This window comes from Eubalaena glacialis, chromosome 6, assembly GCF_028564815.1.
Source record: "Eubalaena glacialis isolate mEubGla1 chromosome 6, mEubGla1.1.hap2.+ XY, whole genome shotgun sequence".
Taxonomy (NCBI): Eukaryota; Metazoa; Chordata; class Mammalia; order Artiodactyla; family Balaenidae; genus Eubalaena; species Eubalaena glacialis.
The window spans coordinates 65,705,215-65,849,393 of record NC_083721.1 but is presented as its reverse complement, the minus strand read 5'-3'; positions in this window follow the sequence as shown (position 1 = coordinate 65,849,393).

Here is a 144,179-nt window from a genome sequence, read left to right as displayed (position 1 = left end):
TAAGCCGGATTTAGAGTGAAATCAAGGGTGTGTATCCTTGGGCAAATTGCTTACCTTCTCTGAATCTAAATGTCTCCATTTGTTAAATAGAGAGGAATCACAGTACCTTCCTTGCTGGTTGCTGTGAGCATTAAGTGGAATAATGCACGTAAGGGTTGGCATAGGTCCCAGCTCACAGTGTTGCTCACTTATTATAATCTGTTGTAATTTGTAAACTTGATGAAACACGCATTTTGTGCTGAATAAGGTGGGTGTATGCAAGACACAGAGCAAGTAAGCCCAGAAGTTTCACCCCAGTGAGATAATAGTTTTTTCACCCATCACATTGCACAGTAACTCATTGAGCATCTGAAGTGGGCACTAAATACTTACTTGGCACTTGACTGGATTTTTTCAGACATTGACAAGCTGATTCTAAATTTAATACAGAAATGCAAAGGACTTGGAATGGACAACACAACTCTGCAAATGAGGAACAAACTTGTAGGACTAATACTACCTGATTTCAAGATTTATTATAAAAAGCTACAGTAGTCCAAACAGTATGTTGTTGGCATCAAGAGAGACAAAAAAATCAATGAAAAATAATACTGAACCCAGAAACAGACCCACATATATATGGACAACTCATTTTAAAAATATTTATTTATTTGGCTGTACTGGGTCTTAGTTGCAGCACGTGGGAATGTTCGTTGCCGCGTGTGGAATCTTTAGTTGTGGCATGCGGGATCTTTAGTTGTGGACAACTCATTTTTGACAAGGGTTTGTGTAAGGCAATTTATCAGAGAAATAATAGTATTTTCAACTGATGGTGCTGGAATAATCGAATATCCACATGCAAAAATATAACCTTGTTCTATACTTTGCAGTATGTTCAACAGTTAATAGGAAATGGATCACAGGGTTAACTGTAAAATCTAAAACATGAAGCTTCTAGGAGAAAACATAGGGGATCATCTTTGTGATCTTGGATTATGCAAAGATTTCTTAAATGTGACACCAAATGCACAATCCCTAAAAGAAAAAATATATATAAATTGAACTTCATGAAAATTTAAAATGCGTGCTCTTTAAAATATACTGTTAAAAGAATTAAAAGACAAACACAGGCTGATATAAAACGTTTGTGCATTGTACATCTGACAAAGGAATGTACCTACAAAAAATATATATATATATTTAGTGAAAAAATGTATTTCACATATATGTATGAGATACACACACACACACACACACACACACACACACACATATAAACTTGGGGAAGTAATATAATGCCACCTGATTTCAAGATTTATTATAAAGCTACGGTAATAAAAACAGTGTGGTGCTGGCACCAAGAGAGACAAAAATATCAATGAAAAATAATCATTGTATGTAAGTATGTAATATATATGTATGTATTTTAAAAACTCTCAAGGCTCAGTAATAAGATATAAAAAACCAAATTAAAAAATGTCCAAAGACTGAAAGAAAGATATTTCACTAAATAAAAGAATGGCAAATAACTCAAAAAGATTCTCAGTATTCTTAGACATTATGAAAATTAAAAGGCTAGTAGAAGCCTAAAATTAAAAAAAAAAGATACAGGTAAGCAAGTGTTCGTAAAGATGTGGAGGAAATAGAATTCTCACACTGCCGGGAATGAAAAATGGTAGAACTAATTTAGAAAAACAGTTTGGCAATTTCTTAAGAAAGTTAAGTATTACCTACCATATAATCTAGCCATTCCATTCACAGGTATATATATGTGTGTGTGTGTGTGTATATATATATATATACATCTGTATATCTACATATACACACGCACAGAGACACACACACAGAGACACGCACACATATATACCCAAGAGAAATGAAAGCATTGAAAGCATGGATTCATACAAAGATTTGTACATGAGTGTTCATGAAAGCTTTATTTGTAATAGCCCCAAACCGGAAACAGTCTAAATGTCCACCAGCAGGTGAATGTCAATATGGATTGTAGTATACCCATACAACAGGATACTACTCAGAAGTAAAAAGGGATGAACTGTTGATACATAAAACCTCATGCATGAATCCCAAAATAATTAGACAGAGTGAAAGAAGTCGGACAAAAAAAGAGCATAGAGATTCGATTTACATGAAATTCTGAAAAATGCCAGCAAAACTTTAATAACTGAAAGCAGTGCAGTGTTTTCCTGGGGCTGAGGGTGGCTGTGGGAAGGGGCAGGAAGGAGAAATTACAAAGAGGCACAAGGAGGCTTGGGGAGGTGATGGATGTCCCTATCTAACTGCAGTGGTAGTTTCACAGGGGTAGATACTTGTCAAACTTATCAAATCAAATACTTTCAGTCTGTGCAGTTTATTGTATATCCGTTGTACCTCAATAAAGCTGTTTCTAAAAGTTCTTTTCTATTTCTAGTTTGATTAGTTTTTCATCATAAATGGATACTAAAAGCTATCAAATGCTTTTTGCTACATCTTTTGAAACGATCATACGCTTTCTCTATTTTGTTTATATGGTGAGTGACAAAGAAGTGCCCCCTGTTTTGGATTATTTTTATTATTGAATTTTATTTCATCTGTTAAGAAGGTTATACATATTTTCTTTTTAACAATTTTTTTAGTGGTATCCTACAGATTATAACATGTTTTCTCAATATATCGATGTCTTCTGCAAATTAGGACTTTCACCTCTTCTTGCAAAATTCAAGGAACTAAAAACCTTTTATTACCTTTGCTCTCCTTCACAGATTGTATGCTATGGCTTCATATATTTTGATTCTCTACAATTTTTTTTTTTTTAACACGTATTCATAGGCATATGAATTTTTTTAATCAATGAAATACACAAGTGTAAAGAGTAAACATCATTTTTGGTATTTTTATTTAATTAATTAATTAATTTATTTATTTATTTTTGGCTGTGTTGGGTCTTCGTTTCTGTGCGAGGGCTTTCTCTAGTTGCTTGCGGCAAGCGGGGGCCACTCTTCATCGCGGTGCGCGGGCCTTTCACTGTCGCGGCCTGTCTTGTGGGGCACAGGCTCCAGACGCACAGGCTCAGCAGTTGTGGCTCATGGGCCTAGTTGCTCCGCGGCATGTGGGATCTTCCCAGACCAGGGCTCGAACCCGTGTCCCCTGCATTGGCAGGCAGATTCTCAACCACTGCGCCACCAGGGAAGCCCCTACAATTGTTTTTTTTTTGAGCTTCTAATTAACATGTATATTTGGGGTTTTTTTGAATTTTATTTTATTTATTTTTTATACAGCAGGTTATTAGTTATCCATTTTATACATATTAGTGTATATATGTCAATCCCAATCTCCCAATTCATCCCACCACCACCACCCCCCAGCCGCTTTCCCCCCTTGGTGTCCATACATTTGTTCTCTACATCTGTGTCTCAATTTCTGCCCTGCAAACCGGTTCATCTGTACCATTTTTCTAGGTTCCGCATAGATGTGTTAATATACGATATTTGTTTTTCTCTTTCTGACTTACTTCACTCTGTATGATGGTCTCTAGATTCATCCACGTATCTACAAATGACCCAATTTCGGTTCCTTTTTATGGCTGAGTAATATTCCATTGTATATATGTACCAATCTTCTTTATCCATTCGTCTGTCGATGGGCATTTAGGTTGCTTCCATGACCTGGCTATTGTAAATAGTGCTACAGTGAACATTGGGGTGCATGTGTCTTTTTGAATTATGGTTTTCTCTGGGTATATGCCCAGTAGTGGGATTGCTGGGTCATATGGTAGTTCTATTTTTAGTTTTTTAAGGAACCTCCATACTGTTCTCCATAGTGGCTGTATTGATTCCCTACAATTTAAAAAGCCTAGAAGCATTATTCATGTGTTTAGCTAAAAAACAAAGTTGCCCACATATTTAACACTTTTTGTGCATTCCTTTCTTTTAGTATTTTCTTTACTTTGAGTATAATGTTGAAAATGCTCTTTGTTTTTACTTATCTAAAAATACCTTCATTTTCTTTCATTTTGTTTGGTATGTAATTCTTGCTTGGCAATTATTTTTTTCAGAAATTTGAAGATGTAAGTTCTCGTTTTTGTTTTTTTCTTTTGAGAAGTCAACTACTATGTTATTGTTAACTTTGAAAATGTTTTTCTAGCTTAGAAAATTTATCTTCATCTTTTAGGAATTTAGCTTCATCTTTAGCAATTTTACTGTGCTGTGTGTAGGTGTAATTTTCTTTTTATTTATTCTGCTTACTGTGTATAGTGCTTCTTACATCTATGGCTTGATATTCCTCGTTCGTTTTGGATAATTCTCAGGTATTATCACCTAAAATATTGCTTTTCCTGTTCTCTTTCTCCTTTCCTTCTGGGATTTTAATTATACTTAATTAGTAGTTTCTCTGTGAATTTCCTCTCTCTTGCCTTATCTCTTCTATATTTCCCTTCCTCTTCTCTCTCTTACTTCATTCAGGATATATTCCTCTGATCTAACTTTCAGTGCATTAATTCTCTAATCAGCTGTATCTAATTTGCTATTCAGCCCATCTTTTGATTTTCTAATTTTCCAATTTCTAAATTTCAAATTTTTTTTTCATTCCTTGCACACATTAATTGTAGTTAAATTCGACATATCTTTACCCTCTGGAGCCCAGTGGGTGGGTTTTTATTGTCCATTATCCTTCTTGCTTTCCAATCACATTGTCTTATCTCCTCATGTGTCAGGAGGTTTTGATCATGTGCCAGTAGGTGAAATGATATGACAATGCCTAAGTTTTTAAAAACTGAAAATATGAAAACAGTATGAGTAATTAGTGGCTTCAAGTTATGTTATTTTTCTCCAAAGAATATTAATGTTTGCTTCAGCCAGACAGTTAGTAGGGACTCTAGCTATTCCAGCTCTATCACCAATTTCAAGGAACAAGGTGATTTGAAGCTGAAGACCCCATAAGGGCAGGTCTATTTCTGATATATTCCTTACTCTCAGGGCCTAGCCCTTTATGTCACCAACCCATGGGCTGATGTTTCTATCAGGCTCCTCATGGAAGCTTCTGAACTCTAGGTGCTGTGCCCCTGTTCAGCTTCTGAGCCTTTCAGCTACTTCTTTCAAAATTGTCAGGCACTCCTAGGGCACAATGGCCCTAAGTGCCAGCTTTGTCTCTCTTGATTTCCATTTGCTTCTAGATTGTGGCCACATAATTTTTCACTGCTTTGTTAGCACTTGACAGTTTCAAAGACATGAGGTTAATATTTTATCCAATTTTTAAAATTATCATTTCTCTAGAGATGTTCCATCTCTGTTACATAAACCACCTTACCAGAAACAGAAGTTTTTATTCCATTCTGTTCTTTTCCTCTGTCTTAGACATCTGAATCTCAGTTTCTCAAACTTTATTCCTGCCAAAGTTCTTACCTTCCAAAAGTATTTTTTAAGATGGAATATGGGAAATGCAAGAAGTGAAATATGGCACTCTTGGTTTTCTACCCAACAGATATCTTCCCTTCCTTGCAAATAAAACTTTAATTTTATTCTTGTTGCAATGTACTCACCCCAGGGAATGAGTTTTTGATTAATTTAAGCCAAATAGAACAATCCTGCTCCCTGGCAGATAACTCAGATTTGGTCAAAGGGAGGTAAAAAGAGGTCTTCTGGGTAATTTGTATTAGCCCCCCTGCACCTTCACCATTACCGCTAAAGACAGAGCCACACCCTTTATGTTCCCATCCACTACCTTATTTTTCAGATACTGTTTTGTGAAAAATAGGACAGAAGAGTTGTTGCAGCTAACTTGTGATCATGAGAGAAACCACCAACACCTGAACAATTATAGTGCAGAAAAAGAGCATTAAACCAAGGTTTTTGTTGATGTCGTTGAGCTGCTATATCAACTTTTGAATCCCCCAATCCTGGATTTCTTGTTATTTGAGATAATGGATCCTGAATATTGTCACTTTTAATCAGGAATTGTTACTTGCAGCAGAACATATCCCAATGGATATATTAAACTTCCCTGAATTGCATCTTAATATTTCTAAGGTATACATATTGCCTCTATGTCTGGACCAGTTGCCCACATTCTATGCACATATTCTCTGGCACAGCTCTGATGGTTTCTGTTCTCGAGAAACAAGTCTACTTTTGTTCCTTCAGTACTTCCTGAACTTTATTTTCTCTTCTGTCTGTTGCATTTCCGCCTACGATGCTAAAACTGTCAACTTCTTTCTCCCCTGGGTTGAGCCCCATTATGCTTCTATCAGACCCTGGCCAATGTCTTCTTTCTAAGTCAAGGAGCTTTTAGTTTTCCATCTGGATGAATACATCCTTCCTCTTCAAATATTTCAAAGAGGCATCTAATCTTTGGCCTGAAACTCAGCCTCACTTTAGTGACTAACCTCCTCCAACTTGATACTGGAGAATCCTGAGAAAGGACAGGATTCTACATGTAGGAACATTCTTGTCTAAGTTATTCCTGCTGCCTCTCTGTGAGAAATATTTCAGAGATGCATGAAAATGTATAAAATTGAATGCCAAAGTGAAATTAGGTGTGTGTTAATTCTTTTGTTCATACATACTAAGTGGGGCTTTGCTTTTACTTAGAAATGCTTGTCTAAAAGCAATCATAAGCCAAGCAAAGCTGCCTTCTACCCTTTTTTCATCTGGGGGATACGGCCTGGATGTGAGAGGAGGCAAAATGGGTGCAACTCTAGCATTGGGATTTTTTCACTTTTAGAGCAAGCAACCTCTGCATTCTCCTCAGAGTAGGCTTTTTTTTTTTTTAGCATTTAAAAAATTTTTATTTATTTTATTTTCGGCTGTGTTGGGTCTTCATTGCTGCGCACAGGCTTTTCTCTAGTTGTGGCAAGTGGGGGCTACTCTTCTTTGCGATGAGCAAGCTTCTCATTGCGGTGGCCTCTCTTGCTGTGGAGCACGGGCTCTAGGCGAGCGGGCTTCAGTAGTTGTGGCACGCGGGCTCAGTAGTTGTGGCTTGCAGGCTCTAGAGTGCAGGCTCAGTAGTTGTGGCTCACGGGCTTAGATAGTCCGCAGCATGTGGGATCTTCCCGGACCAGGGATTGAACCAGTGTCCACTGCATTTGCAGGCGGACTCTTAACCACTATGCCACCAGGGAATCCCTCAAAGGAGGCTCTGTGCACTGTTTTTTAAGCAGCGTGAGAGGACGCCTCAGTTGACCCTGTGAAGTGGCCTGGGGAAGAATTCAAGATGTGGATGGTGCCTACTGGCACCAGCCCAGATACGTGAGGGACAATTTAGTCCAATATGTTTAGGGAATATTCCTCAAATTATCTTGTTAAAAATCTGTCACTCTCCCTTCAGGGCTGACAGTTGATAAAGAGTTTAATAAATATGCATTTTGATAGGCAGACAGCCTCGTCTTCATTCGCAGTATCTGTCCTTCATCAGATGACGTCTGGACAAAGGACCCTTGTCATCATTCTGTGTCTGTTTGGCCAGAGAAGTGATCTGAATTAATGTTCCAGCTGACCCATCTGTAGAGGCCACGAGGCCCAAACTCTGCAGAGGGGAATGGAGGCTTCTGTCCATTAGCATTTGGAGTTCCCGGATGTACATTGCTGGGCCGCAGGGCTGGCTGTAGGCAACTTTGTTAAGTAGATAGCTCATTATCATCAACACATTACCAAGTATCTACTTAACATCCTGAAGCAGAACTCCAGATCTGCCCGGAAACCTGCTCCTCTCTCAGTGTTCCCATGTCGGTCTGTGGCAACTCCATTCTTCCCATAGCTCAGGAAAAAAACCTGTGCTGCCATCCTTGCCTCCGTTGTTTCTCTCACACAACACATCCAACCCACCTGATGGCTACAGTCCTATTGACTGTACTCTCAGGATTTATCCAGGATGTAGCTGCTCTCCCTCTGGTCTGAGCTAGCATCTCTGCCCAGATTATTTTAAAGGCATCCTCAATCATTTTCTTACTTTCACCCCTGCCCCATTTCAAACTATTCTCAAAGCAGCAGATTTATCTCTGAAAATACAGCTCAGTGCAGATTATTCCTCCCTTGAATCCTGCAGCTAATTCTTGAGCTCTTCTCTTACCATTCTTCCTCTTATTCACTTTGCTTCACCTCTAATCCTTCCTTTTTGCTCCTGGAACCTGCTGTGCATGCCTGGGATGCTGTCATCTCAGGACATTTGCATTGGTTTCCTTCACCTGGACCGCTCTTCTCCTAGGTATCAGCCCTTCCTTCGTGTCTTCTCTTTAAGTTACCTTCTCGTTGATGCCTTCCCTGACCCCTTAATCAAAATTTTACTTCCCTCTGTATCTCCCCATTTCCTGCTTTATTTTTCCCCATAGCACTTATCATCTGGCAAACTATCTTTTACTTATGTATTTTGTTTGTTGATGATATGGGTGATGAATGTAGGGCATTTTATCTGTTTTATTCACTGAGGTATCACCAGCATCTAGAACATTGTGTGGCACATAAATGTGGTTCCACTGTTCACAGGTAGGGGGCAGCCACCTGTTTTTGTAAATAAAGTTTTGCTGGACTATAGTCGCATCCATTCTTTTACATATTGCCTCTGGCTCCTTTTGAGCTACAGTGTCAGAGATGATGTGATCTATAACCCTAAAACATTTACTATTTGACCCTTTAAGAAAATGTTTGCCAAACCCTGCTTTCAAGGATTTTTACAATGGAGTTGTGGAAATAGGACTAGTAACTTTCAGAAGACAGTTCTCTTTGGGTCTCTCATGTTTCTGACCATCTTTTGACCAAAGGCACTGATTGCCTTTTTTTTTTCAGATGTATCTTTTCAAGGAAATTTGCGTAGCAAACGGCTTTGGAAGATATAGCATCTTTCTTCAGCGGGAAGGGCAGATGTGCTTACTGACTTTTTTTTTTTTTAGGAAAAAAGAAAGCCTTGTGTATTTTATTTAGAGAAGTACTTTGTAAAAAAATTTTATATTATTTCATTTTTAATACAGCAGGTTCTTATTAGTTATCTCTTTTATACATATTAGTGTATATGCATCAATCCCAATCTCCCAATTCATTCCACCACTACTACCACCCTCTGCCCGCTTTACCACCTTGGTGTCCATATGTTTGTTCTCTACATCTGTGTCTCTATTTCTGCTTTGCAAACTGGTTCATCTGTACCATTTTTCTAGATTCCACATACATGCGTTAATATATGATGTTTGTTTTTCTCTTTCTGACTTACTTCACTCTGTATGACAGTCTCTAGGTCCATCCACGTCTCTACAAACAGCCCAGTTTCGTTCCTTTTTATGGCTGAGTAATATTCCATTGTATATATGTACCACAACTTCTTTATCCATTCGTCTGTCGATGGGCATTTACATTGCTTCCATGACCTGGCTATTGTAAGTAGTGCTGCAATGAACATTGGAGTGCATGTGTCTTTTTGAGTTACGGTTTTCTCTGGGTATATGCCCAGTAGTGGGATTGCTGGGTCGTATGGTAGTTCTATTTTTAGTTTTTTAAGGAACCTCCATACTGTTCTCCATAGTGGCTGTATCAATTCACACTCCCACCAACAGTGCAAGAGGGTTCCCTTTTCTCCACACCCTCTCCAGCATTTGTTGTTTGTAGATTTTCTGATGATGCCCATTCTAACTGGTGTGAGGTGATACCTCATTGTAGTTTTGATTTGCGTTTCACTAATAATTCGTGATGTTGAGCAGCTTTCCATGTGCCTCTTGGCCATCTATATGTCTTCTTTGATTAAATGTCTGTATAGGTCTTCTGCCCATATTTTGATTGGGTTGTTTGTTTTTTTTTAATATTGAGCTGCATGAGCTGTTTATATGTTTGGGAGATTAATCCTTTGTCCATTAATTCATTTGCAAATATTTTCTCCATTTCTGAGGGTTGTCTTTTCGTCTTGTTTATAGTTTCCTTTGCTGTGCAAAAGCTTTTAAGTTTCATTAGGTCCCATTTGTTTATTTTTGTTTTTTTTCCATTGCTCTAGTAGGTGGGTGAAAAAAGATCTTGCTGTGATTTATATCAAAGAGTGTTCTTCCTATGTTTTCCTCTAAGAGTTTTATAGTGTCTGGTCTTACGTTTAGGTCTTTAATCCATTTGGAGTTTAGTTTTGTGTATGGTGTTAGGAAGTATTCTTATTTCATTCTTCTACATGTAGCTGTCTAGTTTTCCCAGCACCACTAGTTGAAGAGACTGTCTTTTCTCCACTGTGTACCCTTGCCTCCTTTGTCATAGATTAGTTGACCATAGGTGTGTGGGTTTATCTCTGGGCTTTCTATCCTGTTCCATTGATCTATATTTCTGTTTTTGTGCCAGTACCATATTGTCTTGATTACTGTAGCTTTGTAGTATAGCCTGAAGTCAGGGAGTCTGATTCCTCCAACTCCGTTTTTGTCCCTCAGGATTGGTTTGGCTATTTGGGGTATTTTGTCTCTCCATACAAATTTTAAGATTTTTTGTTCTAGTTCTGTAAAAAATGCCATTGGTAATTTGATAGGGATTGCATTGAATCTGTAGATTGCTTTGAGTAGTATAGTCATTTTCACAATATTGGTTCTTCCAATCCAAGAACATGGTATATCTCTCCAGCTGTTTGTGCCATGTTTGATTTCTTTGATCAGTGTCTTATAGTTTTCTGAGTACAGGTCTTTTGTCTCCTTAGCTAGATTTATTCCTAAGTATTTTATTCTTTGTGTTGCAATGGTGAATGGGATTGTTTCCTTAATTTCTCTTTCGGATCTTTCATGTTAGTGTATAGGCATGCAAGAGATTTCTGTGCATTAATTTTGTATCCTGCAACTTTACCAAATTCATTGATTAGCTCTATAGTAGTTTTCTGGTGACATCTTTAGGATTTTCAGTGTATAGTATCATGTCATCTGCAAACAGTGACAGTTTTACTTCTTCTTTTCCGATTTGGATTCCTTTTATTTCTTTTTCTTCTCTGATTGCTGTGGCTAAAACTTCCAAAACTACGTTGAATAATAGTGGTGAGAGTGGACAACCTTGTCTTGTTCCTGATCTTAGGAGAAGTGCTTCCAGTTTTACACCATTGAGAATGATGTTTGCTGTGGGTTTGTCGTATATGGCCTTTATTATGTTGAGGTAGGTTCCCTCTATGCCCACTTTCTGGAGAGTTTTTATCATAAATGGGTGTTGGATTATCTCAGGGTGTTGAATTTTGTCAGAAGCTTTTTCTGCATCTATTGGAATGATCATATGGTTTTTATTCTTCCATTTGTTAATATGGTGTATTAACCACATTGACTGACTTGCGTATATTGAAGAATCTTTGCATCCCTGGGATAAAACCCATTTGATCATGGTGTATGATCCTTTTAATGTGCTTTTGGATTCTGTTTGCTAGTATTTTACTGAGGATTTTTGCATCTATATTCATCAGTGATATTGGTCTATAATTTTCTTTTTTTGTAGTATCTTTTTCTGGTTGTGGTATCAGGGTGATGGTGGCCTTGTACAGTGAGTTTGGGAGTGTTCCTTCCTGTGCAATTTTTTGGAAGAGTTTGAGAAAGATGGGTGTTAGCTTTTCTCTAAATATTTGATAGAATTCACCTCTGAAGCCATCTGGTCCTGGGCTTTTGTTTGTTGGAAGATTTTTAATCACAGTTTCAATTTCATTACTTGTGAATGGTCTGGTCATATTCTCTATTTCTTCCTGGTTCAGTCTTGGAAGGTAATATCTTTCTAAGAATTTGTCCATTTCTTCCAGGTTGTCCATTTTGTTGGCATAGAGTTGCTTGTAGTAGTCTCATGATGCTTTGTATTTCTGTGGTGTCCGTGGTAACTTCTTCTTTTTCATTTCTAATTTTATTGATTTGAGTCCTCTCCCTCTTTTTCTTGAAGAGTCTGGCTAAAGGTTTATCAATTTTATTTATCTTCTCAAGAATCAGCTTTTTGTTTTATTGATCTTTGCTACTGTTTTCCTTGTTTCTATTTCATTTATTTCTGCTCTGATCTTTATGATTTCTTTCCTTCTACTAACTTTGGATTTTGTTTGTTCGTCTTTCTCTAGTTCCTTTAGGTGTAAGTTTAGACTGTTTATTTGAGATTTTTCTTGTTTCTTGAGGTAGGATTGTATTGCTGTAAACTTCCGTCTTAGAACTGCTTTTGCTGCATCCTATAGGTTTTGGATCATCATGTTTTCATTGTCATTTGTTTCTAGGTATTTTTTAATTTCCTCTTTGATTTCTTCAGTGAACTCTTGGTTATTTAGTAGTGTATTGTTTAGCTTCCATGTGTTTGTGTTTTTTACATTTTTTTCCCTGTAATTGATTTGTAATCTCATAGCATTGTCAGAAAAGATGCTTGATATGATTTCAATTTTCTTAAATTTACCCAGGCTTGATTTGTGACCCAAGATATGATCTATCCTGGAGAGTGTTCCATGTGCACTTGGGAAGAAAGTGTAAACTGCTGTTTTCGGATGGAATGTCCTATAAATGTCAATTAAATCTATCTGGTCTATTGTGTCATTTAAAGCTTGTGTCTCCTTATTAATTTTCTGTCTGATCTGTCCATTGGTGTAAGTGAGGTGTTAAAGTCCCCCATTATTATTGTGTTACTGTTGATTTACTCTTTTATAGCTTTTAGCATTTGCCTTATGTAATGAGGTGCTCCTAAGTTTGGTGCATATATATTTATAATTGTTATATCTTCTTCTTGGATTGATTCCTTGATCATTATGTATTGTCCTTCCTTGTTTCTTGTAACATTCTTTATTTTAAAGTCTGTTTTATCTGATATGAGTATTGCTACTCAAGCTTTCTTTTGATTTCCATTTGCATGGAATATCTTTTTCCATCCCCTCACTTTCAGTCTGTATGTGTCCCTAGGTCTGAAGTGGGTCTCTTGTAGACAGCATATATATGGGTCTTGTTTTTGTATCCATTCAGCAAGCCTGTGTCTTTTGGTTGGAGCATTTAATCCATTCACATTTAAGGTAATTATTGATATGTATGTTCCTATTACCATTTTCTTAATTGTTTTGGGTTTGTTTTTGTAGGTCCTTTTCTTCTCTTGTGTTTCCCACTTAGAGAAGTTCCTTTATCATTTGTTGTAGAGCTGGTTTGGTGGTGCTGAATTCTCTTAGCTTTTGCATGTCTGTAAAGCTTTTGATTTCTCGTCGAATCTGAATGAGATCCTTGCCAGGTAGAGTGATCTTGGTTGTAGGTTCTTCCCTTTCATCACTTTAAATATGTCATGCCACTTTCTTCTGGCTTGTAGAGTTTCTGCTGAGAAATCAGCTGTTAACCTTATGGGAGGTCCCTTGTTTTTTATTTGTTGTTTTTACCTTGTTGCTTTCAATAATTTTTCTTTGTCTTTAATTTTTGTCAATTTGATTACTATGTGTCTCTGTGTGTTTCTCCTTGGGTTTTTCCTGCCTGGGACTCTCTGTGCTTCCTGGACTTGGGTGGCTATTTCCTTTCCCATGTTAGGAAAGTTTTCGACTATAATCTCTTCAAATACTTTCTCAGGTCCTTTCTCTCTCTCTTCTCATTCTGGGACCCCTATATTGTGAATGTTGTTGTGTTTAATATTGTCCCAGAGGTTCCTTAGGCTGTCTTCATTTCTTTTCATTCTTTTTTCTTTATTATGTACCATGGCAGTGAATTCCACTCCTCTGTCTTCCAGGTCACTTATCCGTTCTTCTGCCTCAGTTATTCTGCTATTTATTCCTTCTAGTGTACTTTTCATTTCAGTTATTGTATTGTTCATCTCTGTTTGTTTGTTCTTTAATTCTTCTGTGTGTTTGTTCTTTAATTCTTCTAGGTCTTTATTAAACATTTCTTGCATCTTCTCGATCTTTGCCTCCATTCTTTTTCCGAGGTCCCAGATCATCTTCACTATCATTATCCTGAATTCTTTTTCTGGAAGGTTTCCTATCTCCACTTCATTTAGTTGTTTTTCCGGGGTTTTATCTTGTTCCTTCATCTGATACATGGCCCTCTGCCTTTTCATCTTGTCTGTCTTTCTTTGAAGGTGGTTTTTGTTCCACAGGCTGTAGGATTCTAGTTCTTTTTGCTTCTGCTGTCTGCCCTCTGGTGGATGAGGCTATCTAAGAGGCTTGTGCAAGTTTCCTGATGGGAGGGACTGGTGGTGGGTAGAGCTTGGTGTTGCTCTGGTGGGCAGAGCTCAGTAAAACTTTAATCCACTTGTCTGCTGATGGGTGGAGCTGAGTTCCCTCCCTGTTGGTTGTTTGGCCTGAGGAGACCCAACACTGGAGCCTACCTGGCTCTTTGATGGGGCTAATGGTGGACTATGGGAGGGCTCATGCCAAGGAGTACTTCCCAGAACTTCTGCCGCCAGTGTCCTTGTCCTCACGGTGAGCCATAGCCACCCCTCGCCTCTGCAGAAGACCCTCCAACAGTAGCAGGTAGGTCTGGTTCAGTCTCCTATGGGGTCACTGCTCCTTCCTCTGGGTCCTGATGGACACACTACTTTGTGTGTGCCCTCCAAGAGTGGAGTCTCTGTTTCCCCCAATCCTGTCGAAGTCCTGCAATCAAATCCCAGTAGCCTTCAAAGTCTGATTCTCTGGGAATTCCCCCTCCCATTGCTAGACCCCCAGGTTGGGAAGCCTGAGGTGGGGTTCAGAATATTCACTTCAGTGGTAGGACTTCTGTGGTATAATTCTTCTCTAGTTTGTGAGTCACCCACCCAGCGGTTATGGGATTTGATTTTTTTGTGATTGGGCCCCTCCTGCCATCTCATTGCAGCTTCTGCTTTGTCTTTGGATGTGGGGTATATTTTTTGGTGAGTTCCAGTGTCTTCCTGTCGATTATTGTTCATCAGTTAGTTGTGATTTGGTGCTCTTGCAAGAGGGATTGAATGCACATCTTTCTACTCTGCCATCTTGAACCAATCTCTCTCTTACTGACTGTTATAAAAAACTCTTGTTCCCTAAGCTCAGGATTTCTTTCCTATAATGTAACCCAGTGTGTGTGCAGGTTTCACACGGTCTTCTGCATCTTCCAATAGGAATTGGGGTTCTGGTAACTAGCACAAGAAAAGCTCATGTCCCAGCTCTTGCTTTTGCTGTGAGCAATAAAATAATTTGTCTTTGATCAGGCATTTTACATCTTTTGCCAACATCCATGAAACTCTGTGGGGCTAAGTGGCTAGTTTGCAAGTAGGGTGAAATCTTTGACCTTTTACACATCTTGGCAATCCCTAAAAAACATACCAAGAATGCAGAGTGGTAGATGCTCAACCCCCAGGGCTGAGTGGAAGAGAAGGCTTGATAAAGGAGGTTGTATAGGAGACAAAGGAATGTAGAAAACATAACGAGTTAAAAGAAAATGGGGAAGTTGATGGAACTTGTTCCCAGAGGGTGTGGGAAGAAAGGGGCTGAAGAGTATGCACAGGGGAATAGCCCTCGATAAGAAAGAGGACCATCTATTCCACCATCTAAGATAGGTTTGACGGGAAAAGGATGGGTAGACTGGATATTGATGGGAAAATAAGACTTAAGTAAAAAGGCAGGGAAGGAGAGAATGTTTCAGGTAAGGGAGTAAGGAAGATGGCGACGGGGAGAGTTCCAGGTCTTGGCAGCTTTGGATGACAGGCAAGGAGTGTGGAATTTATCTTATAGGCTGTAGAGACTAGTAGGAGACTTGCAAATTAAAGATAAAGCTAAATGGCATTTTAGAAAGATTAATTGGGCTAATGGTGCAGAATGCTTTAAGATGGGGAGAGTCTAGAATGGAGAGATTAGTTAGGGGACATTTAAAATTTTTATGGTGTACCATTAAGTATTTCTGATAGGTTAAAATCATAAAGAGTAAAAAATAAACAAACAAAACGCCTGTGTATCCACAACCCACCTTAAGTAATACAACATTATGGATACAGTTGAAGCCCTCTGTGTACCACCTCCAGGCACATTCCTCTTCTCACCCCTGTTCTCCATGCCCTGCTCAGTAACCATGGTAATGATTTTGGTATTTATGAATTCCATGCTTTTAAAACATACTCTTACTAAATTATGTTACTAAACAACGAGATTGTTTGCATACTTTGAAATATTTATCAAAAGGATGTCATGTTGTGATGTTGCTATTCTAGCAGACATTTTGTTGTGAAAATCGTCCATGTTGATATATGTAACTATTTATTTTCACTGCTGTCTACTATTCCATCATGTGAATATACCAGAATCAGTCAGTTCTCTTGTTAATGGTTATGTGCCTGTTTTCCAGTTTTTTGTTATTCCAATCAATGCTCAAGTGAAGATTCTTGCAATTTCTCTGTGCAAGTGTATGAGAATTCTTAAGAGCATACACTTAAGAAAGGAATTTCTGTGTTATAAGGTACACTATTAAGAAAGATATTGAAATAGCCTAAGTTAGAAGTATCTGGGTCATAGTAGAATTAGGTAATGGGAGGGAACGAAACATTAGAAGGGATTTTAGATAGCGCTCGACTCACAAGATGTGGGGGAGGCAGAGAAGTAGGATTTAAGAATGACGCTGATGTTAATGGCAGGGGATGGGTCAGGATAATAATGCCACCTCAGACAGAAATGGGAATATATGGAAGAGTGCTTACCTGCTGGGATATGTTTAAGGCATGTCTAGTGAGATGCTGATGGGAATTGTAATTCACACAATGCATATTTCTGGCAGATGATTTAATATTTTAAGTTAAGTTGTGAGAGAAACAAATAGTTTCAGAGAGGTAATTCATGTGCTATTTTTAGGATTTTATAGTTAAAACCATGTAAGAAAAAGGTACCTACCTAGGAAGAGGTGGATAGAATAAGAAAAGTACCAACAAAGCAGTGCCAGCCGAGAGCTGTGACAGATTATATTATTGCTCGTGGTTACTCACATCTGTTTCTCCGTATGAGGATCCTCACCCACTGCCCTGAAACCTTTTGTGCCTCCTGTGGGGGGAGTGTATATCCCAGCCTCACTGACTTTGGGTCTGGCCACACGATGTGCTGTGGCTAATGGCATGTGAGCAAATGTGAACAATGTCATGTCTGAGCAGAAGCGTGGGAACTGCTCCTTCAGCCTTGGTCCCAGAAAAGAGGACACAAGGGATGGAGCTCCAGCCTGCAGCAGAGCTGCAACCAACCCGCAGTCAAGTGTCATGAAAAAGAAATAAACGTTTGTTGTTGTAAGCTACTGGATTTGGGGGAGTGGGAAAATCATTACTTCACCCACGCTGACTGATTCAAGTTATTGGTGCAGAAGCAAATTTGCAAGGAGTTAAGGATTGAGTGTTTGTGAAAAAGAATTTACATTGATTTTGCTCTAACTTCTTGAGATTTCTAGTGGTAAAACCAAAGGAGAGAGAGATGTAGAAATATCGAATACTACTCATATCCAATATTCTCTCCCGCAAACTGAATCCTTGAAGTTAGCTATGATCATAAGAGTTACTTTCGCCAATAAAATTTCTGCAAAGGTGACGTGTCTCAGTGTTGGGCAGAAGCATTTAAGGAGTTTGTGTGTAATTCTCCATCCTTCTCTTCCCCTCTTGTACTTGCTGTTGCAGCTACATCCACTACAATGCTGTACACTGTACAATCACAGAATGCTGGAATATTCTTTATTAGGGACATTGAGTTGTCCACATAGAAGATCTTTGTTCTAGAGAGTCACCCTGCCCTGTACTGCACTTATTATGAGAAAGAAAGAAATCTTTGTTGTTTCCTCTGAGATGCTGATGCTGTTTGTTATTGCAGCAGAGCCTGGCACACCCTGGCTAAATGACATGGTATGCTGAGGCAGCAACAGTGTCAAAGAAAGGTCTTTTTAGACTAGATGAAGCTAAAATTGTTTGAGGATAGAGCTGAAAACATCTAAGAAAAGGGAAGAGATGGCAGAAGGGATAAACCAATGAAGTAAGGCAGCAGGAAAGAGGATTGCAAAGTGGATTAGTAGGAAATGATAAAGGTCATCTCTTTCTCAAGATTTTGAGTAGATTCCCATAGCATAGACCAGTCTGTTTATTTTGGTAGGAGTTCTTCTTAAAGAGCTGGGACAAGATAATGGAAATTTTATGAATAAGCACTTTTTAACTTACAAATAACAAGATTCTCATTCAAGGTGAAGGAGAAGGTATTACTCATGAAACACATCACAGAAAAGGTGGTATTGGCCTCAAGAGCAACTGGTTCCCTGGCCTGTGATGATGTCAGGACTCTTTCTCCATCTCTCTGTCACTTTTCAGCTTCTTTTATGTATTGACTTCATCTTTTCCTAATATAGACAAATTTTCTACATAAGGCAAGGAACATGGCCACTTGCAGCCCTGAACTCACTTCCCAGAAATTCTGCCACCAGAGAGGAGAGATATGATTTCTGCTCCTTCAAGCCAGAAATATTCTGGAGCAGGACTATGTATGGATCATCTGTCTATTCCAGGCGAATCTCAGTGGCCAGAGTCGGACAATATTTCTTGACTCAGGTTGGTTCACATGCACACTCCTGTAGTCAAGAGCACAGAATCTATTGCCAGAAGAGATGGAGCAGATTCTAGACAGAGAAATGCAATGATTGCTGCAGGAATATAAGGGTAATCAGTGTAATAGAGTCCTCTACATTTGGGGATGCAACACGATTGTGGAATGAGTTAACATTATCAATTGTACAGATAGTGCCAAGTTGTAAATTTTGAAATATTTGTGTCACCTATCATATAATCAGAAACATAGACTTTAGGAAAAGAAACTGCAAAAACTTATTTGATAATTACAGGACAATAATAAGAATGAGAGGAAAAAATGGCCAGTGATGTTCTTGATAGCAGAGCTAGAGTGAGGTGTTACCTATATGCTTAATGTCAGAAACATTGGCAAGAACTTGTTCCAAAGTTTTTTCCCGAACAGAATCCTTCTGAAGCCTTCACAGAGTCATCCCATTGAGAAGATGCTGTAGCCCTTTAAAATAACACAAATACCCTGGAGAGGAGAGATGGAACATAACATTTGTGGACTATCTACTATCCATATTATTGATGTTATTGCTATTACTGCTGAGAGATGAGGAGTGAGTATGCTCATTTAATATGATGAATCTGATAATGGGAACGTTTCCTAACTTGCCCAAGTATAAATAACTAGAGATTAGTCTTACCAATATTATAAGTCCGACCTATATGAATATAAAGGTTTGACTAGCGTGTTTCTAGTTATTAACATTTTGTCATGAATTATTTCATCAGATATTTAAAATAGATTATACAAACTTCTTTTGGAATGACTCAATAAGATAAACAAATATCAAACTTTCCCAAAGTCATTTGGCTTCTCTTGGACTTTGGAGCAGCTGAGACAAAAAGTAAATGTGGAGTTTTAAATGGTAAATGTTGCCAGGGAAAGGCAATATTGGGGAAGCATGTGTAGATATAATTGGGCTTTGCTATGCTAATGATTGTGACAGCTCTGAGCTAACTGGTATCCAGGTGGGCTACTGATGCCAGCTAGGTTATTGTGGAGGAACAGTGGGAGTTTGAGAGACCCTGGGGTTACATAAAGAAAAGTGAGCCTCTGAGAGGCCAATTAAGATAGGAGGACCTTGTTAGCTAGTCTCATGGTGGGGACATTTAGTGAAAGGACCAGTAGGAGAGAGATCGTCATGGAGAGGTTAAGGGAAACTCAAAGATTGGAGGCTGAGCTTCGTAGTGCCGTGTAGGATGCTGCATCTCAGGAACAAAGGAAAAACTATTCAAAAATGTCTCTGGGTGAATTCTGAGAGGCACCAGCTGAGAGAAGGAATTTAGGAAACTGTAAATAATTTTGAGCATGGGCAGAAAGCATAGATCTGGGATCTCAGAGAGGAAGATCATTATTCTTCCTGATTCAGAGGGACCTAAAAGAAAGCCTGACTTTGAGCACAGAGTCTTTAGAAAGTGTAGTGTCCTGGAGCAGAGACCTTCTGCCTGGAAGAAAATGTTATGGAATAGAGAGGCAGGTTCATGTTCAAGTGAATGCCAAGATGAATTGGAAACATGAGACTATCAACCTGAGGCACATATTCTCACTACAGTTAACACAGAGATTCTAACTCAATGCTATAAACATAATTTATGCACCTGAGCTTGATTATACTGTGGAACACTGCTGGAAAGAAAAGAAGCTGTGAATCTTACAGGTGTTGTCTTCAGAGGAGTAATGTACACACCCTGACTTCAATATTTCCCTTATCCATTTCATCAGTATCTGTGCTAATATTTTTAGCTCCTCATTGAATGAACACATTGGTGTGCTCACTATGTGGCTGAACTCACAGGCATTTAGTCACCCACATAGGACACAGTTCTGAATGGCTCCTTCATTCCACACCAGAGTCTGTGGGCTGGCACACAGAGACTTCAAGATCCTTTGCTACTTTTAAGACCAGGAACCAGGAATGTCCCTAAGCTACTTCTCCCACCATTGGTAGTTGGTTCTCTGTCACTGAGCTTCATGGTACTTGTGATAATTTGTGCAATAGGAAGTATGTGTAGAATAAGCACACGAGGTAAATAAAGAAGTTAAATTTACATAGATGTGTAAAATATATAGTAGATACAAAATATATGCATATACATGTTTAAGTAATATATACAAATACACCCATATGTGTGAGTGTACATACGTGTATGTTTTATGTTTTCATTTTTCCTTCCCCCCACAGATTTTTTTCACCATGACTTGCTTCACCACTTAACACCCAGACCTAACACAGAGCCTGACATGTCTCGTAGGAACTCATAAATATTTGTTGAATAAATAATATGGGAATGTTCGTTTCCAAGTGAAGATATGAGAGCAAATAATTATTTCCAATCTTAGTCACATCAAATCTTAAGTTTACTGACCACAAAGTGAAAAGGGGGGAGAACTAGGAGGAGTCAATATTCTTCTCTCTACTCCAAAATTTCATAGGTTTATAATCTGTCTCCTCTGAGAAAGAGGCTCTCAGACTTCTCAGTTTGTTTTTATCTAGAGAGGAAAAAAGAGGAAAACAAGACATTTTCTGCTGTCCATTGTTGATGCTACTCACTAATAAAAACTACTGATATTTTAGCAAAAAAAAAAAAAAAAAAAAAAAAAAATTTCCGGTAGAACCAGGCTGAGGGAGACTTCTGGGGACTTTGTTATATAGCAACAAAAAATTGGGTTAGGAGGGAAGTGGACAGATTTGTCTAGATCTAAGGTATTTGCCTGGAAGTGAATGCAGGCTTACAGTGAAGGCTTACAGTGAAGGACCTTGGTCAATCCAGTGTAACAGGAAGTCAGTATGCTTCATGGACGGAAGGGGAGATGGAAAGAGAGAGAAGGAAATGTAAAAGGAAGCTCAAAGAGCATAATTTTCTTTGGAGTTGGACTTGGTGTGAAGTTCCATAGAGTGAGCACAAGTCAGGCAGCTGTTAACACTTTCTTGGCCATGGCTATAACTCTTCAACTATTATGGTTCCTGTGAGGCCAATTAGAGTAAAGGCAGGACTATTAAAATGTGGAGAGAGAAAGGCATGAGTGAGGGAGGAGTTTAAAAGCAAAGACCAGGGACAGCACTGCCCAGGGTCAGACTATCTTCTCAGAGCAAAGAAACTTATGCAAAATTTATGATGGTCTAAGATCTGGGACAGTGCATGCTTTGAAACTCTAATCTATTTAAATGATGATAAATGTCACGGCTGTTCTCCTTTATAGAGTTGATTTGCCCAGTAGAAGAGAAAGATTTCAAGCTGTCTTTTCCAAAGAAGGGGTAAAAATCACTTAAAACTGGTTGTTCAAACTGTCTTATAAGTCTCTTGAGCTGTGGAAAGTTATATCCCTTTAAAGAGAACCTACAAATAAATGATCATATAAGAATAAACTAATGTTCGATCTAGTCCTGGGCTTGGTTATGACCACCATGAAATTATTCTCTCATGATGTCAACCACAAAAGTTTAGTAGAAAACTTAACTAATATTTTTTTAAAACCCATCACTGAATTGGTCTTTTGTTAATTTAGTAAAATGGCTTGGAACCCAACAGCCACAGCTTATTCTGTTTCACAAGGTGCTGAAATTCACAACTCCCTTGTATAAAGAATTGTGTTGCTTCAAACTTCAAACCCTCCAGAGTCAAGGTTTGCCCTTGGGATCTGGTGAGCAGCTAGATATTTACCTTATCTCCAAATCTCAGCATTGTATTTTTGTCCCTTTCAGTTTCTTCCTTAAAAGAACTTGCTGTTGGTACTGTCATATTAATCAGGCAAGGAGGCCATTAGATTGAGGTGGCTCTAGTGCCTTGACAGCCTACATAAGCAAACCAAAATATAAGGCTGACATGCCTTAAGGTTTAAGAAATCAAAACCTGAGGACAACCAATCACAAGCATCCAACTAGGTTTTCCCAAATAAGGCAACCACTGTCACCAATCAATTCGTTTCCTTGCTTTGCTTCCATGTCTGTTTATAAAGTCTTTCTCTGAGCTCCTATAGGTAGAGTGCTTCTAAGCACTTCTGGTTTGGTGCTGCCTGACTTGAATCAGTGTTTGCTCAAAAGAACTCTTAAAAATTTTAATATGCCTCAGTTTATCTTATAATAGTATTAAGGGAAAACTAAGGAGCATATCTAATAGAGATCTCAGGAAGTATCTATCTCTCTTCAGCTGTGACTATATATGTATCGCTCCCAAGCAGATGTGACCAGAAGATTCAGTTCTTCAGATAACATACGCCTCATTCCAGGTGAGTGGTGAGAATAGATGTACTGTTACATGAAAAAAGCAAAGAACAAATAGTATGTATTATAATACTAGCATTTGTATTAAACTATATATGTGCATATATATTTATAAATACACAGAATATCTCTGGAAACATATTCAAGAAACTGATGAGAGCTGTTGCCGTTAGGGAGGATAGTTGGTATCTGGGGGATGAGGAAGTGGTTAAGGGAGATTTACTTACCACCATAAACACTCGTAATCTTTCAAGGTTGTGCCAGGTACATGTATTTCTTATTAAAATGACAATTAACCAACTAAGCAATGAGAACAAAACAAAATGGTGGGGTTTAACTTACCAAGTTGGGGTTTCTACAGTTGGTTAACATTATTGAATTTATTATTGAAGCTTTTGAAGTATGAATACTTCTTCCCTGCCCTTTGGTGAAATGGGTGACGTGTCATATACTTAGTTGCTACTGTGTTGTCTTTCATATCTAAGGGTCATTGAGGGATGGGTGCAGATTGAATTCCTTGTGGTAATACCCAAAAGTCTGTAGATTCTGTCCACACCACAGAATCCCTATTAGCATGTAGACATGAATGTGGGCTAGGGTTGATGCTTGATATACAGTGGAAGAAAATTTAACTTTTCCTCCATCAGCAAGATTTGGGAAAATCCCAGGGAAAGGAAAGCTACAGAATCTTAAAGACATGATACAAGAGTATAGATCTGGGGGAAAAAATTATAGTTACAGGACTGTATTTTTCAGATCTATTTTGGTTACAAGTAGCAAAAATTCTACTTGAAGTAGTCTGGGCAAAAGGAGACTTTATTAGAAGGATACTGAGGGCATCCCCACAATCTGAGAGGGATGGGGTACAGCAGGGCCTGAAGCATAACTGGAAATATTGATAAGAACATCCCCCAAACTCTGTTCTCCCGGCGTCTCGCTGCACATTGGCTTTATTCTCTTGAACCTGCTTTGTGCGTGTGGTAGGGCACGTGGTTGTTGACAGCTGTTTTATAGTTTCGCTACCAGAGAAAGCACCTACTCTTCTTCCCTGAGTTCTGGTTTGAAATATCCCAGGGAAGAACTCTGATTGGCCAGGGTCAGATGTCCATCCTTGAGTTGATCAACTACGATTAGGGGTATAGATGTCCTCTGATTAGTAACTTTTACTGGAATGTATGATTTGATGTGGGGGTAAGACCTCAGCGTAGATAAGTGCTCTTTCTGGAAGATGGGATGTAAACCAACAGATAAGCAACATAAAGGGATTGCAAGCAGCAGGTGGCTACTGGGGTGTACGTTCAGGAGCTCTCCCCTACCTCCTCACAGTTTCTTGGAGCGCCTCCAGTTGTTAAGAATCTTTAAATCAAAGCACTTCTGAGAAAGGTAACTCGTTGTTAAATTCACTTCAAGTTAAAAATGACTGGTGTACTCTCTCTTTCCTGAGATAGGAACGTTTTGTTTGGGGAGTGGGGAAGAAATAGCATGGAGAGGGCAGGCTTAGAGTTCCTGAAGGGAGTAGAAGATAGGAATTCTATTCCATTGACACTCCTTTTTCAGATTCTTCCTTCCTTCCTCAGCACCCAATTTCTCCGTTTTAGGTTGTTAGTGTTACTCACGTATCAGTTCCACCAGCAGGGCCATAGAGGTACATCTCTCTCGTTCATATTGTACTGTATAGAATTCTAGAGTGCTCTATAAAGTCACTGTGAATGGTGGCCCCTGGAGTTGTGCAATATGGCAGTCTATATGGATTCTCAAGTGGGCAAACTTGTTTCTTTTCAAAAGCGTTTACTGCATTCTTACGATGTATAATACATATATGTGTAATACATACATAAGCCTAAAAATTACATTAAATGATGTATAATCCATTTTCCATACTTGAGTTGGCAAACTAGAGACTGGGGGCCAAATCCAATCTGCCTTCTGTTTTTGTAAATAAAGTTTTATTGGAACACAGCCACACTCAAGTGTTCACATATTCTCTCTGGTAGCTTTCATGCTACAATGGCAGATTTGAGTAGTTATGACAGAGACCATGTGGTCCACAGTGCATAAAATATTTGCTACCTGGCATTTTACAGCAAAAGTTTGCCAACCTCTGGACTGGAATATACACTAGAAATTGTAATTTTCCATTGATTTGGTAAACACAACCCTCCACGTTGTTAGTCACCTTATTACAAATAAAATTCTTTACAAGTAAGCAAAGGATGGTAATTGTTCAGTTGGGATCATGAAAAATTAGAGCTAGAAAAGGTGCTTACAGATCATGGAGCCTAATTCTTGTGTTTATAAGGAGGGAAACTGAGGCTCAGAGAAACTAAATAACTTGTTCAAAGTCAAGTTATTGACTATCAAGTTAGATCGAAGGCTTGACTGGTATTCTTCCATTCCACCATTTGAAGCAGCTCCACATACCCTTCTGCCTGGACTCCTTTGTTTTTCACAACTGCCCTCCTTCCATTTTCAAGTTTTTAACCTGCTCGAGTCCTTCAATCAGTAGTATTTGTATGTTCACCTTGATTTTAACACTTCATTATTGTTACTGCACCACAGTATTCATAATATGTTAACAGTAATTATTCTCAACTTACCTACTCTTTTTTAACATCTTTATTGGAGTATAATTGCTTTACAACGGTGTGTTAGTTTCTGCTGTATAACAAAGTGAATCGGCTATACATATACATATATCCCCATATCTCCTCCCTCTTGCGTCTCCCTCCCACCCTCCCTATCCCACCCTTCTAGGTGGTCACAAAGCACCAAGCTGATCTCCCTGTGCTATGCGGCTGCTTCCCACTAGCTATTTATCTTACATTTGGTAGTGTATATATGTCCATGCCACTCTCTCACTTCATCCCAGCTTACCCTGCGCCCTCCCTGTGTCCTCAAGTCGATTCTCTACATTGGCATCTTTATTCCTGTCCTGCCCCTAGGTTTTTCAGAACTATTTTTTTTTCTTTTCTTTTTAGATTCCATATATATGTGTTAGCATACGGTATTTGTTTTTCTTTTTCTGACTTACTTCACTCTATATGACAGACTCCAGGTCCATCCACCTCAGTACAAATAACTCAATTTTGTTTCTTTCTATGGCTGAGTAATATTCCATTGTATATATGTGCCACATCTTCTTTATCCATTCATCTGTCGATGGACACTTAGGTTGTTCCATGTCCTGTTTATTGTAAGTAGAGCTGCAATGAACATTGTGGTACATGACTCTTTTTGAATTATGGTTTTCTCAGGGTATATGCCCAGTAGTGGGATTGCTGGGTCGTATGGTAGTTCTATTTTTAGCTTTTTAAGGAACCTCCATACTGTTCTCCATAGTGGCTGTATCAATTTACATTCCCACCAACAGTGCAAGAGGGTTCCCTTTTCTCCACACCCTCTCCAGCATTTATTGTTTGTAGATTTTTTGATGATGGCCATTCTGACCGGTGTGAGGTGATACCTCATTGTAGTTTTGATTTGCATTTCTCTAATGATTAGTGATGTTGAGCATCCTTTCACGTGTTTGTTGGCAATCTGTATATCTTCTATGGAGAAATGTCTATTTAGGTATTCCACCCATTTTTGGATTGGGTTGTTTGTTTTTTTGATATTGAGCTGCATGAGCTGCTTGTAAATATTGGAGATTAATCCTTTGTCTGTTGCTTCATTTGCAAATATTTTCTCCCATTCTGAGGGTCGTCTTTTCATCTTGTTTATGGTTTCCTTTGCTGTGCAAAAGCTTTTAAGTTTCATTAGGTCCCATTTGTTTATTTTTGTTTTTATTTCCATTTCTCCAGGAGGTGGGTCAAAAAGGATCTTGCTGTGATTTATGTCATAGAGTGTTCTACCTATGTTTTCCTCTAACAGTTTTACAGTATCTGGCCTTACATTTAGGTCTTTAATCCATTTTGAGTTTATTTTTGTGTATGGTTGTAGGGAGTGTTCCAATTTCATTCTTTTACATGTAACTGTCCAGTTTTCTCAGCACGACTTATTGAAGAGGCTGTCTTTTCACCATTGTATATTCTTGCCTCCTTTATCAAAGATAAGGTGACCATATGCGTGTGGGTTTATCTCTGGGCTTTCTATCCTGTTCCATTGATCTATACTTCTGTTTTTGTGCCATTACCATACTGTCTTGATTAGTGTAGCTTTGTAGTATAGTCTGCAGTCTGGGAGCCTGATTCCTCCAGCTCCGTTTTTCTTTCTCAAGATTGCTTTGACTATTCGGGGTCTTTTGTATTTCCATACAAATTGTGAAATTTTTTATTCTAGTTCTGCGAAAAATGCCATTGGTAGTTTGATAGAGATTGCACTGAGTGTGTAGATTGCTTTGGGTAGTATAGTCATTTTCACAGTGTTGTTTCTTCCAATCCAAGAACATGGTATATCTCTCCATCTGTTTGTATCATCTTTAATTTCTTTCATCAGTGTCTTATAGTTTACTGCATACAGGTCTTTTGTCTCCTTAGGTAGGTTTATTCCTAGGTATTTTATTCTTTTTGTTGCAATGGTAAATGGGAGTGTTTTCTTAATTTCTCTTTCAGATTTTTCATCATTAGTGTATAGGTGTATAGTGTATAGTATTAGTGTATAGTGTATAGTGTATAGTGTATAGGAATGCAAGAGATTTCTGAGAATTAATTTTTTATCCTGCTACTTTACCAAATTCATTGATTAGCCCTAGTAGTTTTCTGGTAGCATCTTTAGGATTCTCTGTGTATAGTATCATGTCATTTGCAAACAATGACAGCTTTACTTCTTCTTTTCCAATTTGGATTCCTTTTATTTCTTTTCCTTCTCTGATTGCTGTGGCTAAAACTTCCAAAACTATGTTGAATAATAGTGGTGAGAGTGTACAACCTTGTCTTGTTCCTGATCTTAGAGGAAATGGTTTCAGTTTTTCACCATTGAGAACAATGTTGGCCGGGGTTTGTCATATATGGCCTTTATTATGTTGAGGTAAGTTCCCTCTATGCCTACTTTCTGGAGAGTTTTTATCATAAACGTGTGTCGAATTTTGTCGAAAGCCTTTTCTGCATCTATTGAGATGATCATATGGTTTTTCTCCTTCAATTTGTTAATATTGGTATATCACATTGATTGATTTGCATATACTGAAGAATCCTTGCATTCCTGGGATAAACCCCACTTGATCATGATGTATGATCCTTTTAATGTGCTGTTAGATTCTGTTTGCTAGTATTTTGTTGAGGTATTTTGCATCTGTGTTCATCAGTGATATTGGGCTGTAGTTTTCTTTCTTTGTGCTTTGTGACATCTTTGGTTTTGGTATCAGGGTGATGGTGGCCTTGTAGAATGAGTTTGGGAGTGTTTCTCCCTCTGCTATGTTTTAGAAGAGTTTGAGAAGGATAGGTGTTAGCTCTTCTCTAAATGTTTGATAGAATTCACCTGTGAAGCCATCGGATCCTGAGCTTTGGTTTGTTGGAAGATTTTTAATAAGTCTCAATTTCAGTGCTTGTGATTGGTCTGTTTATATTTTCTATTTCTTCCTGGTTCAGTCTCAGAAGGATGTGCTTCTCTAAGAATTTGTCCATTTCTTCCAGGTTGTCCTTTTTATTGGCATAGAGTTGCTTGTAGTAATCTCTCATGATCCTTTGTATTTCTGTAGTGTCAGTTGTTACTTCTCCTTTTTCGTTTCTAATTCTGTTGATTTGAATCTTCTCCCTTTTTTTCGTGATGAGTCTGGCTAATGGTTTATCAATTTTATTTATCTTCTCAAAGAACCACCTTTCAGTTTTATTGATGTTTGCTATTGTTTCCTTCAATTCTTTTTCATTTATTTCTGATCTGATCTTTATGATTTCTTTCCTTCTGCTAACTTTGGGGTTTTTTTGGTTCTTCTTTCTCTAATTGCTTTAGGTATAAGGTTAGGTTGTTTATTTGAGATGTTTCTTGTTTCTTGAGGTAGGATTGTATTGCTGTAAACTTCCCTCTTAGAACTGCTTTTGCTGCATCCTATAGGTTTTGGGTCATCATGTTTTCATTGTCATTTTTTTCTAGGTATTTTTTGATTTCCTCTTTGATTTCTTCAGTGATCTCTTGGTTATTTAGTAGTGTATTGTTTAGCCTCCATGTTTTGTATTTTTTACAGATTTTTTCCTCTAACTGATATCTATTCTCATAGTGTTGTGGTCGGAAAAGATACTTGATATGATTTCAGTTTTCTTAAATTTACCAAGGCTTGATTTGTAACCCAAGATGTGATCTATCCTGGAGAATGTTCCATGAGCACTTGAGAAGAAAGTGTATTCTGTTGTTTTTGGATGGAATGTCCTATAAATATCAATTAAGTCCATCTTGTTTAATGTATCATTTAAAGCTTGTGTTTCCTTATTTATTTTCATTTTGTATGATCTCTCCGTTGGTGAAAGTGGGGTGTTAAAGTCCCCTACTATGATTGTGTTACTGTCGATTTCCCCTTTTATGGCTGTTAGCATTTGCCTTATGTATTGAGATGCTCCTATGTTGGGTGCATAAATATTTACAATTGTTATATCTTCTTCTTGGATTGCTCCCTTGATCATTATGTAGTATCCTTCTTTGTCTCTTGTAACAGTCTTTATTTTAAAGTCTATTTTGTCTGATATGAGAATTGCTACTCCAGCTTTCTTTTGATTTCCATTTCCATGGAATATCTTTTTCCATCCCCTCACTTTCTGTCTGTATGTGTTCCTGGGTCTGAAGTGGGTCTCTTGTAGACAGCATATATACAGGTGTTGTTTTTGTATCCATTCAGCCAGTCTATTTCTTTTGGTTGAAGCATTTAATCCATTTACATTTAAGGTAGTTATCGATATGTATGTTCCTATTACTGTTTTCTTAATTGTTTTGGGTTTGTTTTTGTAGGTCTTTTCCATCTCTTGTGTTTCCCACCTAGAGAAGTTCCTTTAGTGTTTGTTGTAAAGCTGGTTTGGTGGTGCGGAATTCTCTTAGCTTTTGCTTGTCTGTAAAGATTTTAATTTTTCCGTCGAATCTGAATGAGATCCTTGCTGGGTAGAGTAATGTTGGTTGTAGGTTTTTCCCTTTCATCACTTTAAATATGTCCTGCCACTCCCTTCTGGCTTGCAGAGTTTCTGCTGAAAGATCAGCTGTTAACCTTATGGGGATTCCCTTGTATGTTATTTGTTGTTTTTCCCTTGCTGCTTTTAATATTTTTTCATTGTGTTTAATTTTTGATAGTTTGATTAATATGTGTCTTGGCATGTTTCTCCTTGGATTTATCCTGTATGGGACTCTCTGCGCTTCCTGGACTTGATTATTTCCTTTCCCATATTAGGGAAGTTTTCAACTATAATCTCTTCAAATATTTTCTCAGTCCCTTTCTTTTTCTCTTTTTCTGGGACCCCTATAATTCGAATGCTGGTGCATTTAATGTTGTCCCAGAGGGCTCTGAGACTGTCCTCAATTCTTTTTTCTTTATTCTGCTCTGCAGTAGTTATTGCCACTATTTTATCTTCCAGGTCACTTATCCGTTCTTCTGCCTCAGTTATTCTTCTATTGATTCCTTCTAGAGAATTTTTCATTTCATATTTTGTTGTTCATCATTGTTTGTTTGCTCTTTAGTTCTTCTAGGTCATTGTTAAATGTTTCTTGTATTTTCTCCATTCTGTTTCCAAGATTTTGGATCATCTTTACCATCATTACTCTGAATTCTTCTTCATGTAGACTGCCTATTTCCTCTTAACTTGTTTGGTTTAGTGAGTTTTTACCTTTCTCCTTCATCTTCTGTGTGTTTCTTTGTCTTCTCATTTTGTTTAATTTACTGTGTTTGGGCTCTCCTTTTCACAGGCTGCAGGTTCATAGGTCCCATTGTTTTCGGTGTCTCCCCCACAGTGGCTCAGTTTGGTTCAGTGGGTTGTGTAGGCTTCCTGGTGGAGGGGACTGGTGCCTGTGTTCTGGTGGATGAGGCTGGATCTTGTCTTTCTTTTGGGCAGGACTGCGTCCGGTGGGTTGTTTTGGGCTGTCTGTGACCTTATTATGATTTTAGGCAGTGTCTCTGCCAATGGGTGGGGTTGTGTTCCTGTCTTGCTAGTTGTTTGGCATAGGGTGTGCAGCACTGTATCTTGCTGTTCGTTGAGTGGAGCTGGGTCTTAGCGTTGAGACGGAGATCTCTGGGAGAGCTTTCACCGTTTCATATTACGTGGAGCCGGGAGATCTCTGGTGGACCAATGTCCTGAACTCAGCTCCTCCACCTCAGAAGCACAGACCTGACACCCAGCCAGAGCACCAAGACCATGTCAGACACACGGCTCAGAAGAAAAGGGAGAAAAAAAGAAAGTAAGAAAGAAAAATAAAATAAAGTTATTAAAATAAAAAATAAAATTATTAAAAATTAAAAAGTAATAAAAAAAGAAAGAAAGAAAGAAAAGAGCAACCAAACGAAAAAACAAATCCACCAATGATAACAAGTGCTAAAAACTAGGGTAAAAAAAAAAAAAAAGCATAAAAACATGGACAGACAGAACCCTAGGACAAATGGTAAAAGCAGAGCTATAGAGACAAAAATCACACAAAGAAGCATACACATACACACTCACCAAAAGAGAAAAAGGAAAAAAAATAAAATCTATATATAAAAAAGAAAGGAAGAGAGCAACCAAATCAATAAACAAATCTACTAATGATAATAAACTCTAAATACTAAACTAAGATAAACATGAAACCAAAAACAAATTAAATGCAAAAAGCAAAACCCAAGTCTACCATTGCTCCCAAACTCCACCGCCTCAATTTTGGGATGATTCGTTTTCTATTCAGGTATTCCACAGATGCAGGGTACATCAATGTGATTGTGGAGATTTAATCCGCTGCTCCTGAGGCTGCTGGGAGAGATTTCCCTTTCTCTTCTTTGTTCCCACAGCTCCTGGGGTTCAGCTTTGGATTTGGCCCCGCCTCTGCGTGTAGGTCGCTTGAGGGCGTCTCTTCTTTGCTCAAACAGGACGGGGTTAAAGTAGCAGCTGATTAGGGGGCTCCGGCTCACTCAGGCCAGGGGGCAAGGAGGGGTACGGATGCGGGGCGAGCCCGCGGCGGCAGAGGCCAGCGTGACGTTGCACCAGCCTGAGGTGCGCCGTGTGTTCTCCTGGGGAAGTTGTCCCTGGATCACGGGACCCTGGCAGTGGCGGGCTGCACAGTCTCCCGGGAGAGGTGGTGTGGATAGTGACCTGTGCTTGCACAGAGGATTCTTGGTGGCTGCAGCAGCAACCTTAGCGTTTCGTGCCCATCTCTGGTGTCTGTGCTGATAGCTGCAGCTCACACCCCCATCTCTGGAGCTCGTTTAGGCGGTGCTCTGAATCCCCTCTCCTCGCACACCCCGAAACAATGGTCTCTTGCCTCTTAGGCAGTTCCAGACTTTTTCCAGGACTCCCTCCTGGCTAGCTGTGGTGCACTAGCCCCCTTCAGGCTGTGTTCACGCAGCCAACCCCAGTCCTCTCCCTGGGATCCGACCGAAGCCCGAACCTCAGCTCCCAGCCCCCGCCCACCCCGGCGGGTGAGCACACAAGCCTCTCGGGCTGGTGAGTGCTGGTCGGCACCGATCCTCTGTGCGGGAATCTCTCCGCTTTGCCCTCCGCACCCCTGTTGCTGCGCTCTCCTCCGAAGCTTCCCCTCCTGCCACCCCCCGTCTCCACCAGTGAAGGGGCTTCCTAGTGTGTGGAAACTTTTCGTCCTTCACAGCTCCCTCCCCGAGGTGCAGGTCTTGTCCCTATTCTTTTGTGTCTGTTTTTTCTCTTTTCCTTTGCTCTCCCCAGGTACGTGGGGAGTTTCTTGCCTTTTGGGAAGTCTGAGGTCTTCTGCCAGCATTCAGTAGGTGTTCTGTAGTTGTTCCACATGTAGATGTATTTGTGGGGAGGAAGGTGATCTCCACATCTTACTCCTCCGCCATCTTGCAGGTCTCACCAACTTACCTACTCTTTCTGTCCTTTTTCTTAATAACTCCATATGCACTTTCCCTCTGTGATAGGTTCTTTATGAATGGCAGTTTCAGACTGGCTGCTGGGTATTCCCTGTACTTTTTCATTATTGAGCCATCCCCTACCAGATGTTCTCACATTTCTCTTTTATCTTGGAAAGTCACCTTGGATGATGTTGATACCAGGAAGCCTGGGGTTTTGATGTTCAGAGTCAGAATGTAGTGATTAAGAAACATCACCTAGTGATTATGTCCCTTCTGTACCATCAGGCTAGATGAAGGCATTCTGTATCTCCTCCCTAACTTACCCTGCCATATAGGACATCAGAGACTCCATATAATTCAGATATTGAAGGATCGGTGGTGGATTGTGGTGGCAGGGCAGTGCATCCTATCCCAGGGAAAGGTTTAATAGGAGGAGCAGGGATATTTGTTCAGCAGCAAACAAAAGGCTTTTGGGAGCTACATTAGGTCACAGAATAAAATAATACAAAAATAACAATAGATTCAAAGTCAGGAGTCCTAGTGTTAAGCCCTGGTTTTATAATTAATTTCTCCTGTGACATTTGGTGACCTAGTTAGCGTCTGAGGATCTCAGTTTCCTCATCTGTAAAATGAGAAGGTAGAACAAAAATAAATCAAATATACCTTCTAGTTAGTGACTATATATTCTGAGCCCCAAGTTAGGACATATGCTCTGAGAAGTTCAATTACACTTATGGGGACAATGAGACAGGAGATTTGAAATATGGATTACCCTAGAAAATCTGGAACATATGGCTGCCATACTTCCCGTTACAAAATTCTTTGACATTTAAGGCCCTCTTATTGCTTTTGTATAGTTACGAACTTTCTAAAATTTATGGTTCGTTAATGATCCTGGTCACAAATTCTATTAATTTTTAAGCCTCATAGTTTCTCAGCCTTTATATTGTCACTGTATTCCTCACGCTCCAAAGCATTCCTTTATGTGCTATCCACTCATTCAAAAATATGTAAACGTTCCTCTTTGCACTGGTCTAGGGTTGCTGGACACAGCTGTCCAAGTTATGCCTACACCAAGTGTCTGGAGAGTGGGGTGAGGGGGACTAAAACAGCCCACGCTCTGCTCACCAAGCACAGGCCAAGTCCAGCTGAAGAAAGCAGCATTAAGGCGCCATATGAGCTGTTAGGCAATGGACATATAGGACTACAAGATAAACATAATTCCTATCTTCTTAAAAGTGATAGTCAAGTGGGAAAGGTAGATATTGAAAATAATTATAGAAAATATAAGTACTATCAGAGAGGGATAAACAAATTACTTAAAGAACACAGATGAAGGAAGGAGTAAAAGAACACAGATGAAGGAAGGGACATTGGGGAATGGAAAGAGTCAGGGAAGAAATCTCAAGGGAAGTTACTTTTGGCATCTTCTTGGCCTATGACTTCATCCCGAGGAGAAGGAGAACCGCAATAGATGTGTCATGTTCAGGGATATTTATTGGATCAGGTTTTCTAGAGGATGGGGTCTTGGTGTCAGATATGAAACATGAACCTCTAGTGGGTAAATAGTTCCATTTCTGTTCTCCCACAAGGTTCAGAGGATAAGTCAGGGCCCATGGCATTCCTCCTTAAGAAAAGAGAGCTCCCACACCTCCCTTTCTCTGACACTCTTAGAAAGGCATCTGGAAACTAGAGTGAAGTCCCACTAAAAAAGTAAGTTCCTCTGTCCAAGTAAAATAATTGAATTCAAGGCAGTCTTGCTCAGGTTAGCTCACCTAAGGCTTCCTCTTGGTGTTTGAGGCCAAAGCCAAGTTAAAAGTTGTTCTTTTGCTTGCCTTAGCTTACATGGTTGTAGTTCCCTTAGGAGCCTTTCCAGGTTATAGGTGACTAATTAAGGACAGAGCTCTAGAATTCAAGAAACTATCCTCAATCTCTATTATCGATTGAGATTGGGTTTTAAAGGAAGAGTAAGAGTTTGCCTGTCAAACAAGTTGTGGGAAGGTATTACACATGGAGGGAACAGTACATGCAGTGACTTGAATTAGTGGATGATATTTACATATTTGGGAAACTGGAGCAAAGGATGGGCTGGATAGCTAGGCTGGGAATGTAAAGGGCCATGATGCTCAACTTAAATGTATGGATTTTACCCTGTGGGCAATGGACAGAGCTAATAGAAGTTAGCAAGTGACAGAATGACATAATTAGATCTCTTTTGTAGTGTGAAGGGCAGATTAGAATAGAGAACAGACTGCAGCCTGGAAATCATTTAGAGGTAACGAGGGTCTTGAACTGGGCAGCAGAATGGGAGTGGAGAGAAAGAACTTGATTTAAGAGACAGGACCCTTTAGATGTGGCCATGAGGAAAAGGGGGTGTCATGGACGATTGCAAACTGATATTGAGAGTGTGTGGCAGAGTGAGGGGAGTGAATTTGGTTGGTGGGCGTGGAGGTTGAGAGTTACAGATAATGGTTAATATGAGGACTTAGAAATGCTTCTGTGAGGTTGATTTGATTATCTGACGTGGAGCAGGGTGAGGTTTGATGGACCACTGCTATTTGAAGTGAAAAGAAGGAATGAGTCTGCTCTGCCATCAGCCCAACTGTCCCCATCTACTCCTCTAATGAAAACTGTGGAAGCATGCATTTGTGGTACAGAATTACGCTAAGTGGACAGGGGCACGGATTCGCACTGCAGAGGATGTATTACGATCGGACCAACCAAACTCTGTTACTAGAGACTGTTAGGATGTGCCAGCAGTTTACTCATACAGAAACTTGGGGACAGAATTTGACTCAAAACAGGGAAAGAAGTGTTAGACTAACAAATTTTAAAAATATGATAATAATAGCTGCCATTTATTGTTCCAGGCATTTGATGCACATTAATTTTATTGAAACCTCACAATAACACAGTGAAGTAAGTATTATTTTCCTTCCTTCATAGAGAAGAAAACTGAGACTCAGAGATATTAAGTAACTTGCCCAAGGAATACTGCTGCTAAGTGGCAGAGTAATTACAAAACCAGGTCCCCCTGGTTCCTTGCTTTCTCCAGCATTAGATGCCTCCTCTTTAGCCTACTTAAGATTGAAGACAATTAACAGCACTATTTGCATTTAAATAATACAGTTGCTAAGCACAGCTGATTCTTATCTATTTGTTAATGAATTACTGGGTTCTATAAAACCTTTGTGGCTTCTACGTTTTTACTCCTTACTCTCTCCCTGTTTAGTTTTCTCTTTTACAGCCTCTGGGAGGCATCAAGGTGGTTTCAATTCTGGTAGAAACAATTTACCCATGGTAGATATTTATCAACTTTTTCTGCTCACTTCAAGCCCTACACCTCTTGCTTTTTTAGCCATTAAAAATTTGTAAACAATATCGTACTTTCTAGGCTATGTTTTCTAGGCTATGCCTCATCTCATTGGTTTTATAGTAGGTGCTCAATAAATATTTGCTGAATGAAGGTGTGGATTTTTACCTCCCGGGTTTATATAATTTTGCTCCAAAAATGTGTTCAAGTGGCCTGACTCTCATCTCCTATGCTTTCTTCTCACTATTGCTTCTGTATTCACCAATATCACAAACTCAATATGAATAAAACCAAATCCATTAACTTTTCTCCTAAAAACTCCTCCTCCTGTCTTCCCTCTCTTGGTTACCGGCACCATCGTTGTTTTAGCTAATCTGTTTCATTTCTAATTCCTCTTTTGCTTCATCTGCAGTTTCTACCATAGATATGTTGCTTGAATCAAATCCCTCTTTTCACTGCCATCATACTCATTAAAATGAGTATTACTGAGTTACTGCAGTGGCCTCCTACTTGGTTTCTCTTCATCTAATATTTCCCTTCTTCCACAGACCTGGCACAAATGTGGTTCTGTCCTCCTCTGCTCAAAACTCTTGCATGTTCAACTTCTATACATGGCATCAGGGCCCTCCACAACATGGTACTTGCCTTCTTAATGTCACCTCAACTGCTGCCCTCACAACCTACCCAGCAGCCACATTGGGCCACTCTCTTTCCCTTTTTAATGTCCCAATCACTTTCCTATCTCTGAGCCTTGCTTGCTTGTGCTGTCTCCCGAGCACAGGAAGTCATGTGTGGGTATCCATGACTCTACTTCCTTTGCTTGGGTTCACAGGAGAGACTGCTAATCAGTCAGAGCATCACCTCTCAGCAGGGCTAGCCTCAGACTCAGAATCCTCAACCAGGGGTTCCTGTGGTCTCTCACAGCAAACTGAAATGGACATAAAGACAAACACTGTTTTCCATGTGGCCCTTGTACAGCTTTGACCTCTCTGCCAAGTCATCTTTCAAGACCCAGATCCAATGGCATCTCTGCCGTGACACTTTCCCCATCTTCCGGCTTCAGTTGATCACTTTGCCCTAGCAACTGCTCATTATCCTTTACCCTAAGGGTTTGGTTGTTGGTTTTTGGCTTTGCATGGTAATCATTTAAGTACAAATTGATCCTCTGCTAGAGTCTAAGTGCCCTGAGGGTGAAGACCATGTGGGATTCACTTTTGAGTTTTCCACAGCTCTAACCGCAGTGTAGGGGTTAATGGCTGTCAGATGAATCAGCTTCTCACACACTCTGCCTTTATTAAGGTCATATACGAGCACGCTGTATTTTCTGTACTATATTTAAAATCCTCGAGGGCATGGATCAAGCCTTGTTCATCTCTGAATCACTCACAGCCCTGAGAACTCAGTAAATTATTATTGGTAGTTCTGTGAATAGCTTTCTCCATTCTTTGTCAACAATCATATTGTGTCCACTTAATATCCTTCAACTGGGAGATTTTTGTAAAACATTCTGTTTCTCAGGCTTATTATTTCTGCTTGACCTTCTCCCCAAATTAGGGCAAACTATCACAGATTTACTGAATTTCAAAACCTTGAAAGTAGCAACTCAGCAGAAAGTCAGCAAAGAGGGAGACAGCTGTATGGTAGAATTTGGGGAGAATGCAAGAGGGGTGACTGTCTCTCAGAGGGAAGGGACATAGAAAGGAAAGAAAGGTGGAGGAAGGGAAGGACAAGGTAGAAGGACACATCCCGAAAGGAAGGGGCAGACAAGGAGACAGAGAAGGGAGAGACAGGGAAGATGGAAGGAGAGGGGAAGACGGGCAAGAAGAAAGCAAAGCTGGAATTCGATAACATATGCCACCATTAAAAACAAATTAGGCTGCCGAAAATAAGAGCATGTCTGAGGTTTAGAAAAACTATGATGTTTTTTTTTTCAAGTATGAGGACGATGAAATGGGGGTAAAAAGCCATTTTATTATTTTAACCTATAACAGAACGTGAGCTGGAGAAGGAAGAGATTTTTAGACAAATGAGAATACAAAGGTCATCAAAGAGAGGAGAAAGAAAGTGTGACTCGTGGGAGGGGGCATGGGGAGTGAAGGAATATACTGAGGAATGGTCAGAGGGGGCAAGGGAAGGTAACTGCAGGCAAGGAGCCAGGTAAATTAACATGTTTGTTTGAATATAGGGACTTCTTTGTGAAGATGAGAGCTCACATCTGCCTTTGATCAGCCACATGGCAGCCCAGGATCAGATCAGAAAGCAAATGAGATGATAAAGTGGATGAAACCACAGTAAGTTTAATATCCAGGAGGGAGAGAGGGAGGGAGAGAACAAGGGAAGGAGAGAGGCTGCCCCCGCTCCCCATTTGAGCAAACAGCCCGCCTGGGTTTTCATGTCAAGGCAGGCAGGGCCTGGCAGTGGTCCTGATGCCCTCTGTGGCCTTCAGAAGGACAGCAGTGTGGTGACGCCAGAGGGGAGAGAGCCTGGGGGAGACTCCTGGGCCCCGTGTCCTGCTGGCAGATCTGGCTTTGCTGACACAGCCCAGGAGCTGATGGGAGAGAATTTGCTTAGCTCCAGGGACTTTCTGAATTGGCATTTCTTTACCCTGAAACAGGCCAGAAGAAAAGATGAAATCGTTATTTCCAAGGGATTTTTTTTCTCTTTTCATACCCCTCCTCCCCCTTTTTAGAGCACTTTTATTGCTGAATTATCAGAAAGACAGCTTAATATGTAAAATTGACCATATTCTGCTCCTGAGTTTGTTTGTGAATTTCTAGATTGCTTGTAACGAGAGCCCTATAATCATAAAGCAACTGTTTGGAAGATTTCTTAACTGGTTTTCAGGCATTGGAGAGTGGCAAAAAGACCCCGAAACTCTAGGATACATATGGTATAAAAATTGCTGACACTTTTAGAACCCCTAATATGGACCATGCACTGGCTTACATTATTTTATTTAACTCTGCGGTAGCATCCTTATCATTCTCATTTTACAGATGAGGAAACTGAGGCTCTGAGATGTTATTATCCACTTAAGGGTATAGGGCTAGGAAAGGGAAGAGACAGGACTGGAGCCTAGATTTCTGTATCTCTTGAGTGTGATCCTATAGATGGATTATTATATATGTATATTATTTTATATATATATTTTTTAATTACTAGAAGAGGGATATTTCTAAGGTAGGTGGCAGTGTAAGTTACATAAATCTGAGAGAACCCATAGCTCAAATCATTCCTCCTTCCAAAGAGGGTACTTGTTATCTGAGCAGTCCCATTCTGTCGAGTTGTGTGCGTAGCCTGGAGACCAGGCTCCCCATTTCATCTGATTTTTAAGCTGGCCGGGCAAAGAAAGTCAGGAGAACTCAGAGTGCAGAGAACCGTGCCTGGAGAAATGGAGGGAGAGGGCTTCAACAGGAATCATAGCTGCCGTCTCTGTCCTCAGTGATTCTATAATTTAATGGGGTATTTAGAGTGCACATGAATAAAAGATGTAAAAGCATAAAGGAATCAGGATATAGGCACCCTCAAATACATGTCGAAGAGAACTTCTCAATGCTGTTCAATCCTGTTTCAGAGAGGTTCAGTGTGGGGAAGGCGAAGGCTGGGGAGGGGTGTCTTTCCACACCTTTGCCATATTGAGGGAGGAGGGCGTGTGCACCTGCACTCCCCCACCCCGAGGGAGAGGAGGGGATGGAAGAGAATCTGAAAACAATGACTCTAATTAAGAGACCAAAGATAAGAAAAGAGGGGAAAAAGAAAAGTGGTTTAGTGCCAATAGTCTCAGTGTAAGGGCCAGAGACTGTTCCTCTTTAAGTAGGTGCTGCCCTTAACTTTGGTTTTAAGATTTGAAAGAAAGTCACAAATAGGCAAGAGGATGGGAGCCAGGCCTGGAGTGTGTGGCAGCACTGGAACAGTCCATGCCTGAAGTCTCCAAGGACTACTCAGGACACTTTGTTGAGAGAGCCTGTCTCTAGAGGAGGAGCAGTGAATTGACAGTAGATGAGCCCCCTATGACCATGGATCTTTATCACAGCAGAAAAAGACTCTGGCCAATCTCACCTGCTGTTATCATGCCACTCAAGAACCAGAAATAAAAAAAGAACCAACCCAGTCAGAGCAGTATAGCATCCTCTGTTACACATGACATGTGATGTAAGAATTGTGAGAGGTAAATGAAATAAAATGAGCCATCAAAACTGGGAGGGGTGTTGATTACAGACAGCTCTCTGGAATTGAAATTGGAGGACTTTTAAAGGGAATGGGGGAAAGGACTCTTGTAAAAAGGGAAATCCAGAGAGGCAGTGGCTGTAGAAGGAGGAAGGACCGGGTTGCGTGTTAGGGACAGCATTGCTCCAAGTAGAAGTCATAATAGATGAGATTGTCAGGGAAAGGGACTCTAGCCCACCTTTCTTGGAAGCTCTAGGAGGGCCCAAAACTCACACTGAAGTTCCGAACATAGTCATAAAGCAGGAACTGAGTCCTGATTTTTGGAGGCAAATGAGAAATATAGGATGTTTGAAGTAAGGGGTTGGCGGGGATTTGAGGGTCCAAGTGACCATATAGGCTCAGTAAGTGACTAGGCTTGAAAATTCTTTTGTAGGATGGATTTACACATAGGGATTTCTATATTTTCTATTGCTTTTTTTTGTGTGTGTGATAAAAGGGAAGATTTTGTGCTTAAAGAAAAAATGAAGTATTGTGATATTATGAAATTCAACTTAATTCATCAGGCCTTTAAAAATCTATCACTAAAGAAAAATATTTTTAAAATAAAAATGACAAACATAAGGCAAATACATTCTTCTGATGTCAGTGAAGATACTTCTCTCTCTAACTCCCAGGATAGTCTAGTGGTTAGAAGTGTAAATTCTAAAATTACCAAACCTGGGTTCAAATTCAGATTCGTCTTCTAATTAGCTGATGATTAGCAAGTTATTTTAAACCTACGTACCTCATCTGTAACATGAGGATAATAGCTACGTACCTCCCTGTGTTGTTGTGATGATTATATAATTATATAATTAATAACTCCTTCATTTAAAGGAGTCTACTAGCATCACTTCGGCCCACATTAAGAACTCTAAAAGTAAAAAGTACTTTTATCATTATTATTCTAATCTGGTACTGGCTTAACATACAGCTCTCATTAATTACTCCCTTGACTCCATATTTAGAAATTTTGTGGAAATATCTGGGGGAACATTTTATAAAATTCGTCATATATTGATAATAATACATGTAAATCTGTGCCCAGACTCAAAACTTCTCAAACAGAAAATTTTCCCGAAACAGGTTTCTAAATAAAAATATATACTTGAACACATGTACATTTTATAATTCAAAGATCAACCATAGGGAAATGTGTAACAGTTTAACCTACTAGAAATCGAATATTAATGAAGACCAAACCCTCTACCCCAACTTTTTAAGCCATGTGCCCTATTTGAAAAACTACATGCCTGAAATAACCTTACACACTTTTCAGAATAACCTTGAAAACATGGAATCTTGAACTGAATCTTTTTTTTAAATAACTGGACTCAAAGTTAGCTGTTGGCATTTTTTCCACTCTGCTTTACGGATCAACATGCTGGCCGATCGATTGATCCTTTACCTTCTCTTATTTTTTATCCTTCTGCCATTATTTAAATCTGGCCAGAGTTCCTCTCCAGTTCTAAATCTTTACTCTCAGCAGCAAATTGCCCTTTCAGTACTTGGTCAATTGTATTATTTGTGACTGCTTTGGGAATTTTAGGGATAAAGTTTTAATCCTAGTAGCATCACATGTTTGTTCTTTCAAAGAGATTTATTTTCTGCTAAAGTTTGTGGGTTTCCTGCTGATGTCAGTTTGAGCCTTCATACATATTCAGCATTTTTACCTCTATTCAAGTTGATAGGAAGAGTCCTCCTTCGTGTTTGTACGTTTCATCAAGATGGCCATGGTGATCGGGACCACTGACATCAGCACATTGTCCACTGCGTTTCATGATCATTGGTCATTCATTTAGAACCAGGCTTGTGCTTGATACTGTGAGGGAGACCCAAACACATAGGCAATGGTCCCTGCCTTACGAGACTCTATAAAATTTAGGTGATAGCTCAAGATAGTACAAATTTATTCTGGGGCTGAATAGGGAAGGCCCACGTTGTGAGGGAAAACTTTTTTCAGGCTCTAGGCTTATCATTGGCGTGACTGACACAAGAAGGACAGTAGTGTTACCTATATAAGCCAGATGACTGAGGCTAGATCAAGGGGTTATGCTTTTTTTCCTTCTGGCTGAGAAACATGAACCTAGCCCTTTAGTTTTGTGCATAATGTATTTCTGAGAATATGTTTGAAGGTCTGATGGGCTGAAGTTGAACAACAAACTTGCATGTTTCATGGTTGAGTTTGGTTCTCAGTTACAAAATATAAAATTGGTAATTTCACTTTGTCGTCCAGGCATAATTTTCATGGAAATATTTTCAGTGTTTTATACATTGAAAAGAAAAATAAAGCATATCTCATAATTTCTATTTTTGTCTCCATATTATTAATTTTATGAGAATAAAGAGTCTTGGCACCAATATTTGCATTTTTATAATTTCCACTCATTTTTGTAAATTGCGTGTCAAATTTTTAAAACCCCTTTTCAAGTTACCTCTTATTAGGAAGCATGCTATATAAGATAGATCCAAAGTGGCGCTGCTGTGACAGACAGGTTGGTGATGGAGGGGGTCTGGAGCTCTGAAACTAGGATGACTTTTCCATTCTTCAGCTCATCATTCTCTGTGGTGGTTCCCAAGAAATTTCTTGGCCTGTGTGGAATGAAGTACAATTACTAGAATATATCATTGCAGTTATTTTCAAACTCTGTTGTGTTGATACAGGTGTGACATTGCCAAAACAGGATTTTTGGTGGAAATCATTTCCATGTTGATACCTTAAAGTGCTCATTCCTTATCTAATTAAGGAAAATCCAAATTAATATATAAAAGTGGATTAAAAGTGTCAACATAAATAAAAATAAGTATCTCTAGCCAACATAATTTCATTTTCCCCCATTAAAAAGTGGCATGAAGATAGAAGTATAAATGTTAGTAGGCATTGATCACCTCCATTTGCATATTAGTTTTGGATAAAATAGGATATGAGAATAACAGAAATGCCACACTTAGCACAGCTGGTTGTCTTTTCTCCAATTTCACTTGCTCTTTATTTCTATTTTTGCTCTTTTCTTGAGTGTATTTTTTAAACTCCCATTGGAACTTCTGTGGTTCTCTTCATCTTGGTTCTTCTTGGACTTTGCTTGTATTGAATCATGTTAAAACAAACAGTAAGTGTAAAAACTTACTGCTTATATCTGTTGCAACAATATAGGCTCATATAACTGTCAGAATTTCTCTTACTGGAGAAGGAAGGGATTAGTGAACACTTTGTCTTCTCGTTCCTCTCACCTACATGCAGATTCCTATGTGGCTTTGCTCCTTTTCCAATTAGAAACAGAAACACTAGAAGAAAAACAATGTAAGAATTGTGAAGAATTTCTTCATTAATATGTTTTCCCCCTCAATGGATATTTCTTTTTTTTGTCTTTGTTCTTCATTTGTTTTTAAATTGAGATGGAATTCACATAACATAAAATTAACCATTTTAAAGTGAACGATTCAGTGACATTTAGTACATTCAGAATCTTGTGCAACCACTACCTCTATCTAGTTCTAAAATATTTTCATCATTCAAAAAGGGAATCCTGTATCCATTAAGCAGTTGCTCCCCAAAACCCCCTCCATTCAGCCCCTGGAAACCACCAATCTGCTTTCTATTTCTATGGATTTTCCTTTTTTGGATATTTCATATCAATGAAATAATACAATACAATATGCAGTTTTTGGTGACTGGCTTCTTTCATTTAACATAATGTTTTTGAAGTTCATCCATGTTGTAGCATTTATCAGCTCTTCCGTATTTTTTGTGGCTGAATAGTATCCTGTTGCATGTAATACAGCTATTTGTTATCCATTCATCAGTTGATGGATATTTGGGGTGTTTCTATCTTTTGGTTTGTGTGAACAGTGCTGCTCTACATGAATATACATGTATTTGCTTGAGTATCAGTTTTCCATTCTTTTGAATATATACCTAGGGATAGAATTGCTGAGTCACATGCTGTCTATGTTCAACTTTTTGAGAAACTGCCAGGCTGTTTTCCACAGTGGCTGCACCATTTTACAATCCCACTAGCAATGTCCACGTGTTCCAATTTCTCCACATCCTCACCAACACTTATTATTATTTTCTTTCTTTCTTTTAAAATTATAGCCGTCATAGTGAGTGTGAAGTGGTATTCATTTTTTGTGTATCAGCTCATTTTCTTTTGTCTTTCCCCAAAATGTTCTATATTATTTTTAAACACAATTTTGTTTCCTCAAAATATGTGTCAAGTAAATGTTACACTCATGCTTGTGAGGGGCCAGCCTACAGAGCAGAGCTGACTAGGAAAGGATCAGACACAGGAGTCCAGCTAAACATGAGTGGTTCGAACACGCCTACAAGTCTAGGCAAATAAGGAATCAAAGCAAGCAATATAGCAGAGAGCATGGTAGGCAGAATTCTGAGATGTCCTCTAAGATTCCCTCTCACTGTTGTGTTACCTTGTATATTCCTCTCCCCTTGAATGTAGATCTCTGAATGTGATAGAATTGTCACTCCTGTGATTATATTACCTCATATAAGACTGTACAGAAATTTTCTGTAGTCTTTCTACTAGAGATAGAGATAGAAATATATTCCTACTAGAACTCCTCCTGCTGTCTTTAAGGAAGTAAGCTGTCATGTTTTGAGAGGGTCAAGTGGCTAGGATCTGGAGGTGGCCTCTGGGAGCTGGGAACAACCCCTGTCAGACAGCTGGCAAGAAAATGGGAACCACAGTCCTGTACCCCAAGGAACTGAATTTTGCCAATGAGCCAAATGAGCTTGGAAGAGAACCCAGAGCTTCAGATGAGAGCCCAGCCTGACTGACACTTTGATTTAAACCTTGTGAGACTGAGCAGAGAACTCATTTGAGCCCACCTGGGCTTCTTATCTATAGAACTAGTACAGTTAATAAATGGATATTGTTTTAAGATGTTAAGTTTGTGGTAATTTGTTACAGAGCAGTAGAAAAATTAATACAAGGGGCTCTTCAAAAGTATAATAATTACTTAATAATTAGGATAGTATGGGCACTGGCCAGTCATAACAGATTCCGGCCGTAGCGCTGATGATGTACCACTAGGACTAGCTGGCTGTTATCCCTGCACCAGGAGTATAGGCTTTAGCAGCAGTGTCACCAGAGTGGAGGGCTTTGGCCAGGCTATCAATTCACTCACTGTGTTCACTGTGCTTCTGAAGAAGTCTGGCCTGGTTGTGGCCCTTTCTGCATGAGGATGGTCTGTCTCTTTTCTAGCAAAGTGAGCCAGGGCCTCCAGGTGCTTGGTATATATGCTTTTGGGGGGTGGGATCATGAAGTCCCTCAGGGCTGGTGACTGGAATGAAGGCAGCTCTCATCTCTGGCTATGGGAGGCCAAGAAGGCATGGGGACAGCTGTATTTTCACCAAATTTTGCAACATCTACAAACACAGTGGAAAAATGATTAGACTTCTATTTTGCATTTTTAAATCATGTCCTGGTTTTAGGGTTCTGCAACTGAAATGTAGGAAAACTGCCCCAAATGACAGATCATGGGAAAGAATAACAAAAAAAGTATTTTGTAGATGTGGCTAACTTCACCACTTATTCTATGAGTTATGCTGTCTTCCACATTGGGTTCTTTATCTGTCTTTTCCATCCACTTCTTTCACTTTTATTACTATGATATATTTGGATAGTTTCCATGCAAAAATATTTTCATTTTGCTCATGCTTAACATGGGAAGCTCCATCTATAATTTATATTTGTTTTAACATAGTGTCCATCAATTCTAATAGATCTTCGTTGGTGATAAGGAAAATCTTCTTTAGGCATCAAGACTTGAAAAAAAAAAAAGCAAGTTATCTAAAAGAAAAAGAAAGGAAGGAAGGGGGACTTCCCTGGTGGCGCAGTTGTTAAGAATCCTCCTGCCAATGCAGGGGACACGGGTTCGATCCCTGGTCCGGGAAGATCCCACGTGCCGCAGAGCAACTAAGCCTGTGCGCCACAACTGCTGAGCCTATGCTCTAGAGCCCGTGTGCTGCAACTACTGAAGCCCACATGCCTAGAGCCCATGCTCCACAACAAGAGAAGCCACCGCAACGAGAAGCCCACCTACTGCGATGAAGAGTAGCCCCCGCTCACCACAACTAGAGAAAGCCCATGTACAGCAATGAAGACCCAATGCAGCCAAAAATAAAATAAATAGATAAATAAGTATTTAAAAATAAAAAAGAAGGAAGGAAGGAAAAAAGGGAGAAAAATAAAGGAGAACATCTATCAGATTCTGAGGGGGAAGTGTGATCTGCACATTTTAAACCATTCAAAGTGCCGTTTGGGTATGGAAAGAGTAGGTAGACATCCTAAACCTGCAAGAACTCAGGGACTATATCATTTTTAAAAAGTACTTGATGAAATACAGAGAATTGAAATATAAATTTTTTAAAAAGCTCAGAAAGGAAGTGCTGTGGTAAAAGTATTGATGTAAATACTGAGTTTGCATTAACAGAACTAAGAGGAAGCTGGTAATATATCTCAGAACAGAAGGCAAATGATGTATAACTTGATATTATTAAAATAACAATAAAAATCTGGAGAAGGGGCAGTGGAGGTGGGTGGGAATGCTAATTTTCTCATTTTTGAGAACAAGCAATCAATCAGTATTGACTAAATTTGACACATTTAGTCCAGAAGAACCATAATGACTCTACCTTCTTAATATTTCTCCTGTTATTTCTTTCTGAAATTTGGTTTTATCTTTTGGAAAAATATATCTTATCATAAATATTAGATATTTATGCAAATTTCACAATTCCTTCAGTTTTACTTATATATTTTCTTTATTTTCATTTTTAAATACAAATTAAAAAGTAGCATGTTTTAATGTGATGCCATTTTTATGGAATTATTTCTGCCTTTATTGATCTAACTATCCATCTCTCACACATCTACTCTTCTATCTGTATCTGGAATAATGCTTACCTAATATTAAAGATGGTTATTATTAGATGATATGATATGGGCAATTCTTATATTTTCTTATCTGCACTTTGCTTAACTTCTTTAAAAGATGTACATATCATTTTATGAAAAGACATTATTAATATGAAAAAAGAGGAAGAAGGAACTTTGCAAGTGATATCTGTGTTGTGATCTGGATATTTTCTTAGGTAAAGGAGACAACTTTGCTGAATATTCAAGGGTAGTTTTCACTTTTTATTACCAACTGTTATTCTTTAAGGGGTAGGAAATTTGGTAGAATTCTTTGAATTTGGGCAAAAGAGAGAGACTCAATTTGGTTCTGCCAACTAAAAATTGGCACTTGCCATCTACCTCTACAAGGCTGAAGTCATTAGCCACTGCAGCCACTGACCTTCAACATCCCCTAAAAGGAGTTCAGGGTGGAGATCAGGAATGAGGCACTTCGTGTTCTGGGAAAAACTGGCAGAACAGGTCTTCAGATAGATATTTTCAGGAGATTTTATGAGCCCAATTCTTACATTCCTCATATCTAGAAAAGCACTAAAATCATTAACAGTGACGCCTGCTCCTCGTGACTAGCATCAAGCCTCTGCCAAAATGTGTGCTTGACTGCTCGTACCCCCTTCCCTAAAATCATATGTAACACAGACCTTCCCCCCTACCTCTCTGGAATGGGTACCTCAGAGCTGTCTGAGATGCTGTCTCCTGGGCTATAGTCCTCATTTTGCCCCAAATAAAACTTCACTCACAACTCTCACATTGTGTATAATTTTTTAGTTGACAGTTCAGAAAGGCAAATCTATAATACAAATGTTGTCTCTGCCCGTACCACTTCCAGTTACTGGGGTAACAAAAGACACTTCAAAGCAATGGGGATGCGGAGTTTGGCTTATGGAGAGCTCCAAAAGACTTTAAAATTCACCTGCATAACTGATGCAAGAATGCCTGACATATTTGGGGGCCTCCATACATATTTGTTACTTTTACAAATGAGATGAATTAATAACTAGGCTAAAGTCTCTGATATTTAAAAATGCAAACATATCGCCTCTGCTACTCTCTCAAGTTAATGTTCTGTCTTCTTCCACCTTCATTCTGTCCATGAACATACCTTGTATTAGTTAACTTTTGCTGAGTAACAAATTACTCCAAAATTTAGCAGCTTAAAAGAACACACATGTTATCTCACATGTTTTCTGAAGGTCAGGGATCTGGGGAAAAACTTGACTGCGTGGATCTGGCTCAGCATCTCTACCAGCCTTGCAGCCAGGCCATCTACCTGTCTCGGAAAGGCCTCCGAGTGATGAGCTCACTCATGTGGCTGCTGGTAGGGACCTGACCTTCAGTTCTGCCCCACATTGGTCTCTCTCGTTTCTCCTGAAACGGCTTTCCTCAGAGTGAGTAATGAGAGAGATAGAGAAAGAGAGAGAAGAGAAAGGGTGTACAGGCAAGTGAGAAAGTGCCCCCAAGATGGGAACTGCCATCTTTTAATATCTTAATCTCAGAATCCATCTCCCATGGCTTCATCCATGTTTTATTTGCCAGAAGTGAGTCCCTAAGCCGATTCCACATTCAAGGGAAAAAGATTAAGATCCACCTTTTGTGGGAGGAATAGCAAAGAAATTGTGAGTATAACATCCCAGGCAGAGGGAATAGCTCGTGCAAAGGTCCTGAGGCAGCTTAATGCACCCTTCCCTTACATAGCCTCGACTCGTTCCCTTACCTGCTTGAGATCTTTGCTTAAATGATACCTTCTCACTGAAACGTTCCCAACCATGGTATTTAAAATTGACTTTCCTTTCCCATTATTCCCTACCCTCTTACCTGCTTCATTTTGAGATATAGTGCTTATCGCCAAAGCACATACTATATATTTTACTTTTTAATTTTGCTTCTGTTTACTCCCTCACTGGAATATAATCTGCTTTATTGACTGCTGTATCTTCAATGTCTAGAACTGTGTCTAGCATATGGTAAATATTCAATAAATATTTGTTGAATTAATTAATATTACAGACATAATTAGAACTGCTTTTCAGTTGGTGAGGGTAGCAGCACCATGTCACCAAACTCCTTCCCATCTGTTGCACTGGGGCATTTGTGGAACAGGATGGGAAGGCACAGGTAGACAAGGGGATGGCTCCCACTCCCAGGAAGGAGTTAACCTCCCCACATACACGTATTTGATAAACAATAGGAGAGAATCACGTAAAGATTAAAAAGGAGAGTAAGAGGAGCAGAAAATCAATAAGAAAAACCACAGCTGGGAGCTTCCGAGGAAGAGTATATAGAACAAGGAGGGTGTGCAGGCTGATTTCTATTTCTATTCATGCAGCACCCTCTCCTTGCTCATTGACAGATGCTGAACCTTCCAGATCACGCCAATTAAACTGGATGTTCCATGATCTCCCTTGGAAGTGGCTCCCCATAAATTACATTAAACCCCAATTCTCTAGAGCATGATCAAGCTTGAGCCTTGATGAAAATGTATTGCCTTGCTGTGTCCTGCCTGAGATGAGGGAGAAGTGAACCAGCACTGGCAGGGCTTGATTTCCTCATAAGAGAAGGGGAAAAACAGTGGGGGAAAAGGCCCTAAATCTCTCCTTAATTGTTGGGTAATTGTGAGAGTGATAAGCAGGCTTTCAGCTGTTTTATCCTGGGGATGACTCTTGGGAATACAGGCTCTGGTTGCCACCAGTGAGAGGAATATCCAGGGAGAAAATAAATACATAAATACACAGACATGCTTTTTAAGTGAAACAGACATTGAAAAATATCTGCTGGAAGCATTAGAATCTGTTCTCGTTTTATTTTTTCTCCTCCATGTGTCACAAAACATCTATATTTTGATATCAAGAGAGTCTTTCACCTGAGACTTTAGGAAAGTAATAAATCATCCAAAGTCTGAATTCTGATATGGTTATTAAAAACTATGTAAAAATTTCCAAAATTACTGTAAAAGTTGACTACAAGTTAATATGAGTAAGAAATAAGAATATTGTGTTTTATTCCAAATATCTATTTATTTACTTATTTCTGGTCTGTAATTTTCAGTCTGCTTCCTTGTAGCCAAATCTATCTCACTCTCATCTCCTACAAGACCGCACTATCCCTACTCATCCCTTTCTCCTCAACATCTTTATTGCAGGTTAGACCTGGACCAATCAGCTGGCATTTAATCATATGCAGGTATAGAGTATAATCGTGTTTTCTGGAGTGAGACAAACCTCTACAGTCCACAGCTGTGTGGCTTTGAGCAAGTTACTTTCCCTTTCAATTTTAGTTCCTCATCTACAAAACGTGGATAATAATATTGCCTACCTTACAGCAATTTTTGGGGATGGTGGTGGTATGGGATGGTGAGGTTTAAATGGTAAAAGGCGCCTAACATCATAACATATGGAATCAGTACTGTTCTGCACACCTGAGATAAAACAACGACAACACAAAAACTGAGTAGGGTCCTTAGCCCAGAGTAAGTATTTAATAAAATATTCTTTATATTGATGAATGGTATCATCACTGATCCAATTTTACAAACCATGAAACTACCCTTTGATGTCTCCTTTTCTTTCCACCTCACCCTTTTAGCTAAACTATCACCAAGCTCTGCTGACTTTCCCTTCTCAGTGTCTGCAATCTGTCATTTCCCTCCTTTCTGCCAGCACAGCCATCCCTCTGGTCCAACGGCTTCCATCTCACCTGTGCTCCACAGCACACGTTCCTGGGACTCTGACACCCACTCAGGCCCTCCTATCCTGTCTCTAGGCTGAAGCAGCACAGATCTTTTTAATACTCAATCCAAACACATTGTTCTGATGAAAACTTTCCAGTCACCTCACCTCCAATCACCTCTCCCATTGCTCTTAGAACAACAGGCAGATTCCTTCACACAGCATACGAGGCCCCGTTGAACTACTTTCCAGCCCCGTCTGCTCTCCCCTTCACGCTGGGTACCAGCCGTGCCAGCCTCTTTTTATTCCTAAACCTGCAGTGCTTCCCCTGACTCGGGATGTCTACACAGTGGTCCACTGCTTAGAACATCCATCCTTTTTATTTCCCCTAGTCATTCCTACTCTTGGCACAAATGACACTTCCTCTGGAGAGACTTCTCTGACCTGCCAGACTAAGTCCTGGGCCCCTTTTAAAAGGAGCATCCTACTCTTTCATTACATTTAAGACAACTTGTAATCATACATTTATTTGTGTGGTTATTGATGTCTGTTCTTCCACTATTGTGTAAACTCCATGAGGGTAACATATCTCTTCATAGTTGCTATTAAAATCTCAACTCCTGGAACTGGGTCTAGCCAGTGGTAAAAGCTTGATGAATACTTGCTCAATAGATGAATGTATGAATGAGTTGGTAACTTCAAGGTCTATTCTTTTATTATTTTTATATGTCATATGATCATATAAATGTATATAAACATAGTCATATTTATTTTTATTTTTAATCTGACAGCATGAATACTGAGGGTCACTCTATTACAACAATACAACTGAAAAGACTTAATTTCTAAGCCTACTCTGTGTTTCATTCATTTGTAGCTGTATAGGGATTACTTGGCAGCTCTTCTTTCTCTTCTGCTCGTAAATGCTGCTTGAGATCTCAATCCTACTACCTTTTATCTTCCTAAGATAGTTTGTCTCTTTCCTCTTTCCTGGTCTAAATTATTGCCTGATATGAATGACTCTATATAACATGGTGATTAAGAACTCAGGGTATGGAGCTAAAAGCCTTGGGTTTGGATACCGCTTCTTGCAGTCATTATCTGTATGGACTAGAACAAGTTATTTTAACTCATCAAGCCTCAGTTTCCTTTTCTAAAGTGTAGGTAGTAAAATCTACCTTCTAATTTCATTGGGAAGATGTCACTAGATAAGGCATGTAAAATAGCACTTCATCTGTAACATAATAATATCGCTCAAAAAATGATAGCCATAGAATAGTAATAGGGGGTATTATTATTATAACCATTATTATTTTATTTTCTAATTCTTAATTTCATGCCTCCCTCCAGTCCTACTGGTACTTGCTAACCTCCTCCGGGCAGCTCACTGTGGAATTACATGCAGATTCCCAAAACCTAATAAAACAGAAAAGTTCTTCATTTTGTCTCCATTAAACTTTTCAGCCTTTCCCAATTTTCTTCATTGTTATGTAAAACTTTGGGGAAAATTTTTATTTTTCTCTCTTCCATGTCCCACATGTTTAGGACGCTGGTTATATTGGACAGAACGTCTCAAAATTCTGTTTGAGGAGTTGTTTAGCACTGACTTTTCATACTTCAGAAACCCAAAGAAGAATGTCCTGGATTTGGGGGATGTGGGAGACAGGTACACTTCCAAATATGCTGTCCAGATATCCCCATAAGTACTTTCATACTTGTCAGATGAATATCTCCTTTTTGGATAAGCAGTGTATTTTCATTAGAACTGTGGAATCTTTTATCTGTTTCTTTTGTACTCATTCCTTTGGCCAGGACTTGACTAGAAAGCCTTCCCGCCTGGATCTCTTTTACTCCTGGAAAGCCCTCCCACCTGGATCTCTAAGCCTTTTCATGAATTCCTCCTAGAGCAATTTAAAAACTGCATAATGTTAGTCCTTCCACATCTTGCTGAAAATTTTAAAGTGGCACACCATTTATCACCATTACAGATGCCCGCTCCTGACTGCATTTTATAACCGTGCATGCAGTTCTTCATCTCTTGCCTCTGTGCCTACTGAGAAGCAATTGTGCCAGCTTCCCCGTCGCAGAGTTCTGTCTTCATCCCCTTAAATGGGCTGCGCCTGATCTTGGACTTTTATCTTCCCACTCACACCTGCTCCTTTATTAAAGCGTGTCCTCAACCATCCTCAAAAGAATTCTCAAGACTCGTCTCCCTAAATAAATGTGGTCATTTTAAACACAAACAAATAAAAAAAAAATAGACATGCTGTGGCAAATGTAACATAATAATATAACAAAAATAAAGTAAAACACAAACTTACATGAGAAAGGAGTTTAAAAAAGACAGGAAAAAATTTAAATTAGCAAATAATACTATTTGTAATACAGTGTGTTTTAGTCCATTTAGGCTACTGTAACAAAATGTCACAGACTTGGTGACTTATAGACAACAGAAATTGATTGCTTACGCTTCTGGAGTCTGGAAGTCCAAGATCAGGGTGCCACCATGGGTGGATTCTGCTGAAAACCCCTTTCTGGGTGCAGACTGCCAACTTCTCATTGTGGCCTCATGTGGTGGAAGAGTGAGGGATCCCTCTGGAGTTTCTTTTATGGAGACATTAATTCCATTAATGAGAGCTCTGCTCTCATGACCTAATCACCTCCCAAAGGCCCCATCTCCTAATACCATCACCTTGGGCATTAGCTTTTCAACATGTGAATTTGGGAGGTACATATTCAGACCACAGCACAATGCTAATATATGTGAAAATATAAATGAAGTAATTTTCCAAAAAATATTATCACAATTGCCTAGGAGAAAGCCTGGACACATTAAAAATTAGGAAAATTGAAAATTTTTCATAAAAATAAATTTTAAAAATTATAGCTCTTACTGTTTATATGTATGTCCGTCTTTTTTAAAGATTTACGGAATAGAATTTTCAAAAAAGATATAAAGTTACTGATTTCATGTAATAGAATTATCAGATTTAGATAGCAAAACCTGACAGTGATAGCAGAAAAAACAAAACAAAACAAAAAAACACCTAAACCTGTATTTTTATTTTAAAATACAATCTCATTTATAAGAGAGGCAAAGCCTAAAAAAACCTATGAGTAAATTGAATCTAAATGTATCTTAAACATAACCCATAAATACAATGTAATATTTATATTTAGAAGGTAATTTTGAATTAATATTAAGAGATCAGTTAATTAGATGGAGACCAAAAGGGAAAAATGATTATCTCAAGAAATATTCAGTAGGCTCCTGATTACTTCAACACCTATTCCTTCACAACTCTTAGAAAACATTTCTTAGCATTTAAACAAGATCCAACTTTATAGTTGAATGCAAAGTAGTAGAAATAGTCCCATTTTAATTAAGAACAAGAGAAAGTTGCCTGCTCTATAAGTTCTTTCCAGTAAAACAAGATGAAAAACCAGGAATAAGAGACAAAACTATTGGAATGGGAATTATAATTAATATTTTTTGCATAGTATTTTATTTTGAGGAAAAACTATCAACTTCAAATTATGATAATAAGAGTTTTGTAAGATGAACAGACACAGAATAATTTTATGAAATCCAGTAGCTCTATAAACCAGGAATAGTTCATTAGAAAATATAAGAGAAAAATAATTTTGTTCACAATAGCAATTAAGAAAAATACAATGCCTGGGAATGGGCATAATAAAATGAGTAGGGGCTCAAGAAAAATTTTGAAACATATCACATTTCTAGGTAAGAGGTATTTATTTTAAAGAAGTTAATCCTTCTCAATACATTGATTTAAAGCAATAGCTATAAAAATACAGTTGATTGTCATTATTTATGGTAGTTAGATACTATAGAGTTGCTGTGAACACTGATTTAGAGAATTCTGAATTTGCTGCTCCCCTCATGTCTGTAAATAACCATGAAATTGCCCTGAAAATTGATTTGGGGGTTACAGATAAGTTTTAGTGAATAGGTAAATTTGCAAATCTGGAGTTTGTGAGTAATGAGGATTAACTCTACCTATTAATGTTTCTTTTTTGTAGGTAGTCTTGAGAGAATAATTCTAAAATTCATCTGGAAATCAAAGTGGTAGGAACAGAGCTGAGAAAAATTGAAAAATGAAGAAAGGGATTTGTCCTACTGGACCTTAAAATTGATTATACAGCTAAAGGAATTTTAAACCCTTTGAGGTAGATATCTACAGACAGATCAATAGAATTTGTAATCCTGGAATAAACTCTTAATATATTTAAATACTTGATATGTGACAAATAGTCCATCATAAGATAATGAAGAAGCTATGTATGATTTAGGACTTGTTATTTAACTTTATGTTCATGTGGAAAACATAATTTATTTTTTCTATCATTTGCATCAAAACAAATTTAAGATGAATTTAAAATGTTAAATATAACACATCTAACAACAATAAAAACAGAGGAAAACATAGGCGACTATTTAAAAATGTTCAAAAAAACTTATTCTCAGCATAAAGCCAAGGAAGAAAAACACAAAGAAAAAATCAATAGATACATTAAGGTTTGTTTAAAAGACAGACTATCCAGCCATTAAAAATGTTTTCAGAGAGTATTTAGTGACATAAGAGCCTTCCCAGCGCTCTAAGCGAATGAATCAGGATGCAAAATCACAGTACAATATAATCCTGATTTCTCTGAAGACTTTCTAAAGTTGTTTCTCTATTGTGCTCTGACACAAGTTGCTTTCTCCACTGCATCACAAACTGAAGGTAGTTGATTTGTTTATTGTCTATTTCTGATGTTAAAAGATAAACTGAGGCATATTAAAAATTTGAAGAGTTTATTTGAACAAAAATCAATTCGAATTGGGCAGCATCCAATCTAGCAGATAGAAAGGAGCTCTGAGGAGTTGTACAAAACGAGAGACTTTTATAGGCACAAGAGAATGGGAACAAGCAAAAAAGTGGGTTGGTTATTGTAAAGTGACTTTCCTGTAGGGGATGGCAGGGATCTTTCAGGCAGAAAACCTAACTAGTGCTGATCAGGTGATCCCTGACTGATTGGTTTAAGATTCCATTTCTGGGAGAGCTGAAACTGTAATTAAGTTAAGCCTCAGTTTGGTGACTTGGGGCTTAGTGACTCCATTTTGGGCCACTTGTCCTGTTTGTAACACTGCCAATAGGATGTAAATTCCAGGAGAGTATTCACCACGCCTATTTCGTTCACTAGATGTCTTCATATTGAGCAAAACATTGCTCATTGCATAGAAGATGCTCATGATAGTTGTTTAGTGAATGAATGAATGCATGATTTTGTCAAAACATTAGATGGAATCATAAAAAGATGATTGAAATAATAACTGAGGTGCTTTTTTATATGTACATGAAATTTTCAAATTTTCTCCAGCAAGTTCTAATTACATCTACAAGGAGAAAAAGATCATTAAACACACATACATAATTATCTTTCTTTAGCATGTCTCTTCCCCAACCCCAGCTAGTTTAAAATTCTCTGTATTTCCCAGTGTATTTTCTGTGCATGTTGCTATGTTTCATGTTGTTCTTTCTATTTTAGGTTACACTCTCATTTTGATTAGAGGAAAGTTAGACCAACCATATATACTATTTATTTTAGTTACTGAACCCATTCCTCTTTGGTTAAATTAGGGGCACTTCTGACTGACTATATTTGTTCTAACTGAACAAAGTTAAACAGCTGTTGGAAGCACCAGCCCACCAATGCCAACTACATCCTCATCTTTCTTTCTGTATTTCATTGAGCTCCACAACAGCAAACCACCAGTCGGCAAAGCACAGATCATCAGCAGGCTGTGGCTGCTCATTTTGGCCACTTCCTCTTTTTAAAGGAACCAATCATGCCAAGAAAAATATCTATAGATGCTTTTCCCTGCTATTTGAGAAAAGTAAAAGGTGGAAATTAGCATTAGCTAAATTCCACTGTAAGTGATGAACAGAGTCCTGGTTTGGAAAGGTTTGTGTGTGTTGGAGGAGGGAGCTACCCCTTCCACTCACAACTGGAAACATCCATAACAAGGCCATTTAGTCAATATATATTTTCCTCTTTAGTACATAAGGGTAACCTGAATAAAAGGTTTGAATTACAAAGCAGCCTAATCCCGCACATTCTCTGAGCAATGACGGCTATTTGTGTCAAGAAAATAAAGATGCTGAGAAAATGAGTGAGAGAGACCAGGAGGGAGAGAGAGCACAGGCAAGTTATCCTTCTCACATGAAATGGGAAAACTCAGTAGAAATTAGATTTTTTTTATTATTGAAAAGTTAGTGTTTTATATCTCTGGTGAGATCGTTATTCACAGGAAACAAAACAAAACAAAACACGTATTTCTAAGGTTTTTTTTTTTTTTCCACACACACACTGTATTTTATTTTTACAAGAGATAAATAGACTGACACCAAGCATTGTACATGGATGACCACAACAAAAGCAACAATGATTGCAATTACCAAACATGAAACACACTCATACTATGTCATAATATTGACATTCAGTCCAGTAATCCTCCACTGTAACAGCTCCTTTACTTTGCAGTGAAAATTGATTTGTATATTCTTTGCCTCTGAGTCCTTGTGGGATTTTTTCTTTTTTTAAATTCAAACAGAAAGTCACAAAAATTATACTCATCCTCATCAGTTCACTCAGTCCCATGTAATTAATTTTTTTTTTTCATCTTGATCTTTTGTTAGCACTTTTATGAGCTCATCAGTTTTTCATTAGAGTTCTGAAAATGCTTATTCATTCAGTTCAGCAGTACAGTCAGGTACCAGAAACCTGTACTTGTCAGAGTCTTTTCCATGAATTTCCTGAAGATGAAACCCTTTTATAGGAACATATTTACAAAAGCATCAGAGTACACCCAGAACTGTCTGTAAATGACAAAAGACTTAAAAATGACCACGGTTAAAGATTTGATGAAAGTTGATAATAATGCAGTTGACAAGAAAATTAGTTACTTCTGAGATATACATTTTAAAGTAATAACTAGGATTATGACTTATAACATTATACCAGAACATATAACATTTTTAGAAATTTCATGTAATGTCTGAAACATTTATGTTAACATATTTCCATACAAATAACCCAATGAAAGTTTAGTATTAGTTGTTTTGTTTGTTTGTTTATACTGCAGGTTCTTATTAGTCATCAATTTTATACACATCAGTGTATACATGTCAATCCCAATCGCCCAATTCAGCACACCACCATCCCCACCCCACTGCAGTTTTCCCCCCTTGGTGTCCATATGTCTGTTCTCTACATCTGTGTCTCAACTTCTGCCCTGCAAACCGGCTCATCTGTACCAGTATTCTAGGTTCCACATACATACGTTAATATACGATATTTGTTTTTCTCTTTCTGACTTACTTCACTGTGTATGACAGTCTCTAGATCCATCCACGTCTCAACAAATGACTCAATTTCGTTCCTTTTTATGGCTGAGTAATATTCCATTGTATATATGTACCACATCTTCTTTATCCATTCGTCTGTCGATGGGCATTTAGGTTGCTTCCATGACCTGGCTATTGTAAATAGTGCTGCAATGAACATTCGGGTGCATGTGTCTTTTTGAATTACGGTTTTCTCTGGGTATATGCCCAGTAGTGGGATTGCTGGGTCATATGGTAATTCTATTTTTAGTTTTTTAAGGAACCTCCATATTGTTCTCCATAGTGGCTGTATCAATTTACATTCCCACCAACAGTGCAAGAGGGTTCCCTTTTCTCCACACCCTCTCCAGCATTTATTGTTTGTAGATATTCTGATGATGCCCATTCTAACTGGTGTAAGGTGATACCTCATTGTAGTTTTGATTTGCATTTCTCTAATAATTAGTGATGTTGAGCAGCTTTTCATGTGCTTCGTGGCCGTCTGTATGTCTTCTTTGGAGAAATGTCTATTTAGGTCTTCTGCCCATTTTTGGATTGGGGTGTTTGTTTCTTTAATATTGAGCTGAATGAGCTGTTTATATATTTTGGAGATTAATCCTTTGTCCGATGATTCGTTTGCAAATATTTTCTCCCATTCTGAGGGTTGTGTTTTCGTCTTGTTTATGGTTTCCTTTGCTGTGCAAAAGCTTTGAAGTTTCATTAGGTCCCATTTCTTTAGTTTTGTTTTTATTTCCATTACTCTAGGAGGTGGATCAAAGAAGATCTTGCTGTGATTTATGTCAAAGAGTGTTCTTCCTATGTTTTCCTCTAAGAGTTTTATAGTGTCCAGTCTTACATTTAGGTCTCTAATCCATTTTGAGTTTATTTTTGTGTATGGTGTTAGGGAGTATTCTAATTTCATTCTTTTACATGTAGCTGTCCAGTTTTCCCAGCACCACTTATTGAAGAGACTGTCTTTTCTCCATTGTATATCTTTGCCTCCTTTGTCATAGATTAGTTGACCATAGGTGCGTGGGTTTATCTCTGGGCTTTCTATCTTGTTCCATTGATCTATGTTTCTGTTTTTGTGCCAGTACCATATTGTCTTGATTACTGTAGCTTTGTAGTATAGTCTGAAGTCAGGGAGCCTGATTCCTCCAGCTCCGTTTTTGTCCCTCAAGACTGCTTTGGCTATTCGGGGTCTTTTGTGTCTCCATACAAATTTTAAGATAATTTGTTCTAGCTCCGTAAAAAATGCCATTGGTAATTTGATAGGGATTGCATTGAATCTGTAGATTGCTTTGGGTAGTATAGTCATTTTCACAATGTTGATTCTTCCAGTCCAAGAACATGGTATATCTCTCCATCTGTTGGTATCATCTTTAATTTCTTTCATCAGTGTCTTATAGTTTTCTGCATACAGGTCTTTTGTCTCCCTAGGTAGGTTTATTCCTAGGTATTTTATTCTTCTTGTTGCAATGGTAAATGGGAGTGTTTCCATAATTTCTCTTTCAGATTTTTCATCATTAGTGTATAGGAATGCAACAGATTTCTGCGCATTAATTTTGTATCCTGCAACTTTACCATATTCATTAATTAGCTCTAGCAGTTTTCTGGTGGCAGTTTTAGGATTCTCTATGTATAGTATCATGTCATCTGCAAACAGTGACAGTTTTACTTCTTCTTTTCCAATTTGTATTCCTTTTATTTCTTTTTCTTCTCTGATTGCCGTGGCTAGGACTTCCAGAACTATGTTGAATAATAGTGGTGACAGTGGACATCCTTGTCTCGTTCCTGATCTTAGAGGAAATGCTTTCAGTTTTTCACCGTTGAGAATGATGTTTGCTGTGGGTTTGTCATATATGGCCTTTATTATGTTGAGGTAGGTTCCCTCTATGCCCACTTTCTGGAGAGTTTTTATCATAAGTGGGTGTTGAATTTTGTCAAAAGCTTTTTCTGTATCTATTGAGATGATCATATGGTTTTTATTCTTCAATTTGTTAATATGGTGTATCACATTGATTGATTTGCGTATATTGAAGAATCCTTGCATCCCTGGGATAAATCCCACTTGATCGTGGTGTATGATCCTTTTAATGTGTTGTTGGATTCTGTTTGCTAGTATTTTGTGGAGGATTTTTGCATCTATATTCATCAGTGATATTGGTCTGTAATTTTCTTTTTTTGTAGTGTCTTTGTCTGGTTTTGGTATCAGGGTGATGGTGGCCTCATAGAATGAGTTTGGGAGTGTTCCTTCCTCTGCAATTTTTTGGAAGAGTTTGAGAAGGATAGGTGTTAGCTCTTCTCTAAATGTTTGATAGAATTCACCTGTGAAGCCATCTGGTCCTGGACTTTTGTTTGTTGGAAGATTTTTAATCACAGTTTCAATTTCATTACTTGTGATTGGTCTGTTCATATTTTCTGCTTCTTCCTGGTTCAGTCTTGGAAGGTTATACCTTTCTAAGAATTTGTCCATTTCTTCCAGGTTGTCCATTTTATTGGCATAAAGTTGCTTGTGGTAGTCTCTTAGGATGCTTTGTATTTTGCGGTGTCTGTTGTAACTTCTCCTTTTTCATTTCTGATTTTATTGATTTGAGTCCTCTCCCTCTTTTTCTTGATGAGTCTGGCTAATGGCTTATCAATTTTGTTTATCTTCTCAAAGAACCAGCTTTTAGTTTTATTGATCTTTGCTATTGTTTTCTTTGTTTCTATTTCATTTATTTCCGCTCTGATCTTTATGATTTCTTTCCTTCTGCTAACTTTGGGTTTTGTTTGTTCTTCTTTCTCTAGTTTCTTTAGGTGTAAGGTTAGATTGTTTACTTGAGATTTTTCTTGTTTCTTTAGGTAGGCTTATATAGCTATAAAATTCCCTCTTAGAACTGCTTTTGCTGCGTCCCATAGGTTTTGGGTTGTCGTGTTTTCATTGTCATTTGTCTCTAGGTATTTTTTGATTTCCTCTTTGATTTCTTCAGTGATCTCTTGGTTATTTAGTAACGTATTGTTTAGCCTCCATGTGTTTGTGTTTTTTACGTTTTTTCCCCTGTAATTCATTTCTAATCTCATAGCGTTGTGGTCAGAAAAGATGCTTGATATGATTTCGATTTTCTTAAATTTACTGAGGCTTGATTTGTGACCCAAGATGTGATCTATCCTGGAGAATGTTCCGTGCGCACTTGAGAAGAACGTGTAATCTGCTGTTTTTGGATGGAATGTCCTATAAATATCAATTAAATCTCTCTGGTCTATTGTGTCATTTAAAGCTTCTGTTTCCTTATTTATTTTCATTTTGGATGATCTGTCCATTGGTGTAAGTGAGGTGTTAAAGTCCCCCACTATTATTGTGTTACTGTCAATTTCCTCTTTTATAGCTGTTAGCAGTTGACTTATGTAATGAGGTGCTCCTATGTTGGGTGCATATATATTTATAATTGTTATATCTTCTTCTTGGATTGATCCCTTGATCATTATGTAGTGTCCTTCCTTGTCTCTTGTAACATTCTTTATTTTCAAGTCTATTTTATCTGATATGAGTATAGCTACTCCAGCTTTCTTTTGATTTCCATTTGCATGGAATATCTTTTTCCATCCCCTCACTTTCAGTCTGTATGCGTCCCTAGGTCTAAAGTGGGTCCCTTGTAGACAGCATATATATGAGTCTTGTTTTTGTATCCATTCAGCAAGCCTGTGTCTTTTGGCTGGAGCATTTAATCCATTCACGTTTAAGGTAATTATCGATATGTATGTTCCTATGACCATTTTCTTAATTGTTTTGGGTTTGTTTTTGTAGGTCCTTTTCTTCTCTTGTGTTTCCCACTTAGAGAAGTTCCTTTTACATTTGTTGTAGAGCTGGTTTGGTGGTGCTGAATTCTCTTAGCTTTTGCTTGTCTGTAAAGCTTTTGATTTCTCCATCAAATCTAAATGAGATCCTTGCTGGGTAGAGTAATCTTGGTTGTAGGTTCTTCCCTTTCATCACTTTAAGTATATCATGCCACTCCCTTCTGGCTTGTAGAGTTTCTGCTGAGAAAATAGCTGTTAACCTTATGGGAGTTCCCTTTTATGTTATTTGTCGTTTTTCCCTTGCTGCTTTCAATAATTTTTCTTTGTCTTTAATTTTTGCCACTTTGATTACTATGTGTCTCGGTGTGCTTCTCCTCGGGTTTATCCTGCCTGGGACTCTTTGCGCTTCCTGGACTTGGGTGGCTATTTCCTTTCCCATGTTAGGGAAGTTTTCGACTATAATCTCTTCAAATATTTTCTCGGGTCCTTTCTCTCTCTCTTCTCCTTCTGGGACCCCTATAATGCGAATGTTGTTGCGTTTAATGTTGTCCCAGAGGTCTCTTAGGCTGTCTTCATTTCTTTTCATTCTTTTTTCTTTAGTCTGTTCCGCAGCAGTGAATTCCACCATTCTGTCTTCCAGGTCACTTATCCGTTCTTCTGCCTCAGTTATTCTGCTATTGATTCCTTCTAGTGTAGTTTTCATTTCAGTTATTGTATTGGTCATCTCTGTTTGTTTGTTCTTTAATTCTTCTAGGTCTTTGTTAATCATTTCTTGCATCTTCTCGATCTTTGCCTCCATTCTTATTCCAAGGTCCTGGATCATCTTCACTATCATTATTCTGAATTCTTTTTCTGGAAGGTTGCCTATCTCCACTTCATTTAGTTGTTTTTCTGGGGTTTTTTCTTGTTCCTTCATCTGGTATATAGCCCTCTGCCTTTTCATCTTGTCTATCTTTCTGTAAATGTGGTTTCTGTTCCACAGGCTGCAGGACTGTAGTTTTTCTTGCTTCTGCTGTCTGCCCTCTGGTGGTTGAGGCTATCTAAGAGGCTTGATGGGAGGCTCTGGAGGTGGGTAGAGCTGACTGTTGCTGTGGCGGTCAGAGCTCCGTAAAACTTTAATCCACTTGACTGTTGATGGGTGGGGCTGGGTTCCCTCCCTGTTGGTTGTTTTGCCTGAGGCAACCCAACACTGGAGCCTACCCGGGCTCTTTGGTGGGGCTAATGGCAGACTCTGGGAGGGCTCACGCCAAGGAGTACTTCCCAGAACCTCCGCTGCCAGTGTCCTTGTCCCCACGGTGAAACAGAGCCAGCCCCCGCCTCTGCAGGAGACCCCCCAACACCAGCAGTTATGTCTGGTTCAGTCTCCCCCAGGGTCACTGCTCCTTCCCCTGGGTCCCGATGCACACACTATTTTGTGTACGCCCTCCAAGAGTGGGGTCTCTGTTTCCCCCAGTCCTGTTGAAGTCCTGCAATCAATTCCCACTAGGCTTCAAAGTCTGATTCTCTATGAATTCCTCCTCCCGTTGCCGGACCCCCAGGTTGGGAAGCCTGACGTGGGGCTCAGAACGTTCACTCCAGTGGGTGGACTTCTGTGGTATAAGTGCTCGCCAGTCTGTGAGTCACCCACCCAGCAGTTATGGGATTTGATTTTACTCTGATTGCGCCCCTCCTACCGTCTCACTGTGGCTTCTCCTCTGTCCTTGGATGTGGGGTATCCTCCTTGGTGAAGTCCAGTGTCTTCCTGTCGATGATTGTCCAGCAGCCAGTTGTGATTCTGGTGCTCTCGCAAGAGGGAGTGAGAGCACGTCCTTCTACTCCGCCATCTTTATTTCTATGGTTTTAATAGGATTTTTTGCCTCTTCCTAAATGCAGAAAACAAGCTCCAGGGTCACCTGTATAACCCCTTCCTCCCTCCAGCCTCCTCCCCCTCACTTTGGCCACATGGTGTTGCTAATGTGTAGTAATGGTGCAGCTGGAAAGGCATTTATGTTCCATTTTCCCCCAGTATTATTAAAACTGCTTCATCACTGCCTGTAATGGGGGCGTCTGTATTTTCTCTCACCTGTATCTCTGACATGACATAATGCCTGCCCTCACCAGTATGCTGTAACACAGAGGTAATGGAAACATAACTCACCCTAAATCACAGTCAGTGTGCTGGCAGGGCTCATTACAAGTATAAGCTAAATATTTCTTTAAGGGGGGTTGGGGGAGACCCAGAACTTAAATGGGGGAAGGGCAGTGGAGGTGGGGGAAAGAGCCACTTGAAAGCAAATGAGGATGAGATGAAGCAGGTTTCTGAAGCGTGAGATTTCCCCCGTACAGTTTTAGGTGAGTCCCCTATTTGGCTGAGATCAGTAGCAACCTGTCACCATTCTTAGCTGCGTGGCTATTTCCTGGACTACTTGAAATTGTAGGTTTCCATTCATTTCCTAGGAAACACGGGTCCACCTAATTGTATTTCCTGGCCCAGAGACTCCTGGGCTAGCAGTATTTACTCTTGGAAGAGGTCCTGAAAAATGGTGTAGTGGCTGACTTCCTAAGACTGAAAGGCACAGGGCGAAAGACAGTGTGTTCTCTGTAATTCTTTCAGTTATCAAAGCCTGACATCCCAGCCATTGTCCTGAGATTGTCTACCTGGAGTAAGGATGTCAAAGTTCAAATACTCCTAACTTTGAGTGGGCCTCATTATTATAAACGTGGTCCTCTCCAATCTCATTAGAAAACCAGAATGATTGTGTTCAGCCCTTGCGAAGTTCATGGCTTCATGGTTGGATGGCTGTCATGTGACTGAGTTCATTTTCCCTTTCTCACATGGGAGAGCTTCTATAAACCACACCTCCTCCTCTGTTCTCCTTCTGGAATTTGCCCCTCCATCACTACTTGTAGGAGGCTATTTGATTCCCCTCATTTGAGTTGTTGTCTTGCCACTGAAGGCCTAAAAGCTTACATCCAGTACCCCAACCTTTTCCCAAGCCCTGGGAAATTGCTTCTCCCTGCAGGTCCCAGCCCCAGGGCACCTTCTTGAGGGGATGAACAAAGCTGGTGGGTGAGGGTTAGAGAATAAGGAGAGTTGCCCGTCAGGACCTGTGCTTTTGGTGGTTGGTCAGCTGCGTCTACCCTCTGCACTTTCATAGTGGTTTATGAGCACATCCTGGGTGAATTGTCCTGAGGAACAAAGCCAGGATATCCCTCTCCCCTCTTCCCACTACCACCCAGACAGCCAGTATTCCATGAGAGACAAACACTGTGGGCAGCACATACACAGAGGCAATGTAATAGCCACTGCCCTCACCTAAGGGCTCAAACTGGCCTTTAAAAAACCTGGTCTCAGTGTTCATCGGTCTCCTGCCACCGTCCTTAGTTTACGTGGCTCACTCTCTCTCAAAGTGACAGGACACCAGAGCCTTCATTCAGGATTACCTTCCCCATTTCATGAACTAAGAAGAGTCGTAGAATTACACAGTCCTCATGACACTTGGGGATTGTCTATTCCACTCCTCACATTTTACTGATAGACAGTCTGTGGTCTAGAGGTAGGAAAAGATCTATTTAAAGATACAGTTAATTAATGGTATAGGTGTGAGTAGAAAGCAGATTCCTGTTTCTCAGTTCTGTGTTCTTTCCACTATACACCAAAATGCCTTTAATTCTACATCCTGTTCTCACAGGGTAAAATTTTAGGTAATTATCAAATTGAAAATGATCTATTGTCACATCCATAGTGAAATGTTAATGACTGATAATAGCTTAACGGGGTGCCATCTTTTAAGAATTTTCCATTCAACCAGCACCTAAACATAATATAGAAGATTGAATTTCTTAAGATCATATATAAAATATATTTAGAATGAAAGAACTTTGGGGCAGCCTTAATTGAAATTATGTCATGTTATTCAATCGCCTACTTCCCTTAGGTTTTAGTACTGGGTTTATTTGTGTGTGTTGGCCAATGGGTATGCATTTATGTCATAGGATTTACAGCATTATTGTGGGAAGGGACCTGAGAGCTCACCTAGCCCATACCCTTTTTTTCGTGGCTACATCATCCAAGGTTACTCAGCTCGTTATTTGCAGAGCCAGAACTTGTACCCATGAGGGCTCTTCACACAGTGCTTGTGTTACCTGAGTCTAGGGATAAAGTGATTTGTAAACAAGGACATGTATCAAAATCACCTGGATAACCTGGGAAACTTTTTGAAAGTATATATACTTATATACTTTCTCTCCCTCAGCCCTACTTCTGATTCTGTAGGCCTAGAGAAAAGATCCAGTAACTATAATTATTTTTTAAAGATTGCAATATAATTTACATACAGTAAAGTGTGTAAATTTTAAGTGTTAAAGCAATGATTCTTTATATACACACATAGGTATGTATAAATATATGCATACATACACCTATGTAACCACTGCTAAAATTAAGGTAAAATCAAGATTTCCAGATCCCAGAAAACTCATTTGTGATCCTTCTCAGTCAGTAAACCCCCCACCTTCAAGGATAACTTACCTCTTTCACCATAGATTATTTTACCTGTTTTTGAACTTCATGTAAATGGGCTCATAATGAGTACTCTTTTGTGTCCAACTTCCCTCACTCAACGTTGTATCTGTGAGATTCATTCATTGTTTAATATATCAATAGTTTGTTCTTTTACATTGCTATGTAGTATTCCATTACATGAATATATCATATTCATTCTACTGCTTATGTACAGTTGGGTTATTTACAGCTTTTAGTTATTATGAGTAAAGCTGCTCTGAGCATTCTTGTATATGTTTTTGATGGACGTAGCACTTAAATCTGATGGGTATATATCCAAAAGTGGCATTATAAGTGCTACATCATTAAAGTATAATCATGTTTAACTTTCAAGATACTGAAAAGGAGTCTTTCACAGTTATTCTAGCACTTAGCACTTACACCAGTGATGTGAGAGAGCCCTTGCTTTTCTATAGTACCACCAACTCCCTTGGTATTTGTTAGATTTTTCAATTTTAGATATTCAAGTAGGTGTGTGGTAGCTTTATTTTTCTTTTCTGTGATAATTAAAGATAATTAAAGATGAGCACCTTTTCAAATGCTTATTGTCTGTATCCAGCTTTTTTTCTGAGTATATGTATTGGAGATATCTTTTTCTAATTTGTAGCTTACCTCTTCACTCTCTTCATATTGTTTATGAAATCTGCCTATCCAATTGTCATGATTGTAATCTTCTGTGTTTTCTTTTAGAAGCTTGATTATTTTTAGCTTTCATGATCCATCTCAAAATATTTTTGTGTGTATGGTAGCACCTGTAGCTGTTAAAAGCTTTCCAGTTAATTTTAATGACCAGTCCTGATTGAGAATCACTGGAAGTAAAAAGATTTAGAATCAGGTTTGGGTTCAAATCCCATTTGTGTCACTTATATTTGAGGGATATTTTCCAAATCCCTTTCTTCATATTAAGAACATGAAGAATAGTAATATCCATGTTTCAGGGTTTTAGAGATATTAAATGTGATAATTATTTAGAGACTGATACAGAGGGGAAGCTCATTAAATTATTGCTATTTTTATTTAAGTCCTTTGCAAGCATGGAACATGTTAGGTTCATTTATCATGAAGTGCAACTATTACAATTGTTTAGGTTCTGGTTTGTTTGTTTCAATCTCCATTGACCAATATGCACCTACAGGTCATTCATAGTGATTAGTAGATTATCATAAAGGATCAACTTAGGTAAACTTTCCAGAGGTAAGGTGGCTAATAGCTTATAGAATTCAAATCAAGAAACTAGAAATTCATGACAGGACAAAGGGTGATGAAAAAAATCCATAGCATTTTGCCTGAAAACATATCTGTCATTCTAAAATTCAAATAAGAAGAACTCAAGGTAAAGAGAAAAATATTCTAGACCCAAGAGGTGATGAATGCTACTTCTTTTCTTTTGGGAAAATTCACATAAATTGCCTATATTGGTTCTGTGCTCAGTATTGTTGCAGGCACTTTGCTGTGCCCCCAGGGGAGCATCACAGCCTTGTGCTGCTAGATACACACACTGTCTGCTCTTGCTAAGGCATTTGCATGTCTTTACATTCTGCATCCGACTTAATTTTGCTCACAGGGTGGAGGCAGACCAGTGGATTTGTGTGTGTACCTTTGCCTTATCTGGTTGTCTCTGTTTCTCATCTTTAGGTCAAATTTGATTTGAAGGGATACGCTCTATTGATGACATACTGTTTATAGAGGAGGTTTATATGTTTTCCAAGTGACAGCTGTCTGTGTCCAACCTTTTCCAAGCTTCCCCAAGGAACTGCTAATTCTGGTTGGTCAGAGTTTAAGGCAGTTGATTGGGTTCCTCTGACCTGAGACAAAGATGAAGTTTCTTAGTTTATTTGGGAGGTGATCCATGGAAGAAGAAGTGTGGGAGAGGAAAAGTGAGACAGGGAAAAGGGAAATACGTATATGTAGTTACTGGGGTGTTATGGGCTGAATTGTGTCCCCCACCCTCAAACTGATATGTTGAAGTCCTAACTCCCAGTACCTCAGAATGTGACTGTAATTGAAGTTAGCACCTTTGAAAAGGTAATTAAGATAAAATGAGTTCATATGGGTGGGCTCAAATCTAGTATGTCTAGTGTCCTTATAAGCAGAGGATATTGGGACACAGCTGTGTACATGTGTTGTTAGTGTGTGTCCCAAAGAGGAAAGAGCATGTGAGGACACAGCAAGAAGGTGGTCATCTACAAGCCAAGGAGAGAGGCCTTAGAGGAAACCAAGCCTGTGGACGCCTTGATCTTGGACTTCTAGCCTCCAGAATGGTGAGAAAGAAAATTTCTGTTGTTGAAGCTGCCCAGTCTATGGTATTTTGTTATGGCAGTCCTAGCACTCTAATATGTGGGGAAATAGCTCAGTCCTGCTGGATTGCTGCTCTGTTACTGGGAGGTGTAGAACTTGCCTCAGAATCGTCCCACTAGAGGATGGAAAGGCTAGACCGTGTATCCCCCCAGTTCTCCTCCATCACTGGCGTGGGTTGCTACTGGGAACATTTAGCTCCCCTATGCTTCTACATGGCAATTGCCTGTGGCTGGTGGTTTGTACCTGATATGGGATACTGGCTCTGGGCCTGGGCCTCATCAGGGCTGGCCTGAATTCAGGTGGGCCCAGGAGGTGTGGTGTATCATGAACATCTGGGCCACTCCTAGTATTTCTACATGGTGATGCAGCCCACTAGTTAAAGTGGAGAGCTAAACTGCTGTGTGCAAAGCTTGGCCTCTCAGAGAAGCCTGGGCAACTTATCTTTTTTTTTTTTTTCCATTTATTTTTGGCTTTCCCATTCCTGTTGTCCTTGTTGCAGGGTGGGTTATCTGGGAAGTAGACACTGAAATGTCATTTAAAATGCAAGAATTGTATTTAAAAAGTGCTGTTGAGATTAACACTTATAGGAAAAGAAAGGAATCTATCCTGAGCAGAGGAAGGCATTGGGTTGTGATACTGTCACAACAAAAGCCTTTGTCAACCCCATAAGGAACTCTGAGGCTGAGAGCCCTTCAGAGTTGTCTTGAGTTAGGATGAGAGGGTGGAACTTTGTATTCTCATAAGAACCGGACATTGGTGGCAGGCTTCCCCTGGGAAGGAGTCATGATCGTTAACAAGCAGCCCTCATCAGCTGGAGAGGCCGGACAGCTAAGGGATGCCGGTTGGTAGCGCCCTCAGTAGTGGGAAGAATAAGTCCTTCAGTCCCCAAAGGGGTTCTGGGCAGCACAGCATGTGTCATCTACACACATGTGGCTACATAGGTACAGAGAACCAGAGTCTATTCTGTTGATCAGCCCTACAGAGTCTCCTCTTTGGTCTGTCTTTCTTCATGCAACAAGTCAAAGGCTAATAAGGTAATAAAAAAAAAAATCTAGATTAAGGTTGAGAATGGTGTTGGGCATTTAGGCCCTCATGCTCCAGCTCAGTTTTGAATCGTGCTGTGAACTGGGTTAGAGTTATTGGAACTGGTGCAGCTGGTAAAGAAAGCAACACTATGATTTCTCCGTGGCTGCCCCCTTATTAAACTCATGGTGGTGGTAGTAGTGGGTATGCTGATCAGCAGGGCAGAATTAGATCATTTCAGTGTTTTGGGCATAATAATCAAAATACTTTCAAAGCCCACTACTAACTTGATGTTCATTGACTCCATAATTTCTAACCTGTCCTGCTCCAGCCTAAAGCAGAGGCTGTAGACGTATAAGCAGAGGACTCTGCTTATACAGGTTGGTATGTGAAATGAGCATATTAAAATCAACCTCAGGTGTATACCCCATCTCTTTGTTTTATCCAGACCACTTTCCATTTGCCATCCTGATATACAGCTTCTCTCTATAACTTGGGAAGCAATCTTTTTGGGTAGCCTGCTTTTAATGACTCATTCTAGATATGCTTCTCTTGTTTAACCTCAGAGCTCTGCCTTAGCCACTTCCAGCCCTGTGAATAAAGACCTTAAATAACTGAATGTCTAATTCCAGCTCTCAACCAGTTTGTGAGCTAGCTTACTTCTTGCCTTCTCGGTCTTCTGATTGAACACAGGAGGATATTTACATTGTCAAGCCATGTGTTCCTAATTCTGGTCCAGAAGATCTAATCTCTACGATTAAGGAACATTGCTGGATGCCCCATCCCAGATTCATGGGATTATTCATTTTTTAAATTGATCAACATATCTGCTTGGTGTCATTTGAGTGGGGCCATGAAGAAAGATCTCCAGGTCTAGATGCAGATAAAATTGTCTCAAAGCCGAAATTTACTCACTTTACAATTCGGGGATGATACTTTTTCTCGTAATAGAAATGCTCTGCTTTCAGGATGCTGCTCTCCCGTGAGTCTTCTGAAGTTGCCCCCACCAGGCTCTCCTCTGCGGTGGTTGTACCCCAGTCCATTATGTCCTCTGCAAGGCTGGCTTTAAGGCAAATCAATTCCCAGAAATATACCCAGGTCCCAACAAAGGAGGCCAGACTGCTGAGCAGTGAGTCAGAGAGATAGTAAGGGGAAGAGGGGCTTGATATTGAGAAAGCAGAGAACATGCTTTGATACAAAGACAATAAACTTTGATTATGTAGTATGAAACTATCCCAGGCAATAGCAAGGAGAAGCTGCTGCCTCAGTAGTTCCTGAAATAGATAGATCAAATTTAGCAGACAAGAGGGAGAGAGAAGCAGATTAAAGGAAGTAAAGATGAAGACCATCTAATGAGGATGTCATCTAAACTCCACAGTGTTGATATTTGGAATGCACACTATGTTTTGTTTTGCCACTTGTACATGACTTAGCTCAATGACACCACAGGCTACATTGTCTAAAGCCAAACCATTTGGGTCATAACAGTAGGCCAAGCGAGTTTAACCCTGCGGTCAAGGTGGGCCAGCCTTTCCTGGATATATTAGAGCTGTTGATATAGAAGCAACAGGATTGGATGACTTAGAAACAGAACATTCCCTCATAGGCTTTGTAATATCACAGACACCATACTGTTTCCTTTGGAATAAAAATTAAAAGTGTAACATCTAAAGCACACAACAAGGGACACAGAAGCATAGATAATTACTCCTCCTATGCCTATGACAAAGTGTCACTGAATACCTCCTACAAGCTGAGAACCTTCAGCAGGTCTTCTCATGGTGGCCTAAGGAAACAGATGACTCAGTCTTGGCCCCTCAACTGTTCCAATCTATAGACAGAAGAGAAAGCAAGCAAAGTAGAAAGACTTATGAGTGAAGAAATGTAAAGATGAGATAAGCAGAGGAAGGCACCATAATGAGGTCCATCCTATATAATAATGCTTAGCCACAAGAATAAAATCTGTCAGCTAGAAGGGCATTTTGGCATGATCTAGTCAGACCCTCTCACTTTACGGATGAGGAGAAAGGTAAATTTCTTAGGCTCAAATAGCTAGTTACTCACAGAAATAAGATTAGAATAAAAAGGGGCTAAACCTAGCTCAGTGCATTGTTATACCAGATTCAGTGGGCAATAAAGCATTTGTGTGAGTGAATGCTAGGCGAAAAAATAAAGCAATAATAAAAAGATAACTAATAGGCAACCGCTCCCATTTCTCATAGAAATAGTTTAGCTAGAGGAAAAGAAAATCCACATTAAAAGATATCTGCTAACAAATGGAGTAGGACATAAAATTTAATGTCGATTAAAATACTTTGTTAGGGTGAACTCATTTTTAAATCTGTCCTGAAGAAGAAAACTAAAGCCCACGAGTCTAAACATTAAGAAATGATAAAGCAACTGTTGACCTAAAGAATGCAAAAGAGCATGGAGAAAATTTGAACATTTGCAAATCATCAAGTCAAAGCATTGTTTATCTGCAAATACTATAATTAGCAGATATGTATTAGCAAAGCAGCTATTTTTGAAGAACGATCGAGTAAATTGAGTAAATACTTCCGGGTTGGAAAGCACAACATTAAATTCTGCTGGGACATAAAATCTCTGGATTGAACATTATGTACCAACCTCCATGTGTCTTATACGACGTGAACAAGAAGAAAATTACGAGATGTAGAAAAATGAAAGAAAAAAGCTAGTACTTTCTGGATAAAAAATAAATATGTGCTTAGTAGGGTATATATGCCTCCATAATGTGGCATCTGCCCAGGTGTCTGGCTCCGTCTTCTTCCATGTCTTTTCTTTGCCCTACAGTCCAGCCACACCAAATTACTTACAGTTCTCTGAATGTGTCTGGTTCTACGTTTTCTCCCACTCCCAGCTTTTGCTCAGCTTCCTTAAATCCCTTCCTCTTTTTATCTCCTTTTCTTTCATTGCTCATCCCATGGCCAAGCTTTGACTTACCCTGAAGGATTCAGTTCCTACTTCCTCTGTCTTGTCCCCCTGCTCTGTTCCACCATTTAGAACACCGTTTGCTGTTTCTTTTTGCTCCACGGTATCCGGAGCACATAAGCTTCTCTCATTCCGTGTTTAATGCTGATCTATAAATTGCCTGGTAGCTTCTCGGTCTCATCTACCATCGTCTGCACTCGAAACATAGGGACTGCTTCTTACTCTTCTTGGCGTCATTAGATTTGGAGCACTCAGTTGCATTCATTGTTGAATAAACAATCAGACATTCTCATTCTTGTGCTCAAAGAGGAGGTTGTGATGGCTGTGGTCTTATGCTGGGAGTTAATGGAAATAGTCCACAGTCCTAGATTACTTGACCTCAGAGTAGAGAGACTTAGTGTACGGGATCGTTTATTTCTCTAAACAAAGCAGTCTCTGTTATAATTAGACTTAATAACAAAGTGATCCAAATAGAAATAATAGAGACACCAGCATTCTAATCAGATGATTGAAGTGGAATGTATCCTCACGTGCCCGAGGACCCATTCTTTTTATCTTCTGGAATGAAGTGGAGTGGTTCTCGTCTCATGTCATCAAGCTTATCACTAAATCATGTGTGGAGTGATCTCTCAGGCACCTGCCTTGGGACCTGTCATAAACGCTGGAGAGCTCGCTGCAGTGCATGAGATTCACGCAGCTTTTGGTAACGTTATGTTATATGGTATTCGTTATTCTTCTAATGGTATTGGTGACACTTCAGAGATGAGAATGAACAAGATAAGACAAAAAATAAAACTAAGAGAAAAGCGGAAGCGGGCTCACTTATCCAGAGGCAGCAGATAGGTGTTTGACTCCTTGACTGGGGCTACAAATCACCTCTGAAGGTGGACAGCAAAAGCCCATCCAAGTCTAACAGAGAAGGATCTGGAACCCTTACCTAAAGCCATAAAACTAGACAAGGAGGAAAGCACAATACAATAACTCTCCAGCCAGAAGCTTCTGCAAGAGTGCATCATAGACCACGAACAAGGCTCAGTCTTTCCATATAAGCCTGAATTATTTGTCAGAAACTCAAAATCATCATAGGCTTTAAAATGTCCTTAATAATTTTTTATTGTATAGGGACATGAATAAGCAAAAAAAAAGTGCCCTACTGACAAACTTCAGAGTTTGAATTATTGCCCAAGTGTATGTTAATTAGTTGTATATCTTCTTTTGTAAATTTGCCATTTTCCTATTATGGGCTTAGTGTTTTTCTTAGTGAATTGAATAAATTCTTCAAAGTGATTACTTCGTTGTTTAAACTTTTCCATTTGAGAAAATTAAATCTGTATCAAAAGAGCTAATTTTAAAAATTATTTATTTATTTATCTAGCAGTCATTAATTGAGCACCTGTGATGCGCTGGACACTATTTTTGGCAGTTGTGATATATCAGAAGATGAGACAGACTAAATCCCTGTCCTTGTGAAACTTATATTCCAGTGTAATGTGTGTGTGTGTATTAGTATGTGTGTGTGTGTGTGTGCGCGCGTGCACGTGTGTGCGTGTGTGTGTGTGTGTGTGTGTATGAGGAAGTGGGTAGCAACTAAAAAACAAACAAAATAACACACATATGATGTGTGTGCTGTAAAAAAAAAAGAGAAAAATAGAGTGGAGTTCTGGGGGCAGGGCTTCAGGCTGTATCATTAAATAGAGTTGTTGGAGCAGCTTTTACTGATGGATGACATTTGAACAAAGGCCTGAGGAAAATAGGAGAAACAGTCAAGTGAGTGTTCGGGGACAAGATATTCTAGGTAGAGAAAACTACCCGTGCAAGGGATCTATGGCAAGAGTATCCCTGGTGACCTTGAGGAACACCAAGGAGGCCAGTATGACTGGAACAGAATCAGGGAAGTGAGAATTTTAAGGGATGAGGTCAAAGAGAAAAGGAGATCAATCATGTGAAACCTTGTAGATCATTGTAAGGCCTTTGGTTTTTCTTCTGAGTGAAATGGAAAAGCAGTGGAGTAACATGACTTAGGTTTTTAGCAAGGTCACGCTGGCTGTTAGATTGAGAACAGACTGCAGATAAACATGGATAAGAGCAAGGAAATCTATTAGGCTGGTGTTAGTTTCTTGCTGCTGCCAGTAACAGGTTACCACAAACATGGTGGCTTAAAACAGCACAAATATATTATCTTACAGTCTCAGAGGTCAGAAATCTGAAATGGGTCTCACTGGGCTGGAATTGAGGAGTCAGTAGGACTGCATATCTGGAGGTTCCACGGGAAAATCTGTTCCCTTGCATTTTATAGTTTCTAGAAGCTGCCTGCACTCCTTGACTTGTGGCCTCCTTCCAGAAATTGTGTCACTCTGACCTCTGCTTTCTTCATTGTATCTCTGTGACTCTGGTCCTGTGACTTATTAAGTACCCTTGTTATCACATCAGACCCCCCCACCGCGGACAGTCCAGGATAATCTCTCCCTCTCAAGGTCCTTATCACATCTGCGAAGTCTTTTGCCATAGATGGTAACATAGCCAGGTTCTGGGGATTAGGACATCTTGTTGGGGAGGGAGGCATGATTTTCTCTATCACAAGGCTGTTATAGTAACCCAGGCAGAAGATGATGGTGACTTAGACTAGGATGTTACGGTGAGGATAGTGGGGAATGGCTGGCTTTTGGATACTATTTTGAAATTAAAGTCAAACAGTATTTCCTAATAGATTAGCTTTGGGGTGTGATGAAAGAGACAGAGAGATGAGTCCAGAATGACTCCAAGTATCCAAAGCTTGATGACCCTGAGCTCTGTGAGGGCAGGCCACATCTGTCTTCTTTACCTCTTTGTTTGCAAGGCCTAACTTGCACAGTACCCAGCACATAGTAAATGCCCGATAAATATTCACCAACTTTAAATTTTCCTATTATAAAAAATAAGCACAATGGAGAAAAAGTAGAAAATAGAGGAAAATAAATCAGCAACCCCCCCCAAAAAAAAACCCATCCCTAAACTTGCAGAATTATTTTAATATGTTTATTAGCTTCAAAATATTATATAGGCAGATTTTTTTCTTTTTATGTAATTTTGTGGTAGCAGTAAACTTGCCATTTTGTGTCTTTAAACTATATTTTAACTTAACATTTTGCCATGTTTATAGTCTTCACTGATATCAATTTTGATAACTTTTAAACTATTTCTTTCAATGGATGTTTTATAATTTAAATAATCATTACCTTATTGTTGGACATTCAGGTAGTTTTAGCATTTTCACTGATATAAAGGCATAATTAATATGTTCCTTGCATATTTTCCCCATATTATATTCTTAGATTAGAGTCTCAGAAGTAAGATTACTGACAAAAAGTATGATTTTTTAAAATAAATTGTGATGCAAAGTGCCAAGTTGTTTACAAAAGAGTTGTTCTGATTTCTACTGTGAAATCTAATTTTGAGTATACCAGCATCTATAGATTCTTCCCAGGAATAGACAGTGTTACTGAAAAATGTTCCCCTTTCTTAGCTGAAAAACAGTATCTCATGTTTTTAAAACTATTGATGCCTTTTCCATTGTTTGTCAACTAGATGTAATCCATCTTTTGTGAATTATCTTTTCATATATCTATTATATTATCTTTTCTTATTAGTATATCTGAACTTCTCAATTAATACAATTATAAAGTTTCTGTCCAGAAAAACATATTTTTAATAAAATTAATTATAAATCAGAAAAAAAAATGCAAATATCTAAAAAGCAACAAAGTTACAGATGGACACAGTAAGAACACAATAATAATGGGCACAGTGAGGACACAAAAAATACAGTCAGAAGGATGGACACAGGGCCAAGCTATTTTCATCAAATTCAAGCGGGTTTGAGTCCCCTGATCAGCAGTATGGTCTTCTTCTGTACAGCTCCCTCTGCATGTCTATCTGAAGCATCTACAGTCATCAGTAAAGAACATCCAAGGCAGAAAAAGATTTCGAAAGACTGCTTTTAAAAAAAAATAATTAATTAATTAATTTTTGGCTGCACTGGGTCTTTGTTACTGCGCACAGGCTTTCTTTAGTTGCGGTGAGCAGGGGTTACTCTTCGTTGCAGCGCGTGGGCTTCTCATTGTGGCGGCTTCTCTTGGTGCAGAACATGGGCTTTAGGCGCATGGGCTTCAGTAGCTGTGGCACGTGCACTCAGTAGTTGTGACTCATGGGCTCTCGAGCACAGGCTCAGTAGTTGTGGCGCACAGGCTTAGTTGTTCCGCGGCATGTGGGATCTTCCCGGACCAGGGCTCGAACCCGTGTCCCCTGCATTAGCAGGTGGATTCTTAACCACTGCTCCACCAGGGAAGCCCCTTGAAAGACTGCTTTTTAAATAGGATTTCCAAGTAAATGGAAAGAAAGAAAAAAAAACAGAAACCTGATTTTTAAATGACTATAAACCACATTTTATTTCATTTTTCTTGGAAAGTAATTCAAATGAGATTGGATAACAAAAAGTCATAAGTAACAAAAGTTATCCACAAAAAAGTAGACTGAACAACTTGATAAATTGTGAAGGGGACAGAGGACATGGATGCAATGGGGCAAGACACTGCTTCCATGTTTTTCAACTCTTCAATTAATATTGGCAGGAGTAAGTGGCACATTAATATATCTTGAAATGATGCTATATTAGGCCATGTTGTAAATATGGATAATGACTTAGAAACTACTTATCTGGAACTTGAAAAGGTTACAAATATGGACTCAAATCAAAATGAGATTAAACTGGGAGAATGTAAACTAGTACATCTGGGAAGAAATTGAATCAGATTCATAGACCTCCTGCGAAATCTGGTAAGTGGTAATGTTAAGAGATACAGAGCATGTGGATAACTAAATAAAAATAAAGTTATAATACAATATTGGGATTTAAAAAAAGGTCAATGTGATTTGAACTGCCTAAAGAAAAATTTTTAAAAAGCGAGGAAGAAAATGAAATGGGAAACAGTAATCAACTCTATTAAAATTTTGGGGGGCAGTTTTAGTCTATGAAACATATGTAGACTATCAAGCCAACTAGTTAGATAATGGAAAAGGTTATTTGGCAAGAAGAGGCTTTAATAAACAAATAGGTTTAGGTAATGACCTGAAGCACCCCACAGACATCAATGCCAAGCAAGTTGCTGTTCTCTGAAGCATGTCCTATTTTGCAGTTATTTGTTTGAACTCTGAAACTGTGCCCCTCTCCTCCTTTCCCATTCTCATTGCCATTGCCATTATCCTTTTCCCGGCTTTCATGCTTTCTTGCCTGGATTATCACCACTTAGTTGCTTTACCGGCCTTTGCTCATGTTATTGCTTTAGATTAGAAATCTCTTGCTACCATCTCATCCTAAAAAAAACCTTGCTCATTCTTTAACCTTAGTTCAAAGGCCGTCTCCTGGCTGGTCTTTTTGGGTTGCTCATCCTTCCCTCAACAAAATTAGATTTAATTGCTTCTCATTTGTAGCCCTACTACTTGTACTTATTTTGTTAATTAATTACATCCTTATTTTCTGAATAAATTTGAAGCTTCTTCAGAACAGGAAGCAATTTCCATTCATTTTATTTCTTTCCCCCATTTTCTATAACAACTAGCCATAGAAATTTGTATACAGAAGGAGCTTAATGTTTATTGAATTGAATTGAATGTCATAAACTGCATCATTATTTCTAGAAATGAGGTTCAGCTTCACCAACAAGTGACTTGAGAATGAGCTGGTCTGTAGGCCAGGTCCTAAGACCCCCAGGCCAGGGACAGGGGAGAAGAAACTAACCTTTATGGTGATGTTTGCTATTTTCCAAGACCCTAAAGTAGTTCTTTTACATGTAATAACCCACTGTATTCTCACAACTACCTTGTGTTGTAGAAACTATCAACCCCATCTTTCAGATAAGACTAGATAAGAAAAATAACTAGGAAAAAAATAAAAAAGGAAAGAAAAGTAACTAGAAAGTAGTGGGCAGGATTTGGACCTTGATCTACGTGATTCTGATACTTGTGTTTTAATTTCAGTTTATTTATTTATTTCTGTTTTCTTCTCTATTGTACAATATCACCTCTCTGATGTCATTACTTTTAAACACAGATATTACTACAGAGTGTGTAATGCAGCTAGTTCAGTTAATCTGGCATTGCAATATTTATAAACTATGAAGCTTTCCTACTGTATCTTACATTTCTCCTAGTGCTGAATTTCCCACAATTTGCTTTATAGTGTGTGTTTGCCTGGAGGGAGGATGGGAGAGAAGGCAAGGGACGGAAGCTTATCAAATAGTAACAAAGTAAAAACTAGCATGTCTTTCATTAGCAGTATCTCTCCAAGTTTACCTGCTAGATACAGCTCCCAATGAAACTAAAAGATTGAACTGAGCTACATTGACTGGTAAATTTAAAAATATGTAAAAAACTATATGAAAAGGAATTCTCACAGTCGTAGTCATCTTAAGGGAAGTGTGCAATTATAGATAACAAGGAATGTCTATAATACCAAATGTGATGATTTATATAGAAATAAAAAGTTGAATTAAGGATAACAACAAAAGTTATGACAAGAATTTCCCATCGCTCTAAGAAAATCACAAATTAATGACCCAGGTAAGATTTTTGGCTGCCGTGTTACCACTGAGGCCCAATTTTGTTGGGATAAGCCTCTAGAAAAGCTTTATGTTTTAATGATTTTTAGCGTTTTTCCTAAGAATCTCAAACAATTGAGTAGGAAGGATTCTGTCTTTCACAGCTTTACACATCATCACTAGAGAAGGACAGATAGATTCTCCTTATTTCTATGTTAAATGCTAGTAAAATGAGAACTCATTTATCCAATTTATTCACTACCCATGTATAAATAAGCACCTATTATATGCTATGTCTTGTTCCAGGAAGTCAGGGATACAATGTTAAACAAAACAGGTGTAGTGACTTCCTTCATGAAGTTTACATACAGTCCAGTATAGTGTTTTTAAAACTGTGTGTTGGGGCCTAATAGTGGACTGTGAAATTAATTAGATGAATTTGGATCTTCTTTTTTAAAAAATGAAATAGAATGTATAAGAGCAATTAGAGAGCAATGCATATAAAATGGTAACTATTGTTTTGCACATCTCTTATTTTAGTTATATAAATATGCACGTGTATTTGTGTACTGTTATTTCTTTCAGTGAGTTGCATGAAAACATACAAAAGCTATTTTTTTCCTGGTGAAATTTACAGCTTAAAAAGTTAATTGTATTATCTGGCACTTACGTGTTACTTTCAATGAGATAAACATAGTTCTGTGTCTGTTATATGAGAAAAATCATGTAATTCTCACCACAATTCTATGAGTTAGGTACTTTGATTATTCCAAACGTAAAGTCGAAGAAACTTATAAAGAGAGGTTTAAGTCCCAAGGTCCCATAGCTTGATAGTGGAAGAAATGGGATCTTAGTTCAGGCAATCTGATGTCAGTCTTAATTACTTCATTGCATCCACATGCTTATGTAATGAAACATGTGGATACAATGTTAAGAGGCAAGGCCTGTCTCAAAAGAAGTATATTTTGCACTGCAGGCTGAATGGATGAGATGATCTGACCTCTTATGGATTCGTATGTTTTTAGGTTGCGGGTGTTGGGTGATGAGAATGGATGTGGGTTGGTGTGCAGACTGATAGTGGAGCAAGATAGGCACCTCTGGGATACAGAAAAGATAAGTGTGTGTATAGAGCTTATGGGAGCTCTTGGGAGTCAGGAGTGAAGACTCACATACAGGGATGAATTAATAGAGACACAAGAGTCTGGTCCAGTTAAACACCCTGTCATTAGAGAGCAGTTGTGAGTGGAGCTTGGTATCTTTTTATTCAGGTTGACTTTCCTGCCCTGGGCTTTGGCTTAAGAGTGGTTCTGATCATTGTATTGACAGTTACTAGGTATGTAGCTTCATGCGACATACCTAATCTCTGTGCCTTAGTGTTGTGTTGTTATTATTGTCATCATCGTCATCACTGTTAGACCGTCCCTGAAACAGAGGGACCTAAATAAAGATGGTGAAACGACTTTATTAAAAATCCTGTGAGGTATTGGGAGCATGTGTTCTCAAACTTTAATGTGTACAAGGATCACCTGGGAAGCACAAGAAAATGCAGTCTTGACCGTGTTCTCAGAGACTTCCGAGTCAGTTGGTGTAGACTGGAATAGACATAGTCCATTTGAGAAAAGACTAGTGTGGTATAATAGAAAATAACGCAGAGGTGGGAAAAGACATTCTAGCAGAAGACCCCACTCAGCATTGCCACCCCGAGGCCTGAGTCACTGCCATCACTGTGGCAGCAGATGCAGGAGTGTTTTGCTACATTGTGGCATTTTTGCCATAAGGAGAGCTGCTTCAGCAGGGCATGCTCATGGCTCAGGGTAACACCAGGAGGTTGGCAAGAGTGAACACGAGCACTTGTGATAGTCTAGGAGATGCCCAGCAATCACTGGGAGAGACTGAGAGCAGCTGACATTCACAGTAGCATCCTGGAAAGAGAATGTTTGTACTTCGCAAGACCTTATTTGTTATTTGCTTTGGTTTAATCTGAAGAATAACAGGGCTTGGAAAACATGGATCAGATGGTATGGTTTGTAGGCAAGATATATTTTATGCTTACAGGAGAAAAACTTAAAAATTACAGAACAGGTGAAAGAAGAGGGAAATGCCAATGTAAGGACAAGTCTTATAATGCTGCCATCATTTTAGGTTCCTAAGTATCTCATGCTGTGTTTGAGGTGATTTTAAGTTCTTAAAACTTGATCAATTATTCCCACATCAAACAGGCTATCTTCTATCCCACGATTAGAATGGTCACAACTACCTCAGAATATCCTCAGATATCCACACTGCAAAGCATTCTGAATAATATCTCCAGTAGATCTTAATGTGGTCTTATAAGTTAGTGGGGGGCAGGGGTAGGTGTTGAAGGAAGGAAGTGGAGAAAACGTCAGCACGACGGGTGAATGCTTCAGAACAAAAAATTACACCAACCGCTGGAAATCTAGAATTGTAAAATATTTTTTATTGTCCACTTGCTTGCATCCTTTGTAGTCATATTTGAAAGCAACCATCTTTTATCTCTCTAATGATGGCTTTGATTAGAGCAGATCATTGGTTACTGTCATGACCTGAGGTAGACCGATAGGGCTCTGGGTTGCTTTTCCCTCCTGAGTAGCAATATAACAGGATATCTTGACTTCAGCACTGTTGACATTTTGGGCCCAATCCTTCTTTGTTGTGGGAGCTGCATTATAGGATGTTTAGAAGTATTCCTGGCCAACTACTCATTACATGTAATTAGCAACTTTCCCCCAGTTGTGACCTTGAAAAATATCTCCAGACATTGCCAAATGGTCCTCTGGAGGCAGAATTGCCCCCAGTAAAGAACCACTGCCTTATAGGGTCACCAGTGATCCAGGTGCCCCTCTCCTTCCCATTGTGTGGCACCAAGCCCAACCCCTCCCGTGAAGCCTGCCGCTGCTCCCTTGCAAATATTTCCATGACGCCTCACAGCTGAGGTTTAGGGATCTCAGTGCTATGCTGTTTGGTATTATTAGTTTACCTTTGGTGACTGGCAAAGTTCCTAAGCAATTCAAAAATAACAATTGTTTCAATGTGACTGCACATGTCGCCTCCAGATCTTCCAGTTATTGATGATCCTACCAAGGCCCAGCGTTTCCTGATAGCTTCTCATTTCTTATGTATGCACTTAACTGATTTGGGAGCAACTTTAGGGTCCATGACATTTGAAGTCTAATAAAGTCAGCCAGGTGGAGAAGCTGCTTCTCCTGTGGAAATGTCTCTCTTCTCACCAGCAACCAAAGTTGCTCCTCTCCAGGTGATGGCCCTCTCATTTTTCCTAAAGTGTCCCTTTGTTCTGACCAGCCCTCTGCTTTTAGAAGTTTTAACGCTGCTGAATCTGGATTAGATACATGATTTCCTTTCTTCATCTTGCATTGACTAAAGAATTTCATGATTTCTTATAGGTGTTACTTTGACTTTCTTGATTTGATTGCTGCTAAATTAGTGAAGCTTCAGGATGAAACAATAATTGATTTATATGTGGGTTTTATGGATAGCCTGTTTATAGATGTAATCTGTAGCTCACCTAGAAAGGAATACGTCTGTCTGAGGCAGTGCTTGGGAGGAGATGAGATTTGCCTGTGACGAAGATTCTCTCCCTGACCAAATTCTAAAGAAGGTCCTTTGAGCCCTTTTCCAACTAGGCTACATCCCTGGGCCTTGTCCTTAAGAACCCAGTTGTTACAAGAATCCTGCTAAGTAATTTAAGGAGAATCCCTCACCTTAAATATCTGAGCAAATTTCCTCATCTCTCTCTTCCCTCCAGGTGATATCTGATCACTCTGACCTGGCTTCAACAAGCATCCTTTTAGACTGTCCCTGATATTTCCTCTTAGTAATTTTCCATCCACTGACCTTCCTTCCCTGCCCCCAACCTGCTTCTTGGCGATAAATCCCCACTTGTTCTTGTTGTATTCAGAATTCAGCCCATTTCTACACTGAGTCTCTTTCCTCCTGTTGCAATAGTTTCTGAGTAAACTGAGTAAAATCTGTTTTTACTGCTTTAACTACCATCCAACTCTGGCTTTCTCGAATACCTGTTCAAGCACCAAAAACTTGCTACAGTTGCCAGCTTGGGTCCTATATTTGTCTCTAACAATGCCTTGAGGAGTTCTTTCACTCAAGCCTTTGTAAAGAATACAAAAGGGTTGATAGAGGAGAGTGAGTCACCACAGTCTGAGCTAAATCGATGAAAATATGTCATGCTCACTGATGATCATGGATGCAAGAAGGAAGGAAAGTCCACCAAAAGATTCCGTATGATTTAGAGACCAAGTAGCTTCAAGGGAAGAAACTTACTCTGGGGTGAGGCGAGAAAGTCGAGGCTGGCCAACCCCATGTGAAACTAATGAGCCTTCAGATGGGAGTCGGAGGGATGTTTTGAGGAGACCTGAGGGTTGCTCATATTATTTTCGGTCCCACCATTCGCCTCTGAGACCTGTGCCAGGTGATATTAAAATTTAGAAACATACTTTTCTAATCTCTGTGAGATGCTAAGATATCAAGGTAGAACTGCTGCGTGCGTAATAAATAAATTAGAATGAAAGGAATTGGTTGAAGCAGTGTCTGACACATCATTTGGAGGGGAGTTCTTTAAGAAAAGCATCCCAAAATAGGTACATGGCCTTGAAAGAGATGGTGCAAATGAGGAGACCTAAAACTCAAGCATCGTCAGCTTCATGATACATAAGACTCAGGATTGAAGGGCATTGGCTTTTCCCTCCTCCCTCAAGTTGGCTGTTGAAGGATGTGAAATCAGATATAATGCAGGGAGTGGAGAGTCTCACGATCATGGCCATCAGTGCCAGGAGCAGGAGATGGCTCATACTGGGTAGAGTAGGAGCGTAGAGTGGCCGGAGTATCTACCCTACCTCCTCCAGTGGTCCTAGACCCTCCCAGCTATCACTGGGGGTAGTAGAGGAGAAGAATCCCACATGGGGTTCAGGAAGGCTGTATTTATGGGTAAGATACTCTAGTAACCTTCTGGGATTTCCAGAGTCAAGAGGAATAAAATGGGGCTTACCATCCAATAACTCAGTTGGTGAGGCTGAGCCAGAGTAACCCCATTTTTTTACTTGTATTATGTTCCTTTTATAGGTAGTGTGGCCCAGGAAAACATGGGTTACCTGAATAGGGCTGAAACTTCATCAAAATATAAGCAAAGATTTAAATTCTTTACTATGAAGTTAGATGAAGAAAATTTTATGCCAAACATAATAGATACCAACTTGTACTCAATCAGCTCCAAATTAACTGAAATTCTCTGTTCTTTTGGTGAATGAAACACACTGAATAGTGCCACTGGCCAGCTTGATGTTTACAGCTGCTGTGTCCTGTCTGGTATGTGTAGAGTCTCAGGCACATCTTTGTGTGCTGATCAAGGATCAATTGTGTTTAGTCCTAAACTTGTTAGTTGTTTTACTTTCATTAAACTGTAGCAATTTAATTAAATAACACTTAAACCAATGAAGTGTAAGTGTGAAAAGAAAGAGACTGTGGTTGATTCTATAAAAGCTAAGTTAAATGCTTAGGTAAGACTTGATAAAGGAGAGTGAGACAAAAGAGAGAAAAGAGGTGTAAACTCTGGAAGGATTTTGCATTCACAAGTAGTATACTGAAGTTCCTGTTTCACTTTAAAGGCACTGAAATGGGAAAAAATAGACTATGCCTCTGGCTGTGGTTAATGAAAGAATTGTGACCCACAGTGTTATCAGCTGTGGTCCTATGTAAAAATATTACATTTATATGTGCCTTTATATGTTTTAAATGAAAACAAAGTGTATAAAATGCATATGCATCATTATTTTAATGCCTGCTCCTTTAAATTATTTTTTCAAATATCTGACCAATAATGGCTCCAATCGCAGAACAATAGAAAGAGAAATTCTGACATGAATTCCCAATTCTTTCTTGTGAGGACTTGATACAATTAGTTAGCTGTTAGTGTTGCCAAGGAAATCCATCCTTTTTGGGATCCTTTGAATCTTTTCTCTTGCCCTCAGGCTTGGCTAAGCCTCTTCTTCTGCTCTATTAATATTCTATATGGAAATGACCACTTCTTTGTATAAGTGCTTTCATATAAACTGTGTCAGAATGTTTATTACTGCCTGAGTTTGCATGTGAAATAGCAGTGTTCTTGCTCATTGATTTCTAATGATCTTTTGCTTTCTGTTGATATGCTCTGCAAAATAACTGCCACAGTCTTTCATATCCAGGAAGAGTTTTCATCCCTGCTTGCTGGTCCCTCAAGCTGCCTCTCTCTGGGTACTTTTGCCTGGTGGCTCTGTGTGGTACCCACCACCTCTTTCTTCTATCTCTACTTTAACAGGGACAGGGAAGATTTAAACTTTTGAGGGAAGAGTTAAGCTAAGATTAATTTTGCTCTTCAAAATGGACTCCTCCCTGGGTAATATGATACATAACTAACATAAAGCAAAGAAAAAAAAGTAATTCTGAAAAATCTATTTTGTACCCTGAGAAACTGGAAATTCAGGAAATATGTGTCTTTTCTTTGGAAGTGATGTCCTTAGTATGATATGGTCATCCAGGATGAGATACTTACATAGCCATATTTGAGAACCCTAAAGAAGGACACTCCAGAAATACTTAAGGACTATTAGAAACTGTAGAAAAGTGCAAAATAAAGAGGAATCTGCTTTAGAGAAAGTAGGCAGAAAAACATATGAAGAAATGAGAGAAGAAAGAGGATGACTGACATTGGAAGAGATCTGCTTTCGACACCAGGCAGAATATTCATTTTTTGATCAGAGAGACACAGCCATGACAGACTGATTAAAGGAAAATTTCACAGGTGCTAACTTGAGAGTTCTATGTACAGGAAAAAAGAAAGGCTAATTGATTGGAATCACTACTGTAAGGGTGGAATCTACAAATGTCATTGATTTGGGGTAGAAGATATTAACAGGGAAATATTTTACCTGGAATTGAGCTCAGACAAAATCACTTTTTATCCTTAGTCGTCACTAGAGGAGGTGAGATATAAATGTGGGCTTTTCTAGGATTTTGTGGACTTCTTCCACTCCTAAAACTTATGGAAGATTCTATTACTGATATAAATTTCTTAATATAGTTATTTTTAAAAGACTTTATTTTTTAGAGAAGCTTTAGGTTTATAACAAAATTGGAAGGAAGGTACAGAGGTTTCCCAAAAGTCCCTGTTTCCACAGGTGTACAAAGTCCCCCATTATTAACATCACTCACCAGAGTGGACATTTTTTGTCAAGGATGAACCTACACTGACACACCATAATCACCCAAAGTCCATAGTTTACCTTAGGGTTTACTCTTGGTGTTGTACATCCCATGGGTTTGGACAAATGTATAATGACATATATCCCTCATAGTATTTTACAGAATATTTTCACTGCCCTAAAAATCCTCTGTACTCTGCCTGTTCATCTCCCCACTCCTTGCCCTGGCAATCACTGATCTTTTTACTTTCTCCAGTTTTGCCTTTTCCAGAATGTCATATAATTGGAAACATAAGTATGTAGCCTTTCCAGATTGACTTATTTCACTTAGTAATATGTATTTAAGTCTCCTCCATTTCTTTTTCTGGCTTGATAGCTCATTTCTTTTAATATTCCAATGTCTAGGTGTACCACAGTTTATCCATTTACTTACTGAGGGACATATTGGCTGATTCCAAGTTTTGGCAATTGTGGTAAAAGCTGCTACAAATGTATGTGTGCCAGGTTTTGTGTGGACATAAGTATTTAACTCCCTTGCGTCAGTACCAAAGAGTATGATTGCTGGATCATATGGTTAGAGTATGTTTAGTTTTTTAAGAAATCTCCACATGTCCTCCAAAGTGGCTGTACCATTTTGCATTCCCACCAGCAATATATGGGAGTCCCTGTTGCCCCACATCCTTGCCAACATTTAGTGTTGTCAGTATTTCAGATTTTGGTCATTCTAATAAATATATAGTGGTATTTCATCATTGTTTTCATTTGCATTTCTCTTATGGAAATGATGTGGAGCATCTTTTCATATGCTTATTTGCCATGGGAATATTTCCTTTGGTCAAGTGTCTGAAGATCTTTGGCTCATTTTTTAAATGGATCGTTTGTTTTCTTACCGAAGGTTCTTTGTATTTTCTGATCTTCTTCTCTTCAAGTTCTGTATATAATTTTTTCTTGATAGTCATACATACGTACTGAATAAAAAAGGATTTGTTGCAAATAGGTCTTTAATAAAATAGTGGTGAAGTGTGGGAGAGGGGAAGGGTTCTACATCCTATCATAAGGTCTCCGTCTTTTCGCAACCATGTGCTTCTGGCCAAGGAACTTCACAGGAGTTTCTCAATTTTTTTCTCCGCCAGTAGGTGGGACAGGAGTTGGGTTTTTCCCTTCCCCAGCAGGTAAGGCTTTGTTTAACTAGTTTCTCCTGAGGGCAGACCTCGTTAAGAAAAACGGAGTTCTCTGGAGTATCTCAAATGATTCCTTTTCTCCTCCCCCTGCAAAGCAGGATGGGATTTTTCTCTGATATTTACTGTGGGAACCTGGTAGAGCTCCTGGAGGTACATCTCACAGTATTGTGTCCTTCCCTGCACTGCACTGGGTCCCTTGGAGTTTTTAACGCTCAGAGTTGTCTGCACTGAGCCTCCAGCAATTTTGTCAATTACGGTTAAGACTTTCCTATCCCAGCACTGGTTCCTGTGGTGGATTCAGCTCATGAGTCTCTGCTCTGGTAAGCCATGCCTCCTGGTATTCACCCGTCTGTCTCTTCAATCTTGGGGATAGCAGTTTGCCCTGGGTCCTTCCCTCTCTTAAGGATCCAAGAATATTTGTTAGTTTTTCATTCTGTTCGGTTTATTTGTTGTTAGGACAGAATGGCAACTTCCAAGCTTCTTATATGGGATACCAGAAACCAAAAGTCTTAGTATGCTTCTTTTTAGCTAATATTAGGTTTACTAAACTAGTGTCATTATCCACACTGACTTGGAGTACAGGCACCATGACTTGGGGCTCCAGATTCAGCAGGATTTTTCTTTTTTATAGTCATTAGTGTTAAAAGATAAACTGAGGCATATGAAAACATTTGAGTCTATTTAAGCAAAAATTGATTTGAATCCAGCAGCATCCAATCTAGTAGATAGAAAGGAGCTCTGAGGAGCTGTAAGAAATGAAAAACTTTTATAGGCAGAAGGTAGCAGGAACAAGGAAGTTATACCAGGCAAAAAGCAGATTGGTTATTGCACACTTTCCTTTAGAAGATGGCAGGAGTCTGTCATGAAAACTATCTCACTAGTGCTGATCAGGTGATTCCTGTTTGACTGGTGTAAGATTCTGTTTCTGGAGAGCTGTAAGTAAGTTAAGTTTTGGTTTGGTGACATGGGGCTTAGCATAAGCAACTCTATTTTGGGCCTATTATCTTCTTTTTAACGATTCCCCCCTTTTTAGTCAGACTCTAACAGAGAGATGAGATCTACTCTCACAGATGCTACTCCCAGCTACTGCTTTGGACTTCTCCCAGTTGTTTTCTGAATCTCTGCATGGTATTCACAGGTCATGACACATTTTGCTGAATCACTTTGTGGTATTTATAGGTCATGATAAGAGGTTCATATTCTTTTTATTTTCCTGTAGTTATTCATTTTATTATTATGTTTCACTTGACATGTCGATGACTTAAATGTATTAGTTTCAGGTGTACAAAATAGTGATTCAATAATTTTATAGATTATACTCCATTTAAAGTTATTACAAAATAATAGCTACATTTCCATGTACTGTAAAATATATCCCTGTTGCATAGTAGTTTCTGTCTCTTAATTCCATATCCCTATTTCCCTCCCCACCCTTTCCTCTTCCCACTGGTAACCACTGGTTTGTTCTTTACATCTGTGAGTCCATTTCTCTATTATTATGTACATTCCTGTAGTTTATTTTATACATTCCATATATAAGTGATAACATAGAGTACTTGTCTTTCTCTGTATGACATATTTCACTAAGAATAATACACTCTAGGTCCATCCACATTGTTGCAAATGGCAGAGTTTCATTCTTTTGTACAGCTGAGTAGTATTCCATTGTGTATATATATATACCACTTTTCTTTTTCCATTCATCTGTTGATGGACACTTGGACTGCTTCCATATCTTGACTATTGTAAATAGTGCTGCTCTGAACATTGGGGTGCATTTATCTTTTTGAATTAGTATTTTTGTTTTTTCTGGATGTATATCCAGGAGTGGAATTGCCAGATCATATGCTAATTCTATTTTTAGTCTTTTGGCAGAACCTCCATTCTGTTTTCCATCCTGGCTGCACCAATTTACAATCCTACCAGTGTAATAGGATTCCCTTTTCTCCACAAGCATCACCAACATTTGCTATTTGTAGACTTTTTAATGATGGACATTTGAGAGGTATGAGGTGATATCTCATTATGGTTCTGATTTGCATTTCTCTGATGATTAGTGATGTTGAGTATTTTTTGATGTGCCTGTTGCCCATTTGTATAAGTTCTTTCGATAAATTTCTATTCAGGTCTTTGACGCATTTTTAAATTGGGTTCTTTATTTCTTTGATATTGAGTTATATGAGCTTTTTATAAATTTTGGATATTAACTTCTTATTGATCATATTATTTGCAAATATTTTTGATAGGTTGTCCTTTTGTTTTGTTGATGGATTCCTTTGCTGTGAAAAGCTTTGAAGTTTTAACTAGGTCACCTTTGTTTTTTTTTTTGCTTTTGTTTCCTTTGCCTTAGGAGACACATCCAAAAAAATATTGCTGCAATTTATGTCTAAGAGTGTTCTGCCTATGTTTCTTCTATGTGTCTTATGGTTTCTAGTCTTCTAATTTATTTTTTTAAGTATATTCACTTTATTTAATTTATTTTTTTAACATCTTTATTAGAGTATAATTGCTTTACAATGGTGTGTTAGTTTCTGCTTTATTACAAAGTGAATCAGCTATACATATACATATATCCCCATATCACCTCCCTCTTGCATCTCTCTCCCACCCTCCCTATCCCACCCCTCTAGGTAGTCACAAGGCACTGAGCTGATCTCCCTGTGCTATGTGGCTGCTTCCCACTAGCTATCTATTTTACATTTGGTAGTATATATAAGTCCATGCCACTCTCTCACTTCGTCCCAACTTACCCTTCCCCCTCCCCATGTCCTCAAGTCCATTCTCTACATCTGTGTCTTTATTCCTGTCCTTCCCCTAGGTTCATGAGAACCGTTTTTTTTTTTTTTAAGATTCCATATATATGTGTTACCACACAGTATTTATTTTTCACTTTCTGACTTGCTTCACTCTGTATGACAGACTCTAGGTCCATCCACCTCAGTACAAAAAACTCAATTTCGTTTCTTTTTATGGCTGAGTAATATTCCATTGTATATATGTGCCACATCTTCTTTATCCATTCATCTGTCAATGGACACTTAGGTTGCTTCCGTGTCCTGGCTACTGTAAGTAGAGCTGCAATGAACATTGTGGTACATGACTCTTTTTGAATGATGGTTTTCTCAGGGTATATGCCCAGTAGTGGGATTGCTGGGTTGTATGGTAATTCTATTTGTAGTTTCTTAAGGAACCTCCATACTGTTCTCCATAGTGGCTGTATCAACTTACATTCCCACCAACAGCGCAAGAGGGTTCATTTTCTGCACACCCTCTCCAGCATTTATTGTTTGTAGATTTTTTGATGATGGCCATTCTGACTGGTGTGAGGTGATACCTCATTGTAGTTTTGATTTGCATTTCTCTAATGATTAGTGATGTTGACCATCCTTTCATGTATTTGCTGGCAATCTGTATATCTTCTATGGAGAAATGTCTATTTAGGTCTTCCACCCATCTTTGGATTGGGTTGTTTGTTTTTTTGATATTGAGCTGCATGAGCTTCTTGTAAATTTTGGAGATTAATCCTTTGTCAGTTGCTTCGTTTGCAAATATTTTCTTCTGAGGGTTGTCTTTTCATCTTGTTTATGGTTTCCTTTGCTGTGCAAAAGCTTTTAAGTTTCATTAGGTCTCATTTGTTTATTTTTGTTTTTATTTCCATTTCTCTAGGAGGTGGGTCAAAAAGGATCTTGCTGTGATTTATGTCATGGAGTGTTCTGCCTATGTTTTCCTCTAAGAGTTTTATAGTGTCTGGCCTTACATTTAGGTCTTTAATCCGTTTTGAGTTTATTTTTGTGTATGGTGGTAGGGAGTGTTCTAATTGCATTCTTTTACATGTAGCTGTCCAGTTTTCCCAGCACCACATATGAAGAGCCTGTCTTTTCGCCACTGTATATTCTTGCCTCCTTTATCAAAAATAAGGTGACCATATGTGTGTGGGTTTATCTCTGGGCTTTCTATCCTGTTCCATTGATCTATATTTCTGTTTCTGTGCCAGTACCATACTGTCTTGATTAGTGTAGCTTTGTAGTATAGTCTGCAGTCTGGGAGCCTGATTCCTCCAGCTCCGTTTTTCTTTCTCAAGATTGCTTTGGCCATTCGGGGTCTTTTGTGTTTCCACACAAATTGTGAAATTTTTTGTTCTAGTTCTGTGAAAAATGCCACTGGTAGTTTGATAGAGATTGCATTGAATCTGTAGATTGCTTTGGGTAGTATAGTCATTTTCAGAATGTTGATTCTTCCAATCCAAGCACATGGTGTATCTCTCCATCTGTTTGTATCATCTTTAATTTCTTTCATCAGTGTCTTATAATTTTCTGCATACAGGTCTTTTGTCTCCTTAGGTAGGTTTATTCCTAGGTATTTTATTCTTTTTGTTGCAGTGGTAAATGGGAGTGTTTCCTTAATTTCTCTTTCAGATTTTTCATCATTAGTGTATAGGAATGCAAGAGATTTCTGAGCATTAATTTTGTATCCTGCTACTTTACCAAATTCATTGATTAGCTCTAGTAGTTTTCTGATAGCATCTTTAGCATTCTCTGTGTATAGTATCATGTCATCTGCAAAGAGTGACAGCTTTACTTCTCCTTTTCTCGTTTGTATTCCTTTTATTTCTTTTTCTTCTTTGACTGCTGTGGCTAAAACTTCCAAAACTATGTTCAATACTAGTGGTGAGAGTGGACAACCTTGTCTTGTTCCTGATCTTAGAGGAAATGGTTTCAGTTTTTCACCATTGAGCATGATGTTTGCTATGGTTTTGTCATATATGGCCTTTATTATGCTGAGGTAGGTTCCCTCTGTCTACTTTTTGTGGGGTTTTTATCATACATGGGTGTTGAATTTTGTCGAAAGCTTTTTCTGCATCTATTGAGATGATCTTATGGTTTTTCTCCTTCAATTTGTTAATATGTTTTATCACATTGATTGATTTGCATACACAGAAGAATACTTACATTCCTGGGATAAATCCCACTTGATCATGGGGTATGATCCTTTTAATGTGCTGTTGGATTCTCTTTGCTAGTATTTTGTTGAGGATTTTTGCATCTATGTTCATCAGTGATGTTGGCCTGTTGTTTTCTTTTTTTGTGACATCTTTGTCTGGTTTTGGTATCAGGGTGATGGTGGCCTTGTAGAATGAGTTTGGGAGTGTTCCTCCCTCTGCTGTTTCTTGGAAGAGTTTGAGAAGGATAGGTGTTAGCTCTTCTCTGAATGTTTGTTAGAATTTGCCTGTGAAGCCATCTGGTCCTGGGTTTTTGTTTGTTGGAAGATTTTTAACCACAGTCTCAATTTCAGTGCTTGTGATTGGTCTGTTTATATTTTCTATTTCTTTCTGGTTCAGTCTCAGAAGGATGTGCTTTTCTAAGAATTTGTCCATTTCTTCGAGGTTGTCCATTTTATTGGCATAGAGTTGCTTGTAGTAGTCTCTCATGATCCTTTGCATTTCTGCAGTATCAGTTGTTACTTCTCCTTTTTCATTTCTAATTCTATTCATTTGAGTCTTCTCCCTTTTTTTCTTGATGAGTCTGGCTAATGGTTTATCAATTTTGTTTATCTTCTCAAAGAACCAGCTTTTAGTTTTATTGATCTTTGCTATCGTTTCCTTCATTTGTTTTTCATTTATTTCTGATCTGATCTTTATGATTTCTTTCCTTCTGCTAACTTTGGGGTTTTTTTGTTCTTCTTTCTCTAATTGCTTTAGATGTAAGGTTAGGTTGTTTATTTGAGATGTTTCTTGTTTCTTGAGGTAGGATTGTATTCCTGTAAACTTCCCTCTTAGAACTGCTTTTGCTGCATCCCCTAGGTTTTGGGTCGTCGTGTTTTCATTCTCATTTGTTTCTAGGTATTTTTTTATTTTCTCTTTGATTTCTTCAGTGATCTTTTGTCATTGAGTAATGCATTGTTTAGCTTCCATATGTTTGTATTTTTTACAGTTTTTTCCTGTAATTGATATCTGTTTTCATAGCGTTGTGGTCAGAAAAGATACTTGATATGATTTTAGTTTTCTTAAATTTACCAAGGCTTGATCTGTGACCCACGATATGATGTATCCTGGAGAATTTTCCATGAGCACTTGAAAAAAAAGTGTATTGTGTTGTTTTTGGATGGAATGTCCTATAAATATCAATTAAGTCCATGTTGTTTAATGTATCATTTAAAGCTTGTGTTTCCTTATTTATTTTCATTTTGGATTATCTGTACATTGGTGAAAGTGAGGTGTTAAAGTCCCCTACTATGATTGTGTTACTTTTGATTTCCCCTTTTATGGCTGTTAGCATTTGCCTTATGTATTGAGGTGCTCCTATGGTGAGTGTGTAAATATTGACAGTTGCTCTGTCTTCTTCTTGGATTGATCCCTTGATCATTATGTAGTGTCCTTCTTTGTCTCTTGTAATAGTCTTTATTTTATAGTAATCTTTTATTTATTTATTTATTTATTTTGGCTGTGTTGGGTCTTTGTTTCTGTGCGAGGGCTTTCTCTAGTTGTGGCAAGCGGGGGCCACTCCTCATCGCGGTGCGCGGGCCTCTTCACTATCACGGCCTCTCTTGTTGCGGAGCACAGGCTCCAGACGCGCAGGCTCTGTAGTTGTGGCTCACGGGCCCAGTTGCTCCGCAGCATGTGGGATCTTCCCAGACCAGGGCTCGAACCCGTGTCACCTGCATTAGCAGGCAGATTCTCAACCACTGCGCCACCAGGGAAGCCCTAGTCTTTATTTTAAAGTCTATTTTTTCAGATATGAGAATTGCTACTCCAGCTTTCTTTTCATTTCCATTTGCATGGAATATCTTTTTCCATCCCCTCACTCTCAGTCTGTATGTGTCCCTAGGTCTGAAGTGGGTCTGTTGTAGACAGCATATATACGGGTCTTGTTTTTGTATCCATTCAGCCGGTCATGTCTTTTGGTTGGAGCATTTAATCCATTTACATTTAACGTAGTTATCAATATGTATGTTCCTATTACCATTTTCTTAATTGTTCTGGGTTTGTTATTGTAGGTCTTTTCCTTCTCTTGTGTTTCCTGCCTAGAGAAGTTCCTTTAGCATTTGTTGTAAAGCTGGTTTGGTGGTGCTGAATTCTCTTAGTTTTTGCTTGTCTGTAAATGTTTTAATTTCTCTGTCGAATCTGAATGAGATCCTTGCTGGGTAGAGTAATCTTGGTTGTAGGTTTTTTCCTTTCATCACTTTAAATACATCTTGCCACTCCCTTCTGGCTTGCAGAGTTTCTGCTGAAAGATCAGCTGTTAACCTTATCGGGATTCCCTTGTATGTTAGTTGTTGTTTTCCCTTGCTGCTTTTAATATTTTTTCTTTGTATTTAATTTTTGATAGTTTGATTAATATGTGACTTGGCGTTTTTCTCCTTGGATTTATCCTGTATGCGATTCACTGTGCTTCCGGGACTTGATTGACTATTTCCTTTCCCATATTAGGGCAGTTTTCAACCGTAATCCCTTCAAATATTTTCTCAGTCCCTTTCTTTTTCTCTTCTTCTTCTGGGACCCCTACAATTTGAATGTTGGTACATTTAATATTGTCCCAGAGGTCTCTAAGACCATCCTCAATTCTTTTCATTCTTTTTTCTTTATTCTGCTCTGAAGTAGTTATTTCCACTATTTTATCTTCCAGGTCACTTATCCGTTCTTCTGCCTCAGTTATTCTGCTATTGATTCCTTCTAGAGAATTTTTAATTTCATTTATTGTGGTGTTCATCATTGTTTGTTTGCTCTTTAATTCTTCTAAGTCCTTGTTAAACATTTCTTGTATTTTCTCCATTCTATTTCCAAGATTTTGGATCATCTTTACTATCATTACTCTGAATTCTTTTTCAGGTAGACTGCCTATTTCTTCTTCATTTGTTTGGTCTGGTGGGTTTTTACCTTGCTCCTTCATCTGCTGTGTGTTTCTCTCTCTTCTCATTTTGCTTAACTTACTGTGTCTGGGGTCTCCTTTTTGCGGGCTGCATGTTTTGAGTTCCTGTTGTTTTTGGTGTCTTCCCCTAGTGGGTAAGGTTGGTTCAGTGGGTTGTGTAGGCTTCCTGGTGGAGGGGACTATTGCCTGTATTCTGGTGGATGAGGCTGTATCTTGTCTTTCTGGTGGGCAGGACCGCATCCAGTGTTGTGTTTTGGGGTGTCTGTGACCTTATTATGATTTTATACAAACTCTTTGCTAATGAGTGGGATTGTGTTCCTGTCTTGCTAGTTGTTTGGCATAGGGTATCCAGCACTGTAGCTTGCTGGTTGTTGAATTGAGCTGGGTCTTAACGTTTAGCTGGAGATCTCTGGGAGAGCTTTCACCATTTGATATTACGTGGAGGCGGGAGGTCTCTGGTGGACCAATGTCCTGAACTCAGCTCTCCCAGCTCAGAGGCACAGGCCTGACACCTGGCTGGAGCACCAAGACCCTGTCAGCCACACAGCTCAGAAGAAAATGGAGAAAAGAAGAATGAAAGAAAGAAAAAAAAATAAAAAGAAATAAAGTTATTTAAATAAAAAATTAAAATTTATTAAAAATAAAAAAAATAATTAAAAAAGAAAAAAGATAGAAAGAAGAGAGCAACCAAACCAAAAAACAAATCTACCAATGATAACAAGCGCCAAAAACTATACTAAAAAACAAACAAACAAACAAACACAATGGACAGACAGAACCGTAGGAGAAATCGTAAAAGCAAAGCTATATAGACAAAATCACACAAAGAAGCATACATATACACACTCACAAAAAGAGAAAAAGGAAAAAAAAATATATATCTATATATAAAAAAAAAAGGAAGAGAGCAACCAAATCAATAAACAAATCTACCAAGGATAATAAACTCTAAATACTAAACTAAGATAAACATAAAACCAGAAACCAGTCAGTTGCATACAGCACACCCCAAGTCTGCAGTTGCTCTCAAATTCCACCACCTTAATTTTGGGATGTTTCATTGTCTATTCAGGTATTCCACAGATGCAGGGTAAATCAAGTTGATTGTGGATATTTAATCCACTGCTCTTGATGCTGCTGGGAGAAATTTCCCTTTCTCTTCTTTGTTAGCACAGCTCCTGGGATTCACCTTTGGATTGGCCCCGCCTCTCCATGTAGGTTGCCTAAGGGCGTCTGTTCCTGCCCAGACAGGACTGGCTTAAAGGAGCAGCTGATTAGGAGGCTCTGGCTCACTCAGGCCATGGGGAGGGAAGGGTTTGGAATGCAGGGCGAGCCTGTGGCAGCAGAGGCCAGAGGGACGTTGCAATAGCCTGAGGCGCACCGTGTGTTCTCCCAGAGAAGTTGTCCCTGGATCACGGGACCCTGGCAGTGGCCGGCTGCACAGGCTCCTGAGAGGGGAGGTATGGATAGTGACCTGTGCTTGCACACAGGCTTCTTGGTGGCTGCGGCAGCAGCCTTAGCATTCCATGCCTGTCTCTGTTGTCTGCGCTGATAGCTGTGGCTCGCGCCCATATCTGGAGCTTGTTTAGGTGGTGCTCTGCATCCCCTCTCCTCACGCACCCCAAAACAATGGTCTCTTGCCTCTTAGGCAGGTCCAGACTTTTTCCCAGACTCCCTCCCGGCTAGCTGTGGCACACTAGCCTCTTTCAGGCTGTGTTCATGCAGCCAACCCCCGTCCTTTCCCTGGGATTTGACATCTGAAGCCAGATCCTCAGCTCCCAGCTCCTACCCGCCCCCGCGGGTGAGCAGACAAGCCTCTAATGCTGGTGAGTGCTGGTCGGCACCGATCCTCTGTGCGGGAATCTCTCCGCTTTGCCTTCTGCACCCCTGTTGCTGCATTCTCCTTTGTGGCTCTGAAGCTTCCCCCCCACCATCCCCCATCTCCACCAGTGAATGGGCCTCCTAGTGTGTGGAAACTCTTCCTCCTTCACAGCTCCCTCCTCGAGGTGCAGGTCTCGTCCCTATTCTTTTGTCTCTGTTTTTTCTTCTTTCTTTTGCCCTACCCAGGTATGTGGGGAGTTTCTTGCCTTTTGGGAAGTCTGAGGTCTTCTGCCAGCGTTCAGTAGGTGTTCTGTAGTTGTTCCACACGTAGATGTATTTCTGATGTATTTGTGGGGAGGAAGGTGGTCTCCACGTCTTACTCCTCCACCATCTTGAAGGTCTCCCATGTTTTCTAGCCTTAAATTCAGGTCTTTAATCCATTTTGAGTTTACTTTGTATATGGCAAAGAAATGTTTTAATTTCATTGTTTTACATGTCGCTGTCCAGTTTTCTGAGCACCACTTATTTAAAAGTTTGTCTTTTCTGCATTGTATATTCTTGCTTCCTTGATTGTAGATTAATCAACCATAAGTGTGTGGGTTTATTTCTGGGCCCTCTATTCTGTTCCATTTATCTATTTGTCTATTTTTGTTCCAGGACCATATAGTTTTGATTAGTGTAGCTTTGTGCTATAGTTTGAAGTCAGGGAGTGTGATACCTCCAGCTTTGTTCTTTTATCTCAGGATTGTTTGGCAATTCGGGGTCTTTCATGGGTCCATGTGAATTTTGGGATTATTTGGTTCTAGTTCTGTGAAAAATGTCATGGGTATTTTGATAGGGATTGCATTAAATATGTAGATATCTTTGTGTAGTATAGCCATTTTAACAGTATTAACTCTTCCAATACAACTATATGGGCTACCTTTCCATTACTTTATATCATTTTCAAATTTTTCATCAGTGTTTAGAGTTTTTGGAGTATAGGTCTTTCATATCCTTGGTTAAGTTTATTCCTAGGTATTTTATTCTTTTTGTTGTGATCGTAACCAGGACTGTTTCCTTAATTTCTCTTTCTGAGAGTTCATTATTAGTTTATAGAAAAGGAACAGATATCTGTATGTTAATCTTGTATCCTGCAACTTTACCGAATTCATTTCTTACTTCTAGAATTTTTTGGTGGAAACACTAGGGTATTATATATAGTGTGTTGTGTCATCAGCAAATAGTGAAAGTTTTACTTCTTCCCTTTCAATTTGTACCTTTTATTTCTTTTTCCTGTCTGATTACTGTGACTAGGACATCCAGTACTATGTTAAATAGAAGTGGTGAGAGGGACATCATTGACTTGTTTCTGATTTTAGGGGAAAACCTTTCAGCTTTTCACTGTTGAGTATGATGTTAGCTGTGGGTTTGTCATAAATGGCTTTTGTTATGTTGAGATACCTTCCCTCTATACTCACTTTGATGGGAGTTTTTTTATCATGAGTGGATGTTGAATTTTGTCAAATGCTTTTTCTGAATCTATTGAGATGATCATGTGATTTTTATCCTTCCTTTTGCTAATATGGTGTACCACACTGATTGATTTGTAAATATTGAACCATTGTTGCTTTCCTAGAATAAATCACACTTGATCGTGGTGCATGATTCTCTTTATATATTTTTGAATTTGATTTGCTGATATTTTCTTGAGGATTTTGGCTTCTATATTCGTCAGAGATTGGCCTGTAATTTTCTCTTTTTTATTATGTTTGTCTGATTTTGGTATCAGGGTAATGGTGGACTTGTAGAATGAATTTGGGAGTGTTCTGTCTGCCTCAATTTTTGGAGTAGTTTGATAAAGATAGGTATTAACTCTTCTTTATATGTTTGGTAGAATTCCCCTGTGAAGCTATCTATCTGTTCCTGGACTTTTGTTTGCTGGGATTTTTTAAATTATAAATTCAGTTTCACTACTAGTGATCAGTTTGTTCACATTGTCTGTTTTTTCCTAATTCACTCTTGGAAGGGTGTTTGTTTCTTGAATTTTGTCCATTTCTTCTAGTTTGTCCAATTTTTTGGCATATAGCTGTTCATAGTATTCTCTTATGATTTTTTTGTATCTCTGTGGTATCCATTTTTCTTTTTTTTCTCCTCTTTCATTTCTTATTTTGTTTATTTGAGTCCTCTTTTCTTCTTGGTGGGTCTGACTCATTTTTTTTTTTTTTCAAAGACCTACCTCTTGGTTTCATTGATTTTTTTCCCTCTTTATTATTTATTTCCTTTCTTATTTTTATTATTTCTTTTCTTCTTCTGCTGACTTTTGGGTTTTGTTTGTTCTTTTTTTTTTTTTTTTTCCCTAATACCTGTAGATGTAAGGTTAGGTTGTTTATTTGAGGTTTTTCTTGTTTCTTGAGGTAGGCCTGTATCACTATAAACTTCCTTCTTAAAACTGCTTTTATTGCATTACATAGATTTTGGAGTGTTGTGTTTCCATTTTCACTTGTCTTGGGATATTTTCTGATTTCCTCTTTGATTTCTTCATTCACCCGTTGTTTTTTTTTTGTAGTGTGTTGTTTAGTCTCCATGTGTTTGTGCTTTTTCCATTTTTCTCCCTATAATTGATTTCTAGTTTCATACTGCTGTGGTCATAAAACATGCTTAATATAATTTCTAACTTGTTACATTTTTTAAGACTTGTTTTGTTGTCTAGCATGTGATCTATCTTGGAGAATGTTCTACGTGTACTTGAAAACAATGTGTTTTCTGGTGTTTTTGGATGGAATGTCCTGTAGGTATCTAAGTCAAATTAATCTATTGTGTTATTTAATACCACTGTTGACTTATTGAATTTCTGTCTGGATGATCTTTATACTGATGTAAGTGGGGTGTTAAAGTCCCCTACTATTATTGTATTGTTGTCAATTTCTCCCTTTATGTCTGTTAACATTTGCTTTATATATTTAGGCATTCCTATATGGGATGCATATATGTTGACGAGTATCATATCTTCTTCTTGCACTAATCCCTTTATCATTATATAATGCCCTTCTTTGTCTTTTGTTACTGACTTTTTAAAAAGCCTATTTTGTCTGATTTGAGTATTGGTACCTCCACTTCCTTATCATTTCCATTTGCATGAAATACCTTTATTCATCCCCTTTCTTTCAGTCTATTTGCATCTTTAGTTCTGAAGTGAGTCTCTTGTAAGTAGCATATAGATGGGTTTTGTTTTTTATCCAATTAGCCACCCTCTGTCTCTTGATTGGAGCATTTAGTCCATTGACATTTAAAGTAATTATTGATAGGTATTTACTTATTGCCATTTTACTACTTGTTTTCCAGTTGTTTTTAAATTCTTCCCTTTTCTTTTCTTCTTATTTTAGTCTTTTCCCTTGTAGTTTGATGATTTCTTTTAGTATGCTTGTGTTACTTTCTCTTTTATTTTTGTGTATCTATTGTAGGCTTTTGATTTATGGTTACCATGTGGTTCATATATGATGACTTATAACTATATGTATTTGTTTTAAACAGGTAGTCCTTTAAGTTCACACACAGTCTAAAAGATCTACAATTTTTACTCCCTTTCCCCACACTTTGTGTTTTTGATGTCGTATTTTACATCCTCAAGTTTATTTAACTGATTCTTGTAGTTTTTCTTGACTTTATAATTTTTTGTCTTTTAATCTTCATACTAGCTTATTTAAGTGGTTAATCCTCAACCTTTACTATATATTTTCCTTTACCAGTGGGATTTTTCATTTCCTATAGATACTTCTTGTCATAGCCTTCTTTTCCACTTAGAGAAAGCCCTTTAAATTTCTTTTAAGGTTGGTTTAGTATTGATAAACTCTTTTAGTTTTTGCTTGTCTGGGAAGTTTTTTATCTCCCCTTCAGTTCTAAATGATAATCTTGCTGGGTAGAGTATCCTAGGTTGCAGGTTTTCCCCTTTCATTACTTAATATTTATCAAGCTACTCCCTTCTGACCTGCAAAGTTTCTGCAGAAAAATCAGCTGATTGCCTTATGGGGGTTCCCTTGTTTTTCTCTTGCTGCCTTTAGAATTTCCTCTTTCTTTACCTTTAATTTTTGCCATTTTAATTATGTTATTCCTTAATGTGGGATTGTTTGAGTTCATCTTCTTTGAGACCCTCTGTGCTTTCAATACCTGGACACCTGTTTCCTTCTTCAGGCTTCTGAAATTTTCAGTTTTCATTTAATTTCATAAAATATATTTTCCACCATTTTATCTCACTCTTTTTCTGGATCCCCTATAAGGTGAATTTTGGTACGCTTGAAGTTATCCTAAAGATCCCTTAAACTGTTTTCATTTTTAAAAATTTATTCTTCATTTTGCTATTCTGATATGGTGATTTCCATTTTTCTATATTCCAGATCACTTGTGTGTTCTTATGTATTGCTTAGTCTGCTATTCATTCCTTCTAGTGTCTTTTATTTCAGTTATTGTATTCTTCAGTTCTGACTGATTCCTTTTTATCTTTTCTAGTTCTTTGTTAAAATTGCTGCTGTGTTCATCAATTTTTCCCTAATTCAGTTAGCATTCTTATTACTACTTTTTGAATTCTTTATCTAGTAAACTGTTTATTTCTTTTTCATTAGGTTTTTCAGGGGTTAATATTCATTTAGATTTTGTTCTATGATTTTTCCTTTTTCTCATTCTGGAGCAATCAGTCATTTTACTTTCCTTACCTACTTTTTATACACAGTTTTTTTCTTTACCCTGATTTTTTTCCAAACAGTTTAAATTGCATACATTAATTAGAATTCTTAACCCTTAGAGTCTTTAATTCCTAGTGAAGACTAAGAAGTAAGCAATTATGGATTGTCTGTCACACTAGCATTCTGTGGATTGGCAAATTTATAAATATATCTTATAATTTCTGGAAGTATAGTCTTCCTTATAGTAAATTTTTCTGTGAGGTAAAAAAAAAAGGTCTACTATTAGATCCAAATATCTTTAGTTCCTCTGTAAAAGGAAGCCAAATGTGTATAAGCCTATGTTCAATAATTAATGCTTCAGTATTTTATCTTACTTGGAAATGATCTAGATATTCAGTGAATATTCATCATTTAATTTATTTCAGTATAAATTTAAGGTTTTAAATTACCAAAAAAATATGGGGAACTATTTTTAAGTAGACATACCCTAAAGCATAATAATTGTTGAAAAACTCATATAAACTTTTCTTACTTACATCTAATTTGCTTGTTCTTAACAATTATGTTTTGATTACTCATAAAAATTTCGTGAAACATTAAATAGCTAACCATCATTTTATCTTTCTTGCTGTTACATTCTGTAACAGAGATAACATAAGCTTATTTGACTTTTAGTAAAGTGAAGTAGAATAAAGATATTTTATTTAATGCTGTTAACTGTAAGACATGCCTGTTTTAATTAAACCAACAAACTTAAATTAGCTTTTATTTACTGAAGATTATGCTAGATCATTTGAACTTGAAAAACTTAAGTTAGTTTCTATGCTTCTGAGAGTATAGTTAATTTATAGGAACACTTGTTTGTCTTTAAGTCAATTAAATCGAGCTCTTTACACATTAGTTTTTGAAAAACCATCCAGAGGTAGGAAAAAAATCACACATTTATAACATACATACATATACATACATAAACATACATACAGACACAGAGCTCTTATAGCTTTCATTTTAAAATTTTAGTGACAAGACAGGTACAATAATGCACAACTCACGAGTTTATAAAACAATTGTGTTTCTGGTAGATGGACTAAGTTAAGGTTACCTGCTCAGATGACTAAGGCTTAGCAATATTTGTGGAAGAGACTTAAGATTTTTCATAGGCCTGTTTTTCAATATAGCTTTTTCTTTTTCTTTTTTGTGATAAGAATTTCCTTGGTTCCTGGAGAAGACTAGATAGAATACTTAATCTCAAAAGGCACAGAGAAAGAATGCAAGTTCCACTAAGTAGAACTTTTGTTTCTGAAGTCTAGATCTTTTACAATATGAAGTCTTTCGAGATGTATAGCGGAGATTTTGGCATTGGTAGAAAGAGGATAGGTGGGCCTTGTTTCTCTAGCCACATTTCTGTTCTTTTAAACACTAGATTTGTAAGACAAGTACAGTTGTTTTTTAATTCCTCAAAGAATTGAGTGCAATCTGAGTGATATAGAGGCTGCCCCACCCATTCAACTACATTATCTTCAATTTGCTTCTTTTTTTTTTTTTTTTAAATATATCTGGGAGCTCTTCAACTAAGATGGAAGTCAAAAGAGTCTTATATTCTAGATTTAGACCTGTGTGTCTTTGAAATGTTTTAGTAAATCCTTCCACAAAGGCTTCACAATGTTTTTGTTTTTCTCTCTGGGTACATAGTTTCATTTTAGCCTACGAGAGAAGACCTAAAAACCAGATTTCTGTCAGGCTCTGAATATCAGCTTCCAATTTGTTCAACTTCTGACCATAGAGATACTTTAAAAAAAAATCCTTTCTAATATCTTGTCAGGTTTCAGCTGGGACAAACAGTAAATATTCCCGGCAGTATTGAACAACCCTTGGGACATAGCAAGCATCTCCAAAGATGGTGCAAAAGATACGGCTCTCCCAAGAGCCAGAACTACTTCCAAAGATAACCAAAAGAAAGACTTTAACAATTCCCCTGAGAGCTGACAACAGTTGGTGGGACTCTAGCCACAAATGGAATGCAGACCATATTTCTGTCCAGCCATACCTAGTCATAAATGAGGTGCGGTTCACACTTCTGTCTAGCCATATTTTGGGGGCCCCCCAACTTGACAGTTGCCAAGCCAAGTTCTCAGGACACAGAACAAGACAAACAAGAAAGGCAATATCTGTCCCTGAAAGAAAAAGGATCAACAACCAGTGGGTACCTGAAAGCAAATTCATGAGTCACAATTCACAGATCTAATTTTTACAAATGTTTGTCCTGCCAATCTGAATTCGAAAAGGAAGGAATGTGAAATTTTACCTTCCTCTTTTGACCGACACTACAGATAGAGAGCTGGAGGAGCTGACTTTGGTAAGGATTCTCACTCTTTGCTGGCTTCTACCAGTTTTCCCAGGATCCTATCTGCAGGGTCTGGAGTGCATAAGGTGTCACAGTGGGTCTCATCCTGGTCACCAGAAACTCTAGAAATGGAAAAATAATTTTCCCTCTATCCTTTATGGTGAGTGCTTGACTGAGACCTTTTTTTCTCCAGAGCGCCTCCTAAATGGATAAGCTTATCTAGGTTAAAAGTTCCCCACTGTGGCTACTGTAATTCAGGATTATCTTTGGTAAAGTTAATCTGCTTGTTCACCCTTAAAACAAAATTTTATTCACCCAAGGCCTCACACTGGACCTGTCCAGCTTAAGCAGGACCCAGTCTAACCCAGACCTAGTCTGACTCTGGCAGGTTTCTGGACCTAATCCAGAAAAAGAAATGCTCAAATAAAGTCTGAAAGTTCATGATACAAAATCTGTGATGCTAGGTTCTGAGAGGGATTTTCCCACAAGTGACCTCTAGAAGCACCAAGAAAGCAGCAAGCAAGCAGCAAGCTCAAGGGTTCCAACAGGTACCTAATGCCTGGTTGCTTTTTGCTCCTGGGTCTCCTTCAGTTCCCTCTTCTGACACCAGTACTGTTAAAAGATAAACTGGGGCATATTAAAATTTTTAAAAGTTTACTTGAGCAAAAAAACAATTCAAATTGGGCAGCATTCAGTGTAGCAGATAGAAAGGAGCTCTGAGGAGCTGTACAAAATTGAAGACTATTATAGGCAGAAGGGAGTGGGAACAAGGAAATTATATTGGCTAAAAGTGGGTTGATTATTGCAAAGTGACTTTCCTTTAGGTGATGGCAAGGGTCTGTCGGGCAGATGACCTAACTAGTGCCGATCAGGTGATTCCTGATTGACTGGCTTAAGTTTCCATTTCTGGGAGAGCTGAAATTGTAATTAAGTCTTGGTTTGGTGATGTGGAGCTTAGCTTAAGCAACTCCATTTTGGACTTGTCTTATTTTTTGTTTTTAACATTGGGAAAGAGGAGAGAATGTGACAGAAAGTTTATATCCCTGTGCAATCATCTATAATTATTTGCTTCATGACTGTGTTCCTCAAACTTATAAAGTCACCCTCCTCTAGTTTCAGAATTTTGAAATGTGTATACTTCTACTTTGGTCCAGCTTTCCTTTTATAGCAAGGTGTCAGCTTAATTCTGAGCTGTGTCTGGGCTTCCATGAAGTCTAGCGGGAAGAGCTGCCAAGGCACTATCACGTGGGAGGGCAATTCTTCTTTATCACTAACTTCTAAAGGGAGAGAGACAAGAGACCCCCATGGATCAAAGACAATGACCCAATAGTTAAGAAGAAGGGGCAACTCTGCATATAACAAGTCTGTTGCTCAGATTGTCTTTTGGTTGGCTCATGGTGATTGTCTTTTGGTTGGGCTGCAATAAATGAAAGATTGAAAACCAAAGGCTTTTTCAGTATGGTCTCTGTAGCTCATTCATTGCATAATGTTCCTGAAACAGATGTGCTAGGACTGTCTGCAGTGACTGTGTGCAGCACTGATTCCTTTAGTAGGACACATACCAAGGCCCTCCATGCAGACAATATGCCCTCATCACTTTGGCTGCCCAAATACAGACAGAACTGGGCGGCAGTGATCACATATCTTTGTCGTGCATCACTATTATCTGTGGCACTGCTTCCACCACCAACACCATCAGTGTGCCTGAAATAAAGGGGTGTCCATAATTCATGCCGTATTATTGCTCAGAGGAGTGGTCCATAAAGAGCATGTAAGACACTTGCTGGTAATTCCATAATTCGAGTTCCTGTGGGGTGAATGGGGATAAACCCAGGGATATTGAGTTCTGTGGTGGTTATTGTGATTATCTTCTTAAATATTTATTTATAAAGATATTATAAATATATCAGTAAAAATATATTTATACATGTATAACATGTACTCAAAATATATTTATTATTTATTATATATGTAATTATTGTGTATATTAAGAACTACTTCTGTGCTCTGTTCTTAACTACCAGTTTATCTGCTATTCTCATATCTTCATTACGTTTGAAATTATTTTGACTTGAAAAGATGAATTATTGCCCAAAAGTTTTAGTTTCTTGTATTACTCCTTAAAATTACCTCTGACATTCTTACCCACTTGTTTTTCCAAATGGTATAGATTTCTGTTCTTATAAGGCTAAATCTTTTGCAGAAGTAAGGTAGGGAATAAATGAAAATTAATAAATACCTTCATATGCACACTGTCAATTGAAAAAAAAAAAAAAGCACAACCTAAATGTTGACAGTTATGTTTTATTTGGGGACCTAACTGAGGACTATAGTCCAGGAAACAGCCTCTCAGATGCTCTGAGGAACCGTTCCAAATAGGTATAGGAGAAGCCAGGATATAAGGGAGTTTTTTTCTGAAAAAAACCCCCAAAAAACAAAAAACGTAGTCAAACATCAAAAAGATTACTGCTAATAACAAAAACCAGACATCTCAAGTTAAGGATTTTCATGCTTTTCTATGTATGGGAGGATGTGAGAGTCTGGGTTCATTGAAATTATTCCTTTGATTTGCATTTTAACTCTCCAGGTCTGGTATCCTGTTTTCCTCCATCCTGAATTCCCCTTGGGGCACACCATCAGGGGCAGCTGCAGTGGCTGATAGCTTGATGGTGGGCAACATTTGTTGTTTACTGAAATGACAGGCAACGTTGTTTTGTCCACAGTACCTTCATGTATTCATGAACAAACAACTGAGCAAGCTAGTCCTTCCTTAAACACACTGATGTTTTCCCACATCTAGCAGAAAAAGGTCCGAATTCTTTAGATTGATGTCTAAAGGCTTCTAGAGGTGGAGTTGAATTTTCCTTCAATTTTCCATCAATACCTTAGGGATTTCCTCACACCAGGCTGGTTTACTCCCTCCAAAGGTCAGCCTTATTTTTCAAGTGGTTTTGCTCATGCCATGAGCCTTTTCTGACTTTCTGTCCTCCCCCACTCTGTCTATTAAAGCATATCGAGTTTCTGCTTCCACCTCAAGGGCCTAACTACCCAGCCCTTCAGTTCTTTGTCTTTTTTTTTTTTTTTTAATTTTATTTATTTATTTATTTATTTATGGCTGTGTTGGATCTTCGCCTCTGTGCAAGGGCTTTCTCCAGTTGCGGCAAGTGGGGGCCACTCTTCATCACGGTGCGCGGGCCTCTCATTATCGCAGCCTCTCTTGTTGCGGAACACAGACTCCATACGCGCAGGCTCAGTAATTGTGGCTCACGGGCCTAGTCGCTCTGCGCATGTGGGATCTTCCCAGACCAGGGCTCGAACCCGTGTCCCCCGCATTGGCAGGCGGATTCTCAACCACTGCGCCACCAGGGAAGCCCAGTTCTTTGTCCTTTGAACTCAGAGCCTACTCATCTGCACTGTAATTCAACATGCACCAGTTGATGTCTAGCTCTTTTCGGTCCTTTAATGTTTAGGCTTTATATCCTCAACAGTGATGTAAGTTCTTTGGTATCAGGGAGAGTATCTTTATGTTTATGTCCTCAGGCCTTGCATGGTTTCTGGAGCACAGTAGGGCCTGAATTTGCACTTATCGCTTGTTTGATTGATCGGAGTGCATAAATTGGGAGAAGAAACTCCGAAGGAATTGGAATAGCTTTGAAAAAAAAAGAAATGGCAGGAGGGCTAGAATTCCTTTAGTTTTAACTTCAAGGTTTACTGCTAGCCGTAGATAAGCTGCTAGTACAGATAAGCCTCTTTAGTCCCAGAACTCTCCTTCTATGCTGCTCTGTGATGATAGGAAGGGAGGGGGGAAGAGTGAGGGGAAGCAGTGAAGGAGGAACTAAGACTTAACATCTGCCTTCTCCTGGAAGAAGCTTGGCAGAGACTTCTGTAATCCAGTGCTGAGTCAGAACGTAAGCACCTTTGAAATGCTTCTCTGACCCCATCATCAGATATGCACCACTATGGGGATTCACTCTGGGGACTGTTTTTTTAGAGTCACTCCATTACTTCAACCACTCACACACACACTTCCTTGCTTCCTTTTCTGTTTAGTTTTTCCGGCTTCTGCTCTCCTTCCCCTGCCTTCCCCCCCAGCCACTGGCTCTTCTTTACATTTGTCCAATTCCATGAATGAGACCCACTTAGTTCTGCTGGTGATGTAATTCATTTAAAGAGCTGCTTGGCTTAGATTATCTGATGGGGTCTTAAGGAATTATATATAATGCAATTTTACAGTAGAGTATTGTGTTGTGCTAGGAAGTAAATGAGGTCATGTTTGCAAAGTAAAGTACAGGTTTGGACATTACCTTGTGGAAGTGGGCTGTAGAGAGTGTTAAATCAAATTATTCAGGCCACAAGTCCCCCTGCCCGCTTCTTTCTCTTATTAATTATATAATGTCTGCAGAGCCCAAATTTATCAGTTATTAGCTGCTTCCTGGGACTGGACTGATTTAATACAGCACCTACTGCAATTGGGTCCCTGGCCTTGAACAAGACTTCTGGGCACCCTGGAGTTAAGCCACCAAGGGCTTAATTGCTTCAGCTATCTCTGCTTGTTTGTAATTCGGATTTAGTTTGCTCCTAGTCCCTCGGGAGTGCTCTATGCTGTTCAGTTAATTGAAAGTGGCTAAAGCTGAATGAGGCAGCAGCATTGCAGGTGGCATCTTTGGGATCAATTTGAGAAGACTATTGAAATTCTCTTGCTTAGTATAATAATTATCTCTGATTGAGGTAGGATTTCAGTCTTGAGACTAATAGGAGATTCCAAAGTTTCCCATTGGCTTTAGGGATTAGCAATTCACAAAGCAGTTACCTTTTCCTACAGGGCATTTTTATGAAACAGTGCAGCCGAAGATGCTAGAAAGCAGAGTTGGAATGGCCTGGGATATGGGGGCATTACATATGAGAGGGGGGCAATGGAAAGGCAGGTATGAAAGAGTTGGAGTGAAAAATAAAAAGACTACAAAAGATATCCTAAGTACCCCAATATGGAGAAGAACTAAAAGTGTATATGGGGGAAATTAAAGCACAATTCAGAATTTAAAAAAAAAATTAAAATGGTAACAATATAGACAAAAATAACTGGGGTAAAAATAGTACATGTATTTTAAAAGAATAATAAAGGGAATATTAGAACTAGTATGGAGAGAGAAAAGAAAGGGGAAAACTTTAAAAAATGAAAGACGCAAGATGGTGAATAAATAATAGGACATTGGTTACCTCTTTTGTTTATTTATTTTTTGACGACTCTATTCAAGTATGTATGGCTCTTGGGTGTGTGTTCCCTCTGACCTTCCTGTAAAGTTTTTTTTTTTTTTTAATAAATTTATTTATTTATTTATTTATTTATGGCTGTGTTGGGTCTTCATTTCTGTGCGAGGGCTTTCTCTAGTTGCGGCAAGCGGGGGCCACTCTTCATCGCGGTGCGTGGGCCTCTCACTATCGCGTCCTCTCTTGTTGCGGAGCACAGGCTCCAGACGCGCAGGCTCAGTAGTTGTGGCTCACGGGCCTAGTCGCTCCGCGGCACGTGGGATCTTCCCAGACCAGGGCTCGAACCTGTGTCCCCTGCATTAGCAGGCAGATTCTCAACCAGTGCGCCACCAGGGAAGCCCCCCTGTAAAGCTTTGAGGTTATACTTCCTATTCTAGTATTCTAATATTTAGGATGATATTTGCCTTTTCCAGCCTGCAGGTTCTGGGCCATATCCACATTATTGGGCACGTTACAGGTGAAAAATACGAAAAGCCACATAGTGCTTATTGTTGGTTGGTAGTTATTGTAATTCAGTGAAGCCACTGGGTTCCACAGCAGTTAAGTGAGTTTTTAAAAGTGGTGAAGAAAGGAAGAAGATAGGTCTTAGACCCTGCTCTGTGTCAGGCACCCTGCTGGTTACTTTTAAATAACACTGAGGGCCAGGACTTGTTGAGAACTCCTTGTGTGATAAGCATTGCACTAAGGGCTGTGCCTATACAAATCTTGTCAACTTGGCCATGACCCTAGGCTGTAGGTTCCAGTGTGTACAATTTATGTGTGAATATATATTTAGAAAATGAAAAAAAATTACAAAACTTGCAAATTTTAAAAAGCTGACAAATACCACAAACATATACACACAAAATAGCACAAAAACCTTAATTAACTGCCTTCCATACCTCTATAATACTTTAATTTTGGTACAATCAGTAAGTATAAAAATGCAAAATTAATCTGAAATCAAGGAATACACGAAAACAAATCAAAGGCATTTAAAAGTTGTGACTCCATTATGTATTGAGCTACATAACTGTGTAATTGAATTACTCTTCAATTGTATTCATTGACTTACTGATCAACAGGTATGAGGAGTTTTGTCACTGGAACACTTGTTTCTTCAGGCTGTTTTGTAGCCTTAGTGGCAGTTTTGCTCACTGATTTGTCTGGACATGCCAGACTGCATCAGGGCAAGATGCATCAGATGTGCTAAGATACAGCCCAATACCTTGGGATGCATACAACAGATAGACACATTCTGGTGTCCTGGCTCCTTGAAGGACAGGTGTGTGCCCTATAAACAAAATAATGCTAATAAATTAAATTTCGTGCACAATTCTCCTTTAAAAATTTGTGGTATGTTGGTAATGGTGTTTGCTGCATTAGTGAGTATATTCCTGACAGGTGGCATTGTTTTGACTAGACTCCATGAAAATTGAAGGCACTGCTTATAATTTTACAACACTGATGACTGGAAGAAATTTCCACAACCTGCCTCCTGGCTGCACACATTTCAAACCTTTTTTTCCCCATTATCCTGATACTTCCTGTACTGAGAGCTGTAGGGCATGTTCATACTATAAACAGGCCCTCTGATACTCACCACTTGTGCCACCTCACAGAGTGGGTTCATGCAGCGAGACGTGCAAGTATTTTGGAATCTGTTCCTACACCAGATTTGATTGTGAACCACATAATATATATCCTACTAAGCCCAAATGAAATACATTCTCCACTGAAGTTCTCCTTTGTAGAGGTCCCAAAATGCTCACAGCCACTCCAGTGCCACCTGCCACATGCTCACAGTCACTCCAGTGCCACCTGCCACAAGGGCAAGAGTGACGAAAGGTAAGTCAGCGTTTAAAGAGACCGTTTTTAAACCATCTTACTTCTCCAAATTTTATATAAACATGTGACTTGGTGAACACGTTTTTGGAACCCCTCATAGGGCCTGGTAGGAGCCCCATGTAAATGAGGGTCCCTGAATTCTAAAGTTCCATTCATTTCATGGCAAGCCCATCCCTGGTGTTAAATGGTTTATTTAAATAATTCAGGAATGATTTCAATAGAAATATTATGAGTCAGTTTTTCAATTGTATTTTAAGAATCCAATATACCTTTAACCATCTTTTCTATTTTCTCCATGAAATGTTACTTAAATCTTTTATGAAATATAGTTTTCACCTGTTATGTTATCATTCCACATATACTCCTAGAAGATAGTCCCTATTATAAATCTGTCCTCCAATATACCTAACTCAATGCTTTGCATAGTCAATAGATACATAGTGAACTGATTAGAAACAAATTAAATGGAAAGAATATTGACTATATATCTTTCCCCCATTGCTGTTACTTAAATGTGTAACTATGGATATGAGAAAATTAGGCACCAAATAAAACCAGGTGAGATGGTCTGAGTGTTTAAAACTTCACAGTACAAATGACAGTGAATCTCATGACTCTACCTAGAGTTTCTACCACAGGATTGGTTGAAGGTAGACATAACTGCTGTTTTCGGGGCATTGTGGTAATGGTAATAAACACTAATACATATCGAATGATTATTTTGTGGCTGGCACTGTCTTAAGTGCTTTTATAGGCATTAAGTTATTTAGCCATCAAAAGAACCTTAACAGGTAGATACGATTATTATATCCATTTTCATTCCGAGGCAACTTATGCTCATAGTTACATAGTAAGTTGGAGAGTCCATGCTCTGAACACTAAGCCCTATTGTTTCACAACAGGAACATTCCAATGTGAAAATCAAGAAACCAGTGGAATCTGCTTGGCTCAGAATCCCTTCTGTTGGTCACCTTGTTGAAGTACTTTCAGTGCCTCTGAGGCCTTCAGATATAAATATAACTCAGTAATCATTCCATAATGTATATCAAATCCTCACATTGTATACTTTGAATATATGCAATTATATTTGTCAATTATTCCTTGTAAAGTTAGGGAAAAATAAATAAAAAGAAACTCAGGTTTATCTCCACTCCCTCCAAAGTTCCAATAAAGTTGTGGTTGAGGAATAAGAAAAGTGGAAACTCACATGAACAGTAAGTACAGAAGAGAAGGCAGAAATACATCTCAGATGCTAGAAAATAGATGGGCATAGAAAACAAAAGCACAGAAACCAAATGATCGATACTCTAGACCCCAAGAAAGCCTTATGAAAGGGGGCACTAAATACCTTTGAAAGTGAGGGAGCAGGTGTGATGCAAACAGGAGAAGCATATGGAAATCTACATAAGAATCAGCTGAACAGAGAGATTAGTTCAAGATGGCAGAGTAGAAGGACGCACGCTCACTCCCTCTTGCGAGAGCACCAGAATCACAACTAACTGCTGAACAATCATTGACAGGAAGACACTGGAACTCACCAAAAAAGATACCCCACATCCAAAGACAAAGGAGAAGCTGCAAGGAGATGGTAGGAGGGGTGCAATCACAATAAAATCAAACCCCATAACTGCTGGGTGGGTGACTCACAAAATGGAGAACAGTTATACCGCCGAAGTCCACCCACTGGAGTGAAGGTTCTGAGCCCCACGTCAGGCTTCCCAACCTGGGGGTCCGGCAATGGGAGGAGGAATTCCCAGAGAATCAGACTTTGAAGGCTAGTGGGACTTGATTGTAGGACGTCGACAGGTCTGGGGGAAACAGAGACTCCACTCTTGGAGGGCACACACAAAGTAGTGTGTGCATCAGGACCCAGGGGGGGAGGAGCAGTGACCCCATAGGAGACTGAACCAGACCTACCTGCTAGTGTTGGAGGGTCTCCTGCAGAGGTGGGGGGGGGGTGGCTGTGGCTCACTGCGGGTACAAGGACACTGGCAGCAGAAGTTCTGGGAAGTACTCCTTGGCATGAGCCCTCCTGGAGTTCACCATTAGCCCCACCAAAGAGCTGGGTAGGCTCCAGTGCTAGGTCGCCTGAGGCCAAACAACCAACAGGGAGGGAACTCAGCTCCACCCATCAGCAGACAAGTGGATTAAAGTTTTACTGAGCTCTGCCCACCAGAGCAACACCCAGCTCTACCCACCACCAGTCCCTCCCATCAGGAAGCTTGCTCAAGCCTCTTAGATAGCCTCATCCACCAGAGGGCAGACAGCAGAAGCAAGAAGAACTATAATCCTGCAGCCTGTGGAATGAAAACCACATTAACAGAAAGATAGACAAAATGAAAAGGCAGGGGACTATGCACCAGATGAAGGAACAAGATAAAACCCCAGAAAAACAACTAAATGAAGTGGAGATAGGCAATCTTCCAGAAAAAAAAATCAGAATAATGATAGTGAAGGTGATCCAGGACCTCAGAAAAAGAATGGAGGCAAAGATCGAGAAGATGCAAGAAATGTTTAACAAAGACCTAGAAGAATTAAAGAACAAACAAACAGAGATGAACAATATAATAACTGAAATGAAAAGTACACTAGAAGGAATAAATAGCAGAATAACTGAGGCAGAAGAACGGATAAGTGACCTGGAAGACAGAATGGTGGAATTCACTGCTGCAGAACAGAATAAAGAAAAAAGAATGAAAAGAAATGAAGACAGCCTAAGAGACCTCTGGGACAACATTAAACACACCAACATTTGCATTATAGGGGTCCCAGAAGGAGAAGAGAGAAAGTACCTGAGAAAATATTTGAAGAGATTATAGTTGAAAACTTCCCTAACATGGGAAAGGAAATAGCCACCCAAGTCCAGGAAGCGCAAAGAGTCCCAGGCAGGATAAACCCGAGGAGAAACATGCTGAGACACATAGTAATCAAATTGACAAAAATTAAAGACAAAGAAAAATTATTGAAAGCAACAGGGAAAAACGACAAATAACATACAAGGGAACTCCCATAAGGTTAACAGCTGATTTTTCAGCAGAAACTCTACAAGATAGAAAGGAGTGACACGATATATTTAAAGTGGTGAAAGGGAAGAACCTACAACCAAGATTACTCTACCCGACAATGATCTCATTCAGATTCTATGGAGAAATAAAAAGCTTTACAGACAAGCAAGAGCTAAGAGAATTCAGCACCACCAAACTAGCTCTACAACAAATGCTAAAGGAAGTCCTCTAAGTGGGAAACACAAGAGAAGAAAAGGACCTACAAAAACAAACCCAAAACAATTAAGAAAATGGTAATAGGAACATATATATGAATAATTACCTTAAATGTGAATGGATTAAATGCTCCAACCAAAAGACACAGGCTTGCTGAATGGATACAAAAACAAGACCCATATATATGCTGTCTACAAGAGACCCAAATTCAGACCTAGGGACACATACAGACTGAAAGTGAGGGGATGGAAGAATCAGCTGAATAGATCCTTTGCCCTGTTTGGAACATTGATAATGATAAGTAATGAAGATCAGCTTTTCTAATGAGGTAAATTACAAAAAAATTGGATAAAATGCAAAATTCATCTTCTTAGAGGTGTCATTCCTCCCTCATTCCATGAGTTTAAATATCTTTTCAAATATTTAAGAGATACTTTGTACCTTTTGTTTGTGAATTGTTTTCTTGTCTTTTCCCCATTTTCTACCAGGTTTTTGTTTTGTTGTCCTCTAATTTTTTAGAGTTCCTTATACATTGGGGATATTATCCATTTGTGATAGGTGTTACAAAGATTTTCTTTCACTTTTTCACTTGTCTTTGATTTTGCTTATGGTATTTTGTCATTCATATGCTTTTAAAGCTTTTTATATAGTCAAGTTTTTCTTTTTAAAAATTGCCTCTGGATTTTGAATCCTAATTATGAAGTCTTTACCTACACAGAAGTTAAGTGGAATTCAGCTTTGATTTCTTTTAGTATGTGTATAGTTTAACTTATTTCATGTAGGTCCTTGGTTCTGTTGGCGTTTATTCTAGTGTAGGTGTAATTTTGTCCTCTTCCAAGTAGCTAACCATTTGTTCCAGAATAAATTATTAAATAATCTATTTTTGTCCCAGTGGTTTGAGATGCTACCTTTATGATATCCTCAATTTTCATATGAACTTGGGTTTATTTCTGAGTTTCCTATACTATTCTATGGGTCTATTTACTCATGTATCAGAAACACATTGTTTTGATTGTACATGTTTTATGCTATTTTTTCAAATATCTGATAGGGCAGGTTAACCCTTGTATCTTTCTTTTTTTTTTTTTCTATTCTTGTGTGTTTGTTTTACCATATGAACTTTATCACCAATGTGGATTTGACACAGTAGCTTGATTAGTGCAGCGAATATAAAACAATATATGTACAAAAAATGTCCACTCATAATACATTAGTATCATCTTCCCTATGGAGAAGGAGACACAGAATCCCAAGCGCAAGTAATTAGGAACTAATTATTTATAAGCAAGTGGAAAGTTAGGGAATGGTCTGATATGTTCCCCTAGTTTCTGCTTTGCCTATCAAATTACACCTTTTCCCTACCATTTAAGAAACTGTTTTTATAGAAAAGATAATAGTATGTTACTGTTAAGACAAAAATCATGAAATTTACAAGCAAAAAGACAAAACGTTTTTGCATGAGAGGATGGAGCGAAGTGCCAGCTGATTTGATTGCTGTTACATGTCTGTTATTTGTTTCATCATCAGTTTCCTCTTGTCCTACCTCTCTCTATTGGTGTTGCAGCAAGAACTTACTTCTGTGAGCAAGATAGTGACTAAGCTTAAAGTCACTATGACTTTGACTAATTTACTTCTGTGAGCAAGATAGTAACTGAGCTCAAAGTCAGACACTCCATTGTAATGATCACTATTTGCCTCCTAATTCCTTACTTGCCAGGGTTTGGAAAACATTTAAACCAGTAATTATGGAGAGATTATGGCTTCACTTTTCCTGCTTCCTCAGACTGCAATTTACATGGAATGCATTCTATTTTAGGGAAAAATATTTAGTTTATTCTCTTCTGTTTTACCTGTATAAAATAATTTAACATTGTTGTAGCTTTCTTCTTGGTTGTACCAACCCAGAGCTGGGAATTCTAAGGAAAGTCAAGTTGACAGTGATGAAAAAGATGATTTGAAAAACAAGTAAAAATTATTATTTTTCTCTACCTTCATCCTTCTTAACTTCCTTCAGTCTTACGCTTTTAGATGTTTCAAACCTATGGGCAGTGACTGACCAGTATTTGGGAAGGAAAAAGCGAGTTCTTTGAAACTAATCTACCAAGAGACATGGCCTTTTCTTTTCTTTTTTAAATCACAAAATGCCACAAACATTTATTTGTTAGGTTATGAGAAAGGAAATTGAGATATTTTTACTAACTCCAAGTATATATTGATGACAGGCCAATCCATTGTGTTCAACGTCAGAATCTAATTCTATATTTTTCAATGTGATTTTAATTTCAGAAACAAGAAGCTATTAATAATAAACTTCCATGAAAAGTTAAAGAGACAAAGCCTATGTATTTGAAACAGATGGAAAACCTGAAATAACCCTCCAAAATTCTACAGTCTCCTTTCATTTTTCTAACAACTTATTTATTAAATATTCACACGAGACTTTTTTCTTTACATCTTAAATTATTAATGAAAAATAAGAACCAGTGACATTCAGTTGCAAATTCAGCTTTATTTCTTACCTTTTAAAAGTTATTCTTTTTTTCTCCTTATGTGGGTCCTCTTTTATTTACTCTTTTATTGAACAATTCAGTTTTTACATAATAGTTTTATTAGGATAGTCTTCACAAACTATAAAATTTACCCTTTTAAAATGTACAATTTGGTGGTTTAAGTATATTCACAGAGTTATGCAATCATCACCCCTAACTAAACGTTCTAAAAAATGTTTTAGAAAATTTTCGTCACTCCAGAAAGAAACCCCACATCCCTTAGCAGTCACTCCCCAGTTCTCCTTCACTCTCTTCTGTGGAAGCCACTAATTTACTTTCTGTCACTGTAACTTTGCCTATTCTCTACTTTCCATATAAATGTATTTATGCAATATGTGGTCTTTGTGATTGACTTCTTTGATTTTGTATGATGTTTTCAAGGTTCATCCATGTTGTAGCATGAATCAGTACTTCATTCCTCTTTATTGCCAAATCATATTCCATTGTATAGGTAAACCACATTTTGTTTACCCAATATTCAGTTAATGGACATTTGAGTTGAATACATTTTTTGATTATTACAAATCATGATCTTATGAACGTTAGTACACAAGGTTTTTTGTGGATGTATGTTTTTATTTCTGTTCAGTATGTACCTAGGAATATAAATGTTGGTTCATATGGTAACTCTATGTTTAACTTTTTGAGGAACTTCTGAACTGTTTTCCAAAGCAGCTGCACCATTTTACATTCCTACCAGCATTGTAAGGGTTTAATTTCTTCGCATTCTCACCAATACTTGTTATTGTCTGTATTTTTAACTTTAGCTACCCTAGTGTATGTGGTATCTCCTTGTTCTTTTCATTTACATTTCCCTAAACACTAATGATGTTGGACATCTTCTCATGTGCTAATTGGCCATTTATATGTCTTATTTGGAGGAAATGTTTATTCAGTGCTTGAGCCTGTTTGTCAGGCTGTATTTCCTGTATTGTCTCCTTATCATTGAGCTGTAAGAGTTCTTAATACATTTTCTGAATACCAATCACTTAACAGATATATGACTTACAAATATTTTCTCCCATTCTATGTGCTGTTTTTTCTTTCTTTATGGTATCCTTTGAAGAAAAAAAAAACCTTTTTAGATTATGAATATGTCCAATTCTTTCTATTTTTTTCTTTTGTTGCTTGTGCTTTTGGTATTTTATCTAAGAAATTATTATCTAACCCAAGGTCACAAAAGTTTACTACTTTTTTTCCTAAGATTTTTAGTTTTAGTTCTTACATTTGTGTCTATTATCTATTTTAAGTTAACTTTTGTGTATCTTTTGTGCTAAGAGTCCAACATTATTCTTTTGCATGTATATCAAGATGTCTCAGCACCATTTGTTGAGAATAGTATTGGTTTCTATTTTATTGTCTTTGCACCAGTGTTAAAAATCAATTGACTGTAAATGTAAGGGCTTATTCCTGGACTCTGAGTTTTTTTCCCGTTCATCTGTATATCTGGGTTTATGTCAGTACCACTCAGTCTTAATTAATTTAGCTTTGTACTAAGGTTAGAAATTGAGAATTATGAGTCCTTTAACTTTGTTCTTCTTTTCAAAAGTGGTTTTGGATATTTTAGATCACTTGCATTTTCATATAAATTTTAGGATAAGTTTGTTAATTATTTCCAAAAACGAAAAGCAGCTGGGATTTTGACAGGGACTGCATTGAATCTGTAGATCAATTTGAGGTGTATTTCCATCCTAACATTTTAAATCTTCTCATTCATGAATATGGGCTATTGTTCCATTTATTTAGATCTTTAATTTCATTCAATAAATTTATTCCTAAGTATTTTATTATGTTTGATGTTCTTATAAATGGAATTGTTTATTTTTAGTTTCATTTTTGTATTATTCAGTGCTAATTCCAGTGATTTCTGATACCAGCTACTCAGAGTTGGGCCATATTTCACAGGTTAAGGCACAGTCCTCTATGAGACTTCTCTTGCTTGAGACACCAGCCACAAGTTCGGTGGTCCCCAGACTTGAGCAGCTAGCTACAAACTGCAGGATTTCTACTTCCCCCTCAGGTTTGCTAATTTGCTAGAATGACTCAGAATTCAGAGAAGTGCTATGTTTCTTATTATAACTCAATTATAGTCAAAGGATGAAAATCAGAATCCAGCAAAACAGGAGACACATAGAGCAAGGTTCAGGAGGGTCCCAACTGCAAAGATTCATTGTGCTCTCCCCATGGAGTTAGGACATGTCAACCTCCCAGCACATCAGTGTGTGACAATATGCACAGTATTGCCAACCAGGGAAGCTCACCTGAGATTGGTGTCCAGAGTTTTTTATTGGGGTTTTATTACCTGGGCACAATTGATTGAATCATTTGCCATGGTTGAAGTAAATCACTACTCTCTTCCTGTTTCCTGAGGTTGGGTTGATATCACATGACTCAAAGCCTCAACCCTCTAATTGTATGGTTAGGCTTTCTGTCATGGCCAGTCCTCATCTTGAGCCATCTTGTTAGCTAAACTATTCAGGAGCCCACTGTGAGTCACTTCATGTGCATAAAATATCAGGGACCATGATAGTCTCCTATCACTTGGGAAATTTCAAGGATTTAGAGGTTACCTCTAAGAAACTGGGGATAAAGCCAGCCAAATTCTTTATTGCACAGGACTAGCATATGGAAATAGAACTGATTTTTATATATTCATCTTAAATTCTCCAACCATATTGAATGTGCTTATTCATTGTAATGGCTTGTCTCTCTCTCTCTGTGTGTGTGTGTGTGTGTGTGTGTGTTTTCCTTAGGGTCTTTTTGTATACAAGATCATGCCATCTTCATAGAGAGAGGATTTTGATTCTTTTGTTTTAATCTGGATATCTTTTATTTCTTTTTCTTGCCTAATTGCCTTTGTTTGAATCTCCTGTACAGTCTCAAATAGAAGTGGTGAAAATGGATATCCTTGTTTTGTTCCTGGTCATAGGGGGAAGCTTTAATTTTTTTCACCATGAAGTATGGTTATCAGCAATGGGTTTTTCATAGACACTGTTTATCACATTGAAGAAGTTTCCTTATACTCCTAGTTTGTTGAGTGTTTTTTAGTTATGAAAGGATATTGGATTTTGTCGAATGCTTTTTCTGAATATATTGATATGATCATGTGTTTTTTGTCCCTTATTCTATTAATGTGATGTATTACATTGACTGATTTCAGGATATTAAACCAACTGCACATTCCTAAAATAAATCCCACTTTGTCGCAGTGTTTAATTCTTTAAAAAATTTTCTTATCATTTATAATTTACTTTGACACTTGATGCTTGATGAGTTTTTTGTTTGTTTGTTTTAATGTTCAATACTCTTGTGTATGCATAAAAAAAGGAAAATATAAGGGAAATAAATCAGTTAACGTATTTCCCAACCTTTTTCACATTTAAACTCTGCCTCTTCTGTATCCTTTTGACTCAGAATCAATAATGTTTGTGTTTTCCCACGCTATAAATCCTCCATCCAACTAAAGTATTGGTAGTGCAGGATTTCCAAAATGAACCCATGAAAGAACTAGAAGTCATTGGCACTGGGCTCTTAAGCTGTTTTTGCAGTTAGGTATAGCTAATCTACTTTTGACTCCTGCTATTGGAACATTGCTAAACATTACTGGTGATAAACCTCCCCTGACTTATCCTTACAACCATGGTTTCTGAGGGTAATTACATGAATGTTCCACTATGGTGAACAAAATTTTCTTCTGACACCCAGCCTGCGAGTTTGTTCCTGGTACTTAAAAAAAAATCTTAATTACTTTTGAGTGTATCGTACAGTAATGTTAACAATGTGCCCATTGTTGTGTAACAGATTTCTGGAACTTTTTCATCTTGAAAAACTGAACATCTATATATATCCATTGAACAACAATTCTCCTTTTCTTCCTCCTCCCAGCCCCTCACAGTCATATTCTATTTCCTGTTTCTAAGAGTCTGACTAATTTAGATACCTCATATAAGTGGATTCATACAGTATTTGTCTTTTGGTGACTGGTATTTCACTTAGCATAGTGTCCTCCCTGTTCATCCATGTTGTAGCATATGACAGGACAGGATTTACTTCTTTTTTAAGGCTGAATACTATTCTGTTACATGTATATGCCACATTTTCTTTATCCACTCATCTGTTGAGGGACATTTGGTTTGGTTCCACCTCTTCACTAATGCGAATAATGTTGCAGTGAACATGGGTGATTAAACTTCTCTTTGAGATCCTGTTTTCAATTCTTTTGGATATAGACCCAAAAGTGGGATCATATGGTAATTCTATTTTTAACTTTTTGAGCAACTTCTATAATGTTTTCCCTAGTATCTGCACCATTTTACAATCCCACCAACAGTGCACAAGTGTTCCAATTTCTCCACATCCTTGTCAATGCTTACTATTTTCTGTTTGTTTTTTTTTTTCTATAGTGCCTGTCCTATCAAGTGTGAAGTGATATTTCATTGTGGTTTTGATTTGTGTTTCTTGTAATGATAATGAGCATCTTTTCATATGTTTGTTGGCCATTTGTATATCTCCCTTGGAGAATTATCTATTCAAGTCCTTTACCTATTTTTAAATTTAATTGTTTTTTGTTGTTGTTGTTGAGTTGTGGGCATTATTTATGTACTCTGGATATTAATCCCTTATCAGAGATACAGTTTGCAAATATTTTCTCCCATTCCATAGGTTGCCTTTTCACTCTGTTGATTGCCATGCAGAAGTTTTTAAGTTTTATATAGTTCCACTTGTTGATTATTGCTTTTTGTGCGTGTGCTTTCAGTATCATATCCAAGAAAGCATTGCCAAATCCAGTGGCATGAAGCTTTCCCCCTATTTTTTATTGTAGAACTTTTATACTTTCACATTATATATTAGGTCTTTATTTATTTTGAGTTAAGGGAAGCACCAACTCCCTTAAAGCATGGGGTGCTTTATTTATTTTGGTATAAGGGAAGAATCCAACTTCTTTTTTGTGTGTGGATATTCCATTTTCCCAGCCTTATTTGTTGAAGAGACTGTCTTTTTCCCGTTGTAGCCTTGGCACTCTTGTCAAAGATCATATGACCATATACATGAGAGTTTATTTCTGGGCTTTCTGTTATATTCCATTGGTCAATATGTCTGTCTTTATGTGGGTACCACACTGTTTTGATTACTGTAGTTTTGTAGTAAGTTTTAAAATCAGAAAGTGTGGGACTGCCAACTTTGTTTTCCTTTTTCAAGAAAATTTTGGCTATTTGCAGTCCATATAATTTTAGGATGAATTTTTCTGTTTCTGCAAAAAAAATGTTGTTGGGGTTTTGATAAGGATTGCATTGAATCTATAGATTACTTTGAGTAGTATGGACATTTTTAAGTCTTCCAGTCCATGAATACTACATGTCTTTCTATTTATTTGTACCATCTTTAATTTCTTTCATCAGTGTTTTGCAGTTTTCAGTGTATATGTCTTTTGCCTTCTTGGTTAAGTTTGTTCCTAAATATGTTATATCTATTTGATACTATTATAAATGGAATTGTTCTCTTAATTTCCTTTTAGGATTATTAATTGTTAGTGTATAGGAACACAACTGTTTTTGGGGTGTTGACTTTGTATTCTGCAACTTTACTGAATTTGTTCATTAGTTCTAGCAGTATTTTTATGGAATCTTTTTGGTTTTCTATGTGTAAGATCACATCATCTACAAACAACATTTTACTTGTTCCTTTCCTATTTGGAAGACTTTTATTTCTTTTTCTTGATTGATTGCTCTGGCTAGGACTTCTAGTACTGTGTTGAATAGAAATGGCAAGAGTGGGCATCCTTGCATTGTTCTTAATATTAGAGGGAAGGGTTTCATTTTTTCACCACTGAGTATGAAGTTAGTTGTGGGCTTTTCATACATTGCCTTTCTTATGTTAAGATAATTTCCTTCTCTTCCTAGTTTACTGAGTGTTTTTAATCACAAAAGGGTATTGAATTTTGTGAAATGCTTTCTCTGCATCAATCGAGATGCTCATGTGGTTTTTGTCCTTTATTCTCTTAATGTGCTATATTACATTGACTGATTTTATATTGAACCATCTTCGTATTCCAGAAATAAATCCTACTTTGTTATGATGTGTAATCACTTTAATGTGTTGTTGAATTTGGTTTGCTAGTATTTTCTTGATGCTAGCATTTTTTTGATGATTTTTGCATCAGTATTCATCAGGGATATTGGTCTGTAGTTTTCTCATGGTATCTATTTCTGATTTTGGCATCAGGGTAATGCTGGCTTTATTTGGAATTTCTCCCTCCTCTTCAATTTTTTAATAAAATTTGAGCAGGATTGGTGTTAATTCTTCTTTAAATATTTGGTAGATTTTTCCAGTGAAGCCATCTGGTCCTGGGATTTCCTTTGTTAAGAGGTTTTTTATTTTGTTTGGTTTTGTTTTGTTTTTAAATTACTGCTTTAATCTCATTATTAGTTATAAGTCTGCTCAGATTTTTAAATTTCTTTATAATTCAGTTTTGGTAGGTTGTATGTTTCTAAAAATTTATCAATTTCTTCTAGATTATCAAATTTGTTAGCATATAATTGTTCACAGTAGTCACTTGTGATCAGTTTATAATTCTGTTTAAATGTTAAATTCTGTTTGCTAGTATTTTGTTGAGGAAGTTACATCTATATTCATAAGGATATTGTTCTATCATTTCTTTTCTTGTAATTTCTTTGTCTGGTTTTGGTGTAAAGACAATAGTCACCTCATAAAATAAGTAAGAAGTGTCCCTTTCTCTTTTATTTTTTGGAAGAGTTTGTGAAAAATTGTTATTAAAAAAAAATGTTTGGTAGTTTTCACCTGTAAAGCCATCTAAAGTGAGCTTTCCTTGGTGGGATTTTTTAAAGTTACTAAATAAATATCTTTACTTATAGGTCTATTCAGATTTTCCATTTCCTTTTAAGTCAATTTTAGTAGTTTTTATCTTTTTAGAAGAATTTTGATTTCATTTAAGTTAATTTATTGGTAAGTAGTTGTTTGTTCTATGCCCTTATTATTCTTTTTATTTCTATAATGTCAGTAGCTATGTCTATTCTTTCATTGTTAATTTTAGTAATTTGAGTCTTTTCTTTTTTCTTGGATTCTAGCCACAGGCATGTCAATTTTGTTGATCTTTTCAAGAATCAATTTCTATTTTTATTGATTTTCTCTATTATTTTTTATTCTCTATTTCATTAATGTCTGCTCTATCGTACCTATTTCATTCTTTCCATTTTCTCTGGGTTCAGTTGGCACTTTTTCCCCTAGCTTCTTACAATGGGAGATGAGGTTATTGATTTGAGATCTTTTCCTTTTCTAAATAAAGGTATTTGTAGCTATTAATTTCCTTTAAAGTACAGCTTTTGCAATATCCCATAAATTTTACACCCACCATTTTTATGCTTCCTTTTCCCCTCCCCCTCTTCTCATTTTCTTTTCATCCTAATGCTTATTTCAGCTCTTCTCTAGGCAAGTATTGATTCATGTATTGGATGATTTCTGATAAACCTTGTTTTAGGAGACTAATATTTTAGTTCCTGAAACTGCTAAAGTATTCATGTGACAAGCATTTGGACCATGATGGGACTGGTACACAATATCATCCATAAACTAGGGCAAATAATGTCTTGTCTTGGGCTTTTCATTCTTTAAGATCCCACATATTACAAACACATAAAACATAAATTTATTTAAGACAATATGGGTGGCTCTCACTTTGGCAAACACACAGCGCTCTACCACAGTACAGTCTATTACCTTGAACATCTGTTCTTGTAACCAATAGTGTCCATTCTCTGGGAAAACACTTCTATTTCTCTTGCCTTTAAAACAAAAGACAACTACATATAAATGCTGTGAAAGTTTGTGGGTCACACTATTGCTTCTGTTTGGGAGAGAAAAGATAAATTAATTAACTTGTCTAGTTTTCCTCTCAGATACCATGAAAACTACAGATTTTTGTTTCTCAGGGGTGATGAGTATCTGTGTTTGTGCTTCTCTTGATATAATCTGTGGTTGCAGAAGCACTCAGAAACTAGTCTAGAATTTTCATTATGGCACATGGAAACTGAAGTATTCTTTTCTATATTGAATATTAAATAATTTAAATCACTATAGACTTAATATATGTGATGACTTTTTCAAGCCAACTTTGGGCAGATTTTTCTTCCTGTCTCTATTCAAGGGCATGGTGCTACCATGTAGGGACCCCTTGGGCACAGATTTTGTGGAAGGAAAATAAAGCTTGTGTCATCAGTTGTGTCATCTTTTGGGCACTCAACCCTGGTGCTAACTCTATGTGTCTGAGATACTTTTTAGCAAATTTATAGTTTGGTTATTAAGTTTAATGTTCCTTTAACGTGTATTGGGCACCTGCAATGTAACAATTACAATGCTAGTCAGTGAGGACGTAAAGAACAATAAGCCGTTGCTGATGTTCTCAAAGAGCTTTTGGCCAAAGATGTAAACAAACCTACTAATAATGACTATGATACTAATAAAAATAATAACTCAAACTATGATTAGTTGAGCACTTGAGAAGAGACATGAATGGAAACCTGAGGTTTAAAGAGGGTAAGTAACTTCCCCAGATTGAATAAAAGTTAAAATGCAGTACAAATAAACACCTATGATTTTTATAAGAAGAATGGTCCCTGAAGGTGTTATCAAATTGATTTGGAAAAAGGAAGAAAAAAGAGGAGTATTTACATAAATTGGAAAATAAAGTTCAGCTCTGTTCTTTCCACCTTGTAATCACTTTTTCATATGCACTCACTCTCTTTCCTTGAAAATTTAACTCTGACACATCATCATACACAGTAGCATCAACACGTTGTCTTTCATAACAATATGGCAGGAATTATGATCAGTAGCAGGGTCAATTAACTTCTTAGGCTCAGAGCCTCCAGACACATGATTTCTAGATCATCCTAGTTTACACTAAGGTACGTAGAGCTAGAATGCTTATTATATCCTGGCCCTGCCTCTTCCTTTGTAAGTAATCTTGTGACAGAGAACTTCTGTTCCTCATTTTTTCATCTGTAAAATGGGAGTAATACCCCTCATAAGAGAGTTGTGAGAATTCAATGAAATAATATATGTGAAGTGCTCAGAACCATGTTTTGCACAGAATAATCTCCTATAAATGTTAGCTCATACTAAGATTATTAAGGCTTTGATATATTTGTCTTCTCAGAGTGTCATAAAGTAAAAATATGAAATTCACATTATAGGGTAGGATAAGGAGAATTATATTTAATTAAAAGGCATCACCTGCATAGAAGAGGTGTTGTAGGTTAGAGGTATGAACGTGAGGGAAGAAGGCGGTGCACTGGGCTTTGGTTTCAGTGGATGTGGCAGCTCTGTTGAAAGAAAGATAAAGCCTGGATAGTTAGCAAAGTTTTCTCTTAGATCCAGATAACTTTTTAACTGTCAGTCTTTTTAGATGTTTTTATTATTTCCACCTTTTATGGTTTTCATAGGTATTTTTAGGCGGAGAGGCTGCCTCAGGGTTTATCAATTTTTTGAATCAGAAATCACAAAACAGTTTACTTTGTAACTAAAACCTCAGTGAAAACTATAGTATAGCACAAAGGAATTTCTTGTAAGAATTGACCAAGCCTTTTCACCTCCCACCCCATCTACTCAGACTCATTAGATAATGTCATATTCAAAGAAAGTAAAGATGACTTTTACTGACAACACCAACTGACAAAGATAATTTTAAAATAATAAGTCTACTTTGATCTAAAAATGCATCTATGAAAATTATAAATGTTTGCTTGACAGTGGTGGAAAGCCTTGAAGACTTCTCAGCTTTCTAAGAGCTGGAATTCTCTCTTTCTTGGTGACTGCCAGGTCTCCCTGGGCCTGGCATAGTGCTGAAACATAGTGACTGCTCAATTAATTGCTCTTGGATGAACGTGGGGCTTCTGGGATAAAAATCTGGCAACAGTTAAGATGATCAATAGGATCAGAGAAGGAGGCAATATATGTGTAAACCTTGAGCAGAAAACCTCACGCAGCAAAGTGACAAAAATATAAAAGCAGTACACCACGCACCTCCTATGAGACAGAAACTGAATTTGGGCAGTCAAATTAGATAGAATGTTTTCAAGTATCCAGCCAATGGAGTATCCACCCAATTGAAACCAAGCCAGGGTGAAATCTTAAGTAGAAGCAAAGTATGTGGATGAGTTCTGTCTACTTCCTAGAATGGGCTATCTTAAAATTCACAAAGAAAATCTCTACATTGGCTTGGTTCTTTGTAGGGAACAAAAGTTTGTGCCTTTTTTATTTTTAAGGAAAATAAGAAGCAGCACCAAAATTTAACACAGTGATCTTATGCGGAAAGGAAAGTGAGCAAGAAAAAGACATTCATCATAAAATTGAAATTTAGAGATTGAAAATTGACAAAATAAGATGTTAAGGAGGACTTCCCTGGTGGCACAGTCGTTAAGAATCTGCCTGCCAGTGCAGGGGACACGGGTTCGAGCCCTGGTCCGGGAAGATCCCGCATGCCGCGGAGCAACTAAGCCCGTGTGCCACAACTACTGAGCCTGTGCTCTGGAGCCCATGAGCCACAACTACTAAGCCAGCGTGCCACAGCTACTGAAGCCCGCGGGCTTAGAGCTCGTGTTCTGCAACAAGAGAAGCCACCGCAATGAGAAGCCCTCGCACTGCAACGACGAAGAGTAGCCCCCGCTTGCCAGAACTAGAGAAAGCCCGCATGCAGCAATGAAGACCCAATGCAGCCAAAAATAAAATATAAAATAAATAAATAAATTTATGAAAAAAAAACTTAAAGAAAATGTTAAGGATACCATGAATGGGAAAAAAAATTGAAAGCACATAAATCACAGTAAGCCTGAAAGTCAAGTTTTCAAAAAGGAGCCCTGCAATGAGGAAAATTATGTTTGCAGAAACGGGAAAATTAGTTAAGAGATGAGACCAAGGTAGCACAGAATTGTGGCAGGTCAAAGGCATAGTAAACATTAGGCAAATCAAAAAAAAATAATTTAAGGGAAACATGCAAGATTCTCTAATGCCAATAAAAATTTCTTTAAGCACACCAAAGGCAGAAAACCAGAGGGAAAAACCCTTGGCAATGGTTGTGTGAAGGCTGCACTTGGGAACAAAAGAGAGAGCAAGGAGAAGAAATGAATTCTTTGCTTGGGGGGTTTTCTGAGGAAGACATTAAAGGAATCTCCAATTCCAAATTATATCTTAACAAAGACAGATCAAAGATACTAGATCAAATGCCGGGAAATGCTAGGTATGTTCTATACGTAATTGAAAAACTAGATGAAGACAAATAACTTGGACTGAGATCATCCATCGTAGTTTTTTTGTCAGGAAAATGCCTTTGCTCCTCCTACTCTTAGACTCACTGTCTAGCATGGCAGCTATTTGCAAGTGTCTCCCCCTGGCCAGGTTCAGTACAGACTGGTTCACACCCAGGTGAGAGGAACGTGAAGGCAGCTGGTCACCTGCTGAGGCATCCCAGTAGAGACCATGCTTTCCTCTCTGCTGTGTGTTCTGTTCCTATTTCCTCTATAGAGTCCATGCTCCAAGTTGCATGCTATCTCCCCATGTGCACAGTCACTGACCTTTCAGACTTTAGAATCCTCTCTTACTCTGCTCTGTATAAATGTACGCACTCGAGACCTATTTCATATCTGGTTCATGACTGTGCCCAGGTCCTGGTACTTGGTAAGGGTTCTGCGTTCTCTTTCCCTGTTCTGTGGTCCCAACATCTCTCAGATCCCCTAGTCCCTCTGCTGCTAATGACCTGTCAAGAGAGTTTTAAAGGAACTCAGGTGTGAAACTGTGGAGTCTTCGGCATAAATATGGATGCTGCCATATACAGGCCACTCTGCTGTGTGATTGCCAAGGAAACTCCGAACCATGAGTGAGAAGGGTTCCCTGGAGACCAAGAGTTACTGACCAGTGAATCTCATTCTTTTGAGGGCAGACTGGTGGGATTTGTAACAAAGGATTATTCCACTGATTACTGAAACCAGCACTTCTGAGACTTTCCCAAAGATGACTGAAAATGGCAAAGTAGATCGAACAGGTACACCCTGGGAATTGAAGAAAGTACACGTTAGGCATAATTTGAAGAAATATTCTGCAAGAACAAAATGTATTTTATTTTAGTTTATTATTATTATTTTTGGCCGTGCCTTGCAGCTTACGGGATCTTAGTTCCCCGACCAGGGATCGAACCAGTGTGCCCTGCAGTGGAAACATGGAGTCCTAACCACTGGACTGCCAGGGAATTCCCCAAAAAGTGTTTTAATTTTTGTATTTTATCTGATATATTCATGTGAACCTACATTCTACTCCATAATAATGTTGCTTTAGGAGATAAACTATGTTTTGGATTCTGGTTCCTAAAAAAAATGATATAGCATGAGCTGTTAGCTCCGTTTCTAAAATCAACCATAAAGAGGTTAGAGGGCAGCTCATCTGAGAAATGAACACAAAAATAATAAGAAAGCTTGAAATTGGCTGTCTCAGGAACTCAGAATAGAGGTCAGCCAGACACAGCAATAGAGGATGGCTGAGGGTGGTTTTTAGATTCTGCTCTTGCTTTTCCTTCACAGTGAGTTAGGCAATCATTGCTGATTCCATTGTCTCAGCAATAGCTCAGGCCACCTGGTGTTGGAAGGCGATATCAAGCCATAAAAAAGGACTGCTGGGGTAAGTAGCTGATGTCCAATGACTGGCTGATTGGCTGCTCTCAGGTATTTAATTCTCTACCCCCTTCTCTTCCGAACTCCCATGGCAAATGATAATTACTAAAGAGGCTGCCCCTTCCCAGTGCTGCTTCATTCTAGTGGTTAAAAAATGGATCCCTAATTGGTACAATGTGGCAACAAATGGAAGCAGGAAATGCTGCCTGTAATGGAATCTTCCCCAGGGCTCATCCCTTCACTTCTGCAACTCGCCAAGGAGGACACAAAGTAGGGACTGGGTATTGGCCCTTCTCCCTTACACATTACCTGATACAGTAGCTGATATACTCAGGGGAACATGAGTCCACTGACCAAAATAATCAGGCAATTGAGAAGCTGAACTACTATAAAGAAAGACAACAGATCGTACAATATGGGAATTACTGGAACCGATGAATTAAGAATTTATAATAAGCAAAATAATATGCTCAATGAACTATAGGAAGATATGAAGCAGAAAAATTTATAGTAAGAATCAAGCAGAAATATTAGGTCTGAAAAAATCGTAGTGGACATTAAGAACACAAGGGCTGAGATGAACAATAGGATGGACAGAGCTGAAAATGAATCAGTGAGTGGGAAGTTCAGATTGAGGAAACCTCTTAGTGGGTGGCTGGCCAGAATAAAGACATAGAAAAGTTAAAGAGACAGTAGAAATAGTAGATAAAGATAATAAGTCCTAGGAAGAGACAAGAGAAATGTTTAAAAATTCCAGCTAGTTATTTGACAACATTTTTCCTCCAAATCTTCTAATAAAGAAGGAAGGTTCTTTATTCTCTTTACGCTTTACTCTCAGGAAGATGCACCGCATTCATCCTCCAGATTGATATACTGCCTTTATTACAGAAATATCAGGGGAAATATATATTAATTCCACAGTATGTGTGTCTGTGTATGCATTGATGGGGGAGGGGAAGTGATGTGCTGGGGGCTATGATGTGTAAATGGACACTTCAACAAGGAGAAATCAGAAAATATTCTTTATTTTAACTTCAAAATTTTGCTGAAGGTTTACATGAAATGCACGTGTGTGCCCACACACACACGCCGAAGTTATCATTCTGATGGTGGTGGTGTTGCTTATGCTTGGGAAATTCATATAGGAGAAAAAATGAGGAAGTCAACTTACCAAAATAGAAGAAAAATGTGGTAATTTCTTTGTCTCCAGGATTGTTAAAGTGAGTTCCTGCAAGTATTTGGCATGATTGGACCTCATGAAAACTTTTAATAAATTTCTTAGTTTTCAATAAAACCTCCAGGTTTGCTAGTACACTGGGGACTTTCCAATACTCAAATCCCTCACAGTTGTGCTAAGAAGTTGGGCAGATTTGTAGTGTCATGTAGCTTTGTTTCTAGGTCATGTTAGACTAATCTCAGACCAAGACATGCATCAAAGTTAACATAATACATTTTCCCTTATTCTTAATATCTATGCTATTCTAGAAAATCCAGGAGCTTACAGTTGTTTGAGGAAGGAGATAAGTATAACAGAGGGCTGGGCATGAGGAAAGTTGAAAACAAACTATAATTTTTAATCCTGGAAAACCTGAAGCTAAAATAAATAATGTTTTATTAAAGTTCATTTATTAGAGCTAATAAATTCATATGGTTCATATGGATTTGTTCACTAGATTTCAATGCCAAATTTAGAGGGATCCTCTGAGGTACCAAAAGAGGTAAATTTATACATGGCTCATGCAGTGGTTTAATTTTATGTGTCAGCTTGGCTGTGGTGCCCAGTTATTTGGTCAAACACTAGTCTAGATGTTGCTGTGAAGGTTGATTTACCATCAATCGACTGTAAGTAAGGCACCCTCAGTGATGTGGCTGGACCTCATCCGTCTCTTATCCCTTGAAGGCCTTAAGCGCAAAATCTGAGGTTGTCCTGAGAAGGAATTCTGCCAGCAGACTAACGTAGGAATCTGCCTGAATTTCCAGCATGCTGGCCTTCCCTACAATTTTGGACTTGCCAGCCTCCACAATTGTGTGAGCCAATTCCTTAAAATAAATCTTCCTCTATATTTCCAATTGGTTCTATTTCTTTGGAGAACCCTGACTAATGTAGCTCACGAACTCGGGGAATTCTCTGGATAAAGAGACACTAGGCAACTCAGTTTATTTAAATGTAAGTTACAGGCAAAAGACAGATTTAGATGTATTCAAATCCTATCACATTTACCTTCTAAATATCTCCTGAATACAACCAATTTCATTACTTTCATGGTCGATCCAATCCAAGCCACCCTTCTCTCAAATCAACCAGTAAAATAGCCCCCTAACTAGTTTACTGGCTTCCACTCTGCATCATTATACCTCTCCCGTCTCGCCACATGATCCATGACTATTTGAAATGCTATCTAATCCCAATCATATTGACCACCTGCCCCTTTGAAGGGTTTGCGTGGTCTGGCCCTACCTATTTTTCCAGGTGTGTCTCACTAGGCTCTTTTTTTCATGCCCCTCTTGGTTCTGGCCACACAGATCTCTTCCATTCTTTTATACTTGAGATGGTTTATTCCACTGGGAAGCATTTACAATGTTGTAAGCATAAAGTGGCTCTCCGTGTCTTGGTGAACTTTCACTCATTCTTTAAAGAAGCTCTATTGTCGCTGCTAAAGGGGAGCTATCCCTGACCTTGACGGGGCCTAATCCCATTATTCTTGTGCTTTCACAACATCCTGTACCTCTCATTTGTAGTAGTTATCACAACTCAAGCTTTATGTTTGATAATAGGATATCAATGTGTTAGTGATTGATGTCTATTCTACTAGATTTTAAGCTTCATGAAGACAGGGATCATGACTGTTTTGTCCATCTTTTATTCCCAGGGTGTAGGACAAGGTGTGACAAATAGCCACTCAATAAATATTTGATGAATAAGTTGATTTATGGCTTCACATATCATCCATCTAGAGTGATGCAAACTAGAGATATTCAGGGTTACATCTTAAACACCTGAATTTGGTGAAATATACTCTGATATAATTTATAAGTTAATATTTAGATTAAAAGAAACAAGGAGAAGTGTAACCTTTGATTCCATTTTATGCAGTAAATCACAAATTTAAGTTTTAGGCATATAAGATGCCCTGAATCTAGGTAAGCTTTCATGTGGTTTTTGCTGTGAAGAGTTATGTGGCTTTAGATTATGCTTAGCAGAATATATTCATATATCTGTTGTGAACTTTTGCTTGGCAATCAGTAGAGAAAGGAAGAAGCAACTTAAATCAATTAGAGAGCTGCTGATTCACAAAATGTAAAAGTTTAATGGAAAGTTTGGCCAGCACATTAGATATTATTAAGTGCACGGAGTGGCATGCTTGGTGGATTAGCTGAGTTGGTTAGATTGAAAGATACAATGGGGAAAAATTGGAGTCAAGCAGGAGCAAATACATACAAGAAGCTGAGAGTTTTTCTTGTGTTGTTCTTCAGGCTCATTAATTTTTAAAAAATGGGTAATAGCAAATATAAAATAATGTCATCCTGTTATAGATAAGGTTTATGAAATGCCTGATAATAAATCTGATTTATTTGACTGTTAGTATAGTTAATTTAATAATATGATATTAAATCGTAAAAGGCCTATAAAGGTCATTTAGCTCAAATTCCCACCTGCCTTTAATGAGGAGGTATCTAGTCATCTAAAGGGGTGATCATCGGGAGCATTTGCGATGATTAGTGAGTTTACTGCTTCCATAAGGAAAATTCTGATTTCAGACAGCCCTGATTGTTAGAAGATCTTTTCTTTTCCTAAGCTTAAACCTAACATTTCTGTAATTCCATCCTTGGGTCCCAGCTCTGGGTCTACATGGAATAAATTGAATACCTTTCCCACATGTTTTCACCTCTTTCATTAAATAAGAGAGTTGCCATACAGTCTGATTTTCCTTAGGCTAAACAGTCTCAGATCATTAACCATTACAATCTTTCTTGATAATCATCCTTTCTCCTCCTATAGAGTCTTCCACTTTTAAAAATTGTTTCCTTAAATATGTTAATAAGAACTGAATACCCTGGCAAGGGCAAAAGGCAAAATGCAGTTGGGACTATTACTTCAGTTGATTTGGAGATATTATTCCTATTAAAATTTATATGTTACCTATATAGATAATATATAAATTATATATATATATATATGTTTTTGTTTTGACACAATTATAAACAGGTTAGTTGAACTTGCATTAAATTGAAATCCCAGGCCTTTACCCATGATTTGCTGTTAGATTCTTTTTTCTTTCTCTGTGCTTATGAAATTGACTTCTTTAGTTTTTGTACAAAACTATTCATTGATCTATATAAAACAGAATCTCATCAAATGTAACCAGTTTTTTTAGATATTATGATATCTCTAAATCTTCTTTTAAATTTGTGTAATTTATTGATGACTCCCAGATTCGTGCACATAAAAATTGATAGGTATGCCTTTTGTATCTTAATCCAAGATTATGATAAAATGCTGGTTAGTACAGACTAAGAATATTGGAGAACAAATCCTCCCCTCGGGTCTGTAACTATCATTTATCCACATTCTATGTGTAACTGTTCAAGTTGTTGGGAATCTATGTAACTGTACCATCTTCCAGTTCATATTTCTCCATGATTCCTCCAACAATGCTAAGAGAGAATTTACCAAAATCTATTGACATTTAATAATAAATATTCTTTTAAACAACTATTTTGAAGTACAGAGGACCCTGTTTAATTATAGCTAGATGGTTCCAGAGGGAGGTACATGACATTGTTAGGACTTAGTCTTTTTGTCTGTCATGGATCTGCTTTCTTCTGGGGATGCACTAACTCTGATGCAACTTGTCTCTGTATGGGGGTCTTCAGCAGACCTAGGATTATATACACAAACCTAGTATAGTCTGTACATAGCAGATAAAGGGGGCACCCTCTCAGTTGCCAGAATTCTCATATTGTTTCTCTCTGTTTGAATCTGTGTTCATTCCTGATACCATCAGTGTGCCTGAGAGATAAGATGCTCTCTTATGTGATAAAGCCTATATAAGATAATTATTCTCCATAGTGAAGGTCAGAGGATATAGCACTTTATTTGATAATTGTATATGAAATTAAATGTATTTTTTACTTCCTTATTATAGCCAATTAAAACAAGTCTATTTTCAAGTAATTCTCATAAATCATGATTATTTGGTCATCACTTGTCCCCTTCCTTTTCTCAATTTTTAAAAAAACTTTTATCATGGAAAATTTCTAACATCTACCAAAGTAGGCAGAGTAGTGTAATGGACCCCCATTTATCATCACCCAGATTTAACAATGATCAATTTTAGCCCCAGTCTAGTTTCATTCTCACCCTCTTACTCCCTCAATATTATTTTGAAGCTAATCTCAGATATCCTATTCCTTAATTTATACATATATTATTGTATATCTCTAAAACACAAGGGCTTTTTAAAAAAGTAACCATAAAATTATCACAATTAAATATTCTCAGTAATTTCTTAGTATCATTAAATAGCCATCAGTGTTCAAATTTCCAAACGTCTAAAAATGTTGTTTTAATTTCATATATATATATATTATACATATACATATAAAACATTTCAGAATCCAAATAAGACTACAATGCTATGAGTGAGTGTTATCTTTTAATCTCATAGCTTCCTTTTCTTCTATTTTTACTTTTTTTCTTATTATTTAATATTATTTTCTTATTATTTACTTAATTTTGTAATTTCTATGTTGAAGAAGCTGGCTCGTTTGTTCTGGAGAATTTTCACCACTCTAAATTTTGCTAATAACATATCCTTGGTGGAATTTAACACTACTTAGTCTGTGTAAATTGTAGTTTGACCTAGGGGCTTGATCAGATTGAGTGTCAACATTGTCAGCATGACTATTTTATTACTGATGTTTTCACATAATGCCTGGTTGTTAGCAGTCCCTGATATACACTGTCTAGATCAATTATTGATCCATTTATTTATGGTGATATTTTACTTCTATCATTTCTCTTTATTTATTACCCAGAGTATTTCTATAAAAGACACTTCCCTTTATCTTGATTTGGTTACCTGTCTTGATAGAATATGGGAAAGTTAGCATGAATATCTGATTATTTCCTTTTATTCTTCAAATAAAAGATTTCAAATAATAAATTGAACCATTAGCATAGTGACCAATTAAGATAAAAAATTTACTATTATTTGAACTAATAGTTTGAAATATATTTATGTTTCAATTCATTACAGTTTTAGTTCTAATTGATGCACAAATTTTCCCATTTTTGATAGTGGGAGCCTTTCCAAATTGGCTCCTGAGTTATTCTGACCCCAACTTAACAGTCTTTGATAGTTTCTCTGGTACGTCAAAATGTTCCAGACTCATACAGAAATGAATCAGCCAATTCTATAAGAAGTCCTGGTTCCTTTAAGTGTAAAATGGTATATGGAGACTACAATGTGGACAATCAGAGTATATATTGCTACTGGTTTGGACATTGTTTCTAAGTCTTTTCAGTGAACAGAGCTAGGATGTATTTTTTTAAAGATAAAATACACTGTATCGTGAGTTTATTTTGATATTTCCATGAGTTTGAAAGTAAGAATAACAAGTTTTTAACTTGTCTTCTTTCTTTCAACTGTATTGCCTTTATCACGTGGAAGGAATTACAGTTCTCAGTGGTGGTGCTGGAAATGATAAAATGTCCCACAGTTACTTATTTGCTTTATCCCGTAATATACAGATGTAAAAATCTACAACTACAAATAATTTTGATTAGTGAAAACAGTTGAAGACCCTGTTTGCACTTTTTCCACTAGAGTATATTCTACTAGTCATGTTACATTGAATTAGTGTGTTTTACAGTCTCTTGGAATGGTTCATTCAACTGAATACATGTTTAGGTTTATTTTATTTTTAGTTGAAGAGATTGACTTATAATTTTAATATTTTTCAAATTGTTTGGGGGGAATATTGCTCTAGTTCCTAACTCAAATATTAAAAAAACATATTCAAAGAATTCAAGCTTCTTTCCCTGTTCCCTTCACTCTATTCTGTCTCTTCTCCTATATAATTACTGAAGAAGTTATGATCTATTCTTCCATTATTTGTTTTTTACATATTTCTTGAGTATATTTTTTGGTGTCAGGAAGGTTGCATTTTTGTACTACTGTTTACTTTTATACTAACACTTTTATATGCTATTCTAAATTCCTTTTTTTTTTACTTAGTTATTTTCTATTGGTTCCCTACTATTAGCAATATTGGAATAACTAGTAACTTCTTCTTCCCCTCCAGTCTTTATCTACCAGGTTCTGAACTGAAGTAATATTCCTTTATCTTAGATATAAGCTATAAGGCATTCAACAAGTCTATTCTACTTTGATGTTTTCTCCCCTTTATTTCCCCATTTTTGATTGTTGTATTTCACCTATATTATCAGAGCACAAAACTATTATATACTATATTCTTTTACTTGTAACTATCCTGAAGTTTTAATTCTACAGGTAAATATATGTTTAGTGCTCACCGTAGTGCCTGCCTCATTTCTCTATCTTTTAGACTCTTATTTTTATTTTATATAATGTCCAGGATTTATAATTGCACTTAGCAAGTGGAATAGGGAAAAGAATGTCTACCTCGTTTTCCCAGAAGTCAGATGTCTAGGCCTTAAAAAAATTTATTTTATTTTGTTTTTTATTTTGAAAGAAACTCAGTCTTACAAAAAGTTTCAAGTACAGTAAATATATATATATATATAATATATTTTTTTGCCTGAACTATTTGCTGATATAATGCCCTGTTATCCTCAAATACATTAGTGTTTATTTTTATAAGCAAGGACATTGATATAGGAATCCTGAGACCCAACTCAGATTTCAATGATTACTTCTGTTATTATCCTTTATAATAAAGTTTCTGTTTCGGAAACAAAATGTTATATTTAGTTGTTATATCTCTTTAGTTCACCTCAATCTTGAAAGGTTTTTCAGTCTTTCACTGAGTTTTATAACATTAAAACTTCTGAAAATCACAGACATTACTACATTATTTTGTAGAATGACCCTCACTTTGGGTTCTTCTGATGCTAATTTATTATTCATGATTAGATTCAGGCTGTGTATTTCAGGCAAAAATATTACAAAAGTGACATTGTGTTCTTGTCTTTACCTCCTATTAGGTAGACCTGTGATTTCAGTTTATCACATAACTGATGGTGTTATCTTTGATTACTTGATAAGGTTGGTTTATACAAGATTTTTCCATTGTAAATTACTCTTTTCCGTTCATAATTAATAAATATTTAGGGGAACCATTGTACTCTGGGACTAGGTAAATATTGCGATCCTCATAAAACTTTCAATGTATTCATTATTTATATCAATATGGATTCATGGATTCCTATTTTGTATAATGGGTCATAATTTGTTAATATCAGTATTTAATTTTATGCTCATATTATCTGTTTGGACCATTGAAAGCTCCTTTAAGCTGGTTTTAACATGTTCTTGTCATAATTTAAGCACTCTCTTAGTTCCTCTCACAACAAAATATTCCTGGCTTCTTTTGTACTACCCCTACTCCAACCTTGAAATCAGCCATTTCTCCAAGGATCCTTGGTTTCTTGGAGTGGAGAATGGTATTTATAAACCAAGATCTGAGGGCTAGGTGTGCTCATAACTTTTGAGGTGTCACTGTCCCTAGGCTGTCTTGGTGACCAGAGCTAGGTAATATATGTATACACGTAAGCATATTTACATCTATATTTGTTCGTATAGCTATCTGTCTCTCTATATTGAAATCCATAGATGTTCACTAGTACCTCCAATTCCAATCCAAATACCACAGGATTCACCTTAGTTTTCTCCCTTTGAATGTTTGTAATTATCTTCTCTGACAGTGAGAAACCAGACTCTCCTTATTCTTAATACGTTTATTCATTTTATCTTTTTTTGTGTGTATATAACCAATACCACACTGCTGCTGTCGCCTCTCCTACATAATATGACTGTCTTCTTTACCCCTCCCTACTCTACATGGGGCTATCTTGTTGTGAGGAAGCTCTTACTCTGCCTGTGCTGGAATTCCCCATGCTAAGCCACTTGCCAAAGCCTTGTTGTACACCCTGCTCAACACACTCAGGTTCTGAAACCCAATGCTGGTCACTCCTTTCCCCTCCCATATGGATGTCATCATCACTATCCTCAGGCCATGACACTTCAGTCAGGGCCACTGCTTTTTCCCCTTCTTACCACTGTGCAGATGCCTATGTTACTTGGTTCCACCTAATGCCTTTTGGAGTGAGTTGTTCAGATAGGGAAGAGAAGTGAAAGAAAGAAAAGGGGAAAGAAGAAAAGTGGAAAACTGACATTGGGCTATTTTTAAAAGAAATGTTTCATATATTGCTGTCATGAATATCCTCCTTGTTGACATTTTATGTGGAATGTAACATGAGGGTTTTCTGCACATCATTTTGTTATATATGATGCATTGAATTTTGGAGCTGTAAATATAGTTTCCTATAAAAACATCAGCTGAAAAGCATTATACTGAGAGATATATATGTTTTATAAAGTTTGAGTATTAAAAACCAGTGGCGTTCTACTAGAAAAATATTAACTAGGGAGATGTTCTACAGTTGCCTGATTGGCAAATATAACCAAACAGCATAGTAAAATAATACTCCTTGACCAAATGGAACCTTATTCAAGATATATTAGGATGGTCAATATTAGGAAATCTATTTACTATTCACTACATTTAAGAGAAATCTATGTCATCTTAGATGATGAAAAGACATTCAATAAAATCTATTCTTGACAAAAAATCCATTTTTAAAATAGAAATATATTTATCTCAAACTAGAAACCAGCATCATGATTATTGGTGAAATACTAGTAGACCTTGGTGAAAAATGTCTACTAACATCAGGGGTAAAGCGAGGATGCCCATTAATTCCCAGATTATTAAACTTTTTTCTCAGGTAATAAGAATACAGAAAGATGATAAAAAGAAACAGAATATATACAAATAAAAAACATAAGAATTTAATTATCTGCAGATGTTATATATAATTGTCTACTTGAAAATCTAAGATAACCAAAAAAGACTATAAAAAAAGAGAATTCAATAAAGTATCATAATATAAAATTAATATACCCAAATCTGTTGCCTTCCTATAGATAAAGCCAGTAAGAAAAATGATGGTTAAAAAGATCCCATTTCTAATAGCAACAACAAAAACAATACAATTATAGGAATAAATTTAACAATAAATGTTCAAGAAGAAAATGTATAAACATTATTGACAGTTGCAAAAGATAATTCAAACAAATGAGAAAGCTTACCTTCTGTTTGCATAGGAATACTCACAAAGATGTCATTATTTCTCTCAAATTAATATAAATAAAATATTAGCCCTCCAAAATATCAACAGGTCTTATTTTAAGGCCTAACCAATGTAATTCTGAAACTAATGGAAAAATTAAGAAAAAAAATATAGCCAAGGAAAACCTGAGAAAGAGATGTCACAGGGGAAAAATTTTGAAACTACTATAATTAAGACAGGATGGCACTGATGTATGAATCTCTAGTATATGAATAGACAGATCAATGAAATAGAAAAAGGAGTCCAGAAATAGATCCAAATGTTATGGAATTTTAGTATATGTTAGAGATGAATTGCATCTAATAGTAGAGAAAGCATAAGTTACTTCCTAAATGGTTTTAGGACAACTGAGTAACCTTGCAGAAAAACGTCATTTTCTTATTTCTCACTTCTGAAGAAATTCCAGTTAGATCAAGCACTAATATGTAAAAAATGAAATCATGAAAGTTATAGAAGACAATATAAAAGAGTTATATTTATTCTGTTGGAGTAACAGACTTTCTTAAATGTGACACAGTCCTAGACACAGTAAAACCAGAGTGATAAACTAGATTCATAAAAATTTAAGAAGCAAACTCAACAACAAAACTTAAATGCAGTCAAAACACAACTGATCACCTGAGATATTTCCCATACATATCAGGTGCAAAATGTGAATTTTTATAACTCACAAAGAATACCTGAAAATGAATAGAGAATGATCAACAATGAGGCTCCATACAGGCTGCAAAGATTATGTACTCCAGGGGAGCCATTCATATAGAAGTGAATCTTACACACCTACTCATGGCAGCCCTAATCAACTGCACAGTGGAAATATGGTTAAAGAACATAAAAAAATGATACATAGGACATAACTGTCTTCCCTCCTGAATATATGAAAAGAAGTTTAAGGTTATTCATTTAAAAAATGAAAATTGACTGTACAATGGGTTGCTGTTTTTTTAAACTTATTTTCTCAGCAAAATCATGCATGAAAAAAATTGATAAAGAGACATAGTTACTCTCATGTATTATTCAAGGACTATGAGCCAATTTGACAAATGTTTCTTAAAAATTAAAATGTAATATTAAAAATTTTTAATTTAAAATTTATTTATTTATTGAAGTACAGTTGACTTATATTAGTTTCAGATGTACAGCATAGTGATTTGATATCTTTATACATTACACATCATACAAAGTTATTATAAAATATTGACTTTTTCCCTATGTGTACACTACATTCCTGTGACTTATGTATTTTATAACTGTCAGTTTATAACTCTTAATCCCCTTCACCTATTTCACCCCTCCTCCCATCTCTCTCCCCTGTGGTAATCACTAGTTTGTTATCCATCTGTGAGTCTGTTTTTGTTTTGTTATCAGTTCATTTGTTTCTTTTTTTAGATTCCACATATAAATGAAAACATTTGTTTTTCTCTCTCTGACTTACTTCACTAAGTATAGTATCATCCAACTTCATCCATGTTGTTGCAGATGGGAAGATTTCATTCTTTTTTATGGCTGAGTAATATTCCACTGTATATATATACCACATCTTCTTCATCCATTCATCTGTTGATGGCCACTTAGGTTGCCTCCATATCTTGGTTATGAAAAAAAATTCCACTCCTGGGTATTCATTCAAAGAAAACAAAAACACTAATTTGAAAATATATATGCACCCTAGTGCTCATAGCAACATTATGTAAATATCCTTTGATTCAGCAATTCTATTTCTAGGAATTTATTCCACAAATATACTTACATATGTTCCAAATGACATCCATACAAAGATGCATTACAGCATGGTCTGTAATAGCACAGAATGAGAACAACTTAAATATTTATCAACAAGGAGTGGTAGAGAAATTAATGGGCATACTATGTCTATTAAATGGAATACCATATGGCACTAAAAAGAGTGAGGCAGCTCTGTAGGTATTAATATGAAATAGTTTTCTTTCTATCTATCTATCTGTCTATCTATATCTAACATCAATCTATTATCTATTTCCCTATATTATCTATTCCTATTTTTCTGTTTTCTATGTATACATAGGTGAAAAAAGATTTAGAATAAGAAAGTCATCATTCATGTGTGTGTGTTTCTGTATTTGTATCTATACATGCTTGCCTATGTGTTGAATATCTCCAGCAGGGTGTACTAAAACTTGGAAACATCAGTTGCCTCTAGGAAAGGTGACTGAATGGCTGAGACATATGTATCTATTTCATGGTATATGTTTTTGTTCCCTTTGTATTTTTTGCATGTGTGTATGATATATATTTAAATTAGTTAAATAAAAATATAAACAAATCTCTGCTTATGATGTCATTTATTTCAATTGCATAATTTAGATGTGAAGATACAGAATGGGTAGCTGCTGAGTGACAAGTGTAAGTCAGTTAGTAGGTGTGTTTATCAAGACTTATCAAACAAATGCAACAAAATATTACAGAAAATCTATCTAAACCCAAAAGTAACACCTTATACACAATAGAGGATATCGTGTTAAATATTTTCCATCCCCATTAGAAATTAGCATGTAGTGATAGCTCTTTCTAAATAAAAAGAGAGTAAAGTAACAAAATTTATTTGCAAATAAATTTAAACAAAAACAACCAAATGTGCCCTAAATCATGTTAATTGCAAGAGTCACAGGGAGTAGATTGAGATTATGCTATTAACCTTGTTTCCTCCTCTGTGCTTTCAGAACATCTGTTAGAGAACATACTTTTTATTTTATTATATTATATTTGTTTTTGCTGGAGTTAATTTTTGTGGATTTGAACTCTGCTCTACCACTTACTAGGCATGTGAACTTACAGAGTTTTCTCAACCTCCTTAAGCCTTAGTTTCTCCATATATAAAATGGTGATAATAATAGTCCCTGCCTCTAGAGTAAATATATGTAAAATGTAGATTTATGTAAAGTATAATAAATACGATAATAAACCCTAAATATGTTTCCTTCCTCCCACTTTCTTTCCTTCTTTTCCTGTCTTTACGTCTTTCACCTGTATGCTACTCAGTGTTTCCTACATTCCTTCCTTCTTTCCTTCCATCCTCCATTCTTCCCTTCCTTTCTATTTTCCTTCTTTCTTTCCCCTCTTCTTCATATAGTTATTTATCTCTCTTCTGCATTATCCAAAAATATTTTGGGACCTTCCACAAATCACAAGGTACTGCCATTGTAGCCTGATTAATTCACTGCCATCTCCCATAATAGGCTTTGTGTGGGTAGGATAAGGTGCGAAGCTATTCTCTGACTGTTGTCCTGGGTTTGAAAGCCCTGTGATTTCACTACTCCCCTCACGTGAATCAGTCTTTCTGCCACACTGGTGTCCTCTGGCCACATTCCCCTGCCTCTCACTTTAGCAGCAGTTAGTCCCTGGCCATTTTGTTCAGCAGTGGTCATCAGTCTGGCCACCCGGCTGCCATCCCACTTCTCACTTATATTTCACAGCTGGATCTTCCTGCATGTTCCCAGAGCAAATTCACATAAAAGGAGTCATTAGAGGTTGAGAAGGAGCACATACTACATAGAATTGTTAATACTTAACAAAAGTAAGACATTATTTAGTTCCCCCGTTTATATATACTCCAGAAAATAATTCTGTTATAGCATAATCATTGGTACCCCTCAACACGTTTCCTACCTGTCTTTTGACACAGTTCAAGCCCCAGTAACTTAATCTAAGACTTTTCTTATTCACAAATATGTCGAAGATGACAAAACTTCCTCCCATCCTGCTAAAGACTGGTTTGTCTGTCTCGCCCAGGACCAGCTACATAATCTGTGTTCTCTCACATCTCAGCGTTCACTTGCATGGTACCATGGTAAGCATGCCCAAACTGCTCAGTTCAGAAGTGAGGTTTCTCTAGGAACCTGCTCTCTCTAGAAGTATCTGTCTGTGGAAATGC